The sequence below is a fragment of the Manacus vitellinus genome, unplaced genomic scaffold (assembly GCF_001715985.3).
Source record: "Manacus vitellinus isolate BGI_N305 unplaced genomic scaffold, ASM171598v3 scaffold_13_pilon, whole genome shotgun sequence".
NCBI classification, from domain to species: domain Eukaryota; kingdom Metazoa; phylum Chordata; class Aves; order Passeriformes; family Pipridae; genus Manacus; species Manacus vitellinus.
Genome location: NW_021938999.1, coordinates 11,813,125 through 11,957,303, shown reverse-complemented (window position 1 = coordinate 11,957,303; position 144,179 = coordinate 11,813,125). Strand labels below are relative to the sequence as shown.

The 144,179-nt window shown below is 38.4% G+C and overlaps 3 protein-coding genes across 6 annotated transcripts; 2 read left to right on the top strand and 1 right to left on the bottom strand.

The window, feature by feature from the left end:
- Window positions 1-23,485: 23,485 nt before the first annotated feature.
- Window positions 23,486-66,362, top strand: GSAP (gamma-secretase activating protein). The gene is given in 32 exon segments (XM_025894623.2): window positions 23,486-23,514; window positions 23,516-23,566; window positions 26,545-26,620; window positions 29,472-29,528; window positions 30,255-30,324; window positions 30,735-30,791; window positions 30,924-31,012; window positions 31,416-31,485; window positions 32,138-32,187; window positions 33,463-33,567; window positions 34,485-34,544; window positions 35,235-35,278; window positions 36,111-36,196; window positions 40,632-40,709; window positions 42,911-42,988; window positions 43,458-43,550; window positions 44,840-45,057; window positions 45,358-45,427; window positions 46,065-46,147; window positions 46,763-46,816; window positions 50,727-50,852; window positions 51,271-51,326; window positions 51,746-51,777; window positions 53,325-53,386; window positions 54,902-54,997; window positions 59,569-59,639; window positions 60,225-60,319; window positions 61,433-61,552; window positions 62,555-62,616; window positions 64,508-64,612; window positions 64,760-64,853; window positions 65,897-66,362. Coding segments are annotated over 32 exon segments (2,538 nt in total). The 3' UTR covers window positions 65,998-66,362.
- Window positions 66,363-66,371: 9 nt separating this feature from the next.
- Window positions 66,372-137,212, bottom strand: CCDC146 (coiled-coil domain containing 146). 4 transcript variants are annotated; one of them, XM_029958132.1, is made up of 19 exons: window positions 137,206-137,212; window positions 128,847-128,998; window positions 103,253-103,335; window positions 98,498-98,704; window positions 90,668-90,725; window positions 89,934-90,110; window positions 89,272-89,345; window positions 87,722-87,949; window positions 86,623-86,809; window positions 83,155-83,250; window positions 82,668-82,838; window positions 81,240-81,328; window positions 80,981-81,145; window positions 78,424-78,642; window positions 77,573-77,801; window positions 72,028-72,156; window positions 70,411-70,548; window positions 68,806-69,054; window positions 66,372-67,839 (listed from the first exon to the last, which is right to left on the bottom strand). In XM_029958132.1, the coding sequence occupies exons 2-19, from the start codon at window positions 128,985-128,987 to the stop codon at window positions 67,621-67,623; spliced, it is 2,859 nt and encodes a 952-aa protein (XP_029813992.1). In that variant the 5' UTR covers window positions 128,988-128,998; window positions 137,206-137,212; the 3' UTR covers window positions 66,372-67,620. The 4 variants fall into 4 exon arrangements, with proteins under 4 accessions (XP_029813992.1, XP_017923573.1, XP_029813993.1 ...); XM_018068084.3 differs by lacking the exon at window positions 137,206-137,212 and adding an exon at window positions 136,772-136,999; XM_029958133.1 differs by lacking the exons at window positions 103,253-103,335; window positions 128,847-128,998; window positions 137,206-137,212 and adding an exon at window positions 99,209-99,282.
- FGL2 (fibrinogen like 2) lies at window positions 114,605-120,936 on the top strand. The gene is made up of 2 exons (XM_008921222.2): window positions 114,605-115,264; window positions 117,851-120,936. The coding sequence occupies exons 1-2, from the start codon at window positions 114,643-114,645 to the stop codon at window positions 118,555-118,557; spliced, it is 1,329 nt and encodes a 442-aa protein (XP_008919470.1). The 5' UTR covers window positions 114,605-114,642; the 3' UTR covers window positions 118,558-120,936.
- Window positions 137,213-144,179: the final 6,967 nt, after the last annotated feature.

Sequence of the window (144,179 nt, the reverse complement as noted above, 5' to 3'; positions counted from 1 at the left end):
TGCTCTTATCTGTATGCAATTACTCAAGTTGGTATTGGGGTTATGCACTGTCTGTGTCAAGTCAATGTGCACAGGAAAAGTCTTCTGTATTTCACCCACAGAGTGAACTTGGAATTTCTGGGCTGTGCCATCAAACTGTGCAAGCACAGCTGCACTTTTTGGAGAAACATCAAGCCTACTCTACACATGGAGCCACAATCTCCAATGTGTTATGAATGTCCAGGGTTTCCAACGTATGTCAAACCTCCCCTCGCAAACGCGCATGCTCGTTGTAATTGCTCAACTGTCAGATTTCCCAGGAAAAGGGCTGCTGTTTCCTTTTCTTTTAGGACTAGTTCACTTCCAACACCCAATTCTCTGCTTTTACCTTAGATACCTGTGAGAACTGGTGAAATTTTCTACCAGCTATCCAGAAGATGTTTTTGTTGTTGTTTCTTTAAAACATTACATTTCTTCCCTCTGCATCTGAGGGATGATTTGTAGATCAGGGTAAGTGTATTCTCTTCTTGTTTCTCCTTGGTCCTACATCTTTTATATCTTCTTGTACTCTGGAACAGTGAGACCTGTTTGTCAAAATGTAATGTAAGCCTCCAGTCTCACACTCAATTACAAGCTGTATTTTTCCATCTTTTAAGGTTTCTCACAGAAAAGTCGGCAGCAGACATACCAAACCTTCCTCAAGAATATTTTCTAGGAATTGTTTATACAACTCACCTCTCCAGAGCTTGTCCAGACTGTTATCCTTGCTGTCCATATCATTGTGTCTCACTTCAAAGTTCACGTAGACATGTTACAATTTTCATGTGTGTCTCAACAAAATATGGGAAGTTTTCATACTGGTACTAATGTGACTTTCTACTGGGGAGAGGCTGGTGCTTTTGACATTTGCTGAATGACCACAGATAAACTTTCTGACATCTAGAGACAATGTGAAATAATTCCTTCTCTGCTTGAGCATAACTGTGCTCCCTCATCATCAGCGTTCTCCATTTCCTTCATTCCTGCCACAAGGCTGCTCCAAGGGCTGCCTACAAAGCAGCTTAGAAACCTGTTTTGCACATGTTAAGGAATTATCAGGCTTTCCAGCTCACACTCTACTCTCAGCAGTCAACTCAGCAAAAGTAGTCAATCACTAAAAAGCTGCAGCTTCCATTGATTTCAACTGCTTGGCTTATCTAAATGGAAATATACATGGATATAGATATTTATTATAGATTCTTCTCATTTTATCTCCTAAAAGCTTAAGCAAATGTAATTCATCAATAATGAACTGCCTAGTTTATATTTTAGAGTCACATTTTAAGCTGAAAAATGTCCTGAATGATAGTAGATATTGATTGCAGACACCCCCAGCAGCAGCTGCAATCCAGCTTCTGCAGGAGATCCTTATGCAGCCAACATCTGGACAGGGGACAATCCTGGAGCAGATCCTTGTGGCCCTGTGTCCTATATGGAATTTCTGGCAGAGGAAGTCAGCCCTGCTTAGACTTGTTGTTCCACTAGCTCTGCGAGGAGGAGTGGAGTAAGCCAGCACAAGCACTCATTTGGGTCCACCACAGGAAAAGGTGTCCAGGGAATTACTGATAGCACTGCTGGAGTCTAGTTGGCACTGGCTTTGGCAGTCGTTTATTTAGGGCATACTGAGAGCTGCTGAATTCTAAATCTCCTCTTTCCAGTGCAGCCACAAGAAATGAAGACTTAGGACTTAAGCTTAAGAACATTGATATTAGGGGATTGTGATGTGCACTTTCATTCTGTCATTAGCAATAATTTGCAAAGGCAGAAAGAAAATCAATCTCATAAATATCATAAGAGTCTTGGCAGAAAATGCACAGAGAAGCATTAACACTTTAAAATACTTCTTGCTTCTGCATGAAAAACTGTGAAGCACCTGTCACAAAAAAAGGTGTTTTTAAATAGTTGTCTGTAGGTCAGATACATTTTTTCTTTATATTCTTACCTCATAAATTAATTGGATGCAGACTATGGCCTCTGAACATCAAATGCTTAAACTTCTCACTCCTTTGTTGTCATTTCTGTGCACATTGTCATCATACACTTCCCTGATGCAAACATTATTTTGTCCTACCAGTGATTTCAATTGCTTTTCACAGAAGAACCTACCTTTCAGCAATGTTTATGATAGAATATTTTCAATTGTTATTTTGCTGTCACCTTTTGAGTTTTTCATTCACAAGGGGTTATGGTAGGTGGTTACTAAATGTACACTTCTACTCACTAAAGCTTTAATTTCTACTGAAGCTGAATAAGAAAGATTCATGACTCAAGCTTTAAAAAGCCAGATGTTTTTAAAAAATTGTATGTTCTATATTTTTAAGCAACTATTTATGAGACAGGTGGAGAGAACATTTCTAAGTCAATTTTGCTATCAGGAGAAAGAGTTCAACAAAAATGGAGTTTTTCCAACAATGCCAGTTGAGATAGGATAAAATTATAGGGGTTTTTTGGTTGTTTTTTTTTTTTTTTTTACTGGTAATTTGTGTACATAGAGGTCAAAGAGTGAATTTCAGTAAACTTATTTCTGTTTCTTTCCAAAATTTCAATGAAGAAAGTATTGCAACATTTTTTGGTCATGGTAGGTCAGGTCACAGTCCATCTGGGTACATGTCCCCGTGTAACCTGTCTCTGAAGTGGCCAGTAGTGGATGCTAAGGGAATGAGCATGCAAGAGATGAGACATCCGTGGAGTGGTCCTCCACAGGCACTGTCACTTTGCAGCTGAGGAGAGCCTTAACTGGAGTTTATACAGTGACCATTCTGTGCTACAGTTACCAAACAGTATCTGTGAATGTATCAGCTCCTCTTCTTGACACAATATATTTCATGTCCAAAACATCACGTGGTAAACGAGTTCTGTCACAAAATTATATGCTATGTGAAAAAGTACATCCCCATTGTTCATTTGAAATCTGGTAGGATTTCATTTGATTCCTCCTAAATCCTTGTATGACAGAAAATGATGGCTAGCCTCTATTGCATTCACAAATTCAGAGTTCTCTCTCAAATCTCTCCTTAAATTTTCTTCTGGTCAGTCCGAATTTATTTTGGCTTTCTTCACACAGGAGCTATTATAGCTGCTCAGTGTTTGAGATTTTAAGCTGTTGTCTTTAAACTTGACTATCTTGAACAGTTCTTCATCATTCCGAAACTTATCTCTACTTATCCAAAATTGTTTATTGCCAGTTTATTGAGTAGTGTCCATCTCAGTAGAGAGACTTACCTTTCTTTGTGAAGATAAAATCTCTGAAGAGAACTTTCCTTTTATTATATGATACCTCCATTTCTTTCAAATATTTTGGTAAGGGACTTAAATTTTGAAAAACCTTGAAAATACCAGTATACTTACTATGAACACTGGGTGACCCTCGCCTATTGACCCCTAACATGTCTAATAACCTTGTGAAACACCACATCATGTATAGAGGTTTTGTTGACTTTTCTCCAACATATCAATCTGAACAGTGTTTATGCTTTTGTATTATTTTGCATAGTTTCTACCAATATATTCATATGGGCTTTCTCCTCCTATGGCCTTTCTGTTTTAGAACAGCACCTCTATCAACTGCAAGAGCAAACAAGGAGATTATTAATATTTAATTATTATTCAGGTGCCTGTAGCTATATTATTAAAACATATTTTCATTTTTGTACTCTGTGCACAATAAGTCAAGAGGACTCTTATAAAAAATTAATCCAATGCATTTGCAGAGGTCCAAAGGCAAGTATAACTGCAGAGATAGCTCTGGAGGCCCTTTGGAAGTAATTCAAAGCCCACTGGGTACTTTTGCAGCTGCAAAGATCTCTAGTGCATTTAGATGACTTGGTGACTGTGTGTTTTATGTAAAGAAAAATTTGCAATCAAGGATCTGCTTCAGAAAATGCTTGTCATTGGTTATAATGTTCCCTATGAGGATGTTACTGTTCCACAGAAATCTTCCTACTGACTGCAGTGAGCACAGAGTAAAGCTGTACCATCCCATTGCTGCTTCGTTTTGAGAAGAAATGCCCATTTCAAGCAGAAGGAATTCTTCCACAAAGAAGAATTCTATGCCATGCTTTGAGAGAACCAAATCTCAAAGTCTTTACTCTGAAAAACTTTCACTGAAAGTAACAGCTTAAAGCTGGGACTATAGAGGAGTAATTCTGCACTAGATAGTAAGGGCCTAAGCCTGATTATTGAAAATGGTGCATCAAGGTGAGGAAGGGAAAAAGGTGACCTGGGATTTTATGGAACTTCATTTCATTTGTGAAAAATGTAAATGAGTAGTCACAAAAATGTCAGTGCTGACATTTTATCTACCCTTTCTCCTTTTCTTACATATTTTTGCATACTCCACATAACTCCTTATTAGTTAATTAAAAAAAAAATATTATGTCTATTTTCCCAATGTTTTGATTCAAAACTTTCATGTATGCACCATAATTTGCACATTAAAACCAATTTACAATGCAAAATTTCATACTAATTTTATATGCAATTCAAATTTCCAGAACAATGGTGCATACATTAAAAAATACTACATTTTGAAAATTATCTTATGTAGGCAATAGACTATCATAATACAGTGAAACATGTCTCACAAGTCATACCAAAAAACACATCACCATGCTAAGCAGTAGTTTGCATGAAAATTAGCACTGAGAAGTTTTACTGGGAAACTGAGTGTTTGGATTTTCCACTAGAGTACTGGGGGCAAGATGTGGTGTTCCTTCCATTTTTGTGTGACTTCTGTTCTTCTAAGCAACACGGAATTACCCATTTACTTTAAAGTTTTTGGAGAAATCTCACTGAATTTTAAATAGGACAGTTAGGTTTATATGAAACTGTGAAACCAATAAATAAAACTCTGTTGCCTGCATGCCTTTAGGGAAGCAATTGTCATTAGTTCACACTCAGGAATATGTTGCTGGATCTCAACAGGGATGTTTGGAAATACAGCAAGGCTAAGGGAACGCAGAATTTCCAAGTCTGCCCTTCACATCTACCCCAGTCACTTCTCAATTAGTATCAGGGGATGATTTGTACAAGGATCAAGGGTAGAAGCTGGCCAGTGTTTAACTAATTAGATGATATGGATGATATTGTCACCTCAAGAAGACATAAAGAAAGGCAGAAATATTCACACTTGGGAGTTCTCTGGTATCTCTGCAAATTACATAAGATAATGTGGCATCAGTTCTGCAGCCTGGATGGTTCACATTGGAGATTTTTCTTTAACTGTGAGCTAAAAAAAGAAAATCCCCTTTTGTTAATTCTGGACAGTCTGGATTTGTTGTTAGGCCACATAAATGGCCACTTAAATGCCACAGATCCATTGCACAGCCTGTGCGTGTGATAATCTTACTCCTAAGCATGTGGGGGGACAGAAGTAAAAGGACCTGCTGAAACACATTTGTTATATCTTAGGGTTACTTCTGTTATGCTGAGTTGCTCTTGAGCTTTTACAGTCCCAGGCTTTTCATTATCCCCATTTACCTGCTTGCACTAAGTTCCCTCTACAAAACACAGAGTAAGAGCAGGATGACCACAGCCACTCTGCAGAGCTACAGTTTGTAACTTACACTGAGATCAAATAGTGGTCACTGAGGTAAATACTTTTTTCCATTTTCAACTAGAGAAATCAATATTTACCATTTACACAGCATTGCATGTTTCTGAAATATTTAAAACATTTTAAATTCATTAATCCTGTCTCTTATGCACATTGAGGTCAACCTTGTTTTTATGGGCAGCAGTGTTACTCAGGATTAACTCAGTAGAAGTCGGTTTGTCCAGCACTACATGACAATATAATTTGGCTTTTAGTGCTTACAAATATTTTAAAGAGGTTAAAACATTGAATCAAGTCTTTTCCTGATCTGCAAAGCCATTGCTGTGGTCTTACAGGATTCCATAGTTTTAAGCAATGGCAGAATCTGCTCACTTGAGGTTAAGCTTGTGTAAGGGGTTTCTGTGTTTGTGGGATAAAATTTATGCCTGAGACAAATTCACTGAACAGAGGCTTTTGCCAACACCCTAGGGTAGGTCCTTGCTACATCTGCACTACAAGGGCAAAAATTCAGAGCAGGGCAAGATGTTACTGAATTTACTCATGGCTGCACCCGCGCATGCAAATACAGGCAGAAGGAAGGGTTTCTCTTGCTGCTAAGGAAACTTGTAGGCTGGCACACGGAAAGGAGAGTGACCCTACAGACTATTAACTAGGTCCAAAACAGCAAATCCTCATCCTACCAGTATTATTGCATTTTATCATACTAGAAATATATTTAAATAATTGTAGATTTTAAAAAATGAAACAGTCTCTCCTTAAATGAAGAGCAGATGGTTAATTCTTACTCATGGCCACAAGAGGAAAGCCAGGAAATAACTGGGTTAATTTAGAGCATGGGAGATTTAGCATAGACATTAGGAATATGTTTTCCAACCTAAAGGATTGTTAAACACCAAAATACATCAGTTTGGAAGGCCATAGACTAGGAAGGCTTTAGGAAATGGGAAGTTTTAAGAGCAGTTAAGCATACTTGTATTTAGGATGGTGTAGGATACAGCTGACCAGCTCAGTATAGGGAATGGACCACTAATCTCTTGAATTCCCAAACAGCTTCTAAATACAGTGATTACACAGGGGCAGGGCTACTCTTGGACTGGTGCAATACAAGCAGTCCTGGTAAATTATCAACTTGAAACAATTGTACAACTGAATAAATTTAAGAGAAAAGAAATGTCCTCACAGTTTTCTTACAACTATTTATCTCAAAGGTATGTATTAAACTGGATGGGACAAGAAAACAAACACCATAGTCTGATGCAGTCCAATCCTGTCTGTGTTGCCCACATCACTGGTTCTTTTTCCCTATCTTGATTACAGATTAGAGTAGTAGAGGCTTAAAATTGCTGTTGTCAGAACAAGAGGTCACTTGAGTCATTGCAATTTTCAAAAATGTGGCTTATGCCCTCAGAATTTTCTCTGGCAATGTTTTGTTGTAAATGAAACATATTTCATATTACCCTATCTTTGCAAAACTTTAGAAGGGTTGACAAAGTGGGAGAGATGGCTGAAGGGTTTCTGCTTGGGTTTTTTTGACTGCATAAATATTAGAAAAATACATTCCTGGATTGGCCACTCTTATGGCTGACTGCCTGCACTTCTGGAAAAGAAATAGTTTAAATTAACCAGACTGAAAACTGATGCCCTATTGCAGTCACGGTGTCTGCAGCACCTCGTTAGAGAGGGCAAATCCTTTTGAGTGGCCAGAGCTTGGCCTTGAAACCAAATTCTTCATTGCTAATTGCTTTGATGTGTGTAAATTTGACTTTTGTTTTCTTCAGTTTTTGCAAATTTGCAACCTGAGTTTTTACATGTATTTTTTATGACAGAAATTACTTTTTTCTGTAAAATCCAAACCCTGACCTAAATGCAGTCTTGGCCATCTAATACTGTAAAATTAGAAACTGAAAGCTGAAATGACACATTCAAAAATATACGGTCATTCTAATTAATATCAGAGGAAACAAACAAAAAAAACCATGAGGTAAAATTCACTGATTTCCCCCTTAAATCTTGATTTTATTCCCACCATCAAGATTACTAGCTAGTCTAGCTGGTGTCTAGAAAGCTAATTTCAAATGTGTACCCATTCTTTGCCCAAAAGTAAAATCTGTGAAGATGTACATAGAATAGAAATGTTAAAAGCATTACATCAGATTCTGGTCTGAACTAAAACCAAATTATGTTCCAGTTCTGTACCAGTAAATCCCCAGTGCAGGTCAAATGTACGACCAGTAACCAACAGAATAAAAGACTCTAACTGAGCACTGAGAAAAAGCTTTACTGCATCAACCACTCTGAAGCAGGAATACAAAATACTAGCATAAAATAACAATAGAAAGTAAGCTACATTTATTCTCCAAATAGCAGACAAAATAAGTGCATAGTTTTTGTGGTTCTCAAATGCTTCAGAGGACTGCAGAGTATTTAGTGGAAATCTTTCAAAATTGCTAAGTAAACTGATGGACATCTTGTTTATACATGTTACATTACCGAAATTGGGCATTACTATATTTAAATGAGGTTTTGTGGAAGTTTTTCACGTCTTACCAGTTTCAGACTAAACCAAGCAGTGGTTTATTGAAATTGAAACATTTTTCCAGTCAGTCTGGCTTAAAGACAAGCCTTAAGTGACTTTAATCCTAGAATTGTTTCAATTAAAAAAAAAAAAAAAGTTTAAAGGTGCCATGCTAATCATGTTAATTTATTTTTGCTGCACAGAATTTTTTCCCAGCTTTTATATTTATTAATTATATTTCCAAGATTTTAATATCTGCCTCTAATTCTCTTTTCATTTATTCTTTATTCTAGATGGGTTGGGAGAAGCAGAACCCAGGTGAGAAAGACTGGATTACAATGTTTAGAAAGTTATGCTGTAGAATGTAACTCCTAGTAGCTATGAGGATATGCTCATGAGGTAAGAGCAGCTGATACATGAATCTAGCACCTGGGACAGTCTGAGACCAATAATATGGTTAACTTACACTGAGATTCTATTTTCTGTTGGGCAAATAAAAATGGAATATATTTACTGCGGTCCTCGCAGACCTTGACATATCTACTTGTTACTGTTCAAAGATACTCCATTTTAAGTAAAAATGAAACCTGCCTTACATGAGCACAGTTGTGTTAAAATTTGCAGATTTGTCTTTCGGGTCCAGCAGTAATTAATGGGTTTTCCTGCTTCTACAACATTTATACCTTCATGTAGTCCAATCCCAACAAAACTGTAAGAAAAAACCCACAAGTTCTCCCACCTTTATGAACACAATTCACCCTTGCAGACTATTAAGCCCATCTAGTTCATTAGCAGGCCCAGCTCACGGCTCTAATCATTTTGCTGTTGAGTTCATTATTCTTACACATTCCTTGCATGACTTTGTATTACTTTGTATTTGTAGTTACAAAGCACCTTGGGAAGGGGGGGGCAGACAGACCACTCTTTCCCTGCTTCCTCCACTGTCTAGATAGTTTCACAAGTTTAGTTTCTTAGGTAACTCTTTAAAGACTTGGATGTTTTCATCAGCCTTGTTTTGAAACTCTGTTGCCCCCACTGGAAAAAGCAAAACCTTCCACCTCATACTCATCCTCTTCAGCTGCGGGGATGACTCATCCAGGACTCCTCAGTGAATTAATGGCATTTCACCTGAAAGGACCAGTCTGCTCTGATCAAACTGGTCTTCCAGGAACAACACTGTGTTACAAAACACTCGGCTTCTCCTGCTTGTGACACCTCCTATTGCAAGGGCTGTGAGAGGGCAGTCATTGCACTGGGGCTGCAGTCCTGAGCAAAAGGAAATCTGTCAGACATGGAGTTACTCTTATAGTGTCTGCAGTCCCCCAAAACAGATGTGTTTTCACTGGTCATTTGAAAGTGAGAATTGCACTGTGCATGCCTGGTGAGCCCTCGAAGTTTGCTGGAAAAGTGACAGCTTTACAGACTGGCACGGCTGAAAATGAAGCACTGAGAGGATGTCTAAAAATTAGTGCTCTGTGTTCTCCACAGTTTGGGGAAGGTGATGTCTTAGGGATCCCATCTTTAGGTAAAAAGACATAGGATAAAAGGCTGAAATAAATTACTCATGATCATTAGCTTCTTAGTCATGGGAGAACTACAAAAGGCACCAACAACTGGTTAGATTTGCGTGTTGTGTATTCGTACAGTGCTCCTCAGCGTGTTCCTCAGTGGCAGGAACAGGATCAGAGAGCTGGAAGTGCAGCTCTGCAGGATGCTGCCTGCCCTCCTCAGTGACCCTGATGATTGCTTCATCAGGTTGTTTCATAGAGCAAATATTCTAACTCCACCTAGATTTTAAGAAAGATTACTCTTTTTCAACTTTCCATACATTAAACAACTTCAAACCTTTCCAGAAATTACAAAAAGCAGAGCAACAGTAGGCTGTGTTGCTTTCAACTGACTCCACTGGCTTTGGTTCAAGCAATCTGAGATGTACTGATAATTAAAATGACCTATGAAACTGACCTTTACATTGAGAGTCAAAACTATTATTTCAGGATTTCGAGAAAAAGAAACTAATATCAGTACAGGTTATGTACCAATAATTAAAGTGTAGAGTAACAAAATTCTGTGGTAATTAAAAAAAAAGATTTTTCTTTTTAAGAGTAAAATATCAAGGTGTCCTTAAGGCATCTGCACAACTGTAACTTCACTTCACAAAGAAGTCACACCACAATCAGACAATTAGAATTAAGGCATTCTTCAGTGCATTTAGCTTCTAAATAATTAAAACTGGTTTTTAAAGCTGTATTTACATTTTTATGTAATTTTTTTCCCAGTCTGAGAATACCACTCAAGGCTATTATTCACAGAGTTCTTAAAATAAAACCGTGTAGAAACATTTGCTCTGCACAACATGGGACATACAACTCATTAGCTAAACTCCTTAGGCTCTCAGTCCACAAAGCAGTATAGAGTATCTAATTTGAGGTCCTTAAAGAGTTCAGAGCATGAAAACTAAGCAAGCTTTGTGTTCTCATAACCAGGAGCCACAGTCCTACTGTTTGTGTACCCAGCACCACCCTGCACGTTTCTCTACCCACAGTCCCCACTAGGAGTGCATGAACATGTAAAATCTACTGCAACTGCAAGGCACTGCTGTTTTGTGTGGTCACTCTTGTCCTGCTGGGTAAGGAGCAGGTAAGAAAATGGGTTTGGCAAGTATTGATCACAGAATCATAGCATTGTCTGTGTTGGAAGGGACCTTAAAGATCACTCAGTCCAACCTCCCCTGCCATGGGCAGGGACATCTTTCCCTGCCATGGTCAGGGAGGTTGCTCAAAGTTCCACCCAACGCTGAACACTTCCAGGAATGGGGTATCCACAACTTCTCTGGGCAACCTGTGCCAGTGTCTCACAACCTTCATCATAAAGCATTTCTTCCTTATAACCCACCTAATCTACTCCTTTACAGTTTGAAACCATTGGCCCTTCTTCTATCACCACAGGCTTCAGTAAAAAAATCGTTCTCTATCTTTCATGTAAGACCCCTTTAAGTAAAGAAAGGTCTTCCCGGAGTCCTCTCTTCTCCAGGCTGGTCAACCCCAACTCTCTCAGCCTGTCCTAACAGATGAGGTGCTCCAGCCCTCTGATAATTTCTGTGACCCTCTTCTGGTACCTCTCCAACAGGTCCATATCTTTCTTGTGCTGAGGACCCCAGAGCTGGATATAGCACTCCAGGTGGAGTTTCATGAGAGCAGAGTAGAGGGGCAGAACACCCTTCCTTGACCTGCTGCTCACGCTGCTGGGGATGCAGCCCAGGACATGTTGGGCTTTCTGGGCTGTGAGTGCACATGGCTGAGTCATGTTCAGCCTCTCACCCACCAGCACCCCCAAGTACTTCTCATCAGGACTGCTCTCAATCCCTTCATCCCCCAGCCTGGTTTGACATTGGGGATTGCTCCAATCCAGGTGAAGGACCTTGTTAAACCTCATGAGGTTCACATGATACTATGGTGTCTTATTACCAGGGCTGAGGAATTCAGTTCGTCTTGATATTCTGAAGCCTTCTGTGTGGATGGTGCCAAGTACAGACTGTTTCTGCAGCAGTTTTGCTGTCCCCACCACTCTGCTGTCCCCGACAGCTGCTTCCTGCCCTAGGGCTAAAGCTAAAAGCAATGTGTGAACTACAATTGATAATTAACATTAGATGGCTTTTTAGCCTGTGGAAAGCAAACCACTCATTTACATGCCTTCATAAAAGATACTTACGGAAAGTAAAGTATGAAATGGAAATTAGATGGCCTAGGTGAGAATTTGACAAGCAAATAGGCATTGACATAAGAAAAATTAAAGGGAACTTCGTTACAATACTAAAGATACAAATTATGTATCAATGGCACTCCCAAGAAAATAAAACCAGCAATTACAGAGGATAAAGTCTCTGTATGCCTTTTCAAATATGAGTTTCAGAAAAATACAAGGAAGTATAATAAGGATGATAAGAGGTAGGGCATAGATTTTACATGAAGAGATATTAAATACACTCCTCTCCTAAATGAAGAATGAATTTTCTTAGTATAGAAACTAGAGTACATCACAAAAATTTAACAGCCAGAAGAATCAAATAGACAGATCTTTTCACATTTATTAAATCATTAAACTAATTATCATAAGACTTTTTGGATGCCAAAAAAAAAATAAACTAGTATGTTCTAGACTGCCTTGATTCCTTAATTTTATAATCTGGAAGAGTTGCAAGAGAATTAAATAAAATCTTTTATGTTTTTATATATGCTTTCTCTTAGCATCTATTACTGGCTACTATCAGAGACAAGATGGCTACCATCAGAGACTGGTTCAGTTAGTCTGAAGTTTTATGCAAAACAAATAATCACCCTTGTTTAGCTTTTTTTTTCCCAGCAGAGAACATTGGTTAAAATAATATTTTTCTTGTAATAAAAATACAAAAACAGTAGAAGGATTACAGATGAAATAACATAGATATATAAACTGATAAATTTGAAATAAAACACAGGCAAGATACATCCAACACTGTAAGAATGAGAATGTTTATGAGCTAACATACAAACCTTCTCATTTACATATTCTAACTATCAAATAGAATTATAAGTCAGTAATGTGTATATATCTACAAAAATAAGACCAAAAAAGATTTCTAGGAATTATAAGATAAGAATCTATATCACTAGGTCAAGTGGTTGACACAGTCACTAATGACAGACTTATGAAAGGCCTAACCATGAACAGGATAGGCCAAACAGCTCTGACCATGTAAAGGAAAACTAGGCTTCTTATCATCTATGTGTCCCGACAAAATGGAAAAACAAATGCATATACCTTACTTCTGGTTTTTAGAGAAAGTTTTTCAAAGGCCCTCCTCAGAACATGTTCAGGGAAAGCTACAAGTATGATCCAGAGTATGAAAAACATCTTCTCTGAAGAAAAATTTAAGAGTGATTAACTTAGGAAAGAGCACAGAAGACTAAAAAGTGCTATAGGAAAGATAGAGCAGGAGTTTGAAATTAATTCAAAGCAATTAAATGATGGCAGTTTCTTAAATAATTCTCTTACTTCTGTCTCACTTCTTATGTGCCCTGTAATTAAACTGTGGATAAAAATGGTCATTGAGTCTAAAAGTTAAAAAGTTAAAACATTTCTATGGATTTTGAGAATTTTAATTAATCTGAACAACCTGGAATATTAAATGTTAGACTTTGAGGCATAAATCAGTCTCTGACTATCACAGTGAAACCTACTGTCCAAGACAGGTGCATAGTATTTTCAGTTGACAACCACAGGGCTACTTGCAAATTTCTCAGAAGCCTTTGGAATTCACCATTTCTGAAGGTACAACGATGCATCTATATGCAAATGGAAGTAATTTTTTTTTCTGTACTCCTCCCATGGCAAGAACAATTAATTAGTCCTGTGGGAAGAGGTAGAATCAAGGCCAGTTGCAGCATTCCTCAGTTTTGGACTGCTGGCATTTGTATTGGGATGAGGAGCCAGTGGCCCAAAATGAGAGAAAGAGGAAGGGAATGGAGGGAGGCTGGAGAACTTAGGAAAAAAAACAAGACATGAAAACTCCTGCTTGTAGGACATTACAAGTGAGCGCTGCAGGAAGGAGCTGGAATGGATAGAAGTGCTGAACCCAGGTCTAAGAGTAGCTTTTATCCACATGGAGCCATTATACAACTAATAAACAAGTAAATCCCCTTGTAGATAGTGTTTGTAAGTATTGACCAAGCTGATAAAAATTGTCCAGGGGTCAAGTAACAGAACTATCTCCTGATGCCAGTATTGAACAGTCAGAGCAGACATGGCCTGCTTTCCACCATGGGCTTGGTCAGATCTTGGGAGAGAATAAAAGCTGAGCCCCAGCTTCCAACATGGTCGATAAAGGGCAACTCCTTTCTGCCTGTGCCCCTGATGTTTGTGGGTCTTCAGAAGCAAGGAAAGATGTATGTGCTTCCAAGACTGGGCTGGTGAAATGAGTCTAACTGGGAATATGGACAGACAAAGTCAGATGCTGAGAAATGCGTGACAGTGCTGATTGGAAGGAATTCCTTCAATTACTAGTAATTATAATGCATTCCACCTTTACTGTACCCACTCAAGAAAAAGGCCGAGGCATCTTAGTGGACACCTGAATACAAGCATGCAAATTCATTGCATGCTTGTATTCAAAAGCATAAATAAAATATAGGACCTACAGAAGACCGTCATATAATAAATAGTGCCCACCGTTCACAACAAGATATAGGAAAACAAAAAGAAGTGATTCAAATGTGAATAAAAAAAACACTGGGGTGTGGACTTATAAAAGCACCTAAAAATTTGGACTCTCCCACCTCAAAGTGAGGAAATACAAAAGAAAGAGATGTGCAACAAAATATGTGTTGTAAAGAAGTATACATATTTACAATCTTTATAATTGGAAGAGTCATTAGATTGGATATTAGGGAAGAGTCAGTTAAATTTGATATTAGGAAAAAATTTCTTCACGGAATGAGTGAAGGGAACTGGTGGACTCACTATCCCTGGAAGCATGTGTGGATGTGGCACTTGGGGACATGGTTTAGCAGTGAACATGATGGTGCTGGGTCACTGGTTGGACTCCATGATTTCAGAGGTCTTTTCCAACCTTAAGATCCTATGATTCTAAACAAACTGAAACATAGTATACTGCTAAGAGTAATTTTTTTATACAGAAAACACATCTTGTTACACAGCTCCACTAATGACAGTATGTTAGCTTCTAAAATTTATCATCCTCCATCATAATGGAAAATAGAAAATTACTAAGCTGATGCTAGTTATAGAGTAATTTAGATGTTACAGAAGATGCAAAAAATAGGGAAAAAATTGCCATTGCCATACTGTGCTAGTGTAATCACCTAACACTGCAATAATATTCTACTTAAAAACAGCTATATGTTCCTGAGAAAAATCAATTACTTAGTAATAATTTTTATGATTGAGAAATTTAGTGAATGCTGTCTTCTAAAAATAAGTGCACGCTCTTCCAAAATGAGATTATTTTTTTTTACTGCATTTGTAGCTGTACACACCTAATGTAATTACACTTAGTTTATTGTTGTAGTACTGGAAGCAGGACTTAGCTGCATATTTCCCCTTTTTTTTTGTATTTATAACATTATAAAAATAATACTTGCATCTCAGGAACTGATTCTGTGATATTTATGAAGTCCCACTGAGCTGGGAACCAAGCCTTTAAAATCATACTCATGAGAATACACTCCCAAAGTCAGGTCAGCGAATAAAAGCTCCTCACATGAGTAAGGCTGTAAGAATAGACTAGAGGAGGTCAAGGTCAGTGGTGAGTTTTGGCTGAGTCAGGGTTGGAGGATAAGGCCCTTATGAATCCTATAAATAGTTCATTGTTAAAAGAGGTCAGACCTAATTCTGGAAGTATTTTGGAAGAAGAAACCACTGCGTGACTAATGACGTACACCTACCCAAGTCTCTCTGCTTATTAATGTGACATTTGTTTGGAAGCAATATATAATAAATAAAAGATATTTTTAGGATGTGCCAGGGAAATGTATTCAGATTTTGAGAGAATAATTTGAATATATCTAAAGTGTTGCACTGTATCAATGGAATGGTTGTTACAGCATACAAATAAGGTATTAAAAACTAGTGGTTTCTAGTGATCCTGGTGGAAACAGAAACCAGGCCAAGGATGCTAAAGGTGGGATTTACTTGCCTGAGTTGGATCAGCTAAGAGCTGATGCTCCTTTTACTGTAAGGCAGGGGAAGTAGGTGCTTCCACCCACCTACCCTAAAGCTGTAGTTTGGTACAAACTGACACTGGCCTAACTGAGCACCAACATTGGGAAAAGCAGTTTCCCCAAGGCCCTTTTCCCAGCGTGACTGGTTTATTCCCAGTTCTGTAGAGTAACTTCATTTTTGTTCAAAAACCTTGATAGATAGCTGACATTGCTGAAACCATCCCCTCCCACCTCCTCCTTTCTCCCCTCAAGGTTATTTTTCAGTTGGATCAGTTCTCTGGTCTGGAAAGTATGCCAGCAGTGGCTGGGCAATGGACCAGAGCAATGCTGGACAAAAATTACTGCTTCCTTTAACTTGAAAGTCAGAGGAAGGCATTTGGCAAATGCTCTGAATGAGCTCTATGGGCCTAACAGTTCACTGCTACCAATACAAGGAGGTCGTCTTCTATTCTGTTCCCCTCCCTGCTGCACATAACCACTACTTCCCTTTGCAATGGCTGTGGCCTTGCAAAAGCCTTCTGTGACTGGAGACACTGCAACCTGGTAGAAAATTGAACCATTAAAAAAAGTGGGTTAGCAAGTACAGTTGGATCACAGAGGCATTAGATGTGCAGCAGAGCTGGCAAACAAAGAGGTGACCTGGGGATGAGCGAAGGGAGAAGAAAACGAGAAGGGAAGGAAGTCTGGGCCCATCCTTTCAACAGTCATAAGCTGTTAGATCATCTGCTCATCAAACTGCACCCTCAGGGTCCCCTTCCATATTACATTGTATGCGATCTAATTGGAGGCAGACACAGGAAGGGACAGTCCCACTTTCCTCCAGGCCCTCAGCTGCACATTCCCGATAGGCATGACAGCAAATGGCAGGGGACAGGAGACCCAGCATCCAGACTCAGGCAAAATGCACCTTAAAGTAAATGCCAAACCCAGGCTGTAGCAATTGCTCTTCGAAGTTCTCATCCTTCTTCATTAACTAGAAGGAGCCTAGACAAAAGTCACAGCAGAACCCTGGTTTCAAAGCTTCTGAAGATCAGTGAAATGAAATTCAAACTGATGCATTTATCCTGTGCTGTCCCTGTCTGTAGTCTCCACTCTACTGTGCTGCACCCTTACATTTTGAAGGAATGCATTTGTTTTAATATTTTTTTTTGTTTTACTATTAAAAATGAGAGTGAAAAGACATCTAAAACGTGAAAGAAATTGGAACTAATCTGCTGATATATGCATCATTAACTTCTCAAAAAGGTTGCAACTCTGTTGCAGTATTAACATTGTCCTCTTGCAATGCAAAATGAAGTCAAAACTGAAAGATCACAAAGGAAAAAAGGGCAACTTTCTGAACACTGCTTATGAGTCCCAATGAGGCTGGAGCTGGAAGAATAAACACAGAGCCAAGAGCTCCTTCAACAGCTGTTGAGACAGTGTGTGCTCACAAGGCTTTCATCGGCGCTAGCAGGGGTTAGTCTGTGGAAAGAACAAAGGAGCCTCAGAGCCTGGGACACAGAGGGAGAAGCAGCGGAAACAAAAAGGCCACTTGGATGACAGTCAGAGACTTTGCTAAGTCCCATTCTCTTCCCCTCCCTCACTTTGAGGAATACCTTAATTGTTTCAGAAGCCTCGCTGACTTATGTTACTGGTTTGAGTATGTTATTGACTTCAATGAAGATATTTAAAAGAAGAAGGTGCTGTTCAATATGAGCATGAATAGCAAGATGATTTTTTTCATTAGTAGTTAAGAGACTATATCCTATAATTAATTATTAAACAAAGCATACAAAAACACCTCCATGAAGCACTGGCTTCCACAACAGATGCTGACAGACTTCACTGAAATTACTTCCATTTATGTTTATATTCTGTGATTAAAGAGACTGAAAAAAGTTATTCTCACACACTGAAATAAAGATATTTTATTCTACCAATCTTGAATTGCACACTAAACCAAAATATTGATTTCACATTGCAGCTTATTTTGTTTTGTGTAGCCAAGAGGGTTTAGTAAACATATTAACCACTTCCTTGAGGAAGAGAATTTATGTATATATTTAGTGTTTGACTGGATGAAAACATTCTTCAAGGAAACAACTGTCTAGACATGATGACAATAAACCCTTTATTACTGGGATGGCGGGAAAAGATGTTGCCCCCAGTAAGCAGAACTTCCCAAAAAAGTCATGAACTGTTTGCCTGGCTGTCATGTGCTTAAATAATTATTTCAAATATTCATTCTTCATAAGAAGTCTGCAGTATAATTTCCCGATGCGGAACACATCGATGGTTTATGGCTCCGTATGTTTTTTTCCATGAACAAAGCTTTGTTCTGTTGTGAGGGGTGAAAGGTAGTTACACCCACCAATGCCCATCAATGGGGCAATGCCTCATCAGCCCCATACTTGTGTCATGGTATAATTCTGTAATTCTCACCACATGACCTGTGTGAAAAGGGATGACAGGCACACAGGAAATTAGCACAAAAATTGTTGTTAGTGGTAAAAAAATGCTGGTTACAATGCAATCAGTAGGGTCACTACTGCTCTCTAATGATTTGCCTGGATATGGTCAAGACACACTGCAGCTAAAAATTCAAGGGAGATCCTCCCATTACTAAGGCAGGAACAAATTTCTGATTGAAAAAAAAAATAGAAAAATTTGTCTTTTTTTTTATGAGAGCTTTAGTTTCACATTCCTTTCCTGGAAGTTGCTCCATCAAGATCAGCTCCTGTGTCTACACACAGCTTAAGCCTGGGTCTGAAAAATCAGAACTAACTGAGCCAGATAATCAGAAAGGAAAACTCAGTATAAATAAAGAGCAGAATTCACAATTTGGTTTCATGGTGCAAGCAATAGTGACAAATAGGTTACAACATTAATGTCACTTGGTAGAGATGAGAACTTGGGTTGGGTTTTTTTAAACTAAGAGCTTCTTTCTCTATCTAGCGAAGTTGGGAGATGTTATCAAGAATATATCAGGCTATTTGTCTTAATTCAAAGCCTGCTGAAGGAAGTGTAAGGGGCTTTTCAGATGCTTATGGCTTTTGCATCAACTTTTTAATTTTATGTATGAGGTTTGAGGTGACCTGATACACTGTACTGAGTTACTACTTGGAATACTCTGAATGAGTCAGCCTTGTGGTTTTTGAGGAATGAGTTGTGCTTCTAGGAATTCAACTTGGATCTCTGGGCCTGTAGATACTGCCTCTGAGGTGCATAGCCAGAATGATGGCTTAAGGAATAGGGAGTTTTACATAATGAGCTCCAAATCTGTGAGTTAGTTTTTACAGTTGTGAAGGAATTAGATATTAAAGGCAGAAGTTATAAAGTAAAAACAACAGATAACAATGGCACCATGGGAAGAGAAACAAGAAGCCCCATCTCACTTCTAAGTCTTTGGTGCTACTCAGCTGACAGTGGCTGTATCAAACACTTAGATAGTGGTACCTTGAGGAGAAAGAGCAGCAGTGGATTAAGTTTTCTTCATGGCATTGCAAATTCTTATGTGAGACCGTTTGCGTATTCCTTAAACGTGGGACTGTACAGACCCAAATCTGTGATTGTTTTTCTTCAAAGACAGGCTATCTTGTACATTTTGGAAAGGAGGCACTCTGTGTTTCATTTGGAAATGAAGGTTAATGCTGACATCAAGTGTCAGCATTTTATGATGTTTCCTGTGATAATTTAAGAAATCTGACTGCTAAAATTAATCAATTAAAAAAACTCCATTTACTGTGAAACTCATTTGATTGGAAGTATTGCCTCTGTACTATATAAACACACAAACAGGCAGGCAAACCATCTCCTTTCTCTTAAATATATTTTTGGCAACTGAATGCAGATCTATGCATTCCTAATGTATATTCCTATATGAGTGTAAATTAAGCATTCAAAAGCAAGAAATTGCCACGAAAGCATTGTTTATACAAGCTTATTTAGTTGTCTTTGAAATATCATTCATCTGGCAGTACACAGTCCATTTTCCTTGAGATTCCCCTTTTATTTTGTTCATAGCATGGATTATGTTTTAGAAATAAAAGAAGATATAACAAATGAGACTGTTATCTAAATCAAAAGTGGGTTTGTTGTCATTTTATATATAATTGTGTGTGTTTTGGACCTTTAAGAGTCACAAGGAAACCTTTACACTTAAATGAAAAAAATTGAGAGAAAATTAGGAATCCTTACTGCAGTTCTAGGAAGAATGACTTCAGTTCTGTGTTGGTTATAAAGCTTTGTCTTGTCTTTCCAGACTCTCTCTTCCTCATTCCCTTCTATTCTGGCTTCTTGCTCCTATCAATTCCTTCAGCTCGTGTTGTTATGCTGGTCTTTCCCAGCTCTACATGGTTGCTTCTGTCATGTTTCTATATCTCTAAACCCTGATAGTCGCCATGAATCACCTCATCCCTTTCTGTTTCTCAGATCTATTCATCTGTCAGGTTGCCACTTCCTCCTTTTTACAGAAAAGATAGAGAAACTTCTGAGATAATTTCTCTTGCCTCTGTTTCAGGGACTAGCACCAGAGAAGCTTCCAAGTTCCCAGTATGGTGCACTGGAGGTGAGGTCCCATTCTGTGCCAGGAGTCTTAAGAAACATCAGTGAAATAATGTAAACAAATATGGCTTACAAAAATAATGAAGAGTCCTTTGCACTGAAGCCACAGTCTGAGGGGAAATTTTATTAACTACTTCCTTAACAAGAAAGGTTTTTCCTACTGCACACCTGACTGTGAAGTCTTTACTTGTACAAACTTTTACAGCAACTTGTACAAATCCTTACAGTTCTTTCCCAAATAGTACCTGTAGGATGGATCCTATGCACAGGGCACAAGCAGACTACATGTTAACTACATGCAGCTCCTACTGTCCCAAAAGCCTTTCACATCCTGTGTAAGATACTCTAGGAGAACAGCATTGTCACATGGGTCTCACTCTGTAAATATTAGAGAATAATTCATCCGTCAGTTATGTGGGCTCTCTTTCAAGAACTGTAACAAGTGGCATGGTTGATATTGAAACAAAAGAACAGTGACAGGTTTGTTTGTTTGTTTGTTTGTTTAATGCAGAACCATTATACTAGACAGCCATATCTAATTTTCTTTCTTTTCCTTTTATAGGCACTCTTTGTTACCCATCTCCATATTTTTTTCTTTTGCAGAAGCAAAAATTCTGTCAGTTGACCTCATCTGGCCTTAAGTACACTCTAGTTCTGGGTATAGGCGTTTTTCTCCCTTTTTGCACATAGTTACAGTGTCAGTCATATCTCCTTCAGATTGTTTATAGATAGGTGATAATAAAGTAGGAAATTAAAGACTTGCCCAAATCGTTCTAATAGGAACGTAGTCTGTGTACCCCTATGTGGTTGTGAGCTATGTGGTACATGCCTCCAGTAGGGTCGCCCATGCCAGACAGGTCAAAACTGTAGGACCAGATTTAATACATTCTTGGGCAGGATGAGCTCGTTAGCCTTCTGGCAGTCATCCTAGGAGAAGGACAACTCCAATCCCAAACTCGGGCAGATGGAGCTCGCTTAGCCCTGTAAGGCCATCCATCTAAGAGAAGGTCACTCTAATCAAACCTACGTCCTGAGGACCTCACTGCCACCATCCAAGCTCGCTCGGCCCTGGTAGATGAACCTCAGGATTAAAGGGTGGGTTCAGTTCCGCACATACTGCATCTCACCTAAAAAATCCGTTGCGCAGGCTTGAAGGCTTTACCCACATTCACAAAGCCCTGTAGCGACTGGCAAGGGTCGAAATGGCAGGTGAAAGGTGCACTGGGAGCCGCAGACCCAACCCTGCATGCAGGCGGTTCAGGATATTGGTCATTTGAGACTGACCGGAGACGACAGTCTCTTGGGGCAGCACCCTGAACGACCAAGCAGCCTTTTCAAGGACAGCACTGCTTGCTCCACTCAGAGAGGGGCCTAGAAAAGGTGGCCTGAACAAAGCTCATCTCCACCTTCACCCAGTTGGTTAACCGCAGGCCAACGGGCATCTTCTTCCAATGCGGTCGCACAAAGCTGAACACACCACCTAAGGAGTCTTTCTGCTGTGCCTTTTGCAATTGGATATGTCTGTCTCATATTGGCCTCATAGGCCACCAGCGTGCCTGTAACAAACGTGGATAGAGCCTTCCTAAATCTTCATTCGCGAAGCCCAGCCATGATGATGACAGTGTCAGTCATTTGATTGGCTTTGTTTCATTCCTTTGCTTGCCCCCCAGGTGTGTCATTCCAAATACTCGTGAATTATCCCCATTTCGTCTCTTAAAAAATGCATCCATTTGGGATCTTTGGTCTATTTTCTCCTTTTGTCTCTGAAATAAATGTTCCAGTCACATTTTCAAGCTTTATTTCGCAACAGTGAAAAGATAAGCTGAAATTCTTGCACGACCACTTGATCCAAGGAGCTTTAAGAAGAATGCTGATTATGAAACTTGTGATAAAACTGTAAAAGTTGGCAATATGAAGATAGAGAGGAAGCTTATGTCTGCTTTGCCTTTTGATTATCAAACTGCCTTTCATCCACATGTTGCAGATGTACCTGCTTCTCATCTGGTCTTTATACAGCTCCAAAGCTTAGTAATGAAGGGGAGGAACTTGGTACCGGATTACCTCTCAGAACAGGCTCAAGCTGTTCTGTACTTGGGTATGCCAAGCTTGGTGTGTGCCCTTACAGTCTCTCCACTTTTATGCCACCTTTAGCTGGCTGACATCACCCAGCACATGTCAGAAGGGAAATGGTAATTACAAGCAGGCTATAGATAGCCATGGAGTAGCACCTTATCAGTGCTACAAATATTTTCAACAGCTAAAATAACCCCAAGCAAACAAACCACAAAGACACCTAAGAATACATAAAGCTTTACCTCCTTTGCAGGCCAGGCCTAGTCTGAGAGGACATCCTGAGCTCTGCCAACAGTTTAAAGAAAGAGACTTGATTTATTCAACCAACAATTTCAGAGCGCACGAGCTAAGAAAACAGGGATGCTGGCTGAAGTCTTGGAAAACACCCTAACCCTTCCTGGGAGACTGTGAGGAGGGCAACAGGTCACTCGTGGTTCCTGATCAGTGAACACCAGATGATCAAAGCCTGACACCAGCCCTCACTGAGAGGCTGCTGTCTGAAGCACTTGGTGGTGAGTTACACTGTGGTGAGGCTTCAAAAACACCGCCCCGAGTTCTCTGTGGCAACCAGTGACAGGACCCTTGGTAATGGCCTGAAGCTGTGTCAGAGGAGGTTTAGGCTGGATATCAGGAAAAGGTTCTTCACCCAGAGGGTGGATGAGCACTGGAACATGCTCTGCAGAGAAGTGGTCACAGCACCAAGCCTGAGTTCAAGAAGCGTTTGGACAATGCTCTCAGGTACATGGTGTGATTCTTGGGGATGTCCTGTGCTGGACTAAGAGCTGGACTCGATGATCCTTGTGGGCAGAATATTCTGTGATTCTGTGATTCTTCTAGCGTGCCTGGGGAGGAGCCTGGGCGCCAGGAAAACGCGAGCCTTCTCTTCCAGCGGGCCACCTGCAGGCCGGGCACCCCCCGCGGATAGGAAGCGGAAGGGCCGGCGGGCCGGGACGGGCCGGGACCCGCGGAACCGCCGCCGGGAACCCCCGTAAACACCGATGGGCGCGGAGCCCCCCCGCGGGCGGGCTGAGGCGGCGGGGCGGAGCGGGGCGGGGCGGGGCGATGTTGCTGCGCCTGGTGCCCGAGTTCGAGTGCGGAGGGACGTGTCCCCTGGCTGGCGGCGCAGGGCTGGGCCGCGGCTCTAGTAACACGCTCCCGGGGCCAGGGACAGCCTCCATCCCTCCCTCCTTCCTCCTCTCTCTCCCTCCCGGGCGCTCCGGTCCGGACTCCGTGCGGGAGGAGCCGGGCTGCGGCGGGATCCCCGTCCGGGAGCGACCCCTGGGTGCCGGGGGACTCGAGGTGGGCGAGTTTGGTGTCCTCCGGGAATTTCTCACATGCTGAAAACACTTCTAACACGCCCGCTGCGCTCCACAGCTTGTTTCTTTCTCCTGCTTCTTCACACGTTTGGGACTTTTTCTTTTTTTCCCCCTCCCCTTCCAAAGCAAACAAACAAAAGTTTTAGCATGGTTCCTTCTCCCACGCTACTCCCCTTTCTGGGAGGAAAAAACCCCATAGCCTGAACACTTTGGTCTGTCTGGTAAAAGAGCGCTAGTTAAAATTAGAGGCAGCGGCAGCTGTCGCAGCACTGTGAGATATCCAGCCTGGAGAGTGCTCTGGGTAGTGGTTGGAAAAAAGAGTGAACCCCCTGTATTCTTGGCCCTGTGGCTTTTTGCTTTTGTTTGTTCTTATTCATCTACAGAGCAGCTGACCCAGTTCTGCTTTTCAGAAACTGATGGAAACCTTATTCTAATACAATAATACTGCTGTAATAATGATTGCTTCAGTAGAAATATCACTGGGGGCACTGTGGGATGAACCTGAAACCAGCTCCTTCGGTGGCTTTTAATTTACTCAAAATATTCAACTTGCTTACCACATGGAAGGGGTGTTATCAAATAGGTTCATAAGATCTTGTTTGGCTGCAAACCAAGAAGTATCAGCTTGGTAAATAAGGAAATTATTTACTAAGCCATGACTTACAAAGTCAGGTAAAAAGTATTATATATTTTCTACACAGTTTACTGAAAAACTGTTGAATGGTGTACTGAAGAGATTTGAGGTAAAATTCTGAAAGTCTCCACACATAATCGATTCATCTATGAATTTATTTGTGATGAATTCAAAGAAAAATCTACCTATTTATTGCATAAGGATTTCAAAATGGTGCTGACTTGTGTTTGGGAAAGGGACAATCATATTCAGCTTTTTAAAATGCAATACAGAGTCTTCATTCAGGACATGCCCCTGGTAATACAGAATCAGAATAATCTAGTTTGGAAGGTGCATCTGATTCAACACCAACTTTACTGTATTACATTTTCCTTTTTATCTGTCTATACTGACTTCTTCCCATCATGCAGTGCTGTTGTATTAGGAATGTGAAGATGGGAGGTAGGAATGAAAAGATTCATTTAAACATCAAAGAAATATCTAATCACAGAAAGCAAATAATCTGTAGGAGTCGTGGTACTTCTGTATCACTGGTTTCAGATGTTATATTTATTACTTTTTTTCTGAGGTCTTGAAAGCTCTCGATAGCATGTGAGAATTGATAACTGTGTGAGAGCTGGGAGTAGCTATGATGATAGGAAGGGAGCGGCAAGTGAAGCGAACCAGCCTTGTTCTCTTTATTCCACTAAGCTTTGTATGAGCTGCATATAATGGCCTTCAGGAAATCTAACTCTGCGTTCTCCTGATTGTGTCAATAAGAGCCATTTGCTGGGCAGGCAGGTTGGGTTGGTCCTTTTGCAGCCCTTCATCTGCTGGTCTCAGCTGTGGGCATGAGGAAGAAGTTGTAGTTCTACATTGCAGGACTTTCCAAGGGTGGAGACCATTGCCACTTCTTCTTTGGCTCCATATTCCCACTGACTGTTCAGTAACGTGAAATTCTCTTCTGACAAAGAGCTTTTTCAACATCTTTAAGAAATCTGTGTCAGGTGATAAGGAAATTCACTGACATGGAGATTTCTCATGGACCTTCTCTACCTAAATTCTATTCTGAGGGAGTATTGTATGAGGCAGAGATGTGTAGACCATAGTGCTCATCTTGAAAGTTTGAGGTGTGGTTAAGTCCCAGGAAGTTTCCACTCAAAAAAGAGCAGGTTGTATGGTTATCTGAGACTGACTCAGTTGTCACCAGCTAGCCCTGATGTAGTGGTATTGTAGTGTACTTTGAGTGATGTGAGACAAATAGAAAGTGATGCTTTGTTAAATGTACATGAAGGATTTTCATTGTCCTCCCATGACAAAACAGAGAATTTACTTCCTTCTGATAATACTTGTAAACAGGTTTTTTCCCTTATCACTGAAAGCTGTACAAGCCAGTTTATAGTATCAGGCTTGTTAAACTAAGTTTTACTAAGTGTCTTCCTTCTATCAAGGCTTTGTGATAACTACCAAGTAAATAGTGTCAAACTTGACTATGTGCTTGCCAAGAGTTGTGGACAATTCTTTTTGTTGATGCTTATTGAACTACAGGCTACCTTTATGATAAAACTACAACCAATCATGCAGCTTCAACCTTATTAAGGGCAAAATTTACAATTTTAATAAAAAATTCATCTGAGATAAACACATTTTTCATGGTTGCAGTGATCAGAAAACATAAAAGCAGCATGAGGAAAGTACACAGAATTAATCTCTGAAGATATAGTTTATTTCCAGGCTTTCCTTTGAGATGCTGAAGGGGCAGACAGGAGCAAATGACACTTTCTTTAGGCTAGTGTTGGAGTACAACTTAATTGTTTGAACCCCATATGTATAGTGAATAAATGCAAGGGTTTTGGATTTTTTTTGTTTTACTTGTTTTTCTGTGAAAAAGTACATTCAATTTTCATAACAAAAGGTAGTGGCCATTAGAATCACAATTATAATGAAGAGTTAGGGGTTTAGATAAATAATTAATTCCTGTTTGTTTTGAAATCTCTTAACTTTTTGTGTTGAAGTTTATCAGATTTAAATCATGGTGTAAAAGATTTTCTGTTTCCAGGAGGGAAATATAAGTAAGTATTTACATGTAAAAAATCATTACATGTATTTAGCATCTTTTCTTAAAGTGTGTATGTATTGTACAATGAACCAGCTCAAATGAAAATCCGGTGCCTTTTGATACTTCTTATTTCAGATACTTCTGAGAATTCATCAGCAGTATATATTGTAAATGTTGAAAGAAATGGAAAAATTATTTATACCTGGAAGGTAAGTCTCTCTTGAAACTTTATAAAAATACAGTTGAGAATAACACTACGTGTGAATCTAATTAAGTTCTCGTAGTTTAATATTTTTTTTGCATTGAGGTTTAGAAAACGAAAACTCGACTGATTACAACTTGGGGGGTTGGGCAGTAGGAAAGTGTCTGTCTCCACTTCAGACAAAGGTTAAGAATGATGAAATGGAGAGTAAAGTACTGACTTGATTAAGTCCGTAGAGTTTTTACCCTTGAGTTTTTGGTGGGCCAGAATCTCATGCTGAATGAAAGGCAATTTCTTTAGCAGCTAACTCTTCGTAAGTGGCACATTTTTTCACCCTCAGAATTTCTTAGGGAAGTGTAAACTATTAAATTCATGGCACTGCTTTACTTAAGTGTTTTCTCCTACCAATATATATGTGTTAAGATGCCATTTATCTAACACTATTTCAGCATGTACCTTTCTTCTCTGTGACTTCAAGATTCATCTGTAGCATTTTATTGCAAGTAAAGTAACCGTTATTTGTTTGATATCTCGAAGTATCTAGAGTTAGCCTTAACATAGGATTCTGCTCTCCATGGCATATGTTTAGCTTTTAGTTCCAAGAGATGTTTTAAATAGTTTCAGAAGGTGACACCTTGTCTTGTTCCCTTGATGAGAGAAGCTGTGCTTCTTGACTGTGCAGCTCAGAGGTGTCTGTAGACCCAGCTGGATCCTGGAGGATCTTGGCTCTTTAAGAGTGCAGATCTGAGATGAACTCCAATAGAGTAGGGCTGCCTTTCATTCCCCTCTGGCACAACAATGCTAAAACTCTGCAGCTTGCCTAGGGTTAAGGGAAGAGGTGAGGTCTTCATCAAGGTGTAATACTGTGGGTGGATGTTTCCTTTAGTACAAGCATAGGGAGGGGAGTCTCTACAAGACAACAGTAACCATAAAAACAATACTAAAAAATGTATCGAATTGTTGCTTCTTTTTCATTGCTCAAAACTCTGGAAGACTTAGTTCAAGTAACTAGCTCAGCAGGAGACCTGGTGCTGTGTGTATGTGATGTTGCTGCTTTATAGCATCTGTGGAATCTCACACAAAGCTTTTTTGGGCCTCTGACAGTCTAACTGCCTTCTACGCTCTTCAGGCTCCTGCAACTGGCACAAGGGATGAGTTGTAGCTCCAGGTTCACACATCCAAACACAGGTGGCTGCCTGCATGCTGGCTGTCTGAGCTCCCATTGTAGTTCACAGGGGTCTGGTCACAAGAGGGGATGGAGTTCACAGAACTGGGCACTTGTAGCTTGTTTTTTGAGTGCAGTTGTATGGGGTGGAGGATGTAAACTAAACTGAGCTGCCCTGGCTTGGTTCCTAACACATACAAATAGAAAGCAACCTTTGTTTTCTGCATGAGAGAAAGTCAAGTGTGTTTTGTGTGAAACTAGGGGAAGGTGGAGAATGAGCTTTATTTTCAAGCTTATTTTAGAGTATTGTGTTATACTGTGGTTTTGACAGTATCTGTCTTTTCTGACATTAATAGCTGGTGTCAAGGAAGATATTTTTAACAGAAGTGAATTCTATTTGCAGGGCAATGCAAGAATCTTTAGAGAGCCCATGAAAACAAGTGTCTTAGCTTATGCATGGTTATGGGCATTGATGTAGTTCTGTTACCAGTCTTGTGAAGTGTATTTTTCAGTCTAAGTACAGAGGGTGTTAGCGTTTCAGACACACTTGGGAAGAATGGTTATTTGTGAAAGCACTTGCTTAATCTTAAATTAGGAGGCCTGGAGCCTGTGTCTTAATATAAAGACACTTTGTTTTCCTTGTTTAAATCAGAAGTCAAAGACTTTTGTCATTGCCACAACAATAATGAGACACTCAGAAATAGACCCCTTAGGAAGCGAATACTCAGGCTTTTGTTTTAACTTCACAAAGCAAGATGCCATAACTTTGTAAATAACCACAGATCTCTCCCCTCTTCCTCCAAGCTGTAGTTAAAAACAATGATGCTCACTGTTTGAGTACAAGCCTTTGTGGCTGGATTTAATTTCAACAGTTAAGTGATTTAGTGCCTATACCTAGAGTACATTAATAGACATCAGTTTGATTTGATATACAGTATATGCTGCTAGCAGAATTTTCTTTTTCAATATATTTCGAAAATTTAAGGCATGGTAAAAGTTAACAAGAAGAAAATTTGATCTGTGTAGTCTCAAACATTTCTAAGTGCCCCAAACAAAATTATTGTATGTTATTATCAATAAGCTAGAAAGGATGTGTATTATGTTTCTCTTCAAAGGCAGAAGGCTTATGGTAAGCTTGTGAAATGTGTTTAGCCTTCAAACAATCACTTCTTAAGGCAGAGAGAAATCCTCTTTCCAGGCTGCAACTAGATCACTGGGAGCTGGGTTTTTTTTTTGGATGTTTGATGTTTCTGTGCTCCCTTTTGGAACAATAACCCACCAAGTTGGTGAGGTTTGGAATACTAGCCTTAAATCTCCAGGGGCCATAGCATCCATTTTGATTCTTGTACAGACATCTCTCTTCCTGACCCTGCTGCCTTTAGCTAAAACCCATTTAGAAGCAAAGTGAGAGAGAGGCACTTGGCTTATGCAATGGCTTGTGGGCTGTGGATTGGCCACATTTCAGCTTTATCCCATGTGTTAGTTCTAAAAGGAAAAAATAAATCTTTGTTCTCTTGGAATTAGAATTTGCTTTCTTGGAATTAGATAATTAACTGTCTGTTTATAGGACAGGGAAGTGTGCAAAGATGTGTGTCAAGGGGCAGGGAGAAGAGGGAGATACAAAAAGAAATAAAAGCAATGTTTAACTTTGTATGTATTTATATTGCCAGTGCTAATTTGTTTCCATCCATAGGGAAGTCAGAGAAATACTCATATTGGATTGTACGATCTTCAAAGTAAACAAAATGAGGTGAGAGCAATACCAGTTTTCTCTCTGGTGAAGGCAGTGCTGTAGTGTTTCAGATTTTGGTGCCTTGCAACACAGTGTGTTATGTCCTTAAGAGGCATATCCTTGTTTGAAACAGAAGAGACTGGAGAAGGTATTCAAATGACTCTCAGTAGTATTAAAATGCAGAACATTATAGAATATCTGAAAGGCTTAAGAGTAGTAAAGCATCACCTCTGAAATCTTTATTTCAAAACAACCAATTCAAGTCCTTTCCACTTCTCTTCACACTGAACATGTGTGCTAAAAAGTAAATGTTTGCAGTTTTCTTTACGTGTGCATTCTCAGTCAGTTTGATGCTGCCATTTATAAGAAATTATTTTATTCTAAAACTGAACATACTGCAATTCAGTAAGTAGATTCATGATAACAGGACTTTGCAGGTGTCCCCATAACAGTATGAAATGGGTGACATTTTGTATTTACATAAAAGTCTGCTGCGCTGCTCAAGTGGCAACACAGAACTCACAAGAACCAGTAAGAAAAAAACAAATGAGAAAAAGGAGAACTGATACAGCTGAGGCTTGAAATATGGTTCTTCTGGCCATGAAAAGATTTGGTTTAAAGATAAAACCTGTGTACTGGACAGCAGTGTTTTCCTAAGGAGAAGTGATTAGTGATTAGAAGAAGTGGTTTCCTTTATGTAGTTTAAGCAATTGCATTTATTAACACTACCATGTTTCTCTGTAGCACCTCTATACGTTTGAGAAGGATCTACACATAATCAGCTGTTCGGTCAATAATGAAAGGACACTATTGGGTAAATATGTGTTTTATCTTTAAATTTTTTTGGTAAAGATTTAGTTTAGTAGGATCATACATTTGGGTGTAGAATTAGTTAAATCTATTTTGACCTATCTGTTGCCCACAGCACTTTATGCTCTTCAGTGGATCCATCACCAAATAATGTAGGTAACAATATAAAGACACAGCTGTAATGATATTGCTGTTTTATTAAAATGGAAGTCTAAGACACACTGACCCTTTGTTCACTTCCTCCTTCCTGCATTTGTGCCTGCCTCCTACTTCCAGCAGAACATCTGTTGTTCCTTTAGCATATATGTTTCTGGTAGAAAAATTGTGATGCTTGCTCTTCGTGAATGTTTAATAAGATTTATATCAAATATGCAAACTTACTGTAATTGTGTTGGTGTTTCCCCCCCCCCTTAGCTGTCAGCTTCCATCACTATACAGAGGACGAAACAGCAAGTCAGCTATTACAGTCAGGTACTGCAAGTGGGTTGTTTTAATACTGTTTGTAATATCATACCCTTTTGCTTGCTTTCCCACATAATTTCTGTTTAGAAAACAAAATTGTATACTTAAAAAAGTGTTATCTAAAACATGTTCTTTTTTCAGTATCCAAGTATTTAACCCTGCTAATTGAAATTCATCCCATTAATAATGTGAGAGTCCTGAAGGCTGTGGATAGCTGTGTTCGAGTGCAGGTAAATTATTCAACTAATCTAAAGATAAGCCTTTGTAATCCACTATACTAGGGGGAAAACATGGTTGAGTGCAGAAATATCTTGTGTTATCTTGCAGCTGTTACAGAGATAGTGTCCCCATGTTCCTTCATAGAATTAAAAAAATGAAACTTCATAAAATGTTTGATGTAGAGTATTTCTCTGACATGAAGGCTGCTTTTTTATTTCTCTTTAATCCCCCAAAGCTTGCCATTATAGTGATTGGTGACTGTTAGTATGTAATAATAGTTATTAATTAAATATCATTATTTTGCCTGACTGAATTTAAACATACGTAAATATCCAGCTAAAACCCACCCGTTTTAGACAAGTGTTCTAAACTACTTTGGTTATTTACTTAACTTTTGGGAAACTTTCTGTGTAGTTTCTTTATCCAGTTGAAGACAGAAATGCTTCTACAGAAAGTCGCCTCTTGCTAGTTTCAGAAGATAAATGTGAGTTAATATTTTCAAAGTAAATATTCATTCTTTTACTTCAAGGTGATCATTACAGATTATATTTTTGGAAGCCTTTTATTGGGAAAAAACCAGGAAAAAGAATGGTGCAAGCTATTCTAGGTATTCCGAAGGTCTTTCAAGAACTGTATCATTTACTGGAATTTTTTTCATTTTTAACTGAATGGCCATCTTTGACTGCAATTAGTTGCTTAGTTCATGCATTCATCAGTTATCTTTATTAAACAGCTAAAATAGTCATTTTATAGCTGCCTATATAAATTCAGAGCAGATCAATTGACTGTGAAAGATGGACTGTGATTTAACATGTGACAAGTGGGATAAGAATAGCACAACAGTTCATTGGATTCAGCTAATATTGCATGTTGGCATGGAATGGATAAAGGTGGACACTTGGAAAAGGTTGTTTATTGCTCTTGCCTTTCAGTCTTGTAGAGTGAGGTTGCTTTTACCACCTCTTTGGAGAGGCCCATCTTCTCTGAGCTAGACACCAGCCTTGAGTAGCTGGACTTAGGTGGGCAGAGTTCTTATAGTGTTCTTACAGAAGTCTAAGAGGTGAGATTGTTTAATAAGCTGCATAAAAGCATTTAAAAATGTATGTTTGTAATGATTTTTTTCCTATGTTTTAAAGATATTGAACAGTTTGACATTCGTGTTGTTGCAGAAGAAGAACACAAAGTGGTAAGACTTGAAAAATCTTGGGGTTTGAGTTTTTTTGCTTTAATTGAAAATGTAAAAATCTGTGATTTTAGCTAACAGTTTTTGTAGTTTTATACTTGAACAACACAAAGTATATTAGAGAGAGTATTGATAATATGACAACTTATGCAGGTAACCATAAAGCTGATTGATAAACCTGTATACCCTGTAATCTCTGAGGAAAATTACTTATTTTATTGGATTTTATTTGTTGCTGAATGCTTTTGTGTGTTAGAAGTTGGGAGTAAACATGATGTATATTCATTTTTAAACCATTTTAAGTATTTGCAGTGTCACCCTCCTAACTTTGTCTTTTGTGAGTCTGTGTAATCCCAGTAAAGGATTTGCTTAAAAAGTAAGCAAACAAAAGATGTGAAACTTAGATATAGTCCAAGTACAGTGAATGTTCCAATCTCTTTTTCACCTCATTTCTTTGTCCTGTTTTTAACATAAATTTGTCTTCAAAAAATTGTGGGTGTTTTGCTTAAAAGACTTATTATTAATAAACATACATCTCATATAGTAAAGAATTGTACCATGAAAGCCAGTGTTTTGCTTCATGGAGACAAATGTAGGCTGGAAGGAAAAGTTAAGGATCTGATTTCAGTCACTTTGTTTTTCATGGTTTTCTCCAAATTTATCATCATAACCCATAATGCAGATGGATTTTATATGCTAGACCACAGTAGTGGAGTAAATACTAAATGTAATCAGGAAACAGATTGGTCTGATGTCCTTCTAACAAACAGATTTCTTTTGGTTGGCATGAAATCTCCATACATCTTTCAAGTGCATTTATACAATCCTAACAGTTTTCCACGATTTAGTCCTTTTCCTGTCTCCAGTACTCTCTGTCATGTGGCTGAGACTTTGGACAGAAATCTCTTTTGGAGCTGACACATCTTCTTTCAGTAGTTAATGCAGCTGATTCTGAACTGGCTATGGTATTTCCCTCCTCTGTGTTGAAGAGTGCTGTCTGTTTTGTTTTGTTCACTTTGAGCAGCTTAAGTGGTGAATTTCTTGCAAGCAAGGAAGTCTGAAAGAAAAGATTTGTTAGTAGGTGTACCTTGACAACTGTGCTTCCGATCTCTTTAAGCTGAGCACCCTGCACACAACAAAGGTGGACTTTGTGCCACTAACAAGCACCTTGGTGTTTGTGCCACTACTGTCATTGCTTTTTTTCTTTAAAGCACAGGCTGTGCATAATTGTTACAGAATCTTATTTGACAACTTCTAATGTTCTTTCTTTCCCTTTAGGTGATTCAAAAGTCAGGTCAGCTTCCAAGAGCCAAAGTTGCAGATGATCTTGTTTGGGCACAGTGGGATATGATGGAACAGAGGCTCTTCTACATTGTTCCAAAGGTGAGAATGAAAGTCATTCTTGGAGATTTTTTTCCTGCCTCTCTAGAGACTGCAAAGTTTTGAGTGTGTGGGATGACCAGTGGGAGTTTGTTTTCATGAGGGTAGTCTGTCCTGTTCCCTTTAAAAAACAAAAGTCAGACTGGCCTTAGCTGCTGCTGTGCTTAGTAAATTCCAAGAAGATTGGTGGTCTTAGTGCTTTCTATAAAAAAGGTGGGTTTGTTAGGTTTTTTGCTTTAGAAAGATCTTTTATTCAGAAGTATCTAAATCTACCCAAAACTGTTGTGAATGTAATGTTTCTGTTCTAGAGAATTCATATATAGAAAGTATTTTGTATGCAGACATTGAGTTACCAAGTGAGGACAGGTTCTTGGCTAGAAACTTTAAAACTCTTTGGGTTTGGGTTTTTTGTTTTGTCTGAAGGACTATTTGGAGTTGATGTATTCTGTGTAAATGAAAACTGATTTTTCTAAACTCTTCTTAGCCACAAAAGGAGTGAGTGTTAGGAAGTAACACTGTGGTGGAGACTGTGGTGGAGAAATGTATTCCTGTTTTTGTTTCTGAGATACCCTTTTTGAACTGACCCAACCAAGATACAGTTCTTTTTGCCATATAAGTAACTATGGAAAACATTTTTTTTAACTTTCTAGAATGTGTGAGACATGTATTGCTGTTCTTCAAGTGAGAGCCCACGCAATTATAGATGATTGGCAGATAATGATCTGGGGCAGGAAGGAAGCATGTTATAGTGCTATTGTGAGGGGTTATATGTGGTTTTTAAATTCAGCTTTTGTCCCCTAACTTCTGCATATCTGTTAGCAGAGCAAGTTGAGTGTGGAGAACAGTGTGGAGTATCCAATTGCTTTTCAGTCTATATAATATGCTTCCTTAGTCACAAAACATATCCTTTTTAATTCCAGGAATCAAAGAGTACTTTAAGGTGTATCCAGTTTTATCCTGATGAAAATTTTAACTCAATAGTAAGTTATGAGTATTTTATTTTCTAATAACTTTTAGTGGGATGTAATTATGTGTTTCAGCCACGAATACAGAGATCTGTTTCAGTATCTTTTGTTGAAGTGTTTTCATAAGAAAACCAGGGTTTGGTTTTCCATTTGTTTTTTTGGGTTTTTTACATTATTTTATTGTCAATAACATATTCAGTCAGAGTCAGATTGTGCCACAGTAAGGTAACTTTAGTGGAATTACTGTTATTAACCTAGAAGAAAGTAAGGGACCTTCATGACACTATACTGATCTTATATTCAATTATTGAAAAAACAGGCTTGTCAAATGCACTAGACAAAGAAATCACGTGTTAATTTTGTGTCAGTTTTAAGTGAAACAGGAACATTCATTGCAGCCAAAATACAGAGAACAGAACATAAAACTTACAATGTATAATTGTTACTAGACCTTTGTCCCAGTGGCTGAAATTTGCTCTAATGCAGGAGGTTAAATATCTCTCAATTTATTTTCTCTTTTTCAAAAGGAATCTATTTTATAGGTGTTTTTGGAGTGACTGTAAGGATTGGAGGAGGATAAATAAACTTTGTTAAAATGTTGAATCTGGTGAAATGTGAATGTGACACATTTTACTGGTCCGAAATGCTAATCATAATACACTGACCTCACTAGATAACAGGTTTGTTTTCTTTTTTGGTTAACAGCTGGAATCACACCTGGATATTTCTGTAAATGACACACAATTGAAGTAAGTTGTTTGTATTTTTAATGTTTTGTTTTGCTTTCCTTTTAATATATATAGTAATGTTTTACAAACCTAAGAGAAATTTGTGCAAACCACGGTATCTCTGTTTCCAGTTGCCTACGTGGTACTGTAATGTAAGAATAACATGAACACTGTGTCCAAACCTCTAGTTCTTACTTTCATCAGGGTCAACCGTAAAAAGTAATTTAATCCTTGACTGCTTCTTAGTACCGTTTTTAAAAATTATTTGTCTGAAGAGCTAGCTATAGGTTAAACCTTTGAGTAGGCTGTACCTGCTTAAGTTAATTTAGTTTAATCTTGGGCTTGTTGTAGTGGTGATGCCAAAATTTCTACCAAGGGAAGCTCTCCATTTCTAATTACTGTTGCAAGTTTTATTGGGCAGTTAACCAGACCAGTAACTCCTTTTTATAGCCTATGAGACACTGCCTATACTCTGTTCTCCTCCAGCATGCTTTTTCCAGGTAGCCTGCACTTTGAAAGATGAAGATTTGTCTGATTCTGTCTGTGTCTGTCATGCACGTGATTGCATCTGAGCTCGTCTCCTTAAGGCTCCCTTTTAACTGAGGAAAAACCTAGTCTGCCTGAAGTTGGCAGATGTGATCAAAATTGTTGGGTAACTGTGCAGTCTTGGAGTCTTCATTTCTAACAGCATTGAGCAGATTGGTTAAAGCCTAATTTACCTTGCATTAGAGAACATTTGATTATAATTTAATAAGTATGTTTTCATTACATAGTGACTGTTCTTGTGATCTTTTTGTTGTGACAAATCTCTGTGGATTAAATGATTTATTTAGTGATCTTTATTTGCTCATAGACTTGTGAATTTTGGATATGATTACTGTCAAGACCAAGATGTTGCATCTAAATCTTTGAACCTTCAGGTTTTTACAAGTAAAGCAGGTAATGAATAAATACAAGTATAGTCAAAGTTACATCTACTAGTGATTATTATGCAGTATAATCATAATTGATTACTAAATTTCTTCATCAGACATTAAAAACCACACAAAATGCAAATACATATAATATGAGTGTCAGATTTGTATTCCATTAGAATATACTTGACAGGTAACAGTGAGGAGAGGCAGAAGGCAACCGTGGTTTGTCTTAGTAACTTTTTTTACCCTCTGAAAACTGCGTTGAAGTTGAGCTGAAGTATCCAGGTTTTTATATATTAACAACAAAACAGTCACGCAGAAATTTTCTGGTAGCCCAACTTCAAAGAACTGGTATCATGCTCTCATTTAGTGAAATATCTCAGTCTAAGCACACTGTAGCTAGCATTTTCCTGCTAGTTTCAGAACACAGGTGTATCAAAGTGTGCTTGTGTATTACTTTAAAGCAATTTAATGTTAAAGCTGACAAAAAGTGTGTTAGAAAGTAAATTCAAGGAAGGCTTTGGCTAGGTCTGTTGTCTGGGTTTCTGATATTGTGTTACAGGGTGGACATAGGTACACAGAGTTTGTGCACTACAGACTCTGAAAGCTTAATGTTGCTGTTAGTATGTGGTGTTTGGAAGGTCCAAGTATATGATACTAAACTTGGTATGTGCTACTCAAGAGTTTAGTGTATATATGATTCCTTAAACCTGAAATGCTTCTTAAACTTTTAGGATTTAGGAGTCTCTCTGCATTCTAGTGCATGCCATGAACTATTTTTTGACTGAAAACTGGTCTCAAGAGGTATCTGTTCAGAGGTATCACAACTGTTTTCAGCTTCTAAATTAGACAAGACCATACAGACAAGCAGAGATGGTATCTGTTTAACCTTTATATCATCTGCAGAGTTGTACAGGGAAGTGTTGCAGAAGTGACTTTACATCTCGCTCCCCAAGGCCTGCTGTGTTCTGTGCACACCAGCCAAGTGCTGAGCTGTTTGCCAGTTGCACTTAAGTGACCATTAATGCAAATCAAGTGAAATACAGTTTCCTTACAAGGATTTTTCTCTTACCAAGGCAGACTGCATGCTTAGAAAGGTTAGAGGGAAGGAATTAGAAGTAAGAGGGCCAAGTTTCTATCTACCAAATGCAGATGAGGCTACTTTTTCTCTGTTAGGAAGACAAATTCTTATACTAATAGCCTGTCCAGAAATGGAAAATAATATTGATTTGTATATATGTTTCCTTTTAAACATATACTCCTCTGAGGTTTGTTCAGATTGAAGCACCTCCTTAGTTTAGGATGAAATTAAGTCATCCTCCAACAAGACTCATTTGGTTACCCACAAGTAAAATGTTCTTTTCTGTCTGACAGCACAGTATCTAAATTCTGTGGGGAACATTTCACAATTGCTTTTCATTGCACTTAATGTAAAGCACATAATTTGACAATTGTACTTACTAAATGAGATTGCTTGTAATCACAACATATATGACTTTTCCTTGAATGTTGTTTGAAACTGAAGGTTACCTATCATGACCCATTTTGGGTAACTAACAGTTTGGAGCGAATTATTTTGGTGCTAAAACCATTTCTAGTTGTTGAAGGATACTGTGGGTAATCACATTAAAGTTCCCTTTTGTGCCTCTGTTTGTGGTGATTTGCAAAACTTCTTTGTGGCTCAGACTATGCCTTCTGTGGAACTGCCAGCATGTCTCAAATATTAAGGCCAGTATCCCTATTTGTACCATTTGGACATCTCTGGCAAAGAATAATTGGCATAACTTCAAACTGGAATATTCCATGCAATTTCCCATTTAATAAAACTGTTATTGGCTCCTGCCAATCTGAACTCTGAATGAAATCACCCTTCCTTTCTCAGACTTCCACAGCAGAAAAGTAGCTCTGTTCCTTACACTCGGCACAGATAAAATGTCTCCAGATAAAAATCCTGATGTACTTCTTGAGTAGCTGAGATCAAGCAGTTCTAGTCTCAGAATTAACTTTGTATGTCCAGGATTCAGTGATTGTTTAAAAAACACTGCACTGCTATGTTTTCTCGTAGTGCTTTAGAAATACTTTTCAATTAAATTTTGTCAGCATTAAAACAAATTACAGGCGGTAAGAGGACATAAACAGTGGATTACCATCACCTCTCTGCCTGAAAGTTAGGCATCTGGACTATGTTTCTAGAGAGAAATAGACATCTCCAGAGGATGATTGTTTCAATCCATATTTCTTTATTTGCTGTATAGGAGTCTAAATGAGAGATGTTTGGAGAGATGGCTGAAGTGAGGCAAGTCACTCCTAAGCCAGTACAACTAGACAAAATGCCCTGATGCAATGTTGTGTTTGAATTGTGGCACTTGAATGCCATGTTGAGGTGTTGGAAAAACCTCACATCTTGAGCTTTTGCTTGAACAGAAATGAGCAATTTGAAGTTAAAGTTTCCTAGGTGACTCTTACAGTCTCATGGTATGATGTATATTTTTCAAGTGACAGAGCTGTAATTGTTGTTTCACAGATAGGAGTAGAACTTAATTTTTTAAATGCTTCCTTTTTTTTTTTTTTATTTTGTGGTTGAGATATTTTTTTCCTTTTATTTCTGGAAAGATAAGATTCCATCCGAGTATATCTTCATGTGAGTCTTCTCACCTTGAAGCATTCAGCTACAGCCTTTACTGTTTGCAAATTATTTTGAAATTGGTACTGTAGAAGACTTGGTTCTGCCTTTGCATGAAACACCATACAGATGCAATAGGATAACAAGCTTTCCCTGCAGCAGCACAACCCATCTCTAATTTGCAGAGGGCCCTGGTAAGGATAGGAAAGGAGTTTGTTGTATATTCTCAGTCTCTGGCTGCTCTAGTGGAATTGCTGGGACCATATCAGATGTAACACAACTTGGATCCTTGCTGATGTGAGACTACCCTGTTTCTGTCTGTATTAATGAAGCACCATTCTGTTGTTTGGGGTTCAGTTTGCTGACATTTGGACCAGTATCCTTAAGGTGAAAGATGCACATGCTATTAATAGTCCCCCATAGCTCCTGTTTCTGTGACCATCTTGCATATATTACCCACTGACACTTCAGTCTGAACAGACTCACTGGCATGGTGTGCAGTTTACAGAACAGTGTACACAGTAGCCTCCAGCATACAAGAAAGAAATTTGCAGTGCTGGAAGGGAGCTGCTGATAATAAAACAGCATTGTGGGTTGCTGGAGCTTTTCCAGTCTTCCTCATGGGTCCTGATGCTGCTACTTTAAAAATTATGCGTGCTCTGGAAGAAGCCAAATGCTCTGGCAAAATGCCCTGTCTGTTGTCTCAATGACTCAAATATCCAAGCAAAACTGTATCAGACAATATTCAGTCAGCTAAGAATAAGCAGAAAGAAAAATTACATCTGAGGAAAGTATTTACCTTCCACAGAAGGCAGAAGTGTGCAGTATCTCAACCATATCTGTGTCACAGCTATGGTACGGCTTTGGGGTGTGAAATATGAGGCATTAAATCAAATAAAATATCTTGGTAGCTGTGCTTTTTTGTACTTGTGCTTTTTCTGTACTGTGCCATTTTCTGTATACCTTGTATACATAGCCTTTTTTTTTTTTTACAGAAGAGTATCTGTATTAGTATTATTTTTTTCTTTAAGTCATAAGCCTTCAATAAAGGAAAAAGGTGAGTGGTCATAGTTGTGGCCAAGCTTTCCCAACTGTATTGGGATAATGTGATTTGGAAGCTGTTTCTAACATGAGTGCCAAAGCATCAGAGTAAGTGGATTAAAGTTTTTATAAGAGATGGAGGCAGGGCTACCATCCAGTGGGGTCAAAACAGGATCAGTCTGATGTAGAATTAAGTTGGGAGCAGGGAGCGTTCCTGTACACAGTACCTTGGCTGAAATAAACTTGTGCCAAGGACTGACTTTTCTCCTAGAGAAAGAATTAACACTTCTTTGGACTAGAAAGAGGAGAAGTGACTATCATTTCTGGTGTGAGAAAACTCTAGCAGTCTATCATGCTGCTACCAGTATGAAATTACTTGAAAAGCAAACAAACTGTGTTTTACTATGTTGTTCTGAGAATATTTGACAGTCCCTGAACAGAAAATATCTGGATTTAGGCAGTCTGTGGAGAGAAGGACTTGATCAGTTTTTTGGCTACAAGCAGGATTTCTACTGGGAAGGACTAAAATGTACTTCTCCTAAATGGAAGAACTGGCAATGTCAGGACCCATGTTTCCATTGTGCCAGACTGCCTCCTCTGTTCTTTCTTGATTTTGTGTTTTGTTAGGTAAATGATGGCTAAAGGTACATAATAGATATTTCTGTAATCTTTATCTTTCTTGAGAGATTATTTTTAGTTCCTGATTTGAAACAGTCATGCTTTGTTTTTTTGCAGTATAAAGATGTCTAGATATTCAGGTGAATAAATCAGTTTTCTTGTTTTGTCGTTTTAGGAGGCTTGTGTGTGTGTTGTAGTCTAGCCTGTGATACTCCTGATGAAATCACGTACTCCATATATTTTCTACATAAAGGTAAGATTAACCTGTTAACTTACTATGCTTTGTTTTGGAGAATGCCACTGTGCTGAAAGAGTCACAGAATGCCTTTCAAAACAAGTAACTACCAAAGTCTGCAGACAATAAACTACTGTGGCTGGTGTTTAAAGACAGCAGCTGCCTTTAGCTGCAAAGTTGACTTTCCTGCTGTAGACTTCCTGCCTGATGCTGAATGAGTAGCTTCAAACCAGTGGCCTTGTAAATGCTTATTAATTTGGTCCCTTATTTCTAGCCAGACTTTCAGGCGTGCTGAGCACAGACATCAATGAAATCTGTGGGAGCTTGCAGGTGTGTTGTACTTCTGCCATAAGGCATCTGTATGAGAAATAGAGCCAACAGCTCTTAGCTTGAATGTCTGTTTGGAGTTCCAGTTTAAAAAGCCATTTTCACAGCAAGAGGTGCAACACCCACGGACTCTAAGAATAGTTACTGTGTAAGTGGTGCTCTAACTCTTAAAGTTAAGACCTTTCTTTGTTTTAAAATAATAAAAACCATTGCTTGATTTTGAGCAGAATAAAACTTGTTGTTAGCAAGATTTTCTCGTTTGATACATGGATGAGAGATACGAATTATTTCTCAATTGAGAAGCTGCATAGTGTGGAATAACTGTGTTCAAGAGGACAACATAGCTCTGTTCTACCTTAGGTGTTTACTTTCTTGTGTCAGGACGCTTTCCTTATGTCAGAACTGCACTGACATGTTGCTTTGCTGCTGGAACATTTTGGGATGGAATGAACTACATTTTTGTGTTCTTGAAGGCATTAATGAATTGGAAAAGTCCTTTCTGGGTGTGACACATTGTACATTGCACTGCTGTGAAGGGCTGATTTGCCCAGATGTGCTTGACGTGTAGCCAAAGGCTGGTTGCATTGCTTTGAGTCAACCATGGCCCTTGTACATCCAGATCTATACTAGGAAGAAACTGAAGATAAATATGTTACATTGAGTAGCTAAGTCTGAAATGACCTCCATGGAATGGAGCTGTTTGGTGCAGAGCTGTTTGTGGGTTCATGTAAGATTGGCCAGTCATACAAAAGACTTTTAAGACTGGCCCTGCAGTGATCACAGAAGGAGTGGTATATTGGGCCCATAAGCCAAATTTTGGAGATGTATAAGGGGTTCAGTTTGTTCTGCAGCATCTGTAAACTCATCTGGAAACTTCCTATCCCTGTTAAAGCTGTCACTGCAGCATGAACAGGGGGATTATGATGTTGCAGTTCTATCCTGCAGTGCTGATATTAGCTTGCATGCACTTCGAGGCAAGTAACAAAGTGGTGATGATGAGTATACTGACTCATTGCAAGCAAATTTCAGTCAGTGTTTTGTGTGAAAAACTATTTGTTTTGATACCCCTTCATCTCTGATGGTGCTGTTGGTCTTGGAGGACTCTTTTTTTCTCTTTTAGCAGCATATATTAAGCACATTTCTCTGCTAGGGTCAGGAAGTCATTTCCTGGATGAGTGACTGAAATGTAGCTCATGAGCAGCTTTTTTTCCTTGGTGGTCCTGTCAGCTGTGGATTTTATATTGAATTTTCCTGCACTATTAAGTAGCATCGTGATCATGACACCATTATTTAATCTTCAGCTTTTCTCAGAGACAGACGAAGTTTGAGGGCTTTGTGCTATTCTTGCTGGGTGCCAGAAGAAGTGTGGTACAAGTCTGGAATAAAACAACAGCTGTGCTGATACAAAGCCCATGCAAACACAGCAGGTCTGACATTGGCCTATGCTTAAACTGAACTGAACTAAACTAGAGCAACAGGGCATGCAGATAAACCAGCTGGAAATTCTTTAGAGCAGTTGAAAGATCACCAAAATGTGAAGCACAGCTATATAGAGGATTTGTGTTTTTTTTTTTTTTTTTTTTGAGGAAAGGCATTTTTACACAAGCTTGCTTTGGGATGGAATGTTTCTTTAAACACAAACACAGGCTGTGCAGTGCATGGCTAGTTTTCGAGCAGTAAAGAACTGCACTGTGTAGGTACAAGTCTACTAAGTGTGCAGCAAGTCTGTTTAGGATGAAGTAAATCTGTCTGTGCGGACAACCTCATAAAACAGTCTAAAATATCCCTGTTTGGGTGCATCGGCACTGATGAAGTTTCTAGCTATAAAGTTGGGTTGTAACAAATGGTGTTTATTGTTCGGAGTTTTTTAAAGTATTATTATTTTTCCCCAGGTTACAACAAAACTTTTACAGTTTCTCTAGAAAGAACAGAATCTCATCAATTGAAGGAAGTAGCTTTTATGAATCTTGGTAGGTTACTTGGGTTCCTTCCCTGTGTGATTGCCATTCTCTGTCCCTGGTAGTGAGACAAATCACTAACCCTTCTCTAGAAGGAAAGGATTTTTTTTCTTGACTTTAAGTAGTTATGTTATTTTGCTGCTTTTTTTCTGCTTAACTTCTATATTTGGCATTAGATATTGCAACACCTCACTATTAGCAAGCAGCTTCCTCTGAAATTGCCTCAGAATCTGCTCTGGACATCAGCTGCTGAGTTCTTGAGTGTCTCAAGTCTCTTGAATCCTTCCCTGGAAACTCAAATGTACCACTAGTGTTTCCTGTGTTAATACAACAACAGCTTTTAATTAACTCCTTTTGTACTTCCTAGGTATAATCAATTCCAACACAGAGAACTGGGCCAAATTGAGAATCATATGAAACAGCCTCTTAAAGCAAATAAGGGATCAAGTGCTAAATTGACCACTGTTGTTTCTTTAAATAGACTATTATGTGGCTGCTTATTTGCCTGGCCAGTTCCTGCACCTCCTGAATATTCAACATCCTGACCTGCTGTGCCATAGTTTATTTCTGACAGGTATAGTAAGACTGCTGCTTGAAATAATTTTATTGTTGTTGTGGAAATTCGATCAACTCTCTTTACATGAAAGTTATATTTCTCAAAGTTTCCTTTATTGCACAGTGTTCTGAAGAAAGAGAGGTACTGAAAAAATAAGAATGGCATTTTTGCCACTTTCTATTTTAGAAAGAAAAGATGAAGTGACATTTCATACTTCACGTATTACATATTTCTAACTTGTTCTGAAATGGAAGAAGACCTTTCACTGAATTTGAAATTCTCTGCCTTGGTTTCATGGTTTCCCTTCCCCCATCTTTGCACATGGTTCTTGGTCCTCCACTGTTCTCAAATTTCACATGGAGATGTAAATTTGATTTTACATTTCCTTCCTGCAATTGAGTTGCTCTAAATGTGTGTGTTTGGAGGGTGTGGAGAGAGGAAATCTGTGTTTCCTTCACCTGATCAGGCTGATGCAATTAAATTTAGAGTCTCATCTGAGAGGCATGTTATTCCATTTCCAACAAACATGTCCTTGTGGGAAGTGGTTTATTTTTGGAAGTGGGGTGCCTTTGTTTGAAAACAGAAATCTGTTGTTCTGATTGGGTGAAGGAGATTGTGGAAACTGGTGCAGGGGCAGCATCACAGGAAGCTAATACCTGCTTTATATGGATAATGATATACTGTTCTACTAAAAAGGAGTGGGAAGCATCACTGTTGTATGGTGGGCCTGATCCCTCTGATGCAAAGGGTCTGAAATATGGTACCTGTACAGTACCATGGTGGTGAACCTTAGTACTAGCATAAATAAAGTGGTTTTGGTCTGATGCTTCAGTGAGTAATCACAGAGCAGAACCTTCCTGTTGTGGCCACTGTGATTGATGGCAAGAGATCCAAGAGTACAAGTTTGTATCATGATTCTGCATGTGAGCAGTTCTGAACTGTACCAACGATACCAACAGGTGCTAATTCTCGTGTTGAACTTGTACTACTGGCCTTGTGCCCTTTTATGTTCTATCACATGTACTCTGCTTTGCCTCAAGACAGTACTGTGAGCCTTGAATCTGTGCACCTTCTCTGTGTCAGCAATAGGGAAGGAGAGAACTGAGTACGGGCTGTACTCCTTATCTACTTCCTGTATCCAGCCAGCACCAATCCTCCTCCTCTTGAGCATAAAAATACCAGGGCAGCTAGTGCAAGAGGCAGACTGTTTCTTACTGCTGGGGACCTAGGAGTCTTAAGAGAAATCCTGGTAGCAGCTGAATTTTATGTTCTTACTTCTTTTTGTTGTGTAAACCAATGTCCTTCAGGTGAGGATGCAAGAATTGACACGTTACAAAATTATCCCATCCGATCCCCACTCGTGTCAACAATTTTGGATTGTGAAGCAGGGAGTCTGTATGCTGTAAGCATCAGTGACAGCACCTTGCTGCAACTCCTACAGAAGAGCAAACAAGACAGTGAGAGATTGGCAGCTCTACATTGTGCCCTGCTCTACTTCCAACACACAGAAGATTTGGAAATGCAGGTGGGAAAGGAGCTTCCTCTAATTTTGTTTTCAGTGACTGATGGTTACATGAAGCAGGGTCAGGGCATAAATGATATCAGACAACGAAAGGTCCTGATTCACATGGACCTTTTGGCAGTGCCAGGAGGCTCATCAGCTGGGCTGCCCTAAACCCCTTTATTGGTCTAGGCTGTCCTGAAAACATTTGTATCTGCATCACTACTTATGCCAAGTGTCACTACCAAAACCAAAGTTTTTTAGTCTTTTATAAATATTCTCAAACAGAGAGCTGGGACAAACTCCCTGTTCTCATTCTGACAGATTATTCGGTGGATTTCTGAGAACCTGTCGACATGTCATTCTTTTGACCCCATTCAAGAATTTATCATCGGTAGGTATTTCTTTTCCTGTGTCCTGAGTTTCCCTGCACACTCTAGTTGTCACTGAAGAAGAAGCCATGATGTTACAAACTCTCTTATTTCCAAACTTTTTGGTTATGATTTATGTTAACTGACCTGCATTTTATGGTGTTAAGAGACATCATCAGTAGTTTAGAAGACATACAGATATCTCAAAATCAGATTGGCAGTAAAACTTTTCAAATGCATTCTTCTTCTCTCTAATGGGACAAATGGATTTATCATTATTTTAGGTCTCCGGAGATTGGAGCTGAGTAACAAATCTCCTCTAGCCTAGCCCAAACCATTTTTCATAAGGATTTGGCATATCATGATATTCTCTTCTAGTAGGTGATTCCTCAGTCTAGCCAGGGCATAGTCTTTCTTCAAAGGACCCCTGCAGTGCTGAGCTGTAGCCAAGCAGCTGACCCAGCCCTGCAGCCATCTGGACTTCTCTTCCTCCTTTTGTGCACAGAATGGGACCAGTTCCACCATGGAGGAAGCTGTTTCAGAGGCAGCAGCAGGATTTGTCCCAAAAAAAAGTGTCAGACAATGAACTATGAAGCCTACTCTTGTTAACTGATAGTTTATACAATCTTGCCCTTATAAGTGTTTTTACATTGCATTCAGCCTCCCTGTACTGCAGAATGTGTCCAGAAACTCAAAACCTGGATAAACTTTTGCCCTACACATCATTGCTTGACTGGATTGGGGTAAGATAACAGCTGGTGCTTTAATTGCTAGATAGAGGGTCTGTTTTTTTCTCCTTTAATACAGCTTTTAACTTGTGTGTCTTACCTTTTCATAGATATGCTCTAAATCAATATCTCTGCTTTATACCTGTTTTAGTTTGCCAAGTCTTACCCTTTGTGGTGCTTTCCATAAATAAGATTTTTTGCAACAAAAGCATTTATAAAACAAGAACAGCTACTATAATCAAGTGGATGATTAAATATCTCAGTTTTCATAATGAAGTATTAATTTATTCTTTATCATATGAGGTTTATAATGAATGCAGAATACATTTAACAGCAAAATCATGCAGTTATTTCCAAGACAAACAGTATCAATAGAGTTAAGATTTGCTAGTAAGCTTGCAGAAGTAAAATAACTTCAGGCAAGACTTTACAATTAGAGCAAATAGCATATTTTAATTTCTCTTATCAGACACTGTTCTAATATGTTGTCTTTTTTAAATTGAGGGTATGGTTTTGGCTAGCTAGCTACTTTCACAGAGGAAATGGATAGTGGAGATTCATCTTGATCCCAAACAGGCCCACGTTCTATGCTAAATTATAAGACTATAAATAATTTGTCTGTATTTCTAGGTTGTACCTGGAGTAATATGTGCAACAGACATTATTTCCCTACCTGTGTTAGAGGTATGTTCCAATATAAAACAACATTTGTATTTTCAGATTAGGAGCTGCTTTTTTTGTGGGAGAGGGGTATGCTAAATACTACTGAAGCAGTGTCCCTGAAGCCCTATCCAAAAATAGGCATGAACAGAAAATTGCCCTGTTTGAAATTATTTATGCATTTATCAGTTATTCAGACTGATGCTTGCTAGCTCAAAGATGTATTTTTAATTCCCTTTCTGAAAACACTTCTATTCAACAGGGAGGAGTCTCCAAAAATTAATTCTTGTTAGATCTGATTGATACCACTTCATTTTGTGACTTTGGTAGCTGAAGGAAGAGTTGACATGGGCATAACAGGCACATAGGATTTCTCTGTATGTCTACATATGCCCACTTTAAGGGATATTTCATTGTGCTGCCACTGGTATGAATGGTTTGTGACCCTCTCACTTTCTTTTGTCTGGAGCATCCTGTGGTTGCACTGATGTCAGGGCTTTGGCTACTAAATCTAGACAAATTCCTGCACAGCCTGGAAAGGGCAGTGAGCTGGATAGGGAGAGCACACACTGTTTGGGTAGGAAATTGTACTTTCTGTTGAAAACAACATGAATGATTCTTCCTGTCTTCCCGTTCCACTCCCTCAGCTCCAGTTTAGAGAGGCAACTTAAAATTTTTCTAAGTATTCTTGTACAAAATCTGAAAGAGGATTTTAATAAGCAGTTTGTTGTGGAGAGCTATGGGAAGAGTTAAGAGTTTAGACACAACAGTACCAGCAACACATGAGATTAGGCTCTGCATACATGACAGTATTTGTTCCATCTTTGAAGAGGTGAGAATCTGTTTCTTTCCCAGTGCTTATAATTAGTTATAAAGCTTCACTCTTCACAAAATGTTTTAAAAGTCAGTGAAATAGTCCACTGCTTCCTCACTTTGCAGCAGTGCATTACAGCCGTGCTGCACAAATTCATAGGGTTCCTGGTTCCTGTCAGGGAATCAGGCTTCACATGCTTTGCTTGGGAAGGTTGCCCTGAGAGCTGAGACACCTGGGAAAATCAGATCTTGAGAAAATTTGTTGCTAGATAATCCGTGTAACTCATTGAGGTCAAAGTTAGCAAGCCTTTAATTTGTCTGAGATTGAACCTCAAGCCCCTGGGGGCACATGCCTTTAGCAGCTATACTTCCTGATTGTGGAACTCATTTCCTATTTCTGTCTGAAACCTAAACAGATTGAAAAGGTCAGAGTTGAACTAATGACAAATATTTCCTGCTACTTTTGACTGCATTTGTTCTGACTCTTGCATGAGGACAAAGATGGTAACACACAGGGTAAGGTTTAGTGCTCTGACTGCTTAGTACCACTTCAGTGTCACAAATCCACCATGGCTCAAGTTCAAGTGGTCTGTTGGTGTTTCAGTTGGTGCATGTTGTTGGCATCAGGAGTCAGACCCTGGTGAAAGATCTGGTCCTACAAGTAGTATTTCTTCTGCAGAGATTTTATGGCATTTCACGGACAGAATGGTGAATTGTTACTTTGAGAAGGTTTTCTGGAATTCTTGAGCCTATGAGTTGTTGAGAGCCTTTGGGAGGGCTATGTCCATATTCACAAAAAAATTGAGCTGTTTGGATATCAGTTGTGTTTTTATCACTAAATTCCTGTTCAGCAAGATATATTGAGAGAGTCTGGGAGAAAGGGGGAACGATCAGTCCAATTGTCAAAAAGCTTTACAGAAGGATTGCAATTAATGTCCGATGCCACCCCTCCCTTTTTAAACAAAAAACAAACTTGAAGGGGTGCAAACAGACTTGATCAGAAAGGGAGAAGGAACGGGCAGGAGGAAGAAGGGAAGAAAATAACATAGGAGGTCCAGGAGAAGAGTGAGAATGGATAGTGAGAGAAGTTGTCAGAGCACAGGAAGAGACAACCTCTCCTGCATGCTGCACTGAGCCACTGGGGCGCAGAGTGATGATTTAAAGAGTAGCTGCCTGTGCAGCTGCACAGTTTGTTACACAGCTCTCTGAATACTGTCACTGCTGGGGAGATACAGCACTACAGTCCAGAGAGGACATGGGCCTCTTGGAGGTAATTGTTCCCCTACATCTTTTCAAAGGGGGAGAGCAGAGAGCTCTCTATCTTCAGTTAAAAATCCACTACTTATGAAAGGCTTCATGGGAGCTTTTCATGGATTGCAACCTGGTAAGGCCTTGCTTTGGCTTCTGGCAATACAACATCTTCTAGGTGTTCATGCTTGGATATGTATTCTTGACTCTAGAAATGTCTGCAAAATAAACACTTAAGCAGAGGAAGCCTTCTCTTTCTAGTCCTTGCCCTGATGATCCTCAAGAAACAACCATAATTTAAAAAATCCTTTATTTTAAACTTTTGACTTTTTAATTAGCTCTAATGCAAGGCAGGTTTTCAGAATTAAAAGCAGACACCACTGAAGTCTACCACTTCCTGTTACAGATTTAGTACATGAAAGAAAATTGCTGTCTTGCTTCTCACCACCACATGTCAAACGAAGTTCGGTACAGCCTGAGCACAGTTTGCAGTGGTGGTGCTGCCGCAGTTGCATGGATCAGTCACTAGATGATACTCTTCTGCTGTATTTGATGTTTCTCAGGTTTCATATTGGTAACATTTAGGCAACATCCTGCAGTAGTAGAATCTCGTAAGACTGTAAGAGTGTAGATCTCATAAGTCAGCTCCAACAGAGGGAACATATGGTGCCATATGCACTCCTAGTTTGCAGCTGCTAAAGATAAATAACATGAAGCAAAACCCAAGATTTATTTTTCTCTGCTGCAGCTACAATAATAAAGTGACAATAGACACTGGCAGCAAGAGGAAAGTGGCTGGCAGGATTGAGTCTTTGAAATTTATTTTCCTTGACAAATTGTAGTTTATAGTAGGAAGTGGTTTCTTCCTTCTGAGGTTTTCTTTTAAAGTTATTGTCATTGTAGAAAAGTAGAGGGGAGAGAGCAAAATCCAACATGTTAATGCAAGATGGAGAAATCCTGTGAACTCAAACTTGTCTTTATTCAAATGTCGCTACTGTAGTGCCTGTATTTGGAGGTAATGTATACTAAGAGGGGCAAGAACAGCTCGTACCATGTCTTGTTTTTTTAAAACTGCCAAAAAGATTTGCCTTAATCTCATCTCTTCCTCAGCCATGATCACATCTCCCCACATTTATAAACAACAGCTTCAAATCTTTATACCCAGTCCAAGAACTAGCTCAGGAAACCAGTGTGGTTTTGTTTGGGTTTTTTCCTCCTGTCTGTTCACAGCTGAGTTTAAATTAATTTTAGCATTAGAGTCAAATGTTTTAGAATTGATATGGGAATGTTTGGATTTTGTTTTTTTTTCTGGGATGAGGCACTGATTTTGAGGTTGGTAAATGGATGTTTGTAATCTAAATGTTAATATAGATTGAAAATAGTGGCAGCTGTCGGGACCATGGTGATATTCCTCTATTTGGAACTACCAGAAACCCAGAATGGGACTTATTTGACCAAATGTAAACGTTTACATCTATATTAGTTGCCTAAGGCTCCTTTTACAGTCAGAGGAAGTCTAGACAATATGGCCAGTGTAGTCTGTGGTGCAGTTCTTCCCATCCCAAACTTGTGAAATGGGTCAGATGAATTATGATACAGAAGTATTCATTTCTTCCCAGTGACTTAAAAGGATACTGAGGTGGCAAAGTATCTACACTACAGGCACCAAGTCTTGACCTCAAGTTTAAGTAAGTGCTACCCCTGCCATGAAATCAAGAGAAATTAATTTAGCTGCTTTGGTTTAACTTTTTTCACCTGGATTGTTCTGAAGGTACATTAATCACATGTCTTTGCAGTCACTTAGTGAGAGGGTGATGAGGTATTTCTTTAACAGTGCAGTTTGTATTCATGCTTTCCCTGCAATACTTTGCAGTTCCAAAACTCCAAAGGCTTCTGGGAGAAACTCAACTCAAACTTGGAGAGTGTGAAGTATGCAGAGCCACAGTTGCACTACCACAATAATGTGCTCAGGAGGGAATGGCGTAACCTTTCAGAAGAGGTGAGTGCACGTGCCCTGAAACAGCCTCCAGTGCTGCCTCTGAAGTGGGTGTTTTAAAGCCAAGCATGGACAAGTTGTCTTTTTCATTTTGAAGATAAAGAAATTGTAATCTGATTATGAGAAGTGCAAAGACTTGCAGTCATTTCACTTAAGGTGAAGTTAAGCGTGTAAGTTTGACTCTCTAAAAATAATGCAAGAAATTAAACAAAAGCAGAGCTTGCACTATATTGTTGTGTGGGTTAGATGTGTGTGAGTCCCAATGAGCATGGATAGTTGGAAGGTGGGTTGAAGTCCCACTGTGCATTATTCCCATTCGAAGGGAAAAACAGCTTCATTTCTCATCTGCATTCTGTCAGGGAGTATTTTAATTGGTCTTCTGCTTTGTGCATTTGTGGATTTTTGTTTGTTTACAAACCAGAGAGAAGATAGAAGAACCACAGCATATTTGAGGAATATTTTTGAAAATGCCAAAAAGTACGTACTGGTTTCTATTGTATTTATGCTTTCTTGCTTTGTGCAAGAATGTTGGAGGATTTAGTGAGTAATTTCATTGGTTAGTTAGATATCTGATTAGATAGCTTTAAGGAAGATTATTCAGGTGAAAATCAATTATTGGAGTCCTTGTAATCATCATGGGATGATCTGAAATACACACAGGCTTCTAGATCTGGGGAATTTATGAGAGATATGAAGAGTTATTCTTATGCAACCTAGACATATAGATTTTTTTTTATGCTATTTAATATTTTTACTAAATGTAGTCATGAGTACTGTTCTCATATTTCTTTAGCTATCTTTGAAAGATAAAAGATTCATTAAAGTGTTTTTACGACCTTATGAAATCCTGTAGAGTATTGCATATGAAGCACACTAATTTTTGTTTCAAACCTCAGGGTGCTTTCTCATCTGGACACTTGGGACTCTGGTAAGTAAAACTTGTCTCAATGTAGGCCTTAGCTGTAAGGTTTATTTTAGTATTTCCATCTAACCGTTGTTTGCTAAAAATAAATTGCTGTGTGTGTTTTCTGCACAGAAGAGTCTGAGGAATTAAGATAAGTAGTTATTAAACTGGAAGAAAACTTTCATGTACTGACTAGGAAATGCTTGAAGATAAAGTTCCTACTTCATATTGGATCTAACAATATAAGCAGTAGAACTTTGCCTGCCTAAGGATTTTCTTCTTCAATGACACCATGTTACTGTTGAGTTTTTGTCTGCTTACAGCTGCCTTTGCAACAATCAGAACTTGTGCAGGAGATTAGAGCTGGTGAAAAATCATGGTGTGGAGAAGGCAGATGTAATCAGTTTCCCTAGGCCAGGAGCACTGGAGATTTTGTGATGTTCAGTTCTTGTCACAAATAATTAAAACTGAATTTAGTAGTGAATTATGTTCCTGCTCTTCACACATCAGTGCCTTGTGTGCCCTGCCACTGTGTGCTGTGAAATGATGCTGATCTGAGTGGTGCTCTCACCTTTTATTACCATGAATTTTCAGTGCACTCATTTCTAGCCCCTAACACCAGTCATCTGTGCCGCTGCTGGTTATTGCAGTGGTCTCTGACTTTAAGGGCCCTTATATCAACTTAGTGAGCCTCAGCTTCATGCTTTCAAAGGTGGTGATTGATGAAGCAGTCAGATGTTTAACTGTTAATAGAGAATTTTTAAATAGCTGCCAGCCAGTAACAAGCATCAATGTAGCGTGTCTTCCCTGTAGATTTGTCCTCAAGTCCCTTAAAATCAAGCAGCACAGATCTTGTACTGCTAAATGTTGAAGTAATTATATTTCAATGTGAGCAAAAATAGCTGAAAATTTGTAAAAAATTGGCGCTTGGTTTTGTAAAATGTTGACTTGGTTTTATGCTACATGATGAAATAGGAGATTGTTTTTCTTCCTTTGCTGTTCCTAGATGGGAAGCACTGATTAGGAAATACAGGTTATTAATTTTAGCAGATACTATAACCTCCTTCCATTTAGTTAGAAAGTTATGTTCTTTTCGTAATGGTCTGCAAATCTGAGTAACAGGAGCCACACCATGGGAGAGAACCAGGAAAGTGGGAGGTGATTCCCTGGAGTATTTCCTTCCTGTCTAGCCATTTCCTTGGAAGACCCATGCAGCTGTTTTAGTTTGTTTGTTTGTAAATGGCAACTAAATCTAAATAGCATATGCACTTGCACTGGTGTTACCAGAAGGTTCTCTGTGTCTCTTTGCTTTCTTGAGTCACCACACTGTGACAAGTGTTAAATATCAGAGGAAAGAGGAAGAAGATAGCAGATAAAGGGTGATTTTCCATTTCTCAGTTCTGTTATGCAGTCCATAATTCTTCACTATCTTAGTTCTGTAGAAGAGTAGATCAAACCACAACTTCTGGTTGTTTCTAAGTGTGTTCCTAAGTGCTTTTGAAGCTGGTTGAAGTTCCATGGTATTTCTGCAGTGTCATGTCCTTGAATGATTCTTGCTCTGTTTATTTCAGAGGCGAGGCTCGTACCTCTCTTTGAAGAGGAGGATTATCAGCAGCAATTACTAATGGGACTGGTATGTGCTTTTGTCAGTGTGCACTAGGGGACGCACAACCTCCACAAATATATTGAAAGTGAGCTTCTAAGTTCCAGTGCTGAGCTCAGTCTCACCGAGAGTAGCTATGGGGCAAACATAGTTCCTAAGTTTTAGAGTTCATAGTCAGGATACCACCTTAAAGGTCATCATAAGGCATAGGGGAAAAACAGCAACTGAAAGTTGATTTGTCTAAATGTTTTTTCCGATTACAAATTCAGTTAGAAACTGTTATTCTGTCTTCCTGGAGTTCATCTTAATCTGTCAGTTCTTTTTGGACTATTTTACATCTTTAAAACATTGAAGATTGCAGATCTTCTTGCTCCTCAATTTAACAGCTTTTTTTTAGTCTCCTTTTCTTTCTACCTCACTGCTGGGACTGCTTCATCTCCTGCTCTGTTTTCAGCAGTGACCTCTCTAAACGATCTACCATTTATGTGCTTATGGGTAATATATCCTGTCTCAAACTCCTACCTGTCCTTCCTCTGTCTAAATACACATCTTTACTTATGTCTTTTTCTCTTACTGTTAAACCCAAAGGAAACTCTTTGGCATGCACTGGAAAGTCTCAGCAGTGCATCTGTGAAGAGCATATCAACACTGTCCTATCTGTTCATCTCTGAGGCAGTTTTTTCTTCTTTTCAGTCTTGTCACCTTGTTTCCAAGTCTTGCCTCTCATTCTCTGAAGCTTCTCTGCATTCCTTCCCCACTGTTTATTCAGACAGATCCAAAAAGCAGGTCACTGCTGTCCTTCATCTATGCCTTCCTCATACCTGTGTTGCTGTCTTGACACATTTCAGATAAATCTACATCTAAATTCCTTGAGACAGAGATTTTTATTTGCTCCAGTTTTACTCTGAGCTTTGAAACAAATCATGGTGCTTAGTAATTCTCAGCCAAGAGCCAGCATGGACTTGAGTTGCAATCTGAAGCCATGCAAGGTCAGTGAGTATTTAAGAAAGGAGAGAGTAGGGAGTGGCATGGACTGTGTGATAACAAACACTCAATTTTAAAGGCTTTACAATTAATGTTTAACCTGAAATTGCTATTAATCACTCTGGTTCTCAGGTTCTTGGCTACTGCTACAAACTGTACTTGAGCTAGTTTTCTCTGAGAGATTTTATGTAATACTTAGATTCTCAGGACTCAGTGCTCATATTTAAATCCTTCTTTCTCTCCATTCACTTGGCTTGACACATAGAGATGTAAGAACTGTAAGCTTTTTCTCTTCAATGTCACTGAAAGTTCAACTTAGCACTCATTTGCTGAATTTGCCGTCTTGGATATTCACATCTGCTGTGGAATTTAGCAAGACTGGATTGTAGCTTGGGATATTACTCTGAACTGGAGTTTCATAATGCAGAAACATTTTGTTGAGCCAGTGCCTATTGATCTGGCCCTGCACCTGCTGCAGCTTTTGTATCTCTTTGAAGATGCTCTGAATTGTTGGGTTTGTTTGAAGGACACTGAATTGTTGGGTTTGGTTTTTTTTCCTAGATGGTTGCTCAGCTAAAGGATCACCTTATGAGACATCTACAGTATGTAGGAAAAAAGAAGATTGACCAAATAGTTTTGGATTACGTTGCAAACCTGGTTAGTTGGATTTCATAGTCACTGTTTTGAGTAAGCATGCACTAGTTGAATGGTAGATCCTTGGGTATGTAGGATTTGTATATATATGTATATATTTGATGGGAGGAGGTTGTTTTTAAGATATTTAAACATATTTTTCAGCTTAATATTGTATGTATTGATAAAGGAAATTAATAATATTTAAGTATTTTTAAAAGAGTTGTACTGGTCACTCAGAATACAGAAGAAACTGTTCTCTTTACAGCTTGTACGAATATGCTCTACTCACAGAAATGAAAATGGTAACTGATAAGTTCAAAGAATGATCATTAGATCCATTTAGTTGCCTTTAGAAAACATTGCTGCAAGTTCTGAATAATAGAGGTGCCACCAGGGGAAATACAAATTTATTAAAAAAAGATTTCACTACAATATGACACATGGGTAAAGCATCACTGCTCCTACATACTGCCTTCATTGGGCTTTTTTTGTGTGACAGGAGACAGAGTTTTGCATGAAGAGATCTGTGTAAACTATGATGAAAATTTTTCTGTCTTTCCTCCTCTTAAGAGAAACCTTAAAAAAAAAAAAGAGCTCTGAAAACTGTGACTGTTGTGCACAGAAATTATTGTACCTGTCTTTGTTTGTCTCAGCGTCATGTCCTTTAAGCACAGAAGGCAGTTCACAAAAGCTTGTGTGGCAACTACTAAATCCTGTTCTCGTGCAAGCCCTGCCACAGTGTTCAGTAGAAACTCCCCACAGTGGTGTTTTCTGGGAATGGAAGCCTTGGGAAACTTTCTTGAGGCTGCTGATGCCTGCATCTCTTCAGAAGTCCCGTGCAAGTCAGCTGTGCTGTCAACCTTACAGCATTCTCCGAACTGCTGCAGCTTCACTGCCATTACTGACTTTTCAGGCCTCACTTTATAGCTTGACAAGTTATTTCACTGGTAACTGGCAGGCTTTTCTGCATCTGTGTAGAAAAGAAGATAAAACTAGTGGCTGATTAAAATAGGAACAGTACAGCAGGAACCAAAGCTTTGTATCTGAAAATGGTGGTGAAAAAGCATAAATGGAATGCTTGTTCTCCTTTCCTTCAATTTCTAGTAATAGTTTGTTCACTTTTAATAAAAACTTAAGATAAAAAATATGAAAACACCCATACAACCTTGATCTGCAAGACTAAATTATTGTAGACTAAATCTTGCAAAATAAACCTCAGCCCTCCCCATTAGTGAACTCTCAAGATTAATTTTTTTTAATGTCACTAACAGTAAGAATTCTCTCCACTCAGTTGACAGGCTTATTCTTAGAAAAGCTACTATAAACAAAGATAACCCTGAGATTAGCTCAGCTGGTTAGAGCATGGTGATAATAGCACCAAGGTCATGGGTTTTATTTCTGTAAGGGCCATTCACTTAAGAGTTGGACTTGATGATCCTTGTGGGTCTCTTTCAACTTAGAATATTCTGTGATTCTATAATAATGTGTCTCTAAAAGTTGCTTCTGCCTTCTGGCTGGTGCATGTTAGGTACTGCTTGGAAAACTTTAAAATTATGTCATTATTAGATGTGAGTTTCCCCTCATCTTAATCAGAAACTCTTACATCTTAAACGTTTCTATATCCTAAGTGTTTGAATTCTTCAGGGGAATTTGTTTGAGTCTTCCAACAGTTTTATTGTAGCATCAGCAGCATGTAGCTGAGCTATTGAAACTAGTGAAACAGAAGAGATTTGAAATTATTTGCTTGTCTGTTTGCCATCATAAAATAATTTTTTATTATGTTCAGGAACCCAGGAATGGTTGAGAATTGGGCTCTGTGGTGTCTAGTCACTGTGTAAATCCATTGTAGCTGAAGTCAGAATAGCCAAGACCTGGGAGCATTGACAGTTTCTCATGAAACAACAGACAAGGGCTGATTGCTGTCAGAGAACTGGGTGTACTTGTATACAGAGAAGTAACAAGGGGAAGTGTGAATGGCATGTGTTGGTGGGAACTCCTTCTTTGCCTGAGTGTGTCTGGTTCCCAGTCCACGTGCCACCACGCCTGCAGTAGTTTTTTGTGTGTCCATAGTCTCTCTCTCCCCTGCAATTACTTTGTCTTAGCTTTACTGCATATCTGTTTCTTTCACTCTTTTCATTTCAGTGAGGCAGGAAAGGGGAGAAATAACTTACAGAAGCAGCGTGACAGAAGAACTGACAGCAAGCAGAAGGGGAGGCAGGGTGAACAGGCAGCCCGTGGCACAGAAAAGAGGCAGACCTGAATACACTTGCTCTGCAAGTCACTGCAGTAGCTGCACCTTTTCCTCTGATGTCTGTGGCCATTTCCTTCTGATGTGGGCTCAGCTGCAGAGGAATAGAAGACAGACACCATTTGGACTTGAGTTTCCTCAGAAGTCATATCCTCTGTGCAGGAGGGGATCTGGAAGAGAGCAAGACCTTGTCTCACTCCGTTTTCTCCTTTGCTCCTGATTCTTTTCTTTGGCTGCTCCCATGTCTTTGCCATAGAAACAGCCACAGGAGATGAGAACTTATGGTTCCTAATTACTTTAGTGGAACTTCACTCCCCTCGTTCCAGGCAGCATTGCCTGGAAATGCAGATGTTTCAAAGCAGCAAGGACAGCACTGTCAGCCTAGACCCTCCTGCATGCAGTCTCACTGTTGGTAGTTTAGAGCACTCCAAGGGAGATGTCTTCTGGTACTTGCCCCAAAAAACTTTGTATTATGTATCCTTGTTACTCAATGAAAAATGGCCTTGCCTGGTATGGGTGTAGCTCTTAACTTCGTTCCCCCAGAGAACCTCTGCTTACCTTGGACAGGAAACTGTCTGTGCTCCCTCTATCAAACAGATAATGTTTGCTTTCTCTCATGCACATTATCCTGTGTATTATATTCTGCAAAAAAGTCTGAGACATGACTTCTCTTTCTGTATGTGTTTTCTGCAATGTCTGTGGTAGACGTTGATCTCCAAAGTGAGTCATGCTGTTGGTGAAGGTATCACGCCACAAGCATGCATGTATTTAAGATTCAAGTATGTTGTGATAGTGAGGTTGGCTATGACTTAAGAAGCTGTTAGCTTTCTATACTCTGCAAAAGCTGTACAGTGTGCTATGGTATTAAACAAAAAAATATTCATTCTGGAGTATCACTCCTGAAAACCATTTTTGTTGCACAAATAGCAAGTGGTGATTTTGGAGCTTGAAAGAACCCTCCCTTCACTTTAACACATATCTTCAGTTTCAGCTGCAGGTCATGATGCAGAGGCCTTAGCTGCACCCTGTGTGCTGGCCGGGGGTGAAAGTCATTCCAACAGCAGATGCAGTTCTTTTGACCCTTGTCTGAAAACTGGAAATCACTCATTTCCTGGAAAACTTGCTATACTCCAGAAAGATTAAACTGGATCTTTCCACTGCATCTAGTAAGTGTAGAGATGGAAAATATTAGGTAGTTATTTTGCATCAGGTAGCTGTGCAAGCCTGGCTCAAGTGGTGGAGGGACAAGATGCTGTCTTGTAGAGCTTTCTGGCCAAGGTACAGAGGAACACTCAGGAGCAGTACTGAAGACCAATATTCCAGTTCTGGCCTCTGCATGTGAAAGTCTCCTGTATGTCCTGTTTCCCTCTTGCTCAGAGGCTGTGACAAGTTAGACATTGAAGAAGGCAAAGTCAATGAGGGGAAAAGAGAAGGGGGAAAAATGATTCCTGGATTCTGGCCATCTGGAGCAGGGAAAAGGGTTTGTAACTTCTCGTGACACCTCTTTGCAGAACAGGGGTCAGTTTTGCTTCCTGAAAATTTCCTGGGATTGATTGATTGCTGTGCTTTGAGGGCCAGAGATAAAAGGCACAGAGGAAGTGTCTCAGTTGTGTTACTGAGATATGGAAGTGGTTACACATGACAGCTGTGAAGAAGTTATTTCAACTCTTTGTATGTGGTTTCTCTTTCAGCTGCAGAAGCTGAGATGGCTCAAGTGTGAGAACAAGGCTTGTGGCTTTGGTGTGCTGACTGACTGTAGTGGAGGTCAGTTCGGGAGCACAAAGAAGCAACAAGGGATTGTTGGGCCAAGGGATTGTTTTATTTCACTATGGACAGAAAGGAAACTCAATAGTGTAGGGGAGGCATTTGCTTGTCTCATCTTTCCTCCTTGCCAGAACTCGGTTTGAGATTCCTTCTGCAGACTTTTCTTGGCAAACTGAGGATTCCACTGTCTTCAGTGTCATCCACTTTTGCTGAGCCCTTGACAAATGCTCAGCCACTTGGACATGCAGTTTTTGCTTCCGTGGCAAACAGATCTTTGAGAATTTGATGCAAGAGCATGAGATGAGTTATCTCTGAGAAGCACCATGTGTTAAGTTGCTATATGTCTTGGACAGTGTTTTGATGAGCTGGAAGCACTTTCAACTTCTGGAATATTGCAATTCAGTTACAATTCAAATTTTAATAACTTCACATTTTGAGCCCCTGGGGAAAAAAAAAAGAAGACGTAGTAGGAGTCCCATGAGAAGATTTTAACAAAAACTGGTGTATGAAATGAATGAAGGGCAAGGGCCTGCTGTACACAGGCTCCTGGAAACATCCAGTCTTTTCTTTGTTGTTTTAGCTGAATCTGATACATCGAATAATGAAAGAAGTTTGGAGGAGATACCAGCTTCATTCCTGCGTCTTCTGCTTGTGAGCAAGTCATTTGTTAAAGTTTTCAGCTTGCCTTTTAAAATATGGGCATAATGATTTTGATCTTCAAGAGTACCACTGGTTTGAACAGTCACTGCTTATGCTGCTGTGAATGTCAATGTGACTGTCACCTATTGTTCCTAATGACCCTGCTGGCCCTCTCTAAATTATTTTAAATATTAAATATTTTAAATTATATTAACCAAACATTTCTACAGCTGGAATTTAAAGTTACTGAGTTTATAGTGGTCTAAGCTGGGTAGTGGGTGTTAAACACCTACAAAAGCCAGGTCCCTTATACCAGCACCCTTCCATCTGTTGCTGTTGATCCCAGGTGCTGCTGAGAGACTTGTAAATGTGCAGCAGTGAAGGGAGGAGGTGGGGACACCAGAGCAACTCTTTGTGGCAGCACTGGGCAGCTGGTGCTGTTGGGTGACAGACACCTCAGTAAACAAGGCAGCATCTCATGGCACTTCACCCCAAATGCAGGCATTCAGTGCACATGTAGTACAGCAAATTGACCATCTCTCCAGCAGAGTGTGGGCACCTCAGGTTCTAAATATGTTTCTACTTCATTACCTACAGTGACGAAAGAGGAAGTGCAGGAGAGTTTGCGGTGTTCCACATCATGAGTCGGATTCTGGAAGCAGCAAATGGCATGTGCATGCCTTTACCTCCTGGTAAGTCCTATGTTTTGCTGTTTTAATCATAACTGAGGAGAGCAAAGCTATAAATTCCTCCCCTGAGAGCACTAGTTGCAACATGTGTCAAGTTAGCTGTGGCAGTATTGAAATCTAGTCAAGACAGTTACAGAGGGGAAGGCCTTTGGTAAACATGTGCAAGTGAAATGAAGCAAAACTAAATAGTTTTTAGAAACAGAGACAACAAAACAGAGGTTTCCAGTGGAGTACTTGGGTGCAATCTTACCTTAGAACTAAGATTTAGATTCCTTTCATTTCTATATGTTTTTAGAAAACTGGAGTTCAGTGTCTAGAGCCACAAGGGAAAATTCCTACCATGGAGCAAAAAGAGTGTTTTTTCTCATGCTGTTGCCCTGCTAATATTTTTTCAGTTTTATCCTGAAAGGATTACCTCCAGCCTTGATAGAAAAGTTGGTCTCGATAGTAGAATTTGATTTCCCAGACCAACTTGTAATCACTTATGGTCTTTTCAAAGCACTTGCTTATTTTTGTTAGGGAAAGACTTCTTAACATCTTAATGCTTTCTGATTCTGATTGACTCTCTCTAGTTTGTATTTCCTGATCTGTCTTCAGTCTTTGAAACTGTTTTTGGTATGAGTTGTCCCTCAGTCCATGTGGGCACAAATGCTGCCATGCAGTTATGTCATGTGATAACAAGACCATTGTCTGGCTGATGTTTAATGAGAAACTGAAGTGTTAACAGAGCTGTGGGAGTGTGTGGGTGGCAGCCATGTACGGAGGGTGGTGAGGCCTCAGGTTTTGATTAATTAGGAGGAAAGAAAGATATAAAAGACAAATTAATAGAACAATTCAGATATGAGGCAACAGCTTGGAGATGTTTAATGACTCTGTATGACTTTAATGACTGTTTTCAGTCCTCTTGGCTTTTTTCTTTCTGAGGGGATTGTACTTGAGAGGACTTAAAGGATGCCTAAATAAGACTAAATGTCTTGATAAACTGATTTCTTCACCAACTAGAAACAGTCAGAAGTTAAGGAGAGTGATGGCTTTAGCTAGAGTAATGCCAGTCTTTAATAGAGACTTAGGAAAAAAACTCCCATATTGTACCAAACAAGTTTCTCTCTTTCATAGGTTTTCACACTCTGCACTTGGGTCTTGGTGTTCGTTGTCTCCCTCTGCACACCCTCCTGCACTATATTGATATTGGAGTCTTGCAGTTGACAGAAACGTGTGTCAGGAAATTGCTGAAAGGTACAGTGAGCATCAAGTGTTTCATTTGTTACCAGCCAGCTAATGGGGACTGTTGTCCTTCAAGCCACTCAACTTGGACACAGGATTTATTGCCCAGGACACTCAGCTGTCCTTAGAGTGTTGTTTCAGTGAGGGCTGTAGATGATGGTGTTGCCTACCTGAAAGGGCTCAGACTACATGATTGGCCTTATCATAGTACACAAAGAAATATCTGCTTGGAGAGAATTTGAGTTTATAGCTTTTCCACTTGGGACTTCTTAGAAAAGCAAATACTAAAGGTCATAATAGAATTTATTGGGAAATTTGTATGACTGTGAAAGTGCACACCTATGTGTGAGGAAATTCGTCTGCTATCCAGTCCTCAGCTTTTGCTTTAATTATGTTTGGAACAAGAGGAACAGGCCTGTCAGTCTGACCTCAGGGCCAGGGAAGGTCATGGAGCAGATCAATCCAAATGCTATCACGAGGCATATGCAGAGCAACCAGGGGATCAGGCCCAGCCAGCACAGGTTTGTGAAAGATAGGTGCTGCTTGACCAACCTGATCTCCTTCTATGACTGGTGACACACTTAGTGGATGAGGGAAAGGCTGTAGGTATTGTCTACCTCCACTTTAGTAAAATATTTTACACCATTTCCCACATCATTCTTCTGGAGAAACGGGCTGCTCATGGCCTGAACAGGTGCCCTGTATGCTGGGTAAAAACTGTCTGGTCAATCAGGCCCAGAAAGTGGTGGGGAATGCAGTTATATCCAGCTGGCAGCTGGCCACCAGTGGGGTTCCCCAGGGCTCAGTATTGGGGCCAGGCCTGCTTAATATCTTTGTTGGCAGTTTGGACAAGGGGATCAAGTGCATCACCTGTGAGTTTGCAGATGACATTGAAAATTGAAATTTTCAATTCATTACAGAGGTGATATTTATTCAGAATATTTTCAATGACAGTTGAAAGTTTGTTATGCAGTTACTGATTGTTTGGTTTGGTTTTTTGCCTGTTTCTTATAGATCTGGATAACACTGAACAGAATGAAAAGCTGAAATTAAGTATTGTCATGAGGCTTCCTGAGGTAACTAATGACTTTGGATGTAATTTCTGGGACTTTTGAATTGATAGGAAGTTCCTCCTTGTGTGTAGGATCAAGCCAATGGAAGACTTGGCTGTGATTCAAATAGAGCCTGATTCAAATATAACCTGGACATCCACAGTTTCTCCATCTGCTGCTCCTGGCTGTAGGATACCCTGATAACTTAAATTATAGATTTGTCCATAGTCTTTTACAGTGTCTCCATGTGACCCTACAGGAGTCAACAAGACTCTGCTGAGTACTTGTGTGCATAAAGCAATGAGGGTTTAGTGGGGTTTAAAGGGGATTTATCGGGTTTTTGTTTGGGTGTTCTAGCATCCACAGAGCCTTTCTCACTTGTGACTTCTGCGTTTGCTTCTATACACTTTATCAAATATGTTCAGTACAGTAAAAGCTGTGAAATCTGATATACCACAGCTCTGTGGAGGAAACTGAGTTATAAGATCTCCCCTCAGTGAAATCTCTCAGCCTCACCCATCAGTGACTTCTGTAGCTACACAGTAATTAGTTAGAGCTAATAACTGGTGCTTCATAAAAAGTTCCAGCAGAATGGGAGATAGACTTCTCCCCTTTTACTCTTAGTGCACACCACAGGACTGCAGAGGAAGCACATCTCAGTGGGCAGAGGAACACCAGGGATCCCCCTCGGGGAGTGCCAGGCTTTTCTCAACATAAGTTGCCCATTGTTTGCTCATTATGGGCTGTTACGTACAGTTCAAATGGCCAGAAGTGCCACTTGGGTGTTCCTCTAACAAAGGCTTCTTTATTTGGCAGTAGTTTTGAGAAGGGGTAGAGGAGGAGAACTCCACAGGATATCCTTTGTCCTCTGTGTCTTGTTTTGGGCCTGGGCTGGAGAGCTGGGGTCAGCCCCTGGCCTGTGGGTGGGGAACACCATTCCAGCCGCGCTCTGACGAAGGCTGAGTTGGGAGAGCTGCAGGGAACGGGTACTGTTGGCTGCACACAGTAGACTCAGTGCCTTATTGTATCTATTTACAGCTTTGGGAAAAAATGCAGGGAGTAGTTTGTTTGCCAAAAAGGTCACTTTGGGGTGACTCAGACTATTTTGAGCAGGTTACATTCAGTAGATGACTTCAGTTCCATCAGAAGCAAGGATTTATGCACCACTGAAACTGTACAGCATTTACTCAGATAAACCCCTACAGCAGTCTGCACTGCAGTACAGCTGAAAGGGAGAGGAGAAGATCTAGATAGGGAAAATATCAGAAAGTGGAGCTGATTTCACAGTATGTTCCTATTCTTTTGCTTGTTGGTTAGAACTGGAAGCTTTGGGAAACCTGGTTTTGAATCTCTTGCCTCTGGGAATGTGAGTCAATGTTATCAGTTTCCAGGATGATGACCTGAATAATGGGATCTTAACTGCATTCCCAATATATCTCCTTGTTGACATTTGGCTTGTGTAAGATTCCTGAGACTGAGCCTCAAGGAAGCCCTGTCCTGAATGGAGCCTTGAGGAATGGGGTATCTACATTATTCTTTGGGGAAAGAATAGATACAAACCAGAGTCACAGTAAAAGATAAGTGGTCATTTTAAGCCTCAGTTGATATTTAAGTACACATGCCAAATGGGACAGTGGCACTGGGACAGATGGATTGAGCTGAGTTCTGAGCAGTGAGGTTTTGATTTCCCACATTTTGGGAACATATGGAAATCTTTTAGTTATTGGCTATGAAAGGAAGGCTCCATGGCTACAGATGATGACATCTTGGCTTCTGTCATCAGTGTGGGAAAGCAAAGCATCTGTGTTACAGCCTGGATTTTGTTTCAGGTCTTTTTCTGCTTTTCCTCCTCCTAAGCTTCCACTGTCCTGTGTTTATCTTCTCAGGTTTTTGGGTTTTGTTTTTTGCTTACTAGGCTCTTGGTCAGAAGGTCCGCCAGTTTTGGAATCATCCCATAAATGCAAATTTAATTGCACGGAAATATGTTAAAGTTTTGCTCGAGAACCTGGGGAACAGGCAGGTAAGACCACAGAGGCCTTTTTTTTCATCTTGTGCTTTGACAGTGTTGAGATTGCTGAGCTTTCTTTAGACTGTAACACACTAATGAAACACTGAAACTTGGTACTGTGCAACTTGTAGAGCTAACCTGCAGTGTTCTACCTTACAGTGCAACAGGTCTATCCCTGAGAGATTCTCAGTCCCTGTGGAGTTTTTGCCACTGAACTACCTGACGAGTATGTTGACAGAGATAGAGAATCAAGGTAATGTTAATTCTGTATTTTGGAAGACCAGCAATCGTTACTCTCTGATGCTCACTTAGATGTATCCTGACTATATTGACATAACTTAGTTCTAAAACTCCAGTGATGTCTGAACACATAGGTTTGGTTGTCTTTCTGCTGATAGGAAGTGCCAGGGGACTTCTTCACTGCATATCCTTTCATCCAAATCCTCTTTGTGTTGGATCCAGACAGCAAACCTGCATTTTTCAGAACCCATGTAGTAAAATGTGCTTGGTGTACAGCATGGTGGTAGCTGTTGTGTGTTCAAATGGGGAGAGAGCGGTTTGGTCCTTATTTATGTTCCTTGTGGTAGCTAAGAGGCAGCCAAAATCAGATTTTCCACCTTAGAAAAGAGTACCCATATCCCTGGATTCAGAGGTATTCTGAAGTACCAGACATTTTTCCTTGCCAAGCCGTTCATTTTTGTGAAGCACCGTTCCCACTGATGAGGGTCTTTGCTTCGTCCAGCGAACGTGAGCACCCAGAGGTTTTGAATTCTACCTAACAAGCAAGGTGCCTAGGGGAGAGATTACTAGCTGTGCCTGTACCAGTAAGCAAAATATAGTCAGGATAAGGACCTGAAGGCTAAACTGAGACTGTCCAAGTATGGGTATGTCCATTTGGAGAGGAAAAAAGAGTTAAACCATATAGCAATATATGACCATGGGCCCTAGGCCATTTTATGCACTAGCACTAACACAACCATTGTGCTTTAATCTTGGTTTGGATCTCCAGAGTAGAATTGGTTTGGAAATCCCTAGCAGCCTCCAGAGATGGTTTAGCTTCCCCCTGTGTGGGGTATCATTTACTTACATCCCACTAATGAGTCAGTTTTTGCCATGGGTGAGCATCCAAAGGACACCACTGAAAGCTGTAAGTATTTTGGGTACATGAAAACACAGTTCTGTCTATTACCCCTTATCTTTTGGTACTGTAGATGAAGATGTTTAATAGACTGCAGGACTGTAAGTGTATAGGAGCATGTACAATTTTGTAAATACCTTCTCACCATGTTTTTCTAGGTGTGCATCCATATGAAAAACAAGACCATGTTAATGCAAGATTTGTAGAGGAAATGGCACTCAAGCACACTATGACGCTTTTGGGCCTCAAATATTCGTGAAATGTTGTGCTGTTGAAGAAGTCTGTTGAACTGTTGTGCTTGTGTAAAAGTATTCACTTAAATGCCATGTTGTTTCCCAAATCACCTGCAGTTTTGGGTTGCTGCTGGTGCTGACATGAGCTACTGAAAACAATGTTTGGTCCAACATACTAAGGTTGAAATTACTGACTTCTAGATAAATGCTTGAGAAATGCATTTGACACAAACCCAAGTGTGAAATGTAGCTATGGTTTCATTTTGAAGTCATCAAGTAAGTGGAACGACGGCGAGTATCAAAACATGCTGTGAAAATTGGTATTAATGGCACATATTTTAACAATACAATTCTGGAAAAGGCAGTCCAGTTGTACAGAAACAAGAGCCAGTAACAAATTAATAAAGGATTTCTTGGTGTGATTATGTAAAGCAGGTAAGAATAACAAATCAGTTTTGTGTCAGGCATCAGTAATGATGTATTCTTTCCTTTTAGTGGTCATCAGTTACCTTATGGTACTTCTGCCTCTGGAGCTGCATTGTAATATTTTCAGTTTTGTAATTAACACAAAATATCATCTCCTTAAAGTGCATGTGATAGATTTTGTTGTGGGTTTTTTGTCTGTTGGTTTTGAGTTTTTTTAAAGATATATATAAAATATTGTAAGCAATACAGGATAAGAACAGAGCTTTTGAAATTTATCTTAGCAGTATCTTGGACAGAGTTTTACATAATTCTTTCTTACAACTTCTAGTGTTACAGTTCAAACCTCAGCTTCAGAAAGAAGCTTAGGGAGGCTGTTTTTCCTTTGTTTTCAACTTTTATTTGTACATTACTGAGCCAGTATTGTTTGTTCTTTTGTTTTAAGTTCTGAACTGTGACATTAATTTAAAATGGTAATAGTGGTTTGCTATGCAGAGAAAATTGTCAAGTTCTGCCATGCAGGATTTTCTGCAGTCTTTATTGGATTTTACAACAACTCTACAAAATTTCAGCCTATTAAACTAGAGAAACTCATTAACAATTTGATAAATTTTGAAGGTTTTGAATGATAACCTCTGATATTTTCTCTTAGTAGTTTCCACTGATGCTTCCTCTTCCTTACCACTGAAATAAAAAGATCTGGTTCCTGGGAGTGACTCTGCAAGTTCATGGTCACTCTCTTGTCCTTGCCATCAGTGAAGCTTTAGCTTTCTCAGTGACTGCATAGTGAGAAGGAATATTTTTCTCAATATAATTAGAATTTCTCTGGGAAGTGTAAACTCCAGACTTAGACTGCAGAAAGCCATGTTGGTGTGTAAGTGGTGGCCACTTTGTTCATATTATATTAATAAGAGAAGATTTTCTAGCCTTTTCTTTTTAATGAAATGTATTACAACATATCCTCAGATGCAATAAAACTCTACCTGGAAAAAAAAAAAGCATAGCATGATGACCACTAACTTTTCTTAACACTTTAAAATACTGCACTCTATTTGGGATACCAGGAGAAGAGGCTTTGGATCACCAACTAGTTAACTGTGCTTCTGGCATGAAAAAATACTTTGTTTTCAATATGGAATTTGGCTGAACACTAACAGACATTCCTTCAGTGCAGTGTAAATGCTGCTGACCCTTAGGATTCAGCAGCTAGAATGGCTTCTTCTGCTTCAGGTGCTGTCTGTTGAGGTGTCAGATGGCTGTGCAGTAGATTTGCTGAAATGTCTCCGATCTGAACTGGATTCACTTGGTCTGAGAGGAGCCACAGCTCCATGGGGCCTTGGGAATGGGGGACTCTGTTTCTCATCTGGGATAGAGGTGGTTGGGCATTGCTGGGCTGTTGTGTGGGCATGGCCAGGCACTGCATCTTGTTCCTCCTCTGTAGGGTCCTGTCAGAGAAACACAGTGTGATCACATAGGGATTGTGTGCTTTAAAACTCCAGTGCTCTCCTGAGCCAAAGGAAACACCATTAGTCTAATCCTTGGCAAGCCAGGAAAGCTGGAGGGGTATTAAAAGCATGAGGTTTTGACCATGTAGATGGGAGTTTGTCCTTTTAAACAGTTGACAGTTTGAGCCTGTCATGCTTTCATTATTTGTGAAGAAAACAGATTAGAGGAACTTTTAAAAGCCATAATAATTGTAGACAGAACATCTCGGGAACAATTCTGTTCCTGAATACAGTTACTGCAGTGAGCTTTTATGCACAGCACTGAAAGGAAACTGAGTCACAGCGTGAGGAGAAGGGTCAATGACAGAGAAGATTCTTATTCTAAACCATTATTATTCTGTAGGAGCTCTCTGCTCTGGGATCACTGACTGTCTGAAGGACAGAGGCAGCATCCAGCAGGGTAGGGTTTGAAGCACTATTTGATGTGCTGCCCTGCCTATCCTCAGTGTCTTGCCGAGCAATCTGATTTCTTGCTGCTTCTGATCTGATGCTCATTGCATCCGTTATGTGGGAGATGCTAAACTTATTTCTCCTGAATACCACACCCCACCTTTTGCAGCTTTACCTTGAAATCCAGTGGAAAGCAGTATTCCACTGATGGCTGCCTCACCCATCAGCCACAACATGGTCACACAAACTACTTTAATAATCCAAGGTGACATTTTTAGTATATGATCTCCTAAAGACTGAATAACCTGCTCTAAGCGGTGTTGCCAGACTAAAGCTCCACAAACACACTTTAGGAGTTGTCTCTGTCTGTACCATGATCTGCACCAGCTCCTGGAGCTCCATGTTTGCCGGTGAGCAGCTCCACATGGAGCCAGCACAGCTCTTTTGGAAAGAACAGTTAAGAGTAGTGAAGGGATGGGGCTGAACACCGAATTGCAACGCGTGACAAAAACTTACTTCAGCTCTGTCTTCAGCTGCTGCTTTGTGTGTCTTGTCACTGCCTAGGATCCTCAACCATTCCTTTTCTGTTTCCTTAGGAGGGGGGAGACCTTGACTTATCCTCCATGAAGCAGTCATTACAAATTGTTCTTTTTCTCTCATTTCCTGCTGAAGTTGAAGGACAAGTGATTGCCTCATGGTCAACTCTGCAATAAGAGCCCTCCTCTCCTTGGTTTTGTCCTTTATCTTCCTCTGCAGTTCACTTATCTGAAATTCAAAACAGCTGCATTGTAGTTAGGGTTTCCTTTTAGGCACTTACTGGGCATGACACTTAGGTCAGCATTAGGTGTCTGAAAACAAGTTCAACTTGACAAGGTTTTAAATATGTATGGAACATACTTGAAAATTACTTAATTTCTGTAAGCACTTGGAACCACAGAAATTGGCAGCTCAAGAAGTCAGATTTACTCCAATACGCGACACAGAAAAGCACATTTGTTGTTGCTTCTTGCCCTTTTCAGCTGGACAGCAATATTCCCCCTGCCCTCAAAGGCCCAGGACCCCAGTTCTCTTTGAGTTTATGCATGGTTAACTTTGTAATAAAGGTGAAATAAGGCCAACTCTTATAAGATAATTTAGTGATAATGCAATGCAGAGGGGCCGTGGGTTGTGGCATTATCCTCGCAAGGGACACAACTGAAAAGGAATGTGACAGGAATCCTTGAGTCTGACTGGAGTGATGTAAAAAAACCCAACAAAACTTAAATACTCTTTAAGTGACTAATAGGGAATTGGGAGAGTCAAAGTACTTGTGAATGTAACTTTTGGCATGCTGCCATTGTTACAGTAGTTTATTAGCCCATGGCCATCATTTCACAAACACATGACCAGGATATTTCTCTGTCTGTGGAAAATGAAAGATTGATAATAAAAATCTGTTTTGTTTTAAGCCTTTCTGCCTGCCAAACCTAACACCTAACAAAAGAAATCAATGCTGGCCTTGTTTTACATTAATTACTTAGCATTTTTTTTCTGCCTTTCCCTCAGCTCTGATCTATTTGCATCTTTTTCATTAGGAACTTGGGAGCTGGGAGCATTTTTGGTCTTTCACAAACAATATTACTGGCAGTTAAAAGGAAATAGCTGTCATTGTATAAAAATAACTATTGAAAATTATGTTTCCTGTGTGATTCTCCCTACCTAGATAGCAAAGGAACTTTGAGCCAGGTACCAAGTTCATCTTAGTGTATGTTGGAGTAGAATTTACCTGGCCTTTCTTTATATCTTTTTAGCCTTTGACATGTTTGTTGTTAAGTACACGTGCAAAAGGAGGATTCTACAAAGTTTCTAAGCATCTACTTCAGAAAGAACTAATCCTATATTTTTGTGAAAGGTACCAATTATGGTGCAATTTTCTTTTTGAGAGAAAGTGCATTTACCTAGTGGTTTTGATATTATCTATATTATTGCTACCATGCATGTTTATAATTTCTGAAGAATAGCTTATGACTTGCCTATCAACGTTTCCAACCACTTTTGTAATTTGCAAGTGAATCACCTCTTGCCTAGATATTATTTCATTCTGTATAGGTTTTCAGGCAGAGTGTGCAGTGCACTCCTTACCCTTCTAGCAAACAGCAGCATGTCCTGCTTCCGATTCTCTGCCTCGGCACGGATTCTGTCCGTCATTTCGGAAATGGACTCGCAAAGAAATTCCTTCTGCATCAACTTCTGCTCCTTTTGCAGCAGCTCTGCTTCCAGCTGCAGCAAGGAGGAGGACACAGGGTGTAAGGAAATGATAGGGGAAGGTGCAGCACAAGGTGTTCTTTGATTGCTTTGAGCTGCTGAAGTAATACCAAAAAACCCCAAACACTTTCACTATCAGTTTTCTCAAAATTTTCACCCTCTCTGCCAAGTATCAGGCCCAAGTTGGCTCAGTTGGTTACTGTCAGTCATACAATTCTTCTATATCAGACAGGGCCCTTTTTGGGGTAGGGCTTACACTATTGTTACTGCCTTGTTATGCTTTTTTTGAAAGCAATGGGGGTTTTTTCTAGTGATTTTTTTTTAATGTTCTGGTTCCTTGAGTCACACCATAATGGGAAGGTTTCAGTTCTTGCTTTGTACACCTTTTTCCTCCTGATGCTAAAAAAAAAAGTATGGGCTCCATAAACTAACAAAACAAATACAACTACAATGATTTTAATTCCCAAGGAGATTGAAATAGGTGTTTAAACTTATCATGGGTCCAAGAAGCCCTGCTTTTTAATGTGCAGGCGGGTGAGAGCAGGCTGTGTTGTGGCCTGCTTGGCTATGCAGAGCTCCCTCCAGTCAAGGAATATGGGACAGTAAGGCAAAAAGCTCATGTAATACAAGCAGCAGTGTTCAGGGTATGTCCTTACAAACTCGATTTCATGACATGAGTGTGTGCTGCTCTGAATTTGCTGCTGCTGCCCGAACACCTTCACAGCCCTGTGTGAATCGCCCCAACACTAAACACAGTGGGAGGAGTTTTGTGTCTCTATAAATGGAACAGACAAAAATATATAAGAAAATGCCATGTCTGCTCATTCCATTCCTTTACCTTCTTCCCTGCCTCATATAGAGGGCTCTGAAATTGGCTTTTGATTGGACCTAATGCTTCCCTCCGAAGTCTCTCAGGGCAGTCCCCAGCACTGCAGCTCCTGGGCTGGCCTGGCTGCTGCTTCCACCTGTTTGGTGGCTCCCTGTTCAGCAGGGAAGCAGAGCAGTAGAGCCCAGCACTGACAAGGTGGGGTGTTTGATTCTGTGTCACACAGGCAGACTCTGTTAAGAGGGTGGCAGGTCTGCCTCCCACTCACAGCCCGTGTGTCCTGGTGGAACAGCTCACGTCCAGTTGCCAAAGACTTACAACTGTTAGCAGTTTATTGTTCTGCATTTATTTCCCTCTGCTGCTTTCCTTAGTGAGGTGGGTGTGCACTGAAGTGCCAATAGTGCAAATGGACTGGTTAGCAGAGGATGCAGTAGAGCCAGGTGTACCTCACAGAGCTCCCCCTCCCCAGCCTCTGCTGGAAGAAGTCAAAATGCCCCACATCCAGTTGACCTGAAAAGCAGACACTAGGCTGGAGTTCACAATAGCCAATCATAATTATTTAAATTCCTCTTACAGAAAGTTTATTTTAAAAATAAAAGACACAATTTGCATTTTATAAAAGCGGTCAAGCACAGCAGGGTAGCTTATGATGTGAGAAGTGATGTTACCTGTTCAATCTTTTTTAGCAGTTCAGGTGCAGATGGGTCCTTCCCTCCCATTTCATGCCTTCTGCTTTCATTTGTGGCATCATCAAAAATTTTCTCCAGCTGCTTAATCTTTTCCCTGCACTGGGAATACTAAGAAACAAAAAGCCACAATAGTTATTTGTTCCCACCAAACTCATCCCCATACCTTGGTCCATAGACTTCAACAGACAAGTTTCCTTGTTCTGGGAAGGAGGGAGGGTAACACAGAAAATGATGAGCCCTTTTAAATTTTTATTTTAAAAGGGAACTGCAGTGTGACAGTTGCAGAATGGAGGAAACCCTGCTGTCTGACAGAAATTGAGTTCCACCTGAGGTCCTCAGGCTACGGTTTTTTTATCCTCAGTAATACAATAAAAGTCCTGCTTCCCCATGGGTTAGTGCTGAAGGTCTCATCCCTACAGGCATCCAAGTTTTCTACACTGAATTCCCAGGCACATGTCCTGAAGTGACTCAGCGGTGACACTGAGCAATGTGGTACCCCAGGGACTCATAGAGGCAGGTGTTCCCTGACCTTTCTGATGTGAGACCTTCCCATGGAATAACACTTCCCAGAATATGCTAGATGGACATCCAGGCTCCACGTAAATCCTCGCTGAAGGAGTGACTGGGGCCATTTTTTCATGTTTGGACTTGCAAGACTGACAATGGTGGGGTCATGTGCTCTGATAAGCACCTGGCCATCTGTCAGTGAGTTGTCACTGCAACCTTGAGCTATTAGCACTGACATAACTCTACTCAGGTATAAATGTTAACCATCCACTGCAGCTGATGATTGATTAAGGAAATAAGTGGTCACTGACTCTCAAAGTTATGAACAGTCACCAGAATATAAAGTAAATGTTTAGATGTTGCTGGGATGGGGTTTGTTCCTGGAAGTTAACAAGTCATATTTAACTAGAAAAGGGAAAACTTACAGGACTTCTCAGATGTCAACGGAACAGTACCAGAACAATTTTTCTAGTAAAAAAGTACCACACAGCTCATTCCTGTACACTTTGTCTAAAAGTAGGTAAAAACTTTGAATGACTGTAATGAACAATTTCCTCAGCAAACCATGATTTAGCACATAACTAATGTACTGAAAGATATATTTTAATTATAAACAACTAAAACTCAAGTCCAAAAATACACAGAGTAGAAGAATGCAAAAGTAGGGCCAGCACAGCAGGATGCAGCTATGCTTCCAGTGATCTTTCTTATCTGGGGCCAAATTTCTCATCCACTAACTCAGGGGAAAATACCTTTTTGAAGGCAGTGGTACCTTAATGAGATTAGGACAGGAAAATTTTGCAGGACTGAATAGTTAATTTAGAGAAGGACTATTGCAACAAAACCACTGTCCAAAAATCCATTAAAAATCCATAAAAAGTTTCATGTTAAATCTAAATACTAGGCTCGCTTTCAAATGCAATAGGAATTCGAAGTGATCAGATGCAAGACTTTATCTAAGTTCTAAAAGATTCTAAGTCTTAAAATGAAAAAAAAATCCTTCCTTTCTTGGAGTGGATTTGATACAGGGTATAGGAAAAGGCTCTAGAAGAGCAGCTTTTCTATGTTGGATTGTAATCTGTCAGGAGGGATGGTTGAAGGATGCCCACACAAGAGGGAACATATGCCTAGACTGGTCTGAAAAAGTGGACATCCAGCGCTTATTTTTGACATCTCAAAGACAGTAGGTGAGGTATGTGCAGCACTAGGAAAGGGCAAATATCAGACTTATTTTCAAAAGTGAGGGGAAAAGGAGCTATGGAACCACAGATAACTTGCCTTCACTTTCTGAAGAATCAATCTGGAGCACATCATTAAGTCTCCTTTGTTGGTGTCAAGAAAAGAAAAAGGGCAGGAATAACAGCCAAGAGAGGTGTGTTGAGTCATGTCAAAACAGACCGATGTCCTATTATGATGATTTCACAAGTGTATGGATGACAAATAGTAGGTATCATATTGATACATCTTGATTTTTATATAGCTTCAATATTGTCTCATATGTGATTCTCACAAACAAGCAAAGGAAATGGGTTCTTGATGAAAATATATGGTAAATACCTCATCGGCAGTATAAGGTTAAGCTCAGAGAGACTGCAAGTATTTTTTGGAGAAGATTCAAATTCAAAATCACCTTAGTCTGAAAAAAGGTCTGAACTAAAAAGAAAATATTAAATAAAAAATGCAAGTTGCTACATGTAGGCAGGAAAAGTTGCCTGTACAAACACAGAATCAAGGTCAACTGGTTGGATGCCCTTTTTTAAAAATGGGTCTGGTTGTTACATACATTTACGTGAAGATGAATCTCTGTCGTGTCAAGAAGAGCTGCCATCATACCTGGACACATAAGCAGGAATGTAACTTGCAAGATGCCTGAATGAATCCTTTCACTCTCAGCCACTACACACTGTACCTCAGGACAAATAAAGACCATATTGCCAAAAATAAAAGAAATGTAGAAAAATAATGATCTAAGAAAATCTATAAGGGCTGATTGAAAGAAACAAGGCTGTGTAGCCTAGCAAAAGGATGGGAGAGGAACATGGTTAACTTCTAGTAACAAGAAATGTTGCAGAAAGGAAAAGAATGGTCTGCTTGTCATGTCCCTGATGTACAGAATACAAATCAATATTCTTACACTGCAGAAAGAAAGATCCAGGCTAAAGGTCAAGAAAATCTTTCCAGTGTTAAGGAAGAACTGGGATAACTTGCTGGGGAAACAGGTTTCCCAGTGGTGGCTTGAAAGCACAGCTTAGCCCCCTCAAGAATGACAGGCAATCTGATGCTGGCATAGGAGCAGGTAGCAGATAAACTCTTTATCTGTCTATTAGTCCCATTATTTTATGCCTGTGGTGATGTAGTCTGGAGATTTTCATGGGATTGTATTAAAACCTGGACAAATGTTGTTGCCAAATGCCTCAAATAAACTGACAGTCCTTGTACATTAGCTGAACTCTGAGGCATGAAAGTCCCATCTACAGCACCATGACAGCTCAGCAGGTCTAGATGTTGGACTAATTAATGGTTGATGCTAAGTATTTCTCACTGATGCATGAAGGCAGATTAGTTTTTATGGGTCACTTCAAGCAGCAGGAACAGCCCCTTGATGTGCAGTCCCAATTAAAAGTTACATAGTTTTATGCCCAGAGAAAATCACCTTACAAACTCACCAGGTACATTTTTTGAGTCAGATAAAGGAAGTACCTGTAAATATTTCTATTTTTAAATCTTTATATTGATAGTGAGAAACCTACCTAGTCCATGTTACTAGCACTTGTTTAGAAGAGGTCTGGTCTTGCTTCAGAGAAGGGGTTTTTTTGGCTAAACTATTCACTGATGTTTCACTCTTTTGTGGAAATAGGCAGCTTCTGATGAAAAGTCTACAAGCGGAACATACATTACTTGGATGATTAAGCAGCTCATGTGGAATATGAAGCTGCTCAGGTGAAGTGTTTGTTCTTGCTGAATTGGCACCCAGCCCTGATCTGTGCTTTTCACCTTCCCAGCTGCTGAGATTATGGGTCAGTTTCTGCAGCCTGTAAATATTTCTGATTTTAATTCTTTACATTTGTAGTAACGAAATACCTAGTCCATGTTACTAGCACTTGCTTCAAGGAGATCTGATGTTGCTTAAGACTGAAGGAGACAGGAAGGGTAGGAAAAAGGAAGGAGAAAATTTAAGAAGCACAGATAGAGGATTCAGCCTGCCCATATCAGATGGTCTAAATTTTATTTAAATTGTAGATGACTTTTAGAGAATCACAGAATCACAAAATCAATTAGGTTGGAAAAACCTCTGAGGTTATTGAGTCCAAGCTATGACTGAACACCACCATGTCAAGTAGACCATGGCACTGTCATGTCATCTTTCCTTAAACACCTGCAGGGATGGTGAGTCCACCACCTCCCTGGGCAGCCCATTCCAATATCTAATCACCCTTTCTGTGAAGAATTTCTTCTTTCTTATATGAGTCAAAGTTTCCCATTCCATTGATGGGCAGAGGTAGATGCCTTGAGCATAAAGACCTCCTGGAGAAATATTGTGCTCCCTACATAAGGTTATCAGGATTTCCCTCTGGAGGCAAAGACACACAATTCTTTCCCTTAATAAAGAGACCTTGTTCACTTATCTGCATCATTTGTGGGCTCCTAACATGCAGTTAAGGTTAGGGACTGGTTCCTACACAAGGTCACAACAGAATGGAGAAATAAAACAAAGAGGAGAACTCAGAAATGAGATTTACAGTCTGCATTAGAGGAGCTCTAAGGGACTCTGATAGAAATCAGGGTTTCATAGCCCTGTGGTGCACAGAGCCTGTCTCTGAACATTTATAATTATCTACACTGAAAACCAGACAAATCACAGACCAAAATGAGCTCCTATTACCCCATCAGAGGGCTGAAGACCAGTGATTTAAAGCTGTATTCACTACATCATCAAGTCAATGTCTCGTGCAAATTATCATTATCATGAGATCCTTTAACTGTGATAACTGAACAGAAGCCAAATTGGATTTCAACATGGATTCAGATTTGTAATTGGTACAGGAACAGAGGTTTGTTACTGTATTTGACTCAATGACTCTCAGTCTCATTCTAAATCTTACCTGAAAATGTCTTTTTTTCCCTTTACGTTGTTTTTTTCTTCCCTACTACCTCTGTTCATAGTTTAAATCTGTAAGAGCCCTGTAAAGTTCTTTGGGGTATGATTTGCATGAGGTATTGTACTATGTTTTATTCTTGTAGCAGAGCATACAATTTCTTCAAAAGGCCAGAAGTAAGAGAATAGTGCAAGCACTATTAAACACTGAGTCACAGCTCCCATTGATGCAAGTTTAAAAGGCAATGGTAAACCCTAATTTATGATTTTGTGCAGGCACTAATGGAGTATGTATGGGGAAAATTACCATCTGCAGATAAGGTCAAAAGTAAATGAGCCATTTCAGAACGCAAGGAAAGAATGTCCCAAGAACTGCAGTTTGTTAGTTGTTTAATGTTATTTTGTAACTAGAACTAAAACTTACACTGTTTTCGTGTAGCAGAAAATATATGTGGATTATATCATTGTAGGCTGCAGAGTTTCCAGAGTAGGCTCAGGGTCAAGTGTGAATTGAGTTATTATTTCAGAAATTTGACGATCTAAGTGTATCTCCCACCCCTCCACCTACTCCATCAATACAGTTTTAACAAATTTTATCTACAGTCCCATTTTTGCCCCATGACTCCCATTCTCCAGCTTAGTCATACTGACATTTCAGGCTATGGGGAGGGTTAGCTGAGATTCCATACCCGGGAAGCATTTGGCATGCGTGTAACAAAGTGCATCAGCCAGTTACACATAAGCATAGAAACTCTCACATCTGAAGTTAAAAACATATGTCAGTGTTTTGCTAGACAGGTGTATTACTGAACTTGATGTTTTAAATAAACCTTGTACATCCAGATATTTTTTTCAGTGAAATCACCCTAAGCTTTAAAATACAGAATGACAGGGAAAAAAAAGGGTTCCTCTACCACCAACCTGTATCTGCAGTCTCTCCAGGTTTGCATTCAGGGCATTCTTCACTGGGAGCTCTTTAAAACATAATGCAATCTCTCTCTTTTTCTCAGCTACCTTCAGCTTCAGAAAACTGATCTTTTCATCCATAACTTGCATCTTATGATCTCCATTCCTACACAATATCTCTTGCCTGTTTATTTTTTCATGTAAAAAGCCTAATTCTTCATCTCGTTCTCTGAGCAGAAGACCACTGAAATAAGGCCAAAGTGAAAAGGTAAATTTTAAAAAAAAATTACTCATATTCAGTGTATTCCATTCAAGAACACAACCAGTGACCTTGAAAGATAGTAATAATCTGGGAAAATTTACAAAGCTTTCACAAATATTATTTTAATATAATGGCAGTATTTTAAATAAGTAACAAAATAATTACAATGTGAAAATCAGAGAACAAACACTTGGAAAGATTACTCTCACATAATTTTTAAGGTCTTCTGGCCTTCCACAGCATTTAAAATGGATTAAGAAGATCAGAAAGATTTAGATCATCTGCATTTTTATACCTTATCTGTGCACAATGCACAAATAGAACAGGAGGCTACAAGGTCTCAAGGCATTCAGTAGCCAAGCAACCATGTTTTTTTGAATAAAATAGTTCTGAAGAATGAGCATTGTCACCAGTGGAGAAATATCCACATAATGCAAAGCAGCACTGACGGTGCAGTGAGACAGATTATTCAGGAAAACACTGAACTGCAGCAGACTTTTTAGTATTCCTGAATACGATTGCTCAATAAGCTGAAAACTACTGCTGCTTCATAAATGTCAAAATTAAACACATATTAAACCTTAGATCGAGTTTACATATGTACCTCTCCTCTTGTTGCTGAATAGCCCTTTCACATTTTTTGTGTAGCTGCGCAATTTCCTCTTTGATGTGGGTGACTGTCGTGGTCAGTCTCTCAAGGTTCAAATGCTTTTGCTTTTCTTTTATCTCATCAATGACTTGTGCAATTTTGCAATAATTCTTTTTGAGCTGCTCTACTATTCTTGCATTAGTTTTAATCTTCATATGCTTTTCCTGCAATTTTCTTTAACATAACAGAAATGTGGGAATGTTTTTAGTCCTTTCAATTTGAAACCAATTTCAGCAATTAAAGGCAGATCTTAAACTTATTCCACAAATACACAAAGGATCCTCTATGTCACTCTGCTTCACAAAAGCATTACAAGAAGTAGAAAGACTCTCTGAAATGGTTTTTCTTTGCAAGCTCTTTCCAGCTTGAAAAGAATTGGATTATGGCCCAAGAAAAATGCTATAAAGGGAGCACTGCACTACAGCTCTTTTATTCTCTACTGGGTAGCCCAAGGGGCCATAAGAATTAAAGTTCAAGAGCAGAAGCATAAACTGTGATGAAAAGTCTTAATGTGTAGAAATCCTGCCCTTCTATTTAAAAAACAATATTTAAATCATTTTTGTGGTTGCAACTCAAAGCTCTCCTACTTTATTGTTTATAAAATTATGTATCACAACATTAACACGAGAAAGTTATCAGGTTACCCATTTGACAGAAAAAGAAAATCATAGAGGAAGGTTAGTGACAAGATCACATAAAAATAAACAACAGATCTCATCATTTCCAACATCCTATGCTGGTCACTGGATGATGGTTCCTCACTTAAAAGACAGATTCTTGTTTTGTGTGAATCATTCACTTGCTCACAACATGGAACTTGGAGTTAGTGCCTTTGATCGGTGGAAATATCACTTCTGGATACACAGCATTATCTCTGCTGGGAAGGTATTGACATCAACATACAAAAGAGGTAGTGAAAGGAGAAACATAGTCTCCTGTTGAAATACAGACCTGCAGATGAAATATCCTCCCCTCCTAGGCTCCACCATTAAATTTCTGAATTTCTGTATCCAGAGCAGGGAGCTGCTTTCTGGTTCATTTTCCCCACATGTATAATGCTTTGAGTACCACAGGGTATTACTGAGTTGAATTAAACTTCTGTAAATCAAGTTTCAGACTGAAAGCATGACAGTATTGCAGAAATGCAATGTGTTTTAAATATTTTCTGAAAATTTTTTGTCTTATCTGGACCGATACTCTGTCCTCCAAATTGTATAAGCTGCAGTGAAGTCAGTGATACCAATACTAAAGTCTGTTACTGGGATCAAAAATATTTTTCATAGGCAAGAGAATTACTGAGAATTCAGTACCTCTTGCTAGTTTTAAATCCAGGCTTGTAGAGACCAAAATATCTGTTAGATCTATATTGAGTAGGACCATCTATAATAATTATATATTTGTGATATCTATACAATATTTATCTGTCTTAGCCTTTTTTCCCCTTCTTTCATCAACTGCTAAGGTCTCAAAAATTTTACCACAAAATGTCAGCTTGTACACCTTGACAAAATCACTTCAATCATTGAAATTCCACTTCTTTTACAGCTACCTCCAGAGTGACTTTGAAATCAAACTACTAAGAGATTACACTGTTAGTGTATTCTTTGGTCTGATTGTGCAATTTTTGGTACCAAAGAACAAAGTTTTGGGAAAATCAAGTTATTTTTAAACTACTCAGTTTTTGTTGTCCTGTTTCATTTACACAGCTGGCTACTCACTATCTCCCTACTTGCCCAACTATTAATTTCCAAGACATTGTAATTCTGTCTATATTGCAGAATATCATCACTAGGATTACAAAAAGATGGCAACAAGATATCTCCACTAAATAATGGTCTAGGGAAAAACAGAGTCACAAACACCAGTTATTCTGCCACATCTCTTTGTTGTGAATGTAACCTTTCATTTTGTCTAAGATTGCTTGGAAATTGAAACCACGTTTTGTTTTATCTGAAATAAATGTTACCTAATAAACTCCATGTGAGTTTGAACCAAGAAACCCCATTTGTTCTAATTTAATAATTAACAGCCACATTACTAGCTAGTGACTCATTTAATATACCATGCACAACTTCATTGTGGAATCATATGTGCCAGACCTCTTTTTCTCTAAGGACAGCAAGTATGAACACAACAGTATCGCTCATATTGAATGGAACAGCATGATAATGCAAACATTAAGAGATCTAAGAACAGTGATATAAAGGAAATGCAATGAAAATTTATCCCTTTGAAGAATGGGAAAGTGAGGGAGTAGCCAGACAAACTTCAAGAGTGTTTCTTCCCATGCAGTGATACCCAAGCCAGTTGTGAAGTCTTAGGGGGATAGGAAATTCGAATAGATTATGTCAGGGTATTGCTAAATGTCTTTGTTTTAATCAGGTTTTAAAAATCAGAATAATAACTATCAAGGATAATATAGGCATAATTGAAGACAGACTAGATTCTCTCCTAAGATGTTTTCTAATCTTACATTTCTATAATTGTGAACTACAGCTTACTTTAAACTCACCTGTCCTTGGCTATAAGAGTATTCCTTAAATTTTCTATTTTATTTTCTAGGAATTTTACTCGGTTTCCAGCTTCCCTTGCTTTCCACTGAGCACCACGCACCAATTGTATACATTTATCCCTTTCAATTTGGATAAAATCACACATTTTAGCAAATCCTTGGAGTCTGAAGAAATGACACATGTAAAAAAATAATTATTAGAATTTTATGCATACATTACTTGGATAATGTCTTTGATGTATTGTTATTATTTTCTTACTGGTTTTGGATATCTCTTCTCCTCTTTTTATAGACTTTTAATTCAACATTCCTTCTTTTTAATTCTTTAATAAGACTTTGGAGTTGGATCTGAAATTTAAATAGAATTTAGCGAGCACTTTAGATATGTCAAAGAAACGTCTTCAAAGAAATTACTTAGAACAGCTCTTAGATGAGGAAAAGACAGTGAAAGCAGATAATTATAGGAACTTTTTCTAATGATGATTAAATATTTTTATTAAAATGACATCAAAGAGCACCATTTTCCCATCTATATTAAGCTGACAGTGACTGTTACTAATGTAGATAATTTGATGCTGCATCTTAAATGCCTCGTCCCCTGAATCTGGAGTTCTGCTGTTTCTACTAAGCAGCCTCTCAATTCCATCACTGTATCATTATTTGGCATATGCATTACAGAATTGTATGTTTACAAATAAAATTTCTTTTTTACTCAATCCTAACTTTTAAGTAATCACTGATGATTGAGCAGGATGCTACATGTGCATTCTGCTAAGGCTCTGGACCTTTTGATTTCAGTTGTGTTCAGCCCTCAATGGCCTGGGCCACTAACATTCAATGGATAGGCCTTTTCTCCCCTCCCACTTCCCAGTGGAGGAGATTGGTATTAGGGAAAGCTGGTGGGTGATGGGTTGCTGAATTAGTACTGTTTTATTTTTTTTTAATCTGTTTATAGACTGATTTTTATTGAAGGTACAAAACCTGACATGTTTGTTTATTCTATTTTTATAGGCAGTCAAAGATTCCCAAGGTGCTAGAAGGGTGGCTTAACTAATTTATCTGAACACAGACATACATTTTGGAACATAAATAGTTGGTTCCCATATAGCAATTTCATATTTAGTAAATAGTGTGTGACATCACACCACACACATGATATTATAATAAAAACAAATTAATAAAAATGCAGGCAGCAAACACAATGACTAATCATAGGAAAACTTTTCTTTCCCTTTGCTTTCTCTAAATCAATATAATTAGTTATGCCTTGAAATTTAACAGGAAAATAAAGATTTCTGCCTCTCCTTGGAATGAGTAGTGTTCTGTTTTTCTCCTGATGTCCATATATTTCTAAAATAAAACACAGAGTTGTACTTCTGAGAATCTTGGGTGAGGTTATCTGCTTTTCTGCCTCTTTCTTTTAAATTATTCATTTTATTCTATAGGCTTGAAAGAAAATGTTTTTTCAAATACCTTGTTCAAATTGTGGACTGATATTTTAATAAACTGCAGCACTGCACCACGAATTGCCAATGAAACACCACAGTATTGTGTGAGCTTCCTGTGTTCTGATGGAATTTCAAAGCTAGAGTGGGAAATGAAAATAAGGCTCCCCTCACTAGTAATTTAATTTCTCCCTATATCAGTCTTTACTTTTGAGAAGTTTTCCAAATATATAATATTTTACCTTGGCTTTCTGAACATCCCTGGATTTCAGTTGCCTCTCATCAGCTCTGAGAGAAGTCAGATGTATAAGTTTGGATAACTCATCTCTGCGTTTTTCCTGCTCTTTGAAAAGCAAGCGTTCTTTAGCAATGCATTCTTCTAACATGTGGGCATCCATATCTGAGATCATTGCCTAGAGAAAATTAAATTTAATTCCTTATGCATCAATGCAGCAGTGTTGGCAAACCCAAAATTGAAAATACTTTGGGCTTATCTGCAAAGTAAAAAAATATACAAACTACATGGATTTAAAAACATAAATATTTTTTAAAAATTTTTTTTAAATTACAAACAAATGGTCTTTAAAATTGAACAAATACTATGCCATTTTCTCATCAGAAAGCTGCAGCTAGAAACTCCCATTATTTTTTCTTCAAGCAGTTCCTTTAATCTCATGTTAGAAAACCAACTGTTACAGTGAAAAAATGTGAGAAAGCAGAACTCAGCACCTGTTCAGCCAAACGTCTCTTGATCACTTCAATTTCCTCCTGCACTTCTCGTCGTCTTTCTAATAATGCTTCATTATTTCTTGCCTTAGTTTCTACCTAGAAAAATAAACCAAGCTCACTGAATGATGCAAACAAAAAATTAGGAAAATGTAAACTGCAGAGACTCTATTTGTAGTTACTCAAATTAAGAAATTAATTTTCTTTCTTATTACAATAGCTAGTCCAAGAGTGCTTCATTGAGTGTGGTTCATCAGCAACTTCTCCAAGTTTCTCAAATTTTCCTTTTAAGAACTATGAACACTAAACTTCGCAAAGCCCAGTTTAAGGAATGAATTTAGAAGGCTTATGTTTTTCAGCAACTAAACTGTCATTAAAAAAACCAATAATCACAAAAAGAGACTATGTAAAAATGTCACCTTCTAAATTCACGAAGGATTTTCAGAATGAAATTCCGACCTTACCGAAGGAAAAAAATAGATCTACCACTGACTTTAGTACAGTCAGTATTTCACATCTATGCAGATTGGATATCATATTTTTTCTTTTCATTATTAAAGTGGGATTTTCCTTAGGCTCTAGAAGGTCAAAACTAACAACACAAATATTTATGTACTATTTTTTCATAAACATTATGGGAAAATTTCTTTATTCAATCAGATATTAAAATTATGTGAAGGAATAAGTTAGAAACTACCTCTCACTAAAATATACCTGAACAATCTCACTACAACTACTTGCACGATATAACTCGCAAGACAAAAGGTTGTATTGACCTCACTGTGACTAAATTCACTTAAAAATTCTTTATGGTTATAAGCAAGTAAGAAATAAACGCAGCATATGCAGGCATATTTTACCTATGTAATTGATGGGGACAAACTTTTTAGCAGGGCCTGTTGTGATAGGACAAGGGGTAATAGTTTTAAAATAAAAGAGGGTTGGTTTAGTTTAGACACAAGGAAGAAAGAAGTTTTGTACAATGAGGGTGGTGAAACACTGGCACAGGTTGTCCTGAGAGGTGGCAGATGCCTCATCCCTGGAAACATTCAAGGCCAGATTGGACTGATCTCAGAGCAACCTGATCTAGATGAAGGTGTCCCTGCTTATTGCAGGGGTTTGAAATAAATGACCTTTAAAGATCCCTTCCAACCCAAATTATTCTATGATTCTGTGATTCTAATTGCAAGTCTGTAATTCATATGGGTGGGAAAGAAATCACATTTAACAACACATCTGGAAGATTTTCAAAGATATCTTCCTCAGATCTCAACCAGATGTTAGAGATCAAAACACTATAAATCAATACTGATAAGTAGATGTTTTGCATTTGTGATTTTAACTTCTGTGATAACACTGTAAAATTAAACATTCATTTGCATTAAGTGAAAGAGAAACAAGAGCACAGTAAAGGTCAAACTGTGGAGTTAATTTGGTTGCAGCTGCCAGCTCACAGATTTGATTTGACTTAGGTTTACTAAAAGGTCAATAAAACTTGTTCTAAGAAAGTGATTTTCACTCTTGTTGTGGGTGCAAAAACAGCTTTTCTTTGAAGCCTATATTAGTTACCACTTCTGCTGTGTTAAAGTTAAAAGCCCATATAAACATCTTTAATCCATTAAGGACTTTTGTTCACATAAGACATGGCTAAATTTAGGCACTTCTGGCTGTCTCTGCATTGGCCTGACTGAAGGAAAGGCATGCATGGAGAGGAGCAGCAGTTCTGCTCCAGGCTGGTGACGGCCGGCGCTGCAGTTCTCTTTCACACAGAACATCGGCGTTTAGCAATAGCTGACCTTTCACAACTTACTAAGAAGAAAAACACATTTGAAGGAAGTGTTCCTGTAATTTCCTTGTTCTAAAAACCAGTCATTTTGCACTTAGCTTATGATTCAAAATAAGAGAAATTTGGGGAAGCACGCTGCCATACTGCTGCTTCTGCAACCACATATTTAAACTAGCGACTGATTCTTGTGATTTTTTTCACTTGGAATCACAATGAATAAATGTGAATATGGGGGTTTAAGTAGTTAAAGGAATTTTATCTACTTAAAATATTTTTTTTTAACTTTTACTAGGTGTGCTCCCAAGTCTTACACATTAAAATTGCCTCTACATAACAAAAGCCAAACAGGATCAGGGTTGACACTTGACTCTCCCATACTGCAGTACTGCCTTTGAACTGACTGCTGCAGAGGAGCCATGATTTCACATTTGCTCTTCTAAAAGAGCTGGGAAAGGAATCAGAGAAAACACCAAGCATGGGAAGATGGGCTAAAGCAACTATATTGCTGTGGCCTGTTTGCAGTAGGGCAGCATCTGCAACTTCTTGAGTAAAATACTGATAAGAATTCCACTTTTGTCTATCCTGACATTCTCTTTCCTCTACTCCTCATGATGATGGTACTTGTAAGATATATACAATGTTCTTGTCCTTTCAGTGTGAAAGAACTCCGCTGGGCTGGATTTCAATCTCACCCCAGACTGTGAACTCTGATCACAGTTGTTGGTGAGTTACAGAATTTGATTTTAGCATTACATGTGGTTTAGCATTACAATTGTGGTTCTCCCTCCAGGAATATTTCTCCAATAGGAGCACAAGAAAAAATGCCATCTCCTAGATTCTCTAAGATGATTCTCTTAGCTAAGCTTTAAGATCAAAGTCTGGAATGTGAGTCAGCCCTATAAACATTATTTCAGGGAATTCAATCCAAAATTTTGTTGTGTAGTTATAGAGCTTTCCTCACTCCTTACAGGTAAACTTATATTACTAGGTGAATACAAGTGAATTCAGGAGGAATTTCAAGAGAGATAAAAAGATATTGTTTAATAATATTAAATATTATCAAGTAATATTAAAGTTATTTAAATAGAAAAGCTAAGTATGTATGACTTTTGATATGAGATAGTTATTTTTTAAAACTTTATAGTGAAGTGATGTAAGTAAGACTCTTTTCTGCCCTGAATTGCTTAGATGGACCAAGAAAAATTTCAAAGATAGTGTCAAAGTAGGAAACATCAAGTCCCGTGAAAAATATTCACCTAAATAAACAAGATTAATTTTGTAACACTGACTTACAATTCAGACTAAGCAAGAGCAAGTATAGGAGAAAAAAGAAAGAAAGAATAGAAGAACCAGTGATGAGAGAAAGAGAATATTAAAAATTTATAGGCATAGTAAATTTTTAAGAAAGAACTGGAAGCAGAAAAGAAAGAAAATGCTTTGAGTACACAAACAGAATGAGACTTTCCTTTAAAATCACCATTGTCAAAAGCTTAGGTAAAACAGAAAAGAGCAAAGAAATATAGAAAGCGGAATGAGTGAAATACTAATGCAAGGAGGAAATGAGGAAGTTGAAATAAGTCTTCTCCCCTTCCTTCTTCTAGGACTGTCAAGAGATTTGAGGACTGCCATGAAAGATTTCTTACAAGAAAAATTAGAATCTTTATGATCAATGCATTCATACAGACCTCTGATTTGAGTCTTTTATGCTGTGCCTTATCTCGTTCCACAGATTCATAAATCACACCCAGTTGTACTTCCAACACTTTTAAATTTTTCAGTTCTCTCTCCTTCTGTGTTTGTTTTTGAGTGAGAATATCACGTTGGTTTTTGTTCTCTAAGATACATTTATTTAAATTGTTTTCCAGAATTTCTCTATGGAGATAGACACAAAATTTTAGCAACTTCACCAAGACATATATGTAAATAGGCATGGCCATTTTAATGGGTTTTGAGTACCTCATTATTATGGTGGAGCAGCAAGATAAACTCACAAACTACTGACAAAAAGTCCCTAAAAAGGTAGCATTTTTATAAATGTAATCAATTCCAATATTATTCCTAATTATGTCAGTGGGATCTCATAGTCTGTTCTAAATATGCTAAAAAATCCAGGGAAACTAGCACATATAAGAAGACACAGTTTTTACTATGAGGTAATATTTCAATGTAAAGAGGCACAGGCTTTCAATACAAAACTTTAAAGGCAAAAGCATTGTTACTGAGCATATGGCCATGATTACAACTATACATGTCCCTCTGCAAAGAAGGAATAATTTGAAGCTTGTCATCAACCTAATAGTTTATTTTACTTTACCAAGTATATATAAGCTCATAATTCAAGGGAATATTAAAGAGATGAGTAACCAATCCCCACTGAAATTCAGGAGTTCATGAGTGCAGACATCTATGCTCCTCATTTGAAAATGAAAATACTGACATACTCTTTTCTTCTTCAGTTTACTTTTAGTGGGCTACACAGGAAAGAAAATATCTGTACTGAAGAGAGAAACCTTCTACAATATTGCCCTTTTCAGGGTAAAATCCAGTTTCACTCTCCCAGGATTTTATCAAATGCTTATGCTTTTGGATGTTTTTCTTCAAGCCAGATACCAGATTCCAAATTTTTATATAAATATTTCTGAAGTCAAAACTAAACCTGATCATTTCCAGTCTGCACTGGTTGCAGCCTAAAATTTGAAAACAGAAGCAATACAGCAGAAGAAAGAAACAGACTTTTGAGAACAGGGAATTGTTCACTCATACTACATGGCTTATGTCTCTAACCTGTCTGATAGGATTGCTAATTCCTTCTCTGTGTTAATTTCTAGTAATTTTGTCAAACTAATGCGTTCTCGTTCTTTGCTTTCTAGCAAAACTTGGTTGCTATCCAATTCCTTCTTTACATCTTCTCTTTCCTGTAAAATCTCTTCAGTCCTTTTTTCAATGGCTTTCAGAGTTCTAGTCAGCTCTCCTATTTCATCATTAAGGGCTTCATTCTTCTTCTCTGCATCGCTGTGGATATATTTTAACAAAGCAGTAGGGGTTAATTTTTCTACATGCATATTTAAATGGCAAAATGTAATTGGACACACAGAATAATTTCACCTAACAATATAGGCCATATGTTTGAAAGCAGACTACACACAGTGAAAAGCTTCAAATTGCAGTACAGTTCAACAATAAAATTGCAGTTAGGCATGGGACTAACTGAGAGTTTAGCACCATTACAGTGTTAAAAAGAGTTCTAGCAAACTGATTCCTGGTAACATTACTAGGTACATAGGTGTGACGCTTCTAAATATTATTCCCAAGACTGGGAACTCTGGTTAGCTCATTCTGTGATGTGAGTATAAAGTATAAAGATTCATTTAAGTACTTCATTAATAGCAATCTACACAATGTAGGTTTCAAAAATTGCTTCTCTGTAACACTATAGGGAAAACTTCTTAGATTTATGATGGCAGAGTTACATTATGCAGAATAGTGAGGAAAACGTAGAAGAAAACCATCATACAAGTTTGAAATCCAAGAAATTTAACATAATAAACATAGCAGCTTCTGTATTAAAAATAGAGACTGGAAGCAGGAGACACAAAAACTTCAGTGCACCAACAGGGTACAAACTCCATCATTCATCCGGATGGCAACTGGACCTTTGGGATCTGTGAGTGACCTGGCTGAAACTGCACAGTGCTAATTAGGTTTTACACTTACAGAAAACAGCACATGCCATGCTTCAGGGGAGAAAAACCCCAGCTCCACAAGGGAGAGAAAAAAAAGACTGGCTACTGACTTACATTTTCCCTATTGAAGTATTAGAGACCACAGTTTATGTCAGGAGCTTACAGCAAAGCACCTGTGACTCAACAACTGGTACAGAAGTAGCAAGGGAGAATGATCATGTAGCTCAGGCCAGACTGTCAGCTGTGGAAGCTGCTGGTTTCACTGAGCCCAGCAGAGAGTAGCTAATACACAGTCCCTAAGCACTAGAAACTGAAAAAAAAGCCTAATTGTGAGATTACACGGTAACATTATTTTCCACTAAACTTCTACTAAGTGTCATATATAGTAATGCAGTACAGTAGGATGGTTAAGCAAATTTTGACCAAGCTTTGCTCCAAGTCTTTCTTTGTTGTACTTAAATTTGCCATGTTTCACTCCATATACTATATTTTTCAGTACAGTGCATGGATTTTAGGTGAATAATAGATGCCTTGTTGAATGTTGATCCTAATTTTAATCAACAACTATCCTCAATCATCTCTATAACAAATGGATTGGAAGAAGTCATACTTATATATTTATGTATATGGAATTATCTATTAAAAACATACATTTTTTTCCGATATATCTTCTCAGTTTCTTTTGCAAGTTGTTTTGGAACACCAAGGATCTTAACTAGCTCACTCTAGTGACAAAACAGAAAGGTTTGATTAATAGCCTCAAAAACTGATGAGTTTTCATAGCAGTAATATTCACTTACAACTGCTGTGAACATGGGTAGGAAACGTGTTTTTTAATTACTTGTGTTTGTCCCAGGGAATTGTAGCTGCTACTTTTGAAAATAAAAATTGATATTTACAATTTCATTGCATCTGCAAGATAAAAATCATGCTTGAATATTATTAATACATTTTTTAATGTTATTTATCCATGGAAAGGAAAGCAGCAAACCCAGGAATGTTTAATCATATATCTGTATTAACTTTAGTCTGAGCAACCTACAATAACACAATATAGCAAAAATGTCTTTATAGAAACCATTTTTTAATCAAAACCATGACTATTATTATTTCCTAAAGGAGTAATAAGGATATGGCACAGCAGCATGTTTCATGCCTATCGAAAAATGATCTTATATATAATGTAATGCCATATATAATGGATTTGGAATGACAAACAACATCAAGAACATTCACTATTGGACAAAATATGTATCATATACACATCCATGCACACACAGAGATAAACGTAGGCACAATTAATTTTGTGTTACTTTTAAATTAGTCTGCATGTCCAGAAGCTTTTCTGTTTCTTCCTCATCTACTAATATCAGCTTTTGTTTGGATGAAACAGCTTCTTCTATTGCATGAATTTCTGTTTTCCTCTCATCTACTTCTTTGCAGAGCTCATCACAATTTTCTTTCAGCTGTTTAATTTTCTTATAGTCCTCCTTTAAAAATGAAGTAAAAGATCAGATTAATTTTATTTTCCTTTTTACATTTTACATGCTTGAGATAATACAGAATCACCAACACTGAACGATGACAACATTTTTTTGTGTGAAGGTATGGAATATATTTTTCTTTACCAGATCTGTGTTTCTTCTATCAATAACCATCAGAATATTATTTCCAACAAAACCACATATATTCATCAGGATTTATGACTGCAAACGTATTTCTCATGCTCACATCCTAGAATCAAAAACCTGCAGCTATCTTTACATGCAGTATCCATTTGCTGAATACAGTAAACATTTTCCTAGTAAACAAAAAAATCCAGATCTTTTCTGAATCAGTTATTTATTGCTTGCCCTGAAGTTATCAAAACTGAATTATATAATATATCCTCTCCTATAAAATCTACTTCTTTTAAAATCTATTTTTCTCTGTATTCCGTATTTTAAATAAACTCTAGAGAGACACATCATGAAAATATTTTCACTATTATTTTTATACATTAGCTGACAGAATATAAAACATTGTTTTTCTCATGTTTTGTACTTACCTTTTTTTCTGAAATTTTTTCATATTCATTTTCCAGAAGCCTTTTTTCTTCTTGCAAACTACAGTAAAAATCAAAGAAGAGCTAAATATATTAGTAATATAATACCCGTTATTGTAATATAGTAAATGGCAAAAAAGTATGGAAGCCTGTCCTGTGTTAGACTAAAACACATGGTAAATTATCATCAGGGCCAATAGAAAGGTGTCCCAATTTAAAGGAAAGTTGCTGACTGGTAATTCAGGGTCCTGAAAAACAGGTTGTACATATGGACTCTTTCTCTACAGTCCACACATGTAAATTTTTGAATCTGATTTTTCTTAGTCTGAGCACCTCCTGCAGGGATGCATGTACACCTCACTCACCCTTACCTTTTACTAGTGGCACCCTACACCCACAGTTTCTCCCAACCTCAGAAAACAAAATTTTAACATGGAAATAAGGCAAAAGGAAAGAGGAGGTGGGTCATAAATAGTCACAAAGACATCACAAGAAAGTCACAAGAAAGTGCAATTGCTAGTGAGAAACTTTCTTCTTCCTATGAATGATTGCTCCTCAAATCCGAACAGGATCCTGTGAAAAAAAAAATCCTGAAAAGTGGCAGGGGTTACAGGCTACACCAAAGGGGTATGGGAGAAAACTAAGTTGAATAACCACAGAATAACTTATCCAAAACCAGAAAACCTGTATCCAAAACTAAATTGCAATTTAATTTCAGGCAACAATAGAGACAAATGCTGAAGAGATGAAGAATGAGGAAAGGAAGAAATAGGAAAGCCCTTAGATCTTCTGGGTGTATTTTTAGTAAGGCTGCCCTAAGGAAGATGAAGGAGTGACTACGAAAGGGGAGCTCAACCAACAAGATTGTTGGATGTACATAGGGAGCTTCTTGGTGGCAGGTAGGTAAATACTGCTAAATACAAAAAATTATCCCCATGGAAGGTGTGTCTGTACCTCCCCAGTGCATGCAGGAACAATTCTGCACCTATAGGAGGTAAATGGGCTACAGCAGCCTGCATGCCATCACAACCAAACTGAACTTAACTGAGTCATTGTGCTACTGATTGGCAACAAAGAAGGCAGTTTGTTTCAGAGTAATTAGTACGCACAATAACATTTTTGAGTCTCAGGGTGTAAAGGAGTAAAGACTGCAGCTGAAGAATTGGTGGTACAACCAAATCCCCTGTCCCAGGTATAGCAAAGAATCATCTTGTGTGCTTAAATGTGTTTCTAACTCCAGTGGGAGGATGTGCTGCTCAGGTTTCCCTGAGACTCAGGGCAGCCAGTTAGAATAAATAACTCTTTAAATCAGGGGAGCATTAAGAGAAGGGGACAAGCTTCACTGGAACACTTGTGTAACTTGGAACTATAAACTGGGGTAAGGGAATCCACCCCACCTACCCAAAGCAGCTATTACAGTTGCTTCTGAATGTGACTGATACAGAAGAGAGGCAGCTGATTGCTATTTGTTTGGGGTTTTTTTCTGAAACCTTTCAGTAGCAGTGTAAGACTTTGCATGGTGGTGGTGGTTCAGGTTTCAGAAAGTGTGTGGTCCTGGTAAGAGAGATCAATCTCCAAGTAGCCAACCTTGTGGAGGACCATTCCAAGGATCTTATGTTCAACTCTTTATCAGTGCTGATTTAAGGTTCTTCCTCCCCTCCTCCCCCCCCAGTTCCAACACCCACGCCCTCTCATTAAACTCTTACTTTTCAGTCCTCCAACAAAAGGAGTGAAGCTTGTACCTGGAAGTCTCAGGCAACATATTTTCCGTTACAGTAAGAAAACAGTGAAAAAGGGAACTGAGTTGGTGGTGTTGCAATTCAAATAAAACAAAACAATATGAATAAGAAGCTCTGGCTCAGATAAAGAGCAAAGAGAAAATAAAGACACAGAGTAGATGTTGTTGATTTACAGAATGCATGCATGTCTGCATGGGCAGAGTACAAGGTGCCTCCACAGGGACTGGTAAGTCCAAAACCTAATTTGAATGCCAGTGTTTGAACACCCATTGAGTGAATGAAGTTGCAAAACAAAACCTTTTAAAGAAAAAAGTTGAATTTCAATCAATCTTCCCCCCAAATTGATAAAATTAATTTTAAAAGTTCTATTCCAAAATCATATTCCAAACACATTTGGAAGCATTCCTAGTTGAGCTCCTAGTTGGGACTCACGTAATCACACTAGGGATAATGAATGTCCACTTTGCACTAATACCTGTAACTGTTTGACTGCCACAAAATATTATTAAATAAGTCCTGTGAAAAATGATTAAAGAACTACTGCATTGCTTGTTGTCAGTCCGTGCTGTGCCCTCTTTAATATCACGCTAGACGATCAAAAGAGCAATATCAAAAATCAGGAGGGAGAGCAAAGTTGACACTGTTTTCATTTTGTCACATTCCTCACTCATGAGGACAGATTCCTGTGGAACCATTCCAGTTTCACAACAAAGACTTTTCCATCCAGCAAAAGTAAAATGATTTGAACACCTCATTTTCTGTGACATAAACAAAGGCAACACTGAACTTGAAGCAGCAAGTTACCTAAAGAGCTGTACAGTGAAGGTGGTAAAAAAAGGGGTAAAAAGAAAGAAGAATCGCTTTTGAGCTATTAGTTTGATCCAGTTGCCCATATACAGAAGTCAGACTGTCAGCCCAGTGTTAACATTCCCAGGCTTCCTTACTGTCAGGGATAAAGACAGGAACCTCCAAAGGGCAGGTCGTCTGTCATCCCAGGTGCCTATTTTAGGATGAGATAAATTACCAGTTTAAGATAAAATATTTCTCTCTGTGGACTCTAAACCAGGATGATTAAATCAGATTAAGAAATCAAATAAGACTCTTCAAAGATTTTAAATTCAGTCTTTGATTTAATAGGTGGACACAGAAGTTTATCTAAGGTAAGCAGAGAAATTACATTTAGCATTTGAATCTTGTAATCTGTGAGGTATGGATATCAATCTCATGAGTGTCTTACTTAGACATCAATCACAACAACAAACAAAATAGCTGCAACTGGTACTAGGCATTTATAATTCCCATTGTTTTATAGCCCTTCTTTGATGATTGTATTTTTCCGCATCACGTGGTTTTTGTCAATATTATACCTATAACAACACACATAATGAAAAGAAGATAAAACTCTTAAGGTTAAACATTGATGTGTGCAAATGTTTCTAACACCGCTTTTCTTATTTTCACAAAGCTGAATAGCAACACTGTACATGAAAAGCTGCCAGGGATGCAGATGTAATGAGGCAAAAAAAAGCAGTTGAAAATTGGGCCATTAATAAAAATACATTCCAGATGTTTCCCTGAGAGATGTTTACAGCTGCAAACTGACACAGAAATAAAAAAATTAAGACAAAGAGATTAAGAAATGTAGTGGTAGTTGTCAACAGAGGTCCATTTCAGTTACCTCACAAACCAGCTACAACGCTGTTATCATTATTAGTCCCATCATGCAAGAAAGTGAACTCCTTCAACTACTCTGTTTTATAGCTGGGATTGCTGAGAAATCCATAGAAGGTGCTTAGCACCTCACAACTAAAATCTAGTGACCACAAGTAGAAGATATCACAGCTGACAAGCTGCCAGCATGAGATTCCTGTAATGCTCTTAGCTGTAATTAGTTTGGAGGTACTGGAGAATGCAGTCACAAGACTGGCTGATAACAACTTCAGATGTGACTCCGTTTGTTTTACTTATGGCTTGTAACTCTTTACTAGAAAAACTATGGACAAAAGCTTAACTTTTCCCTTTTTAATTATTGAGTGACTAATACTGAAATATTTACAAGCATTGAAATAATTTTCCATATTTGCAATCCATCTACAGGGACAAACTCAGTTTTGCAATCCTGACTTGCATGCAATCACAGAGAGTGTGAGAGTACTTGAGTGAAGAGACATTTTGCTACCTGCACAAATGACTGTGGGACCTATAGATTGAACCTAGGTTTTAAAATAAAACTGCTTTCAAGAATCAGGTACCTTTAATCTCACAAACTCATTATAGATTTTAGTACAAATCAATTGCTTATTTTTAAATTTATTGTTTAGAAGATAGATTAATTTAGATTAAATATTTATTATTTTTCAGTAATAAACTACTGTTGATGCCATGTTCTAATAAAGAAAAGCAGCTTTTCTTTATTTTGTCTCACAAACCAGGACTCCAAGCCTCACACAAACATTAAAGTGAAATGTCTCCTCAAGCTAGAACAAACCCTTTATGATCACACCAATCCTTTTCTTGTTCTTCTGCTACTTTGATTTTTCAGTCTATATTCTTATTTACTGAGCCTTCTTATCAGTTATATGAAGAAATGTCATGGCTCTGAATGCAATTGTACCAGAACCAAATGGAGATCACTGTTTTTCCTTTTACTTTATTAACCTTGTCTGGTAGTTATTGAGAGAAAGAATACTCCTGGAGTCAGCTCTGACTTTGGGATAGTGGCCCAAGCTTTAAAAGCTCAGTAAAATGATTCCAACTCTTGCTCTCTGCCTGTGCTGTGCACTCTGGAACACAATAGCAACGAGCCCAGTACAACCACATGGCACAACTGGCCACAAGCTGGAAGGGGATGCACACACCTACAGTGGGAGTACACCCCATCCATGCAGTCACCCTCAGGGTGACTTCCCTGACAGCTGAAGTGTGTCAGAGGTGCTTCTGAATATCTCATGTACCTATTCAAGCTATGAAAAAAGTTAAAAAATTCCTGAAAAACTGCCAATACTACAATGTTGAAGGCAATTTAAATTTACTCTGGGAATGTTGACTACTCATTGGAACAATAAAGAATTAAACCAGAAGATGAAATATCACCTTCAGCTCTTGAAAAAGGTATCTGATTTAGAAAAAAAATTGTTTACAGGTAAGCAAATAGGAAATGAAATACGGACGAGGGAATACAGAATACTGAGACCTTGAGACAAAAAGTAACTTAGCTAATCTTATGGTATACCCATATGACTCCTCAAGAGTGAAACTTCATTGTTGTCAGATTTGATTCCAAGTGCAAAAAAGATGTTAAGTACCCTTAGCTATCAGAGAAAGTGAATTGAGGCAGGAAAGAAAGGCGACAGAGATAAGAGATGCTTCAGAGAAAGAAAGGCTTACAGAAACAGGAAAACAGATCTGCAGAGTCCCTCTCTCACTTCCAGCTCAGCAGTATTACTGAGTAGATATTTTCAAAAAAGGATAAAGTAGATCAGAGACACAAATATTCCCTTCAAAAACTTTTCCCCTCCATGCTCCCTGCCTGCTATACATAAGAAGGTAAATAAACATGTTTGTTTTCAGACTAAACAGCCATTAGTCATAATTCCCAAAGAGAAGTTTACTTGTAAGTGCCAAGCACAGCTGGGACTGTATTAACACAGTTGGACAACAAGGAAAACTGTGTTCCAGAGAGATCAATGGCCAAGAGAGGCTGGACCATGAGTTTTTATCCTGAGAAATGGAGGAAACCAAGCAGCCACCTAACAACAAACTTCTAATACCTTTGATGCAGCTTCCCCTCTTTGACATGGCCAATGCACACACACATTTCAGAAAACGTTGCTTTATTCTTTGTTTAAAACCAGCAGGCATATAGATCTTCATTTTACATCAGTGTTGCTATTAGATCACCTGCTGCTTACAACTCTATTCTGGACATTAATTTTCACTGTCTTTCACAGGTACATAGCCCATCCCTTCTTTACAAACACTTATTCACACCCAGTATCTGTTTTTCTTCATAGTCCATTTCTCATTTCCGTACTACATTCACTCACACATTCCCTACATATATTCTGCTAGTCCTGTTCATTCTATGCTACTTCAACATCAAAGGCCCTGTAATATCGTGAATATTTCTGGAATTTCTCTCCCAATAAACAAATCCACACATAACCGAGGCACATCCTTCTCACTCCACACCCACAACATGCATAAGATCCTATGCTACCATCAGGCATGGAACAGATTCCAAACAAGGAACAATTAAAAAATCTGTAGCTCTTCGGTTTAGAAAGTTGACAAATTGAAGGGGGAATGGGGTTGTACAAAAGAGATCTATCAAATCATCCTGCAGCAGTGAAAATGAGGAGAGGATCAGATGTTCGTTTGTTGTTCCAATACAAGAACTACAGGGCACTAAATGAAGCTGTAGGAGTCAGGTTAAAAAAAAGCAAGAAGGTGGCAGTTCTTATGTAGAGTTCTTATGTAGTTAATCTGTGGAAATCATTGCCCGAGGTGTTGCAATGTCAGAAGTTTGCTGGGGCGGACACAGGAGAAGTTCAAAAGAAGAGGGGTCAGCTGAGGATTCCCAAATACAGAGGACTCTATTTGGCTCACAAAATCCCCACATCACAAATGGCTGGGGCTGCACTTGTGATCTCTGTTAGATAACGCTCCTCATGGAGCTCTGGTTGGACTGTACAGCTGGGTTTGATCCCGGGCAATACATAAGACGGAAGTTTCTTATTACAGTGCAAGAACATTTTTCATAGTATGACTGACCCAAAAAGTGTATTTTTAATCTGCAAAATAGGATATTGAGTTCATATATAAATATTAATGCAGTAAATGTGCAAGGATAATTGAAATAATACCTAAACTGCATTTTATATAGAACAGAATTCTACTTTTGACTAGAGGTAGAAAATAGAGAATGGGAACATATCCCCTAAACATATAAATCCCTTTAATTTTTTTGAAAAGTGATGCAAAATCAGTGAAAAATATTAATGAGGTCAAACAGGTAAAAAGTATGGTATTTTTGAAGAGCTCATTTCTGGACTGCTTGGAAATTGCAAGAAACTCTGTATTTAATAATTATTTCAGGAAATTTCATGTTTCTCAGTTATCTCATAGCAAATAATTTTTTCCAGATGCTTTCCATGTTTCTTTATTTCTCCCACTTCCAATTTGCTTCATTCTCATTTCTTTCTCTCTTAGAGCAAACACTTGGCTCTAAACTCTCCCCCCCCAATCCAGAAAGAACTGCCAGAAAAATCTGCTCCATGCAGTGTGTACAATGTTCCTGCTCTCCTTGCAGAAAAATAGTTTTAACTGTTAAGATGCTGACATTACTTATTTGTATTTATGTACACACCAACTACACTATAGCTGGATTGATGATGGGTAAAAATAGCAAGCACCTCACAAAATAAAAATCTGAATTCACCTGCCTAGGTACATATTTTTACAAATGCTATAGTATGTTTGTAATTTTACCATAAAATATTCAGATAATTGAAATATATACAGTATTAAGTTTATTCTTGACTTTTTTTACTTACATAAAAATTTCAAGATTTCATTCTTTTCAGGGAAAATTTATTATTTTTCTAGTATAAGAATATACATGAACTTCTCCTCCTTTAAGTACCTGAAGAAAAAATCTTGAATACACTGTCCTACTGATGTTAAAAATAGCATTGGGTCTATTTATTACATTGTTTCCATAAAATCCCAGCCAACAGGTCTCTGAGACACTTGAAATGTTTGTATTAAAGGTGTCCTAGACTAGAACTGTTCATGTTAATATGCTTACCCAAAAATTAATCATGCAATGTAGCAAATTTTAAACAGCATTTCAAAGGACACCATATCATGTTCTAAATTTAAAACTATCTACAAGTTCTTGCACCAGGGTAAATTTATTCACCACTGAAATGTTGCTGTTACTAGGAAAAGTTTGTGGCAATTTGTTCAAAAACAGTCAAGAAATGTGTCCATGTAGGATGGAAATGAGATTGAATTATATTCTATGTTATTGGCTTTCTAGATCCTAGATTAGCTATGATAAAATTAGTAGCATTTGACCACCATTACTTACCATTCTATCTTCAACTGATTCTCATACTCTCTTGCTTTAATAGCATCATATTCACTTTGGCAACTAAGAAGTTGTTGCCTTATTTGGGAAGCTTCACTGGAAGATTCTTCAGGGACTTGTTCAGGTTTTTCCAGTTCATGCTGTTGTTCCAGTTCTTCACTAAGACGTTTGGCTTCCTGCAACAGCTGGGTCTCAGATTCCTGTAAACTGCATTAAATAGACAAATTTAGAACTAGGCAATAAGAAGCATAAGCTTTGTGTTTATACTTTTTTACCTTCCTATAATAGTTAATTCAAGGTTTTCAAGATGAGATGGGATTAAGTCCTGAATAATCCGCTCTGATCTCCTAGCTCAGCCTGTGCTGGACAGCAGGTTGGACCTCCTGAGGTCTGTTCAAACGTGGAGCATCCTATGATGCCATGAGAGCAGTGGAATCTGGTCACAGGGGTTTTTTCTGCATACCTGGAGTTGGAGTGAGATTCATCTCATCTAATTTTAACCAGATAGAAGACCTTTAGTTAGTTTAATTTATTTGTCTGTCATTTCCTGGACACAAAGGAAGAGACAGGGAATCCATTTTATCCTAAGAAGTGCCAAAGGCTACGTCTAATTCAGTGTGGGGACCTATAACAGTGAGGTATTCACCAGGACAAGGCCCAGTCTGGGCTATATGATAACTTTAAGTTCCTAATAAACACCAAGACACCTACCCAGTGATGAGGTGCATCTTGCTACTGCTGCAGTGCTACCAGGATCTGAAGTAACTCATTTAATGATACACAAGCTGAAAATACATTTGTGGACATCTGTTGAAGCTCATTATAAGGCCTGTAGACGTGAACAATTATCTGATCTGACTCATATCACCAAAGTCTAGCATCACAGAAACAACAAACTAATATTCTATCAGTGTCAGGAGCCTGGTATTCATATATCCTTAGGAACCTGTGACAGCTGAATAACATCTTAAAGGCTGTTAGGAAAATACATTGATTATTGTGGAAAAGTCTTAGAGGGAACTACAATATGAAAATTCATATACAATGCACCACACATAAACCTATGCTTTATGCTATAGACATAGTTGTGTATGCCTTCTCAATATTACTACAGTGTGACTTTTTATATAATGGTATACTTAAATTTGTCACAAATTATGTAGAGGAATAAAGAACTCTATCACTTAACTTTTACTAATTAAAAATACAGTGCAATTTAATATTTTTTGAAAAAACAAGGGAATTAAAAATTTCCCATATTAAGAAACTCTATACATAAATTTTGGATCAAATTTGACTTTTATGACTTAGGCACAAAACCAAAATTACGTATCACACTGAAGAATAGAGTTGAGATGGTAACTACAAAAACACAAAATATACAAGTGTCTATATTGCACAAACATAGCTGAAATAATATGGCAGAAAAAGTTCTGGTTTGTGTAACATTTCTCCTTAGATAACCACTTCCTTTTTCTAAACTAGAAAATAAGAAAACCACAGACTTCAACAGAAAACAGACTGTATCTTTATCACGAACAAATAACTTCACGTGTGATGTATTTACACACACATATGAAGGGAAAAATAAATTGACTTACTGTCACTGGATTCTACATAATATTTAGATCTTTAAGTCCAACAGAATGTTTGCAGTTGTAGGAGAAAATATAATTTGTTGTAGTAATACACATTCATTTCAAACACAATTCTTATGTAATGCATACAATTCACATACAGTTACATAAACACATAAGTGATTCTATAAAAACAAAATTCTTAGCATTGATTTTTTTTAAGATAATAAAAAAAGAAAAAGGAACAAGAAGTGAGTGTTGAATCTAGCTCTTGCACCCTACAGATGCCAACAGCATTTTTTCGTGTGCTGATTTATATTTAATTGAAGACAATGAAGAAATAGCTGGACATCTATGTGATGTACACATGTAGAATCACGAGTGCAAAAGTAGGTTTGTGCGGTCTGATGTGGCAGATTTTGAATTTTTGAATTGATTAGTATTTCAGCAGAGGCTGAAGAAAATAACATTCCCAATCTGCCAATAAATTTTCATTATTACCTGAGTATCTTATAGCTTGGGTTATCAGAATATTCATATTAGGTTCCTAAACTGAGATAATAAAGATTTACAACTGGGACACATAACTGAGTGACTAAATGGGTTTTCAGTTGCTAAATATGAACTCAGGTACTTCAGCTTCAGATGCAGCCTTACTGCAAAGGGAATGGGTGAGACAGCACCACAATGGGATGACAGCCTGTTCCCAGGAAACATAAATTCAAAAGCATATAACACCTTGAAGAAATGTATCAAAGATTCTGTCTGCTAGGTAACATCTCTCAACTTTTCAGAATGCCAAATTGTGCAAAACTGAAAGCAAGAAAGAAGACCATTTACCACTGAACAAATACTAACCATACACTGTGTACTCTAGCAACAGCCTTGGAGACTACCTGCATACAGACTTGGTGTATTCACTGTGTTACACAACTTTGTATTGTATATCAGAGAGATCAGCTGCAATAGTTTGGTATAGCTGTCACAAGGAACCACCTGCTTGAGACTTTTCTAGGCTACTAAAGGGAAGAGGAACACACACAGCCTGAAGACCTCATCCTCCATCATTTGTTTTAATTTGACATTGTAACAGCACTGACAGGTGGGCATTAATTAGGAAAGAGATTGAATTCAACTGTATTAGGTGAAAAAATAAGCTCTAGATCCGCAGAACTGTACTGCACATGTAAGGGTGAAGAAATAAAAATTCACAAGTGGTATTGATTCTGTGAATGGTTCATTGTAGGAAAAGAGTATATTGATGTTAACATACAGACAAGTGAATCCCACTTTAGATGTCTGAAAAGTCCTTAAATTGTACTGGAGATCCTGATCCATTTTTGCCAACTGATTTCACTTTCAAAAGAAAGCAGTAGGAGGAATCGATCTGTGGGAACTAATGGTTTTTCACACATTGGTGTTTTGCTTTGACACACAACTACATCTCAGAAAAGAGTGTGACATGATTCTCTCCAATCCACTTTCTTACAGAACTATGGCAATTTCATACTCCTGTGAGAATGATGGAAAGAATGAGAGATGTAATCTCCCATCTAACATTTTCATGCTTTTTGTGCATGCTGTTAAGGGTAGTCTTAAGTGTGACAGAAAAGACAGCTGAGTCCTGTTTACACTCAAGCTTGCTACACACACAAAGGGATTGTCTTTACATAAATGAATGTTCTGTATAAAAGAATACTATATAAATACATAAAATATGTAGTAATATGCTGATATTTTTCCAATCAAAGGCTGTTTTCAAACTAACACTGGCTAAAAGTCAATCAAGTTCAATCAAGTTTATCAGCTACTGGATTTCTACTTCAGCTCAGTGAACACCATTGTGGTAGAAATCTTCTCAACCAACTAATCCAAACCCCACATAAAGGTTTAGTTCTGAGCGTTAAGAAAAGTCTTCTTGCGTTTTCTAAAAAGACAAACTGTTTTAGGAGTGCTGTTTTTCATTTTGCTTCCCAGAAAGATTTGCTATACAGTAATCTGAAATAAAGTCAGATGACTTCTCACAGAGTCAGACCTATATTCTAACTCCTCATTTTATTAAGATGAAGACTCAGTAACCTCAAGAAAAACTGCTATTTCAGGATTTTGGGAACCCTTTTTCAAATTATTTTACATTACTTAGCACTTGTCACTATTCAGATTACCAGGAGGCACAGCAAATCCCAGCTGAACCCAAATAAGCAGATATGACTTGAACTAGAAATTGGATTCCTTAAACTAGGCATTAGCTTTAATGACAGAATTGCTATAAAGGTTTTGATGTGTACTGTCAGTGAAACTGGGATAAAATATTGTTGATATAGTGGAAATTATGGTATGTAGTACAGAAATGTAACAGAAGTATCATGACGCTGATTTAACTTATAATCACACACATGTTGTAAGTAATATCAAAATTATTATTCATAAATACTAATGTAGTATTGCAATATTTGCAATAGGACTGCTCTGTTCTGTGACACACTGTTCACCTGATAGAACTGCAGTATTGTGTCCCACTTTGTCTCTCCCTCTCTCCTTCCACTCCCACATGCCCTGCTCAAGCCTAGCATCAGGCTCTCTTCTTCAGGATCTCTTCTCTCTCCTCCAGCAAGTACCGGTGCAGGGCAGGCCCACAACTACTACATCTAATTTCCAAATTCCATTTATAGTGTGAAGCTTAGGGTTCTAATTAGCAGCCCTGTCTAATGTGACTGTCAGTATTCTCAGAATGTAAAATTCATGCCTACTTAGAAGTGACAAAGTCTCATTTTCTTTCTTAGAAACTAGGCTTTACTTTCTTCATTTGCTCTCTATGATGTCAGCTCAGCAGGTTGGTCTTTTCATATGTTACAATTCTGGCTACACGATATTCAAATATGTATTTATTTTAAATTTGTATATTGTCTGTTGCAGTCTGTGGGTCTGTCCATTCCCAATATTATTACGTTTATATTAGAAACAAAGATGTTGTTCAAACAATTATTTAGGTATCCCTAACAACCTTGAAAGTTCCTATTAAATAATACTGGTTTACAAACTTGTGTTGTTCTTTCTTCCTTTATGAACTATCACCATAAGAAAGCCTTAAATGATAATTAAGCTTCAGCAAGAGCAGAAAATTACTTTAAATATGTAATGCTTTGGCTACTAAAAGTCTAAAAATAGAATATTATACCTTGTCACAGTCTTATGCAGCAGGGTATACTGTTCCTTCAGCTCAGCTGCTTGGGTGTCTGTGATTTTTCCAGCAGAAAATAGCTATGGAAGGGAAACAGACAGTTATGAAATCTCTTAAGCAGTAATATTTTCATTCTGCTGCAACTTTTTATAACTGTAATTGGCAGCCTTTCAGTTTAGACAGTCTTTGGTAACAAAAAATTAAATACACAACCAAATCAAATACGCAGATAAAAGAAATGCTTATTTAGACAATTCAAAGTATAAATATAAGAATACAAAAAATGTATGTTACAACTGCAGTTCTGCCTGCACCACCATTTCTTCTCCAATTTTCTGTCTGTATTAGTATTCCATGATAATTCTGTCTTGAATTTGAACTCAAGATCTGTCACCTGTTTTCCACATTGCTTAACTGGTCCAGTTTTGGTATAAAGCTGCTGGCCTGCACAGGCTAAACTGAGGCTCAAAGTGTCTCCACAGGCAGTAGGGTTGCAAAAAAGAGGAGCTGTGCTCAAGCTGGATCACCCCCATGCAACAGAACACATTGCCTTATATGCCTGTGCCCGTCTTCAGCAAATATCAAGATCAAACATATATTTCAAATACCTCCAGGGGTGGTGATTCAACCACTTCCTTGACTGGACTTTTCCAAAGCTTGACCATCCTTTCAGTGAAGAATGTTTTCCTAACATCCAGTCTAAGCCACTCCTGGTGCAACCTGAGGCCATTTCCTTTTGCCCTGTCACTTGTTACCTCCACTTGGCTACAACTTCCTTTCATATAGTTATGGAGAACAGTAAGTTCTCCCCTGAGCCTCTTCTCCAGGCTAAACACTGCCAGCTCCCTCAGCTGCTCCTCGTAAGACTTGTGCTCCAGACCCTTCATCAGCTCCATTGTCCTTCTCTGAACATACTCCAGCACTTCAGTGTCCTTCTGGTAGTGACGGGCCCCAAAGCTGAACACAGGATTCAAGCTGCAGCCTCACCAGTGCTGAGTAGAGGGGGACAATCACTTCCCTGGTCCTGATGGCAACACTATTCCTGTGTGATATTTCTTTAGAAAACCTTTCTTCCCCTCCTTTAATCACAAGTAAGGAGAACCAGGTTAAAACTAATTAAAAAATGTAAGGTGATCCAGCTCTATTAAAGTCCATGGCTAGCCTTGTGGGGCAGCAAGTTAAATCTGCAAATTCTATGGGAACCTGTCAAGAAATGTGATTATGCAGATCTCCTGAAATAAGAAATTAAATTACTACAGCACCAGGAAAATCCCAGAAGCCATAATTCAACCTTTAAAACATTTAGAAAAAACCATCTAAAATCAGTCCTATGGTCAAGAAGCAGAATACAAGTTAATATGCCAAAGGAAGTATATATTTTCTTGCTAAATGTTTATGTATTTTTGAAGATTTGTTCCAAAATATTTCATGGTAGCAAAGACAATCTTTGCTCCCTGAGACCCTGAGAAAAGGAAAGAAGGTCTGCCTTTCCTTTGTTTGCATGAGATTAAAGATAAGCAGCTCTCAGATATTTATTTTGGCATTCTCTGTGATCCAAAGACACTGTTCACTTGAGTTCACAATACTAACTAGCTCTTCTGTGAGAAAGAAAACATATCTATCTCTCAACCCATTTATTTCTTAGTCTCATATGTAGATACAGGTGTCCTATTTGGGTGGTACCTCACTAATGTCCTCTCTCCACACTGCTCTGATCTGTACCTGTGACTTATGGTTTTTCTTACTGCTTAGGTTCTCCCTGAAGATCTATGCCATGTTTGACAATGTTTCTACAGGAATAATCTTACTTGTCCTGGAGGCCATGTCTTCTTTAGGTCCTTAATTTTTTACAGCTTTTACCCTTAATTCCTCAATTCAGCTCAGAGCTAAGAGCTCTATTCCAATAAGGTTGGTCCTATACAATGTGATGACTTGTAGCACTGAGGACTGCACAGGACAGACTGCATGGATGGCACACCAGCTTGACAAAGGCAGCAGGACTTCTGTGAAAAGTTTCATCACCGAATAGTTCCCATCACCACAACTTTATTTGGAGAGCCATCAGAGAGCCAGCACTGAGCTAGCCTGATCCCAGGATTTGTTTTTAAAGCCCAGTATACTGCCTTCTCCATGATCCTTAGGAGGGCAGAAGGGAAAGAAGCAACTGTCTGAGGGGAAGAAATAGTCAGTTTGTGAAAGAAGGAAGGAAAAATACAAGCCTACTGTAGAAAAACTGTATTCATTGTGATGATAAAACCAGACGAGAGATGATGGCCCTAATATATAGATATATACTTTTTTCAAGGGTGCCTTTTTCACATTAATGATAAAATAGCCAACAGTATTTATGCACTCATAGTTCATTTGATTACTTGGAAGCTCTCACATTGCCAAGTTAAGTAAAATGTTGTTCTCCTCAGCGTAGCTAATCGTGTTGCTACTCTAAAAAGCAAAAAACTAGTGAAAAGATGGAGTAGTAAGGAAAAAACAGGGCTTGTGAATGGCAACTGAGGATGTCTTTTTTTCAGTTCTATGTTAACCATAATGCCCTGGAAAGAACTGAGATAATTTTGTTATACTGGTGATCTCAGACCAGGTCTGGAATATAGTCAGATAATTATTCCTAACTTGTTGAGTCTTCCAGTCCCTTTCCATCTCAGTTGTACTTAATTGTATTTTGCTTTTCTCAGCTTTGCTTTCTCATTATGCAATGAACTGGGACCCCATACATTTTTAAACACACTCCATGTTGATAGATCATCTGGATAAACTAAAATAAATTTTCCTTATCTAAGAAGTTGGAAAGTTGGATGAAGATTTGGCTGTTAATGGGTGGTTTCCTGGCAACTTTCTGCTTTCCTTCTCCTCATACTCCCATAAATATAATTACATTGAAAATATGCAAATATGTATCTTATTAGTGGGTTTACTCGCACCTTTTCCTTTTTATTTAATATTTCTGCTATGTTTATTTTACCCCATTAAATTACCCTTTCTTTTACTTTACTGTCATCTTTAACTGATTAACATGAGTGTAACTTCCTAACTTTGCTACATTTTTTCATGTTCCTTCACTATTTGAAGTCTGGCTTTTCTACCAGAAAAACAAAACATTACAAAACAAACACAAACCAAACCCAAACCCAAATTCCAAAGCAAATTTGTTTCCTCCAATCCATGAAAAATCCCATGAAGTAAAGTGTTGGATAATCCTGTCCTGTGATAGAAAATGTGGAGGAAAATTTTTCTGAAAATGTGAAAGGGAAGGGCATATCCTTCATATTTTTCTAGCTCTACATGGATTTTTCTGGCTCTGGGCAGGAATCTTAAATATAGGGATCCATGAGAAAAACAGAAACTGTTTATGCTCAAAGAGTTATTCTATGCACTTGAATAACTTCTCTCTATCCCCACACTAGTAATAAGTTCATAATTGCTTGCTACCAACAGCTCCCCATCAGAGCTCTGCACAGAATATCCTGAAGAAAATCCCAAGAAAAAATGAGCACTATATGGGGTTACACACTGTCTGAGGGTCCTCTTGAATATCCTTTGAGCTTGACTTCAGGATGTAAGACCACAGTAGTTTCTCCAAGTCTGGATATAGAGATATGTGATACATGAGATGTCAGTAAGAAAGAGAAGATATCAGAATACAAATGGGAATTAAAACCACAGAAGGGAGAAGGCCAACCTGATAAAGGAGGTACTCTTCCATGTGAGCAAAACCAGTGACATTTGGTCCTAACTATATCAATGCCTCCTCGCTTCCACGTTATGTGCATTGGACATTCTCCACTTTAACATATTCAGTCCTTCCTGACAGTCAACTCAAAGTAATACACCAAGGAACTCATCTGAAATTTCAAACGAGGTTTTATGTAACTCAAATGTGATATAAATAAGAACTCTAGGAACATTTCCCGTTTTGAATTTCAAGGCTTTTAAAAATTCTTTTGGGACTCTACAGAAATGAATAAAACTCAGCCAAATTTTAAACTAAAGTAGATTAGGCAATCTGAATGTTGGTCACTCACACTCTTTTGATAAAAAACATCCCAAATAAGCATGGAAGATAAATATAGTCGCCACCAAGAAATTACTGATTAACATCAATTGCTCATAATCATTATGAAAGTGAAACACTTGAGGCTTCCTAGAAAAGACTTAATTTCAACAGTGCCTAGGATCTCTGCATTTTGGAGAAATGATGTAGCTAACATGTGTTTCTAATTTTGCAGATACTGCAAAACAACTAAAATGTATTCTAAGCTCAAATGGAATAGTAACACTTTCCACTTCTTCATGCTAAGCTGCGGATTTTGTAACTATAACAAGACATTGTGACTACATTTAAAGTTATTTTAACACATAGAATATCCAGCATTTTATATTAACTTGCTTATTTCCAATATCTGAAACGTCTCATTAAACAACTCTTTTGCCTCATAATAGGAGACAAGAGAAAAATATCAAGGAATTAGTTTGTATACACTCAGGATTTCAGTATAGTATTAGCCACTTGTCATATGGCTCTTTTGACCAGTCTGCTACATCAGGTTTGGAATGTTCTTTCTGTGTTGTTTATTTGAAGAGTTTTTCTTACCTCCTTTGTATAATATTTAAAAGTTTAAGCATTCAGGAAAGAAAAAGGATAAGTGTCCTCTTTGAACAGAGAGCTCTGCATCCTCTGTCAAAATCCTCATTTAGTCCAGGCTGTTTGACACTTACCACACAGCTTTCCTACAGGGCTTAAAGCATGCACTTCATTTTCCAGAATGCTACATTTACATAATTGTTCTTACAACATAAAGTAAAGAATAAATTCCGTGTAACACATGAGAGAATTAAGTCAGAAAATTTAAGGCAGGAAGGAACTTCTGGATGCCATTTAGTCCAAATTCCTGCTCAAAGCAGGGATAGCTTCAAAGTTAGACCAGGTCACCTCAGGGCCCTGCCCCGTCAAATTTTAAAAAAGCAGCGACTGAATAAGGATGCAGTGGCTGAATATATATTGCACCAGTTACAAGATACTCTCTGTATTCAGCTGATGTACCAACAACTTTATAATTTTTACCCAAAAGAGGATAATGACTTGTCCCGAAGTATACTGAGTCTAAACATTGGCTACCTTACTTCGTCTCACTTGCATATTATTCCCAATCCATGCAGTTAAAGATTGAAATACATTGCCTTTAGACTTCAGAAAGCATAAGGAAGGCAAAAATAAGTGCCAGAATAGAGATTAATAATTAAGTCAGTGTATTTAAGACTCTAATAATTTTAATAATAAATTTTAACTCATTAAATTATTTCAGACTGCTTTCCAGCATTTATAAGAACTAAGAAACATTCTCGGTGAGGCTCTTAGTTGCCTCTGACTATAGTGAGAGCCAAAGATGACTACTGAGCTCAGTCCAAATACCAGATGTTTAGATGACCTAAACTCTGATTTTAACGTAAAGTGTTGCATCACAATTTATATATGCCCAGAAAATATCATCTTTACACTTTTTATGCAGTCATTGTGCATTTTTCAATATGCATCAAATATTAATACAGAGTTATGGAAGACTAACACTTCCAAAATTATCTATAATTTCTCTACTAAACAATATTTCAGGCTTCAGGACATATTTCTACGCATTTTAAAACAAGAAGATAAAAATCACTAATTTAAGACTGTAAATATTTAGTTACACAATAAATTGTTATCAGAATGCAATTCTGCATTCCATTTGTAGATTGGGAAACAGTGAAAGTACACACAGGAATAGCTATGCTGCAGATATTTAGGGAATTACATGCCTTGCTTAAATCATTATTCTAGAGAAAGGTTATGACGGTAGAAAGTAAAGAAAAATGCAGTAAGGTTTTAAAATTAATGCTGTAGCTAGAGTTAAAAAATAAGGTGGAATCCCTCTCATCTGTAACTACATACATCTATTACAAGAAGTAGACTTCTTAGGATAAGTATGAGAAGTCCATAGAAGAAGCTTATTTATTAGCTTTTCAAGAAGAAAAAGATTTGTTACTGAGTTTTCTCAACATTTATTTAGGTAATAAACAATACTTGAAGCCACAAGGCTATTGATTGCACAAACACAGTCAGGCATTTATCTCCTGATGTTTGTGACAAGTAAAATTATAACTAAGTAACAAGTACATTTGTATAAGATGACACTTATATGTATGCTTGTTTTCCCTCAAAAGTGCTATTTTTACAGGAAAACAAAATAGCCTTTCTAAGCCATTTCTATATGGAAGTTAAAATAATTTAAATAATTTGATAAAGTGACTTTTTTTATTTTAATGAATGCTTCACAAATGATTTTGCCCTCTTTCCTATTCCAAGAAAACCATAGATGTGATGAATAGGAAGACTGAGTGCACTTTTTAAATATAGCATATCTTTACTTCACAAAGTGAGGGCATAGGGTTTATGGTTCCTTGAACTTTGCTGTCTAAAGAAAAGTGACTTGCCTGCATTGATTCTACATATAACAAGCCAGGAACTCAGAAAAGTCAGAAACCAAATAAATGAGCATGAGAAATTATGAATATCTAGTCACTTTATTCTGACATGGAGTGTTTTATATCAATACACCATTGAAAGGCTCATAGTCTATTACAAAGTATTTCATGTGAAAAAAGCTATTTGCAGATGATGCTACATAAACAGGACAAAATTAAGCATGGGGGTAAAAACATGCATGAAAATCATAAATACACCTACTTATGGTAGATACAGCACTGTATTGCCTTACATAGAATGTCTACAATTTTACTTTCTTATTTACAGATGGATGAGCCAGACTTCCTTTAATGAAAAATAAACCGCTAAAAAGCCTTCTAAAACTAACAAATAATGACTAGGAAAGATAATATCACAAATTCTTTCCCAAGACAAAGTTCATAACAGTAGTTTTGTCCCCCAGTTCATGGGAAAGAGCAATCCCTACATGAAAAATATAAAAATCAGGATAAAAATAATGCATCTGGTGGCCAATTGTGTCTCATACGGCTCAGAAAGAGAGGGCATAGGAGACTGGCATTTTGGTAAAGAAGATCCACTCTTACATTTGCTGGTCTTATTGGAGCAGGTTTGCAGGAATCAAAAAGGAATTTTCCAGAAAAGACATATCAGGGAGAGGCTTTTGTATCTGGTATGTCATCACTCTTCAAGTGCATTCCGCTTTATTCGCCCCATATACTGAGCCAACTACAGCATCTTCTGTGGCTACAGATAAAGGAAATATTCAGCAGTAAATCGTAGATTTTGGGCAGGCAGATCTTCAGATGTCAGGAAAGAAACAGAAATAATAAGAATTTAGTTTCATGGACCTGTTTTTTCACAAATATGGTCCTCACCTCAACAGAAGGAGTGATATTCTTTGACCACACGACTTTTATAATATGTATTACATTTACAATTGCTTATATAAATATCTAACCTACTACTTACATGCTCTATGTCAGTGCTGCCTTTCTGCCTATTGCCAGAATTTATAAATAAAGCAATGACCAATTTCAACAGGTATGAAAGTCACACAGCTGCTAGTTCTGTGTAATCTGTATCTGAATATTAACAACTAAAATCGAAATGGAACCAGACTGCCTTTCTTTTTGTGTTCTGATGTGTTCTCATGGACACATGAGAAGTTCCATGGGTAGTCCCACAATCCAGTGGACAATATAAGGACTTCTTGCACGAAGAATGACTACTGAATTTAAAAAACTGCAATGGAATTCATCAGAGAGAATTCTAAATCAGAATTTGTTTCTAATATGGAATTTTGGTATATATCCCACATTGTGGGAAAACCTGAAAATTAATCTAATTACTTTTCATCCTCTTTCTCAGCCAAAATGTATCACAGAATCACTGAAGTTTACAAAAAACATCAAAAATATTATGCAGCAGTTGAATCTTAACACATCCCACTCTGCCACCAAAATGGTTCATATGAATGAACTCAGATGTTCTTCAGGTTTCTTCATATCAATCATTTGAACTGCTCAGAGAAACCTGGATGCTTTGCAGCAACTCTTCTGCAGGTGCTGACTAACAGCACAAAGTCATCAAACAGATGGCAAGCTGTTGTGTTTTAAATTGCCACAGTCACTAGTTAAATTAACATCTGACTACAGTCACAACCTTGTTTTCTATTTGACCTGCATTCCATTATCTGCCAGAAAAAGCCTGTACACTAAAAAAAACATGGGAAAGGGTTCATGCTGGTTTTGATAAACTTTGAATAAACACTCATCAGACAAGTCTGATGAAAGAAAATACATCAGTTTAACCTTGTCATCACTGGGTAGTTCTGGAATAGAATTAAAATCTTCAGTAGAATTTAAAAACATCATGAGCTTTCAGTTTAGGAAGATACGTCTGTAAGATTAAGATATCTCTTCAGACCACAGGGGGAAAACCAGATTCCTAAAAAGAAGGCTAAAAGAGATGAAAAACTACAAGAAAATTACCTTTAAGCAAAAAACCAAAGGCCTTAGTAGAAAAGTCTCACAGTCATCAGCTGTTATTGTTAGAACCTGTCACAGTTGAAAAAGATTGGCTTTTGGGTTTTGTGATTGCTTAACTGATTTAAAGTTTTAAGTTTTATGCAGAACAGTCTAGGGATCTAGAGAGGCCCCATCTGGGAAGAAACTTTGCTTATAAACAACGTGCAGTTCTCAATTTTGATCTGGTCAATATTTCTGCCATTAATGCAGTTAAGCTGCATCAGCATCTCACACTTTAAGATTGTTCAGTGTCCTTTCTAAGGGTAAAGACTTCTGAAAAAAACAGATTTGAAGATTTGCTTCATTTATCCCAAGGAAGATAAGAGACTTGAAACATGAAAAAGGCTGTGGCATACTACTTCGAGTTCCTGAAGGAAGAAGAGAGATGTGACAAATTGTTGAGAATGGACATTTCCCTGACAGGACAGCAAGAAAGACCAGCCCTCAATTACAAGACTTCTCCAGGTGGGAGAAGCATACAGATACCTGATGGAGAAATGGATCTTTTGGACTCCAAACAGACTGCTGACAGCCTAGCAGCAGAACATCAGACTAATAATGAAATCCGGAGCATAGCAGAGCAACTCAAGTTACTGAAGCCTCACATAAAGGAGGAAGCAAATATCCCAGAAGGAAGGTATGTATGGGGCCAAGGAATGGATGTATCAGGATAAAGATGTTTGAAAAGCTCAGATACCTCACCTTACTATCTGAACTTTCTTTTTTATAACATTCACTATTACTAGAAATTTCTGCCCTTCTAGATGTTACAAAATTTTAATTATATTTCTGGCTTTCAATGCAGCACAGCAGTCACAAATTACAACAATATTCAATATGCATTTAAAAATTTCAAGGCAACTCATACAATGTGGTCTACCAAGGATAATTATTAATAATTTTACAGATACAGAACAGTTTGTCCAGTTCAAAGCCACAAAGCAGATAGCAGAGTTCATTGTAAAGTGAACAAACAACAGTGTGGGGGAGAAGGGGCTTCTCAAATAACAAGGATTTAGGAATTCCATTCTATTTCTAAAGCCCCTCAAAAGAGGCTGGTATAGCTTTCCTCCATTTGACAGTAGCAGCCATATGGGAGAACAAGGCTCTGTAAATACCTGGTTTTACACTGATACAATAAAAAATTAGCATCCTATTAATTAAATGAATAATTTAAAAAATTTGCTCACAAATTAAAATAATAAATGTTACAAACATTTCAGTTTTGAGACATTTTTAACAAAACCAAAGTGATGTCCTTATCTTAAACCTGAGTGAGGGGGTCTTTCACCTCATTGCTGAGAAACTATCATGATCTGAAAGGGAGAGAGACACAGTTTAGCTACATAACTAAAAGCACCATGGCAGGTTTCGGGATGTTCATTTAGAAGATGGGAAAGGTAGATTCAAAGCCATCTCCCAAGAAAGTGCTATGCAGAGATTTGAAAGAAGTGTTGCAGCAGGTGGGATGAGTAGATTTTTTTACCAAGCCTCACTCCTGTAATATCAATATAATCATGTAGTGTGTATAAAAGCCAGTAACATTACAGACATCATGAACTTGTGGATTATAGGCGTGACTAATGTCTGTTTAATATTTAATCTGTATTATGAGCGATTTCAAATAGGGTTTAAGGAACTAAATGGTTCACATTTGACTAATTAAACAAGAACTGGTGTAAATACCTTTACTCATGCAAGTTATTTGGCTTTCGACCAAGCTGTGAATGCATAAAGACACATCCTTGCCTTGCTTTGAGGCACAAGGAAAATGACATAGATCATTAAAACTGCATAGGCATCACATGAGAATAGCAAAGGTGGCTGTAAAATAAAAATAAGGAAGTACATGGCAGCTGTCACCTGGAGAAGAACTACTTTGTTTGGTGTGATTAGTCATGTAAAGCACATGATGAACTCTGAAAGCTGATATGAGGCACAATAAAAAGAAGAGCAATACCCCAAACTGATGAAAGTTCCTTCCCTAGCTCTCTGCCTCCCTTTAGATTTAAAATTCAGGACATTATTCAGAACACCAGGATTTGCTTTGGGTTTCCAACAGCTATGATGCTATGCATCAAAGAGGGAACTGTCTTAAGTTCACTTCCCTTCACTTAGAAAGGTTCAATAAGAAGTACTCAGAATCAGATAATAGTGATTTTTAGCAGTGATGTGCCATACAAATTATGAATATTCCAGACAACTATTTTAAGGTGGGTTAGGTAAAGTAGGAAGAAGAAAGTGCTGCTCATCCTCCTGAGTTTGTGACTCCATCCTGAAAAATGTTTGGAATCAAAACTATATGTGTGTTTCAACATTTGTTTGGTTTTACATAATTTTCATGAATACATCTATTAAGTTATAAGAAAAGTTTTAGGAAGAAGGGGACTGAGTGTCAGTGAAGCTATTGCTGTGATAAACCTCTAATGAGAAAGGGGCTGGTTTTTACTTTTTCCACCTGCTGTGTTAAAATTATAGTCTGGGTTAGAGAACAAGCTTTAGACACTCAAATGTTAAGAAACAGATGTTAGAAGACTGTTATAGATGGTTAGATGATTATTTTTCCCAAAAAAGAAAACCCATGTACAAGAAGGAATGAAATTAAACTACAATAAGTGACCAGCACACATGCATTTCATAATTTTGCTTATATACACTAGCTCTGAGTCAGGAATACTGACTGAAATGTGCTACTCTTGCAAGCACTACCTACTCTGCTCTGCTATTAATCACCCGTGATGCAAGCACTCCCACCCATTTCTGAGAACAGTGTAGGCAGTCTGATAACTCACAGGCTTCAAGCTGCCCTTATAAAGTTGTTCCACTTTTGCATACTTCCTCATACTGCTCGATTCTCAGTGAAGATGAAGCTCCTCGTTTTCACAGTCTTGCTGAAGACAACTCTCCTTGCTTTCACAAATGTCTCTGCAGTTGTTTTAGAAGATGAAGAGCATGCTAAAGAAGCAAAAGTTACAGAGACTTGTCCTATAAAGCTCAAAACTAATCGGAAATGTGATGAAGGAGAGGATTGTCCTTATCAGATAAATCTGCCTCCGATGACCATCCAGTTACCCAAAGAATTCAAACTGCTTGAGAAGACTCTCAAAGAAGTACAGAACCTTAAAGAAGCAGTAAACAAGCTGAAGAAATGCTGCCAAGATTGCAAGCTGCAGGCAGATGACAACCAAGAAAGAGACAGTAGTAATGAATTCTTGCTACCTAATGCAGAAACTCCGGCAGCAAACAGTGAAATTCCAGATAACAGAGTAAAGGAACTGCAAAGCAAAGTTAACAGAATGGCAACCAGCTTAAAAAATGCAAAGAGTCAGATTCAGACACTGCAGGGTCGTTTAGAGAGGTTGAGCCTCATAAATATGAACAATGTAGAACATTATGTTGACAGCAAGGTTGCAAATTTAACGTTTGCTGTGAACAACCTGGATAACAAGTGTTCTTCTAAGTGTCCAGCAATGCAATCAAGACCTGGTATGTAACCTGTTAATTCTTACTGCCTGTATAAGCTTTCTGTGCCTTTTACTAATATTAGGTAAACAATTTAAAATATATTTTAACCAAATAGCTGTGCTATTAACTTCACAAGTATCTGCTCTTTTAGTGTTTATTTATACTCCTGTAAAACATTTCAGCAGCCACTAGAGGGTTACTGAGAGCCGCAGGTGTTCGGTTCCTCCTAGAATTGGACTTCATTAAGGATCTAAAACATTAATTTTTTAAGGACAATTTTTTGCAATTCAACAGGTAAATGTGAAAAATCAACATTATTTTACACCGTAATACCCTTCATTAAAGACATTAAACATCAGTGAACTACACATGCTTTCCTCTTGAATTAGAAGGAGTAAAATGAATCTGTTAAAATGTTTAGTTTTTAACAGATGGATAGTAAAATAATTTTTTTATCATCACAGCAAACATGTGAAAGGCCCAGCTAAAAAACTTATTAACAGTATTTCTTGACTGCGTAACATATATACCATCATTTTAATACTAAATCCTTTGCATTAATTTAATATATAAGCAACATAAAACAGAAAGAGGTGTTATCACTGACGAACACTTTTTTTCTTTTACTTTTTAGTTGTCCTAATTGAATCATGAAATAGAACCAATAATTTCTTTCTGATGTTGACTGTTACTAAGGCAAGATCAAGGGTTTTTGTAAAGTCATAAAGTTTTTATATCTATGTAAAAATCTTTGAAAACAGGAAATGTTCAGTACTTTGTCAGTGTATTCTACCACTTAAATATCAAAGATATGAAGATAGGGCTCTCGAGAGACAAAACAGAGACAGATCAGGCTGCATTACACTATTTAAGCCTCTTTTGCTTACCATTCAAGTTTAAAATAAAACTGTTCTTCTGTCTACCCATATTGAAAATAGAAGGATATTCCAGGTGTTTCAGAAAATAAGTAATAATAAAGGTAATGTTTTTACTATATACGCAATCAGCTTAAATCAGATAAAAATCAGTGTTAAAATCAATTTATTTTAATTCAGACATAAAACATTTACAAAAAGAATGAGTGATTTTTTTTGTTATATTGATAATGGGCAATGAATCACATTCAAGTACAGTACTTCATAACAGACTAAATTAATTTTAGATATTCCTTACACATATTGAAATGTTGAGTAGTGTTCACAGCATATGATCATTTAGATATTTCTTATATTTTACAGCAACATGTTAAAAGCTCTCGTAGTAGCAATATATTCATTATGAAAACCAGCAAGGACAACAGCTACAACTTTTTCCTATGTAGGATCTATTCCTGCATCCACTGAAATAAACAGTAAAACTTTATTTAAATAGGAATTGAATTGGATTATATAAGAATTTTGCCTGAAAAGTATATTCTCTGTCAGTATCTGGTCTGAAACTCAGTCCACCAAAGATCTGATACAAAATTCAATGAAATAAATTAGAAAGTATTGTGGATTTAGATTTGACTGTTAAGCCTTTAATTCCTATACTTTCTGGTTTCATAACTTTCCAGTTTATGGGAAAACAAGAAGTCCTGGGTCTTATTCCCTGCTGCAGCCTGAGAACACTTCTCCCTTTCAAGAAGTAGATTAATTGTTCAAATATTCCAGGAAAAATTACAATCCAAGCCTGCAAATGAACATGCCCATAAATTCAGATCTGCAATAGGAATAAACATTATGGTTTTGACTCTTAACTCAGAACTTCTGAGAGCTCTCTGTATTACTTAAGAACATGGAATTCTAATATCATGCTGTTGAATAGAATCACATTACTGGATGACACTGTAGATCAAAAATGGACTTTCAGTCTGAAGGAAAAACCTGGGGGTATTTTTCTTCTGAATAAAACACATCACCCACTGGTGGGAAAAAGCTGTGTTAATAGTAGATGCCAACATTCTTCCTTTCTGTAAAGCCAGCAATGCCACATACACAGGAAAGCACCGTCGCTTTTCCAGCTTCATCTTTCTAGGAATCACATGATTACTACAATAGATGTGACAATTTTATTACTTTTTTCCTGCTTCCTAAAGTACAGTCAACATTAACACATGAAACATTCCTAAGGATGTTATGTTCTCTATCAGATTATGTTAACTGAACAACAGCCAGAATAACATCATTGCCATGTGGACAAAGTTCTTTCTCTGACACACTGCCAGATAACTACAGACAGGGTGTGATTGTATACATTTAAACATAAAAAGCAGCAAGTGTGTAACCACAAAGCATTAGAAATATGGACGGGAGGTAATAATAGGATGAAGAGCAGAGAAAAGGAGGAAAGGTAAAGCAAACCAGCAAAATGCCCGTAATATTTGGCAAGTTGATACAAAAAGTCATTTAAGGGGTTTTTTGGACAGCTATCTGATGATCCTAGGTGGCATCTATTATAGAAGGAAAAAATCTGTTTCTCCTTAGAACTGAAATTGCTGCAGTACTATTTCCAGTGTAAAAGTCTCTTCATTCCAAGTTCTACATGCCACATCAGTCTGGGTAAAAATTTTATTTCTTTTTAAAATTGCAATTATGTTCATTCTAACACCGTCTCTTCTTCCACCAGTTATACAAATAATGCAGAGAGACTGCGCTGACCATTACACAGCAGGCAAAAGGAGTGATGGAATCTACAGGATTAGTCCTGACCCCAGAAATGAGAGCTTTGAAGTTTACTGCGACATGCAAACAAATGGAGGTGGCTGGACAGTGCTGCAGCGGCGTCAGGATGGCAGCACTAACTTCAACAGAACCTGGAATGACTACAAAAATGGCTTTGGAAACCTCAGCAGGGAGTTTTGGCTGGGGAATGACAGAATTCACCTCCTGACAAAGAGCCAAGAAATGCAACTGCGAATTGATCTTGAAGACTTCAACGGAATCAGAGAGTACGCGAAATATGAACACTTCTACGTGGCCAACGAGTACCTGAAGTACCGCCTCAGCGTTCACGGCTACAGCGGCACAGCAGGAGACGCCCTTCACTACAGCAAACATTACAACCATGACCAAAAGTTCTTTACAACTCCAGACAAGGACAACGACAGGTATCCTTCAGGAAACTGCGGCGCCTACTACAGCTCTGGCTGGTGGTTTGATGCGTGCTTGTCAGCCAACCTCAATGGCAAGTACTACCACAAGAAATACAAAGGTGTTCGCAACGGCATCTTCTGGGGTACATGGCATGGGATTTCTGATGATATTCCCACTGGATATAGGCAAGCCTTTAAATCAGTAAAAATCATGATCAGACCCAAAAGTTTTGTCCAATGATTTTTGTGCAGTTACATTTCTCTAGTTTGCATTGGATTGCACTCAACATTGTACTTACTCAGTATTATACTCAGAATTCAAGTATTCAGTTATGTTTGGCATAAAATTGTTCTAGACAAAGCAACATACTTCCACATAATTTTTTAGAGACAGTTTGACCCATATAATGTATTAAAACCAGCATGAAAGTATCTGAATAGTTATTGCTAAAACTTAACACCAGATAAGTCTTGGTATCATTATGTAAATATTCTAAGCATTGCTTTTGGTGCTTTTACTGACTGTGATATACCACATTCTATGATTTAAAACTTTTCAATGGTCTTCCACAAATTGTGTCTGAATGAATACCTACATTTTAACCTGAACACAATTCATAGGTATAATTAATAACATACAAATTTGTCAACACTTAGAATAAAAACCAGTGTCTCTGGAGCAGCCTTTTTCTATCATCTATCCTTTACAACTTCAAAGGTATACCATGGCAATATCAATATAAATTAGGAAAAGTACTACAAATTATTATTTTTAAAGGATTAGAAAAATAGAGGGCCACATAGTTTGCCCAAAGACATGAAAAAAGACTTGGAGAAAACTTAGAAAATGAAGATGATTCCTCAAATCTCATCCTCTTTATCAAAGCTTTTTCAAAGAAGTTGGTGGAAGAATTGAATAAAAGCAGTGGAAATAATTATAGAATCACAGAATCGTTTAATTTGGAAAAGATCTTTAAGATCATCAAGTTCAACTGTTAATATAGAACTGCCAAGTCCACCACTTAACCCTGTCCCCAACCCCAAGTGCCACATCTACACATGTAGCGAGCATGTAATGAACGACAACATTCTTGCTCTTCTTGGTTCCTCCATTCAAGCTCAAGGTCCTACTTGTTGCTTGTGTGAGAAAGGAGCTATTGTGTAGCTTACTGCACATTTATATAGGCAGGTAGACAGGTAAGGGAAAGACACATCAAGAAGAATCCCTGTCTTTGCATTAATGCCTCTAAATACATACTAAGCTTCCAGAGCCATTTCGCTTTCTCCTGAATCTTTTAGGTAAGCCAAATGTTACAAGATGCTCTTGTAGAGACTCAAGCTTTCATCCTAATACTTCTCAATCTAAGTATCATTAGACCCTAAAATTACAAGAAATATTATAAATGTTTTGAAATATATGAAAAGACTGTTCTCCCCATTTCTAGACTACCCCTATCATAGCCACAGAAACATAAAAACCCACTGGCAATTCTAAGGAAAAAAGAGAACATGCAAGGTAAGACTTTTTTTCTAAAATGTAACAAATGAAAAAATCAAATTGTCAAATACTTCAGGAATTGCCATTTAGAGATACTGTTATTAAAGCTCACATTGTAGATAGTGAGCACAAATTTGACTGTGTATCTGGGCCATGTCTCTACAAATATAGCGATCAACATTCTGAGTGGAGATGCAATTTATCTTAGCAAGAGGCTATTCCACCATCTTGCTTAAACAAATCTTGAGACACAGAAAAACTACACTAAAACTATTTCTTTACTAGTTAAAGTGTGGTCATTGCTGGTATAGACTTTTTGGTTAAAAGAGACATTAAAGGAATATAAGGATACACAGAATATAGGCATACATCTGACCTAATACTTCACAAATATGACCTTTACTTTTTTTAAGATTATAACAAAAATATTTTGGTTATAATTTATGCAAATGAAGAACACTGGCAATTACAAAATTGTAAAATATTAATATATATTTTAAAGAAGTAAATACTTTGAAGGATAATTCAAGTGTAATTTGGTTTATTGTATTTCAATTTTTAAGAGCAATGAAAAAGTTTAATTGCAAGATGTATAATCTTTCCTTGAGAATGTGTTTTGAATCTATAGAATATTTATTTTGGGATAAAAAAGAATTGTCTAAACAAAACAAAAAAACCAACTAGTTAAAAGGGTAAATATCTAATTGCATATGATTATATTTATTAATTTTGCATTAAATGCACAATTTGCTCCTATTCATTATATGGTAACTAGCTAAGTATGACTTCCAGTATCTACAAGCTTCTACTTGAAAATGGCTTTTTTCTGTTAAGTTGTTAGAAATTATTCTTTTTTAATCTTGTTTGAAGAAAACTTCATAAAACATAGGATTTTTAACAGAATAAGCAAATGTGACTAATATCACCTGCAAAAGCCTTGTCTGATGCTATTAAAAAAAGAAAGGAAAAACAAAGTGTAATGCTGTTGCACAAATTTGAATATTACCTGCCTGGAACTGTTGTAGCTGAACTTCTGTCAATGTGTACTGGTTTTACAAAGTGTTGTTGATACCATTATTTTTGTTCTTCCTTGGTGTAATAAAATTATGTCACACTGTTAAAGCTGTACTACTGTCATAGATGTACATGGGAACTATACAAAAAACTTGTCATAAATAGTTTTATTGATTTTCTGCAAAAATTGAAGCAATAAGAAAACACACATAACCAACATAGATGACTATGTGATGTGCCAGGAGAGTAATTGCTAATAATGATAGCTCCTTAGAGATCTGCTTTATGACACTTCAGCTGCCAGATAATACCAAAGGCTGAAATCTCAGACATTTTTTTGAAACTACTCATATTTTGGAAGCGAAAAAAGTAATTGCCCAATCATAGGTTTACACAACCTCTATCTTTAATATGAAAGAGAAGAAGCAAACTAATCTGTTTTGACCTTTCAGATCACATGCAAGTAACATCAAAGCATGTGAATACAAATATTACCCCAAATTAAAGCACACAATTTTTTTATACAAGTAAAAAGCACTTGATCTCTGACTAAGGCTTAATAATTCAAACTGTGTATGGAAAACAGGTAACACTGATAATCTTTATGAAAACACTTGTGCTTTTAATCTTGCTAATATTTAAACTGTGAATTTTAGAGAAGAAGATTACTAACAGTGGGTTTGCTAGCAAAATTCCTATGGGTTGTTTCCAAAAAATAAAGACATAAACCCATCTGTTCGATGTGATCAGCCAAGCAGACTGTCATTTCTTGGCTTTCTATGCATTGCTTAAATAAAACCAAAGAAAAAAAAACAGAAAAAAATAAACCAGAGAAGAAATGAAGAATTGAAAGCAGTGATGTTTTTTCCTTCCCTTTTTAATGGAAATACCTGTTTCCCTAATGGTGTTTATTGGGAAAGACTGCAGTCAAACTCAGGGCTGAGAACAGGTAGCTTGAAAAATTGGTGGAAAACAAACTTGCTTTTATTGATTATTTGGAAAATGAATTAAGATGGTCCTCAATCCATACCTAGACCTTGTTTATAAATTAAACCAAAACCAAACAAAAGAAACAAACACTGAATTTACTTAGCTTCTATGACTTACGTGTCATAGAAAAATCAAAACAGGAAGGATTGACTTTGAGTTTTCATAGAGGAAAAAAGATGAGAAAATAATTAAATATTGGCCTACAAAGAAAGAGGACTTAAAAATATTAAAAAGAAAAAATTGTTCTGTGTTCCTTTTTGTTCAGGAAATAAGAGGAATGGTACATATGGGCCTGAAGACATTCACCTAAGTTTCAAAGAAAAATGGCTGAGCAATACCATCCACAGGCCCTACTAAAGACAAACATTTCATTTACTAAAGCAATCTCTTTCATTCATAGCTTTAATTAAACTTCTATAGAGTTATAATTCTTCTGACAGAAGTTAATTTGGTAACCAGAAACAGAAAACAATGTTTTAAGATGATGTGTCAAGTCCAAGCCTCACACATGTCATGAGAACAGTGTATGAATCAATATTATTTATCAAGTCCTTGTTCATCAGATTTTTCTGATCTCAGTAAAAGAAGAACCCATTTAGAAACTAGTAACTGGAAAAAATATCCCCAAATACTTAATTATATTCATATAATCAAGACAAACTCTAAGTTTAATTACGATTACATTTCTACAAGAATAGTATGCCATCATTTAGAATTACACAGTAGAAAATAATTGCAGGTTTTACACACATACATTTAAGGAATAACAATGATTTTTATGAAGAAGCAGGATTCACCTTGAGAAACAGAAATTCTCCTACCTTTCTTCAGGTAGAGTACAAAAGCCCCTCTGCTTCACTCTGCAGTTCAACCTCCATTTGCTAAACCCAAATATAAGAATGCTTTCCCACACAGAGCTTCAGACTCTGTTCATTTAGCAGTATTCGGACACAGGTGTTTTTGATAAAGTAAATCAGAAATTCACTTTTTAACATTTAAAGTAACCTCACCTGTGTAACAGATGATTCTCCACCACTGGGCATTTTTATTGAATGTATGGTTGGTTAACATTGCTCTGGCTTCCTCATCACACTGTTGTGCTGACATACAAAGTCAGGTAGACTCAATTTTAGTACAAGATTGCCTTGTTTCAAATATGTATTTTGGGTGAGAAAGCAGGAAGAGGGAGATAGCTTTGGAAAACAACATGCTTGTCTTGTCAAGTCTCAAGAGTATCAGAAATGATCAAGAAAAGACTAAAATGCAAGATGATGTGACTGTTAAAGGTTATTCCTTCTCCTACTCTCACAACTTTAGGGAGCTGTGGTTCCTCTGTGTGGCATGAAATCTGCACTTGACTTTATAACAGCATAGAAGAAACAAGACATCATAAATGCTTTTGAACAGGCTTTTCAGAAATTAAGAGAAACACTGCCAGCTTTGTGATAGTTTGAACACATCCAACAACCTCCTGGCCTTGCTTCCACACAGTGTCAACTGCTAGTGGTGAAAAGAACCTCTCAGTAGAAAAAGCACGTTACACTGGCTCCATTCTCATTCCTGCTGTTTGAAGGCACCTGTAACTCACCTCACTGCTCTACAGCTTTTTTTAGAACAATCAACTTTCCACAACCACCAATCACTTTAACATCCACTGTGTAAATTATTGCTCACTTGCTGGAAGCTGTTGCAAAAAACCACACATCAGCTTACAGACACATTATGATGCCTAACTGACTTCCCAAGTGACCATATCAACAAAGTTAAAAAAAGTTTATTTAATTAGCAGTCGGATTCCTGTGGGTGGAGGCAGAGACAACATCTGTCTTAGCTGTCTGTGCCAACATATTTATAGGCTTTTTTGTTGTGCCAGGAGCCTTTGAAGCATTTAATGTGAAGTGTGCCAGGATCAGCTTAAGTTTGAAAATGTTGTTTGCATTCAACAGCTGTGTTAGGATTTTTACATCTTTGATAGAGCACATACATGTTTGGAGAGTACTGAAACAAATTATCCACTGCTATGGTTACTATGCAAAAATATACTGATGATCATACTTTACAATAACAGAAAGTACATTACAGTACTGTAATGTACATTACTACAGAGTGTAGGGGAACAGAAATTAAATTGATGTTCATGTTAAAAAAAAAAACAAAACTATAACCTAATCTCCCAAGATAGCTTTTCTAGGATTAAAGATGTATTGACTTTGTTAAACAGGACAGTTGTTTACACCTACCATTTAACCTAAGTTAGGAGAGAATTAACAACCAGTTTGTTAGCAAAAAAAAAATTGGAAAAGGTTGTATATTCATAACTGGGACTGTTAGACATCATTATGCCACTAAAGAAATATATGAAATATTGATTCTTAGTATTTATATTTGAAAGCTGTAGCCAACCTTTATGCAACTTTCTCTTCTTTCCTGCAGCAGAGATGAGAAAAAAGAGAAAATGAGAGGTATCTTTCTCCCCTTAAACCACAGCCAAACACTGAATATATGCATCATTCTATGACTTTAAAGCTCTTCCAGCTAGAGGATCGACATAAATCAGTGTCAGATAAGCAGCAGCAAAACAAGTCTTTGTCATGATACTGTTGATTTTTTGGTAGACATGGAGATTTTGCTCTATGTTTCCAGTAGAATCAGAATTTTGCTTAACATTTTTATTAGCAGTTCAACCACTTTTAGCAGTCGGAGGTAGTAAATTCATTAATCTCAGAAACACTCTGAGCTTCAAAATAGCATTGAAAAATATTCATGAAAGGTTCTTTCTGCTCTCTGGTGGATGATGGCAATTGGACACTTAGACACCAGCAAAAAGAAATGCAGCATGATAGTGACAATTTCCATCAAAAAAGGAGGAAAATTAAATATTTGGTGCTGGTATCAGACAGGGGGCGCTGACCATTTTATCTTTATAGGATACAGAGTACAACAGCTTGCAATAGACCAATCAGGAAAATCTCCCAAAGGAGTTTATTCTTCTGCAGGTTTAGATTTAGCACATAAAGGGATGATGTTCAGTAGCAGAAAGGGACTATTGTGGTACCTTCCAAATGGGTACCTGCTCACTGAATCTGGTAAATAGGAAAGCCCTTTCCATTCACAAGTATGCTATTTTACAGAATTAACAGCTGCTTCAGAGCATCCACTGCAAAGACATGCAAGATAAATGTTGCAGACTCACTTTTCTGGTATGGTTTTAAAAATGCAGGTATACATTTGACTGAACTATCTTTCTAGCCCAAGAACATACCAATAAAAGGAAGAGAAAGAAAAAGCATGAGACACGGCCTTGAGTAAAAAGACCTCAAACTGGGAGAAGATTTCATTTGATTTCTTCCTTTTTTTTCTGTTTGTTTGTTGACTGGTTTGGTTTTGTTTCCCTGAAAAAAAGAGCTTGTACCCAACTTATAAATAAACAGAATTAACTAAACAGAATTAAGGTATACTAGGCTCCATTTCTCCTTCCAACTGAAAGAACCTGTAGAGCACTAGTTTTTCCCATGTCTTTTGAATCAAAAAGATGAACCACTAGATTTTGCCATCAATTCATAAGATTTACTAAATCTTACAAATTTTGCAAAAACAAAGTGGATGGAAAACTGTTCCTGGAGTCTAGCTGTCTATGATTCATTGTCAAATTGGCAAGATGTGTAGAGTAAGGGTCTTTTTTTGTGTCTGGGATTGTGATTTGGGTAACAAAACAAAAATAAGCAACAGAAGAGGATTTGAAGAGTGTAACAGGCTACAAACTAAGCATCAACAGCATCATTATGACAACAGATGTTTTATTTATTTATGTTCCCATTAAAATTGGATCAGGTGGAGGAAAGGAAAGCATAACTTGAGTGTCCAGAGTGAAAAAAATGTTACTATGCAGTACAGAGAAGGGCAAAAATTACATGGACAAAAATGAGGAGAATGGGCAGGAGGCAATTTGTTAATTGGTCTTTTTTATTTTCATTCAGTCTGATCTTGTCATTTTGAGCATTTAATCCAATTTTGTGTCATGTTCTGTTGCTTTATCCATTCAAATGACAATTTCAGTTTGTCTGCTGCTTTAGCAGTAACAGCAGTATTGTAAAGAGGATGATATAAGGATAAAGGAAGATGTTAAATGGATTACCATCTGTTGGAAAAAAATCATAAATTTGCAGGCAAAGAATGAGAATAAATTCAGACCATTTTGCTGAAGCTAACTGCTAGTAAAATATTCATTTAATAAAGTTAATGGCTCTTAAAATTTAGATAATGTACACGAAAAAATCAACACCTTTTTTTACTGCCTTTTAAGAATCAGATTATATATACATGCTCTATAATGCACTAAAATAAAAATGAAAACAGCATAATTTATTGCATCTTAATGTAGTATTTATCCAAGCAATACATTACTTTCATCGCACAGGTAGTAGACTATGTAGTTTTCCATGAAAGTTCTTGACATGATGAAGATTGATTTAATTCTAACACTGGAAGAAAACAGGATACAAGGAAAGATTCACAAGTCAAAAAATTCAATTAAGTGGCAGTGCAAATGTCTTTATTTCAAGGACATAACAACAAAGGTTCAAAGAAGTGGAAAGTTCGTTTAGTAAATGTATGGCAGTCCTCTAACCAACAGAATAGGCTGATGTCTACTTGGTGATAAAGAAAAACACTTGGTGAAAAGAAGCAACCCTTGATGAAAAAAAGCAAATCATAATGAACTGAGTGGCCTTTGTTCAAACCTCTGTTGTTTTTAATATTTTTACCTAACCCACAAGGCTAAGAAATGTTACTATGTGTTATTAAAATTGAAGGAGAGAGAAAGTGCATGTTTGACTTCTTGCTCTTTATATGTTTGCATATCTGCTGTTTACATAATAAAAACAAGACTGGCTTAACTGGAAGAGGGGATACATGTGTTCTCAAATAAATCTTCTAATTACAAAAGGTGTCCCTTCTGATAAGTATATTCTGCTATGCAGGCATAAATGACTAGTCAGTAAAATTGAGACAATACGATACAATTCTTCTTCTGTGGAAAAATTCTGAAAGCTCTTCCAAGAAGTTGAAGCCAGATTCATAGCAAGAACCTCTATGGTGACCAAAGTAATATATTTATCCCTGAATTATGTACAAAGTTCAACAAAGGAAAACAAACATGTCAGTGGAAGAGAAGAAATGTGAGTAAGTGATGAAAAGCCAAACTCACCCGTAAAGCACAAGTATGAACTTTTAAAAATTATGGTAATATGAATAAATGAGTCATAGTTCCCTTTTAAAAATTGACAGAATTACTGAAAGACCTCATTTATGAAATATTATGCAAACTGCTTACTTTACTTTTCCACAGCATGTTTTTTCCTGAGTTTGCACATCTAATACTAAGGTTACCCCATATTTCCCACTTTAATGGTTTACGATGTTATTAGAGCTAAACAAGTTACCCTTAAATTTGATATGCACAATAACCTCCTAGGAAAGATTTTTGTGGAGAAAAAAATGGGCCAAACAATCTAATAATTTTATAGAATAACTCCAGAAAAATAGGTTTTCACCATGATTAAAAATGAAGAAAACAAAACAGAAAGGTAGAATACACTCTAGAAGGGGCCACGGGTAGGGTGGAGGGAGGGGCGGGTAAAGTTATCTTGTATTAGGCATATGCTTCTTTTCAATGTCACAAAAATTCAACCACAACTGAAAATTTATAGAAAAATTATGGCAGTAGCTAGAGAATTAAGTAGTCCCCAAAGTGCAGTTTCCATACTTTCAGTAGACACGAGGATTTCTGTAAGGTGAGAGGTCAACTCTCCTGAGAGTTGAGCTGTCCTGGACTTTTGCAACTGCCCTGGACTGAGAAGAAAGGGGGGTTGTGCTGCAACAATACTGGAAGCCAAACTTCTGGAAGCTGTGGGCTCACCATTTACTGGCACTGGACTGAAAGCAAAGATCTCTATGCCTCTTGAATGCACAAGGGATTAGAGAGAGACAGACTGTGCAGCCTCAGTATGATCTAATGGCAGGATAGGAAAAGGCCAGTCCTGTTTTCCCCTTCACTACAAACTCTCAGCCCTTCCTTTCTAACCACCTTGGGTCCTAGGTAGTGAGAGAGAGCTGGGCTAGCAAATTGATCTGACACATCCAAGTTGGAAAGAGCCCAAAGTAAAGCAACTGTAAGTAAGAACTCTGAGAACAAATCCTCCTAAGGATACAAGAGAATGTACTTTTTTATTATAAAGAAGGCAGAAATTGACTGCTCTCCATTGTCACTGTGGGAAAGAAAGAAGAAAGCTCCATTATTCACTCCAAAGGAAATTTAAACTGGGATTTAAGGAGAACATCTTTATTTTTTAAAACTCTGGCAATGGTGAAATGCTGAAAAAGGATACACAAAGAGCTATCTTCATCAAAGTTTTAAAGAATACATTAGGCTACTATCTGCAGAGAATCTACTTAGTGTAAACTTTGGATTAGATATCTCTTAATGACTCCTCTGGCATTACACTTTTAAGGATTTCATTTCATATGTATTTGATATCTTAAATTCTAAAATATTTCTAGTATTCTGAAAATTTCCTTAACACAGAAAATCCTGTAAAAGAAACTGAGTTCCAAAAGGTTTATTCTATTATCATCAGCTACTAGTGCCTCAGCAGGCACTTACCTGGGATTTTTCCAGCAGCTGTGAAGCCTTTCTACAAATCATGATGCAATTACCTCTATAGCTAGAATACTACAAGACCAAAACCAAGACTTCTCTATTCTCATTTTCTTTAAGGCCATGACCACTGGAAAAAATAACATGATTATCTATTAAGCACAGCATCCCTGACAAGAATATGCCTTATGCATGTTACTGCTTCACAAAATTTTTTTACCACTTAGAAAAAAAATCAGAGAAGATGTGGGGAGACTGTAGATGGTCTATGGTAATAACCTTCCATTGTTAACAACAAAATATACACTTCAGATTAATACATTTGGACACAATATGCACTGTTACAGACAGGGAAAGATGGAGCACATGGTACCTCATCTAAACACTGAAATGCAGGACTTGCTGTTATGTCAGTGGATCCCTCGTCTCGGCTATAGATTGTTGGAGTCAATTGTTGCTCATTCTCAGTTGCAAATTCTATGACACTGGAACTTTCTTCACCATCTTGACTCATAGTTTTAAGTTCTAGGAAGCAATAAAAATACCAAAATACAGTTCATTAGATCCAGGGATGTACATGACTGTGCAAGATAAATGTGTAGTGAAAAAAGCACATCAACATGTGAGACCCACATTCAAACAACACAAGTCACAATGTGAGCAACCTGGGCAAGCCTACAGTTACAACTTCATGAAAGACTTGTAAGAGGCTGCACTACCACTCTGTCATTCTTTTGAGTATTTTAAAAATCCTCTAATATTTGGCTGTGTTACCATCACATAAAATGTTAGACAACATGCAAAACAATATTAAAGAACACACACTGAATAACAGATTTAGGCTGGAAAAGGCCTCTGGGGTCATCTAGTCCAATCTCCTTCTCAAAGCAGGGCTAACTTCAAGACTAAATTGACTTGCTTAGGGCTTTGACCAGATGAGTTTTAAAATCTGTTATATGGGAGCCAGCCATTGCCTTCAGGCTTGTCTTTATACAGAAAGTCTCCAAGTGCTATGAACTTCGTGTTTTCCATAAAATTAATCCAGGAATGTATTTCCTCTTTTCTCCATTCAACATAAGCCCAACCTTCAGTGTCCCTTGACCTGGTAGGGAGTAATTACATTGAAAAGGAGCCCCTTCACAAAACACGGAGATCTTGAGGACAAGAACTGGTCTAACTTGTGTGAGGAATATCACTGAAGTTATTCATGTCTGTAAGGTATTTCATGGCCATACTTAAACAAACACAAAAACCAAACTCATCAAATAAACCCTGAAAGCATACAAAATGGGAAAACAAGATATAAAATCTGAGAATAGGAGATAGAAAAATACTGGAAAAAATCATTACTCTGAGACCTCCTAATGTCAGAGCTCCTATGTGGTACTAACATTTCAGTTATGTACCAGGTTACATTTTCAATATATGACCTCTGTTAAAATAATATGATCCTGAAAAATATCCAAGTGAACTAATTCAAGAGTAATAATAAAACTCACAGGATTTAAGTTGTATTTTGATCCCTAGTTAGTGTGGGAATATCTTTTTTTCTTACCCAAAAGAAGTCGCTTTAAAAGAAGCTAAAATCCAAATTTCAAAAACATAGCTTGGTATAAGCTTTATCCTGAAGAAAGCTCTTTTTCAAATTACATAACACAGTCTTTTAATAAACACGCACAGAGAGAAAATAGAAAGTTGGAACAAGTAGGGTTATTGGAAAAGATAATTTCCCTATATTTATATTTGAGAAAATCCCATGTTCATAGTTCTGATTTAGGAACAGAAATTTCTAAGATACCTGTACTTGGAACAGTTAGATCAAGGATATTCTTTAATTGCTTCTGAGCAAGATGAGACCTAATGCCATAAAATCAGTACAACTTCATGTAACTTCACTTTGTGTTTACACAAAGTGTAAACACTCAAGTACAGCACTTGAGAATTATGTTCCCAGGCATCTATCATCAGAATTCTCTGGGGTGTGTGAAAATGCTGAGATGGAAGAGGGAAATGGGAGGTAGAATACAAGGGGATACAATGCTCCTGGTACCCTGATAAGGCAGCAATGTCTATCAGATGCCAATCAATAGCTGACAAGCCCATCTCTGGCATAACAGTATCTTAAGAGTTTTGTATATTCAGAGAGTTTTAAAATACCAACCTTTTGCATGAAGCAGCATGAAAGAAGACAAAACATTTCAGGAGCAAGATATGAGAGACATGGGACGACCAAAGAGAGGCAATAAGTATCTTGCAGAGGAAAGAGAGGGAAAGACAGATTTCTGAGGCACTCAGAAATCTTGCCATGACACAGTGAGACAGGGGAGGCACAGAGCATTTGTAGAGCAAAGCATAGTGCAAAGTAGAGATGGAGCAGAGATGGAGGAATTCAAGAATTCCTTCACGAGTTCATTGAAGTTGTCTGTAGGTGACGGGAATGGACAAATCAGTATCACAGCATTTTAGTTCAAACTTTTGGTAGAAAGACTGCCAACTTCTGCAAATGTTCACTTGACACCAGCAGATCTTTCTAGGCTAATTATTATGCAGGATAACTATTATGCAGAGAACATTGTATTCTGCTGTGGGACAAAATCATTATAAAACCCATATCAGTTGCTAAAGATGCAGAACTAACTTCAAATTATTCAGTCTTGACACCATTCAGCCTTTCACATAATATATGGGAGACCTTTCTCCTTCTTAAAAGAGAGTTTTTTATTATAAATCAAGGACAAACGAAATTAAAACTCTAATAAAATGAAGAAAAAATTTTGAGACTATTTCAGTAGTATATACCATATTACTCCAATCAAACAGCTGAAGCAATTTTGCATTGCACAGCCAGAAAGCTGATAGTTAAGAAAAACATAATTTCTTTTTATAATTGTGGTGGGAAAATGGATACAAATATGTTGTGTTGTTTGTATTCACCTTTTGAAACGCCACTTCTCTATAAAGGTAGTGAAAGTTAAACTGAGAAGTTTATGACTTTCTTCAGTGCTGTTTGGAATTCCTTCAGGGACATTTTGACTTTTAGAGAGATTTCAGTGTCTGTATTTGCTTATGGAAAAAAAGCAATTCCATGATCCCTCCAGGAGGAGTCAAAACATTGTGAAATAACTGTAAACATCATAGGGGCCAAGAAATAAACTCTGAATTACTGTACATAAACATGTATACACATTTATAAACAGAGAGCAATTTTCATCTATAAAGAATTGTTGAATATTTTAGCATATACATCTTATACTTATGGCTGCTGCTGCTTTATTTGTTCCTCTGAACGTATTGGAAGAATTTAGACAGAGGGAAAAGCACTGTGGAAGAAACTCTAAGCAGAACAATGCCAAAATCTCAGAGTTTTATGGATGTAGGCAGTTCTGTCAATATTCATATGTGAAACACACAGTTGACACCAGTCAAAAATACACTTCCTTGCAGAGTACAGGAGTACAAAAAAGTCTTCACCAAGACTCCAGTTTGCTGGGCAGGGAGAGAACAAAAAAAAACCTTCTGAATCTGAAAAGTCTATAATATGATATTAAGACACAGCTATAGACAGCTGAGACAGAGAAAAATCATTAGACAGCCTTAACTAGTGCGACGAGCCCTTGTCTCCACTCTGTTGTAAGAGGGAACAGATTGTAACAAAACATATGTATGTTTATGGGACACTAAAATAAGTTTAGCATTCTTCCATTGCCTGGTACATAATTAAATTTAAAATTCAGCTTATACAAAATCAGATATATAAAGTTCAAAAAGCAAAGTGGAAAATGTGTACATTTGCAGTATCTAATAAATAAACTGTCTAATGGAAATAGAAATGAAAGTTGGCATGATTTCTAACTTTACAGAATAGTTCAACAAATATGAACGTTTTCAAACTGCAGAACTGCAAATAATATCACAACCTTGATCCAAGACACAGAATTGCAGAGAATGGGAATTACAAGTCCATTTTGGGACCTGGGTCAAGTCAGGCTGAGAATTGTCTTGTGAAACAGCTTCAGGACAGCAATAATAATAAAAGTCTGAACTCGGATTGCCCAAACTAGTTTCAGCATCTTTCCTTAAGCAAATAGCAATGTCCATACACAAGTCATTGCAGAATTCAGGTAGGTGACACTTTGCTGCATTGACTCCAGACTGACAGATGTGAAAGCAGTAAAATTTGATTCTGAGCAATAAGAGATGCAGTTCCATGTATGAATGCATCAACTGGACTAATTTAGAAGACACAAAATTTGTAAAAGTCTCTGTTGAGGGAAGTACATTTCAAGTGACTGATGAACCCCTTTAAACTTTAATCCCTTGCATTTGTAGAATTAGAAGCGTAGAATCATTTAGTTTGGAAAAGATCCTTATGATCATTGAGTCCAACTGTGAACCCTGCACTACCAAGTCCACCACTAAACCATGTCTTTAAGTGCCACACCTACACATAATTTAAATACCTCCAGGGGTGGTGACTCAACCACTTCCCTGGGAATTCTGTTCCAATTTCAGTGAAGAAACTTTTCCTAATATCCAATCTAAACCTCAGGATATTTATGTACATCTTCATGCTACCTCCTTTTGCACATAAATCTTGAAAAATAAATGTTACTCTGAAAGATGACTGACGTAGCATTTCACATTAGTTAGACAAATTATGTAATGCAGTTGGAACATAAGAACAGTGATATCAGACCAGAAGCTGATCTAGCTCTGCACGGACATTCCAGCCAACACTGGATGCCTGGGGAGGGACAGAAGTATCCACCAGTCATGGTGTGGTGATGCTTCCCTGAACTCATCTCCTTTCTCCTTGAACTCATGCAAACTTTCAGTTATTGGCGAAATCCAGTGGAAGGGAGATTTTGATTTTACCTCTGCATGACATGAGTAACCAGTGCTTCTTGTTGCTTTTGAATATGGCTCCTTGATGGCTCCTAGTTCTTTTACTGGATGAGCCACTGAATAATCACAATTTTTCTATGCCACTAGGTTTATTTCTAATGTTGTATCTTCATTTGACAATCCTTTTTTAGGTTGAAGCAGTCAATCTACCTGCTGTCACTGGCATGAAAGCCCTTCTCTGCCTTCCATGTCCTTATCATCCTTCTCCAAAATTTTTCCGGTTCTACTATATCCTCTTCAAGGAGAAGGGAAAAGACCTACAGACAATATTAATACCATAGGAGTAGCATAGATTTATTCAATCACATAGATTTATTCAATTCAATTTTAATGCTTCTTTCCAAAAGTTAAAGCAGCAGATCTTCTGTTTTAACCGGGCAGAGCCTGTGCTTTTCAGCATGAAGGGATGTGTCTTTAAATGACAAAGCCATGCCAACATTAAATTATAATTAAAATTAAAGTCACATCATGTACGATAGGACATGGTAACAAATATGTAAATTAGAATGGATTGTTTGATCAGACTGTACAGTCTCAAAGACAACTACTCTGGGGAAGTGAGAGCACACTGTGTACCTGAACAGCTTAATTTTTGTGAAAAGTTCCACTGTTTACCACCCTTGTTTTCAAGTCTCTGCTATGTGTGTTGGAATCCCTCTGAGCCACACACAGACTTTATCTGCTGTAGTTCTAATTAGATATGGCTAAGATGAGAAGAATTTGAATGGTAAGATTTGCCACTTCCCATTTAGCATGGCTTCCATGAGGAACTTAATTTCCTCAGAAAGTTTCTGGGAGCGTAACAAACAAAAAATCCCTGAAATCCAAACCACTGTGTGCTTTTTCATGCTAAAGTACAGAGGGAAAACCAAACAAAATACACTTTCTCTACACATTGAACCCTAGGCATGCCTTGAGAACTAAAAAGGTTCAAGGAAACAGTTCAGAAAAACACCACTAAAAAAATACAAAATACCAATAAAGGTGGTATTCCTTTCTTCCTAGGAAGTGAAGTCACATTGATTCTTCAATACAATTATAGCAGATGGGTAAACTCAGTCTTGCCCAGGCAGACTAAGTTTACATCCCCTGGGTACTTGTAGCAGTCTGTGATTATTCTGTGATTAATTACAAATACTAAAGTTAAAAAAATGTATTCCTTCTATAGCCTCCCTCATAGATCCTTTTTATTTAACGCCTCCTCCCTTGAAATCTCTCTCTCATCTTCACCTAAAAGCACCTCTTTGCTTTGGCTCAAAACCTATTTTATATCACTTTATAACTTCTAGGGCTTTTTTATCTTTTGCATGAAATACTGAATATTCTTTGACTTACAACAGCACTAATATGGGCCAAAATGGCAAATAAGCATTGTAACTTGCTAAGGAATCATGGAATCATGCAGGTATCTCGAAAGTGGAGCTCTAATTACATCTTGACTTGTAAATTTGATATAGCTTTCTTTTCCTGCAAATAACAAGTCAGAAAATTGAAGATGAAAATAAATCTCATTTTATTGTTAGAGTCTGCTACATGCTATACCAGCTGATCCAAACAAGAGCATGAAAGTTAAACTGAATCAATATGCAAAAATATAGATGAGATAAGTAAAACATTAAAAACATGAGGTTTCATATGTATAGAGAAAGAATTTCTTCTCAGTAAATATTTTTTCTCTGTTCTTCTCATTTTTCGCCATATAAGTATGCTTAGACTGTATCTAATGAGAAAGTCCAACACCAACAGTGAAATACAAACATAGCTGAAGTGTCTTGGAATGGTTTCTTGAACAAAGTTCTCAACTCCACAAAACCTGACAGTATTAAAGATGATGCAGAGCACAGTTTACTGTGGGTTGTGGGTACTGATAAACCTCTGCCTACACGAGGAGCATCACGTACCAAGACCCTGGAGGAGGAGGGGGCCATGGCAAAGCAGCACTGTCGTTTAAGAGGAGGTAGGAGCCAGGGACGAGGAACAGCAGCACTGGTCCAGGGATAAACGGGGGTAGTGGTTAAGCCCGACCTAACTAGAGACCGAATTCCCTTGGAACAGTCGAACTACAGAGTCAGTTGCTGAGCTGGCTGTCATCTAGTGGAATCCCTGCACATTGCATCAGACTCCTTGTCTGTAACTGTTTCCCTGGCAAACCACCTAACGTTCAAATTTGGTATTTAGTCTTAAGAGTGAGAATTCTGTAGCATTTCCCCCCCCCCCAAATCAACTATTTCTGAAGACTTGAAAAAAGTAACTTCCATCCTCCATCATGTCCCAAGATATTTCTCAATGCATTTTTGACTTTCTAGAATTCTATTTTTCTGTACTAAACTATCATTAGGCAGGCTGGCCCTTTTTGTGTTTCACCTAAGAATTTTTTTGAGATTGAACGATGTAAACCAATAAAAAAACTTAACTTGAAGGGCTTTATTGACAAATATGGATCTTTATTAAACTTTCCACAGTGATAATTACCAGTGGACCAAAAAGCCAGGGCCATATTCTTTCCTCTTGACACGACACTGAGACGTCATTTCAGGCTCATAAATAACCACTGCCAGACAGTGATAGAAATGAAAATAAGGCTAATGACACTGAAGTGTTCGACGAGTATCATGTTTGCATGATCATTTATGAAAAAGAAGAAAAACAACGCATGGAGTGCAAAAGGGAGGCAATAATGAAGTAACATACCTAGACTTCATTATTTCTTGTGTTGCAATGCTGCTAAGACAATGCAGCTTACTGTGCATATTTCGCTTCTGTTATTGGCAGTAAACTATACCTATGATATGAATGCAGTCCAAATCATCTGTTGCTCACTTGCCCCACCTCATTTATTTTTAATTGTTATACAATGATAATGGGGGCTATGAACTCCAAAAAAGTCCTTTAAACTGAATTAAATGGTTCCCCATTTGTTTGTAAACCCTGTAAGGACAATTCTCTCATGGCCCGTCTGTACAGAGCTCAGGAAAATATTTATCTGCCTTGCTTTAGAACTGCTAAAAAGCAGTCACAATAAATAGTACATTAATCAAAACTCACTGACAGAGAGTGATTCTGGAGATTCGCACTACCACCTTGGGAAAAAAGAACCCCTGGTTTTCCAGCAGAGCTGCCAAACTGCTTCTTCACCCTCTGACCGAGGATATTTTAACGCAGCTAGCCTCTCTGCCAGGCTGCGATCCAGAGCCCTGCCACCTCCCCCGCTCCCATCCCTCTCATCCTGCCTCCTCCTCGCCGCTGTCAAATCCCGCGGCGCAGAGGCTGCCGAGACAGGGAGCCGAGAGGGCTGAAACCAAACCACCACGGTTCTCCCACTGGAAATCAACGCTTGGCAGCGCCACTTCCAGCCTGAGGCACCGTGGAGAAGGCCCTCACGCCCCGGGATACCTCGTGTCCTCACGCACGGCACAGGGCACCGCCCCGGGCCCCGCGCCGGGGGTCGCACTCAGGAACTCCTCAAACAGGGCTGAGGCGCCGCCGCTGGATTCGCTTCCCGCCTCAACGTCGGAGCGGTGGCTTTCCTTCTCCCGGCGCCGGCCCCGATCCCAATCCCGGTCCGGCTCCGGCCCCCTGGGGCCCCCCGGGGCCCTCCGGCCAGAGCGGCGTCCCCGTCGCTGTGGCAACCGGGCCACATCCTCCCGCCCGCCCCCGCTCCTGATTGGCTCCGGGGCGTCCTTCCGCCGGGCAATCGCAGCAGACTCCGGGGTGGATGCCGCCCTCCCCGTTCGCGATAGGCCCGCAGGGCTCGGCCGTGGTCTCCCGCGCGCTGGCAGAACTACAGCTCCCAGCAGCCCCCGGCGGCGCGGCCGTGGCTGTTTTACCGTCCGCGCCGGGGCCGGCTCCCGCGGTTGCAGCCGCGTAACGTGTTCGGCGGGGGTCAGGCCCGTTCCCGGGGAGCGCTCCGTCCTGTCCGTCCCGGCGCTCGCGCGCATCCTACCCGGCTCCCGCGGCTCCTGCCCCGCCGGCGGCAATTGAGGCGCTTGTCCCGCGCTGGGGCGGCTCTGGCCGTGCGGGCGGCGGTGCGGGCGGTGCGGCGCCGCCCGTCCCCCCGCGCCGCGGGCGTAGCGGCCCCGGCCCGCCCGTCGCCGCGGAGTGGGCGCTGCCCGTTGAACGCCCGCGGGGGGCGGCTGGGGTGCGGCTTGCCGTGCCAGGTGAGCGTCCGCCGCCTGACCCCACAGCGGCTGCCGGGCGCGGACCGTGTGCTGGTGGCCGTGAGCGGCGGGAGCCGCGCCCCGCGGGCGGAGGCGGGAGCCCGTGCGGGTGCGAGACGACGAGGGCGCTGGGGCAGGTGGCGATCGTGCGGACGGCGTGGACAGCAAGGCCGCCGTGGAGGTGCGCGACGCCGGTGAGTTCGAGTGGTGTGGCGAGAGCCCCCGGTGGGTTCTCGCCAGGACTGGGTGGGCGCTGTGCGGCTGGGAGCCGGTGTGCGGGCATGCATCGTGGCATGGCATCGTGCCCCGGCGAATCAGGGCGTTAAGAACGCCCCGAGTTTTCTGTCTCTTGACTCCGTGGGTGTTTGGATATATGTTTTGGTTGTTTTCGATTTGCGGACCTCTTTGTCAGCAGTAGTTAGCGCTGAAGCTCCCGCTGGTGAGCGGTAGTTTACAGCACACTGTTTTTGCTCTGGCACCTGCTGCTCCAGAAAAGGCGTAACCTCGGCTCGGAGGCAGCATCCTCAGCATGTGCTGTGCACGCCTGCATTCCAAGGGCTGTTCCCGTTTATTTCCTATGGATTTGTGCAAGTAGAAGTGCTCAAAGCTAAACCGGAGCTCTGCAGATTGTGCCCATACCTGTTAGAAGTCAGATTTAATCCTATTTAATCTATGGTGCCTTTGTAACTCTAAGGTACAATAACGTTGCAGCTATTTCCTCACCATCAGCACAACTTTTTATTTTTAATAAATAATGAACTCATAACCCAAAATGTATTTTAGGCAAAACAGGTGCCAAAAAAACCCCTCAAACAAACAAAATGCCCCACTTGAGTTACAAAGTTTAAAGCAGTCATCAGATTGCAAACTCTGTGTCATCTGTGACTTTTGTAGAACATGATGCAGCAAAGACATATGGCACCTTTATTTTATCTTGCTTTTTCCCCCTTGTATTTTAGGGGAAATTCTGCAATGTGCTTTTTTCCCGTTGTTTTCTTTTAGAAGGACCTGAACTGTATATAATTCAAACTGGAGAAGTGCCATGGGTTTGACATAACATTATTCTCACATTTTCCAGCCATAGTCATTCCTATAACTTACTTTTTTTCACACTGTTTGTAACTGAAGGGGTGTTTCTTAAATATGTTTATTGAAACATGTGGTCTGTTTTGTTTCCTAGCAACTAATATGGACAGATATATTTTGTAAATAAAATCAGGGGCATCTCACCCTTCCTACCCTCAGTGTGTTAGAATGGCTGTACTGATTTGTACCACAAGTCCAGCTACCCACTGTCCTTTCTCTGGTAGCAGTCAGAAACATGCTCAGGGAAGAGTAAGAGCAGAACAAACATAAATGCTATTTCATCAGGATTTTCAGAGCCTGATACAGCTCAACCCCTCAATGGATCTCTCTTCCGGGTGTCCCTGCACACATGTAAACAGCTTCAGAGTGAAAACTTCCTGGTAAACTCTCTGCCTCTTGCCACAGACCCACAATTCAATTTCCTGCTATTTTATCATTTTAGTAGGTGGTATTCCAAGGTCTTTCTGCAGTTCATCAGTGAGTTTTTAACTAGTCTCAAAAATTTGGTGTTACTGATAAAATTTTTCAACCTTGCTATTTGTGCTAATTTCCAAATTGTTGTAGTGTTGAAGGTGGTGCATAGCTTATAGCTGAAAGACAGTATAGAACTAAGGATATTGTTAAAGATACCTGAAAATCCAAGTTCATTCTCTTAAAGAGATCAGCTGTTATCTCTATATTCCTTGACTCTGTCACTGAACAGGGCTCTCTTCTGCAAGGACTTGTAGTTTTGACTCTTCACTAATAATTTTCATTTACAATCTTAGTTTGGTTTTTTTCCCCTTTTCATCCTCTGCCTGGCAAATGCAAAGATTGCTTTGTCTTGTTTGTAGTACATTCATAGAGTCCATCCCAGAATTACTGAGAATCAAACAAACCTGTTTTTTTACCCTTCAATTCTCTGGTACCAGGTGTGTCTGCCCACTGTAGCTGTTTATCATTTAATATTTCAGTTTCTCCAGGATCTCTGAGTGACTGAGTCAATTCTATCCTGGGGAATAGAATTCATTGTGTTAATATCTGGAGAATCTCAGGCTTCATAGAGAGTTTCAATGTGGGAAACCTTCCTAAAGGTCTCAATAATGAATCCTAATTGATGGAAAAAAATCATTTAACTTTTGTCCTGTCTTTGAGATTCTTACTATATTCTGAATGCCAGCCAACACTGCAGGCCATCTTATGGTCTTGAAACAGTTTTTCTTAATTTGCAGGTTTCTAAGCTGTTCCACTTGGGTTTGTGGTAAGCTCATGCAGTTTGGGTTCCGTGGACAGTCTGTGGATTATAATGCCCTTCCACGAGTTGCTGTTTGTCACCCCATAATTAGCATGATATTAGTATTGTCTATTCATGCTGTTATCCAAGCATATCTGTGGGTGTCTTTCCTAAAATGTAAAGTTGTTTTTTTTTTTACTCAGTGAAGTAGAATTGCTGCTTGCCAGTGAGGTTCTACTATGTGTCCTTTCACCTCTAACTTGTGCTTGAGTTGCTCTTCTTGTTTATTTAGAAAAGAATTATCCATTAAATATCATTGCATAAGCAAAAGATCTTATCCCTTGTAAAAACACATCTCAAACCAGAAAGGAGCTGTTGTTGCTCTGCCAAGACTTTGGCTTTTCTCTGGCCTGCCTTGAATGCATGAGAAGGATGTTAACTCTGCTCTGCTTAGACCTTTTTGTCTGAACTCTTTTTGTCACTTACCTGTAAGAAGCTGAGAAGTTGATGTGAACGTCTTTACAGTGTTCTAGCTTCTTTCTTCATTTTGGAATTTAAGGCATTTCATAACAGCTTTCGCAATTTAGGCTGGAGCTTATCCAGGAAGCTGTAAGTCATCTAAAACTTCTGTCGTAGTTTGAGAGCCCTAAAATCCAATTCCTGAGTCCAAACCCCCCCTCCCACATCTCACTTAAGTGTGAGATGGGTTTTCCAGACACAACACAAGACTCAATATGGGGGGAAAGGGTATTATATTACAATCACTATACAAATAAATATAATTATATATACAATCTTAACTATCTCTCGTATGATAAATCAGTATTTACAGTGGATCAGATCTCTTCTCCCTCCAATAGAAGTCCAGAAGGGAAAAGGAAAGATCCTTTTGACTCTCAGGGCAGCAGCCTCTCTTCTTCCATGCAGCAGCTGTAGCTGGATCATTGTAGTTGGATCTCTTTCCAATACACAAAAGGGGGGTCTCCTCTATCCCTCTCAACCCTTTGACTCCAAACAAAAGTCTCACCCGTGGACTGCCAGCAGGGACAAAACTCGCTTCACCATGGGCATATCACAAAGTGCAGGGGCGTCTTCGTGAAAGTCCCTTCCTCAGGGGATTTACCTCTGAGTCAGAACGTCTCGGGCAGCTTTCAGTTGAAAGTCTTTGCCTCAAGAGTTCTACCAGAGCTCCTGTACTCTGTCTCAACTGCCAGCTTGGCAGCAGCAGCGGGGGAAGCAAGGTCACCCCCTCCTCATTCTATCTGGCCATCCTGGTCGAGCTCCAGGACGTCTTTGAGCTTCTCAGCTCCTCTATCTCCGGTGCTGCTGTACTCCAAGACTCCTCTCAAATAGGAGTCCATCTCCTCCTCCTCTCTAGGAGGTCTCAGAGGGGGTTGGGGAGTTTGTTTCAGTTCTTACCCCAAACTCTCTCTCTGTAGAGCTTAGTCCTGCTCTGTTGCTGGCTCTCTCTCTCTCTCCTTGGAGGAGCTCTCTCTGCGTTGCTGCATGCCATCTCTGCTGCATCTCCTTATCTCTTGGCTTTCAGCCATACCCTCTGTTCACTGCTGTCTCTGCCACTGCTCCTGCTGCCCACTCACAGTGGAGAAAAACTCCCAGCTTTCCAGCTACAGATACTTGGCCCAGTCTAACACTGTTCCAAGTTCCTGCAGCCCCCCAGCCGGGGCTGAGGGGGGGCCTAGCCCCCAGCAGGGCTCTGGACCCCTCTCCTCGTGGCTTTAGAACATGGCCATTTTTCCCTTCAAACAACTACCTCCTCCTTCTTTTCCAGTCTGGTTGTGATATGTTTATATTTTGCAGGAGCGCTGATTGGCCCAACTCCAAGGGACACCACCCCCTCGGGGGTTACTATTTCTTTAACTCCAGGGGGAAAACTTTTTTTCCCCCACCACAACTCCTTAGAGCCGGAAGAGCATGTGTGGAAGATGCTAGATGCTCAACTTAAGTATGCATTTTAAACCAAAGGCAACTTGCAAGCAGTTTAGTAGGGCAAATACTAACAGGTCCTCTATTTCTGTTTTAGGGTCTAGTTTTAAGCACTGTATAGTATTTCAGTATCATATGTGATCTGATAATCCTCTGATTCGTTTAAGCTTCATAGATTTTAGATGTCAATGAATTCCTCTCTAATCTAGTTTATTTGTTTTCCTTCAGGCCTCATATATATGTTATCTGTTTAGTCCAGGAACAGTGTAGACACAAGGCTGTAGGTTTGGAGCACATAGTGAGAACCCTGTGTCTTGGCATATTGAACTGCATGTGCTAATTAATTAAACCTGAAGAACTTTGATTTCTGGTTAATGTACGTTGGCTGAGTACTCAGAAGTAAACTCAACTGAGGTCTTGTATAACCATAATTTGAGATTATTCTAGTAGTCTAGGGCTGCTGAGTCACTTGAAAATAATTTTTCAGTCTATTTCAAAAATTATAGCTTTCTATGTATTCTTTGAGGTTTGTGTGGCTAAAGTTGGCTTCAGTCCTTGTCTTTGCTAAGGAGGAATCAAACTGGCTATTTCTGCAGTTTTTGCACTGAAACAGATTGTATCCTGTTCCTTCTTGTTAAAATTTCATTGGCAATATTACTGAGCTTTTAGCCTGCTTCTTTTTGGAGATGTATATCACTTCTTGAGGAAGTCTGTGAGACAGGGGGACTCAATTCCTTGTCCACTCATTTTTGCTATATCAAGGCTAGCAAAGTGCTGTGACTCTGCAGAGGATCAAAGTATATTTTCAGAAATCCCTGGTGTTTCTTAACAGCACGCTCATGAATTTCCAGACTTCTGTGTCTTCTTTTAGCACCCATGTTTGATACAGCCAGGATTACATTACTAACCCACCTTTCAAATTATGGCCATAATATGTGCTACAGGGTCAGAAGTTTAATAAAAACTTATTCTTGTAGAAGTCTAAGTAAGTTTGTATCGTGGCTAAACTGACTGCTCCCAGGCCTTTTCCTTTTTGACAGAACCAATAAGGGCAAGAGAGTATCGAGCTGATTGAATTCAAAGATTTGCACAAGCAAACAGGTTTTTGGGACTCCCTTCTCAGAAAGCAAAATAACAGAAGTCTTGGATGTAGATCTTCTGAAGAACTGCGCAGTTCTCCAGTGGGGAAATTGAGCAGTTTTGGGCAAGACAGCTTGTATTTCAAAAATAACATTGCTTTCTATTTGAACTCTCCAGTTTTTTGCTGTGCAGGGACATGCTGTTTCAAATGTAGATATTTGGAGAGTGCTTCTGTTTGTGTCTCTCTGGGAACTGTGTTTAAACAATCCAACTGCTCCCTGAGAAGTGAAACCTTATGTAAAAGTTTTGGCTAACCTTCAGAACCTGTGGATCAGCATTGATCAAATTGAAATAGCTCAGATATCACTCAGATATTTTTAGTCTAGTGAAACTGTTTAGGCTTTACTAACATAAAACCTTGTAGAGGTGGCCCTTGAGCCTCTAATGGTAGTCAGCAGACGACTTGGCCTGGTTTTGTGCTTTTACATGCCTCAAAGTATATCATAGAGTTTACTTAAAGAGATGTAGTTTGACTACAGTCTTGGTCACAGTATCTTTTTCTTGGAAGTCTTCTGTGAAGAGACTAAGGAAATAGTATCTGCAAATAAAGCAACATTCTGGGAATTATCCAGTCCACCTCCTGTAGCCTTCTTTCTTAGGGAATTGTTACTTGTGAACACAGTCTACATCCTTCACTAAATTTAACCTCTTTGCTTACTGGGGCAATAAGGTAACACACTTGCAGCAAAGATGTTATGTGTTTTAGCTCTCTCCCTTGGGTTCTCTTGGTTTGTCAGGTGGCAGAACTTTCATTTGTTGTTAATTGGAGCTCCCAGTCTCTCAGCTTCACAGTCTTCAAGCTTACTGTCAGCATGATTCCAGCACCTGTCCTGAGTAGTGGTGTGACAGTATTGATCTTCAGGCTCTGCTGGGTCACAGGTCTGACTTGGCAATCTCACTGGGGCAAAGCTGGTTGTGCATACTCTGATTCTTCTTTTGATATTGCTGGTCACCTTAGTGGGCAGTGGAGGTGAAGGAAAGACTTTGACATGTGCTTAAGTGAAGGTTTCTTTTCTTAAGAGAGTAGTGGGGCTCACTATCTCTCAGTCTTTCAGTTACGTATCTTGCAGCAAACACTTCTGAATCCTGTTTTCTTTTTCTTCTTTCTGCCTTCTATCCTTAGAAGAAGAAATCCACTTTTTTTTCCACTTCTGCCTTTATCTTTTGCCAATCTTCATGGTGATCATTAATATAAATTATTATCAATATAGTCAGAATCCCCAGACCTAACATTGTCAAACTTCTTCGCAGTTCCTTAGAC

Coding starts and splice junctions, on each gene's coding strand:
- FGL2 (XM_008921222.2), top strand. CDS start 114,643: ATGAAGCTCCTCGTTTTCACAGTCTTGCTGAAGACAACTCTCCTTGCT. Junction 115,265..117,850: donor AGCAATGCAATCAAGACCTG/GTATGTAACCTG, acceptor TTCTTCCACCAG/TTATACAAATAATGCAGAGA.
- CCDC146 (XM_029958132.1), bottom strand. CDS start 128,987: ATGAGTCAAGATGGTGAAGAAAGTTCCAGTGTCATAGAATTTGCAACT. Junction 77,802..78,423: donor ATTCAGCAACAAGAGGAGAG/GTACATATGTAA, acceptor GCCTTATTTCAG/TGGTCTTCTGCTCAGAGAAC. Junction 69,055..70,410: donor TGCTGCTGTTTGCTAGAAGG/GTAAGGAGTGCA, acceptor TTTGAATTTCAG/ATAAGTGAACTGCAGAGGAA.